The sequence below is a fragment of the Cololabis saira genome, chromosome 2, assembly GCF_033807715.1.
Source record: "Cololabis saira isolate AMF1-May2022 chromosome 2, fColSai1.1, whole genome shotgun sequence".
Classification (NCBI taxonomy): Eukaryota; Metazoa; Chordata; class Actinopteri; order Beloniformes; family Belonidae; genus Cololabis; species Cololabis saira.
In genome coordinates this window covers 46,640,267-46,784,445 of record NC_084588.1, presented here as the reverse complement: position 1 = coordinate 46,784,445, position 144,179 = coordinate 46,640,267, and the positions used below count along the sequence as shown (strand labels likewise).

Here is a 144,179-nt window from a genome sequence, read left to right as displayed (position 1 = left end):
GGGACAGCCAATCAGAAGAAGGGGCGGGGCTAATTCAGGCCAATGAAGGTCAAGGACTCCATAAAGAATCTGATGATACCACCCACGACTCTCTATGTCAAACCATTCAAAAGTTATAGCAGAAAATCGGGACAACCAATCCGAAGAAGGGGCGGGGCTAATTTTCACCAATTATGGTCAAGGACTCAATACCGAGTCCCATGACACCACCCACGACTCTTTATGTCAAACCTTTCAAAAGTTATGGCAGAGAAAAGTATTCTAGGGGGCGCTGTTGAGCCGTTAGGCCACGCCCATTAATGCAAACCATGAAATATCAAATTTATCGCCAGGCCTGGCTTGCATGCAAAATTTGGTGACTTTTGGAGAACTATCAAATATGGACCAATCAGATGAAGGGGGGCACGCTTTTTGGCGTCTAGCGTCGCCACGGTAACACTTTTGAAAGAGAAAAGTAATGCGCGTAGTCGCAAGATGAAGACGCACATTTTGATGTATAACACACCTGGTTGCACGTTACGGTTCGGGCCGTATTAATTGCCGAAAGAATGGCATAAATTGCACCAAAATTACACAATTAATTCAAAATGGCCGACTTCCTGTTCGGTTTTGGCCATGGCGCCAAGAGACTTTGGTTTAAGTTGCGACATGATACAGGTGTGTACCGATTTTCGTGCATGTACGTCAAACCGTATTGTGGGGCTTGAGGCACAAAGTTTTCCGGGGGGCGCTGTTGAGCCATTTTGCCACGCCCATTAATACAAACCATGAAATATCAAATTTATCGCCAGGCCTGCCTTGCATGCAAAATTTGGTGACTTTTGGGGAACTATCAAATATGGACCAATCAGATGAAGGGGGGCGCGCTTTTTGGCATCTAGTGTCGCCACAGTAACACTTTTGAAAGAGAAAAGTAATGCGCGTAGTCGCAGGATGGAGACGCACATTTTGATGTATAACACACCTGGGTGCACGTTACGGTTCGGGCCGTATTAATTCTTGAAGGAATGGCTCATATTGCTCCAAAATTACGCGATTAATTCAGAATGTTCAAAATGGCCGACTTCCTGTTCGGTTTCGGCCATGGCGCCAAGAGACTTTTCTTTAAGTTGCAACATGATACAGGTGTGTACCGATTTTCGTGCATGTACGTCAAACCGTATTGTGGGGCTTGAGGCACAAAGTTTTCCGGGGGGCGCTGTTGAGCCATTTTGCCACGCCCATTAATGTAAACCATTAAATATCAAATTTTTCGCCAGGCCTGACTTACATGCAAAATTTGGTGACTTTTTAGGCACGTTTAGGGGGGCAAAAAGGCCCTCCTTTCGTCAGAAGAAAAAAGAAAAAAGAAAGAAAGAAAAATTCCTACAGATACAATAGGGCCTTCGCACTGAAGGTGCTCGGGCCCTAATAAGTATAAACCTAACACATCAAATGAAAACACCACACTAAATAAAAGTGCCACCACAAACCATATCACCATCTAAGTGAACTCCCAGCACCTCGACCACACGGTGAATGGAGGACACCGCCAGCCGCAACACTAGGCGCGATATGTCAGCCCCAGTCTGCCCCAGGGCAGCTGTGGCTACAAACGTAGCTACCACCACCAGTGAGAATGTGTATGAATGAATAATGATCTCTGTAACGCGCTCTGGGTGCCTTTAAGGGCGCTATATAAATCCAAGTTATTATTATTAAAGTAAAATAAACGGCAGTCAGTGCTATGCCTCTACATTTTAAAACAGTGAAAGTTTCAGTCCACGGGGCAGAGAGTCAAGAACACAGCCAACTCACACAAAGGACACAAAGAGAGTGACACCCTGCGTCACACCTGCTATTAAATTAGAGTTCCTGTGTTCCTCTGCGGTCTCTCGGCTGACCTACTGCTACATTATGTAGGTTGTATGTGACTGTTTTGTACTGTGTTGTTTGTTTTATGTTGGACCCCCTCAAAAACGAGATGATTCATCTCAAGGGGCTATCCGTTAATAAAATGGATAACATATAGCGCTTAATAGAACAGAAGTTGTCTCCAGGATCTTTCCAGAGACCCAGAACATAAACCCCTGCGAAATTACTGCAGGTCAGCATTCAGCTCCTGAAGCTCTGGCCTGCAAACCTACACAGAAGAGACCAGCACAACAAACTACAATCTGCTGTTTAAACCACAAATCCTGATCAAAATAACTACAAGGTTTCTCACGGTTGTACTGGAGGCCATCGCAACTCCATCTAGTCCCTTCCTGAGATGATAATAACCTCTGTTTTATCAGAATTTTGAAGTAAAAGTTAGTAAAGCTCCAGTCCTTGAGATATGCCTGAAGTTTATCTAAATGTTCTGTGTTATCTTTATAGACAAATACAGCTGCGTATCATCAGCATAGCGATGAACATTGATCTCTGCTGCACATTTACTGAAACGTATCTGATGTAGATATGTTTAGACGTTCTTAGTACGCAATGTGTGGTTTGTTCCAACAATCATCCCAGTGGTCTTCGACACATTCAAAATAAGTTTATTGCTATTAATCCAATCCATAACTAATTTAATTTCCTCTCTTAAATTTGTATTTAAATCACTAATTGTTTCTTCTGATAAATAAATTGTACTGTCATCCGCATACAATGCCATGAGTGCTTTATTTAATACCAAGGGGAAATCATTAGTAAAAATAGAAAATAAAAGAGGCCCAAGGCAACTTCCTTGAGGTACTCCATGTTTAACATACATTATATTTGATTCACTTCCATTAAAATAAACCAATTAATTGCTGTCTCTCGCTCAAATAACTATTAATTGTTAACAATGCAGAAGAAGAAAAACCATAACGTTTTAGTTTTTCTAATATTAACTCATGATCAAGTATATCAAACGCTGCAGAAAAATCAAGAAAAATAGCTCTAATAATTTTCTTTTGTTTGAGATTATTATACCAGTCGTCCACCATCTGAGTTAAGGCTGTTGCTGTGGAGTATTTTTCCCTGTATGCGTGCTGGAAATCAGTAAATAAATCATTCTTTGAAAAATAAAACTGAATTTGTTCAAACACAATTCTCTCCATTATTTTACTCAAAATAGGTAATAAACTTATTGGTCTACTGTTAGACTCAGAAAACTGCAACTTTTTATTTTTTGGTATAGGTATAATCTTTGCAATTTTCCATCCCTGTGGCCATTTATTTTTTGTAAAACATAAATTAATTATATGTGTAATCACTGAAGCCACAATAGAAACAATAGGCTTGAGAAGTCTTCCATCAAGAAAATCAACTCCAGGTGGTTTATTTTTGCAAGTCATTAACATTAACTCCACTTTTGATGCAGTAACATTTTTAAAATTAAAAATACAATCTTTATGCTCCATTATCTGAGTTACTAATCTAACCGCTTGGTCAGTGTTATTATGCTGTACAGTTCTCTTAAGTTTCTCTATTTTACTTATAAAATAATGATTTAAATGATTTGCAATGTCTTTAGGTTTAGTGAAAAACTCCCCTCCAGTTTCTAAATAAGATGGTGTATACTTAGCATTGCCTTTAATTAAATAACTTAAGGTGCTCCATAATCTTTTACTATCGTGTTTAATTTCATGAATAATATTACCATAGTACTTTTTTTTCTTTCTCTTATTTAGTTTAGTAACAAAATTTCTTAATTTACAATAAACTTGCCAATCTGACTTAATACACGATGATAAAGCTATCTGTTTTGCCTGATCTCTTTCAATCATGTATTCTTTCAATTCTTTGTCCAACCATGGAGAGTTGATGGCTCTAACTGTTGATTTTCTCACAGGTGCGTGCTTATCTATAACATTCGTTAAAGTTTCATTAAAAACCTGAAAGGCAGCCTCAGGATCATCAAGCAGCAGAATATCCGTTAACCTAGCATTTACAATATCTCTCACATATTTTTCTTGATCAAAATTTTTAAATAATCTCTTTTTAATTATCTTAAAACCTTACTTTGGTACTTTTGTTTTCCTAACAATTGCGATTAAATTATGATCAGTGCATCCTATAGGCATCGATATAGCTTTCGAGCATACGTCTGGAGTGTTCAAATAGAGATGATCAATACATGTCGCCACTTGCTTGCCATTCTTATTAAAACTAATTCTTGTTGGTTTATCCATTGCTTGAAATAATCCAGAAGCTGCACATGTATCTATTAATTTCCTTCTCATTGGACACGACAAAGACCTCCAGTCTACATTCATATCGGCCATAAAATAGATTTCATCATTAGTACTACAAACAGAATCTAACATATCACACAATTTATCTAAATATTCCTGGTTAGCACTGGGTGGTCTGTAACCACATCCAATAAGTATAGGTTTGAGATGTTTTAAATGCACTTGCAACCAAATAACTTCAATGTCTGATTGCATTAAATCATTCCTTATTTTAGCAGGCAGATGGCTCTGCACATAAATACAGACTCCACCTCCATAAGCATTTCTATCTTTTCTATAAATATTAAACCCATCTACCATTACGGATGTGTCCTCAAAAGTAGAGTCTAAATGTGTCTCTGACACCGCTAAAATATGGAAATTATTCAACATTAATATGTCTCCCACTTCATTTAATTTGTTCCTAATACTACATATATTTATGTGGGCCATTTTCAGGCCTTTCTTTGGTAATTTAAGTAACATCAAACATTTCATTCAATTTTATACTGTTAGATTCACGTAAGGAGCCACACGAAAAACACTTAACTCATTGTTTTACTTTGAGCTGCTTAAAAAAACAAGGAATCTTAAGTTAGTCTTTACAAGTGTAAAGTTGGGGACTACATTGTGCTTGTATTTATGAAGGAATGTTACATTCAGGGCAAAAGCTTTTTTTTTCGTGGAAAGTTGAATAAACATTGGCATAAAGCAGCATATTTGCCCTTTCTCATGTTGTTAACAGTATTAAAAACATTTAAAAAATACCTAAAGGTAATTTAGAACAGCAAAAAAACAACATGCGATTAATCGCGATAAAAAAAAAGTAATGGTTTGACAGCCCTCGTAGCAACTCATCATCCGTGTCATCAGTGCATCATCAGCATGGAGTAAAAATAACAGAAACTGCAGGAAACAATGCAGCGAGCTGCCTGCTTGCACGCAAGTGAGCTGCAGTCACAAAGTTTCAGACGCGCGTGGTTGACAATTGTTGGTTGATCTAACTGGCACAGGAAGTGACATCATGCTCTGGTGGCTACAAGCCCACATGTGGTTGCCAAGCAACGCAGTGCTCGGTTCTCTCATTGCCCCCGCACGTCTGATCCGTCAAAAACTGCTTTCAAAGAGGTAGTTGTGTAAAAGAGAGGCTTTTCTCACAGTTATTCTGCTCCTCACCAGTGGAACAAACTTCCTGTAGACCCGAGGTCTGCTCCAACTGTCAGCTCCTTTAAATCAGGATAAAAACATTACTGTTTCATTAAATACTCACCTGCTGGACTCTACTGCCTACGGAAGAGAATCAAACATATTTGAGAGGGGAAGATTTTTTTTTATTGTGAACTTCGAGAAAAATGTTGAAATTTCGAGAAAAAAGTCGAAATGTCAAGATTAATGTTGGAATACAATTTCAAGAATAAAGTCAAAATTTCGCCTTTTTTTTCAACATTTCAACTTTTTTCTCAACATTTCAACTATTTTCTCAAAATTGTACTTCAACATTAACCTCACCATTTCGACTTTTTTCTCGACATTTCTGTCAGGGTTTGACATTTCCCCCAGTTTGTGTTTTCAGTTCTGCTCCTCCTGTGTTCCATCTGCCCTGATTGTTCACACCTGTGTCTCGTTATTCCCTGGGTATATCTGGTCGTGTCCTGTCCTGTCCTGTCAGGGTTTTGCTCTTTGCTCTCGTGTTTTGGTTAATCCTGCTCTGCAGCGTTTTTGGTTCTTGTTTTGTTAAATAAATCCTCCTTTTTTGCAACTCCTGCCTCCTGCTCTCCTGCGTTTGGGTCCTCAACAAACCACACCTGTGACAGATTCAACTTTTTTCTCAACATTTTGACTTTTTTCTCAAAATTGTACTTTTTTTCTCGACATTTCGACTTTTTTCTCAACATTTCGACTTTTTTCTCGAAGTGCATAATGAAAAAAAAATCTTCCTCTAAAATATTGTTTTTATTTTTCTCCTGCCTGGCCCTAATACTCTTCTGTAACTGCCCTTATTTTGTAACAACTTGTGCTTTTTATTATTTTACCTCTTTTCTTATCATTTTATTTCAATTTAATTTTTATTTAAGCGTATACTTAAATTAAATACTTATGATCTTTGAAAACAGCGCAGAGTTATGGATAAGCCCCGAATGCAGGCATTGTGACGTAGAATTGTTCAATTGGTTAATTCACCGTAACAATTGTTACAGATTACTTTTGTAATACTGTATTTGACCCGGTCTTTGTACATTTTGACCGTATAAAAACGTAATTCTTGCCATTGTAAGAATGAGATGAACCTGCTCTACTGCCCTTACTTTTTAACAACTTGTGCTTTTTATTATTTTACCTCTTTTCTTATTTTATTTTGTTTTATTTGTTATTTACTGTTTAATTGTGTCTTGCCGCTTTTAAAGCAGCACTATGTAACTTTTCCACCTTAATATAATATTTCCAGAGTCATTGTGATGGTACATCAACTTCCAACAGGTTTAATGAACCTCTGTCATGGTCTGAGGGGTCTGTATCTCCTTCACTGGCACTATGTAACTTTGAGGTGCATGGTAGGAATCCTGCCGCACTAAAAAACTACACATTTTTACGGCTTTGACTGCTTTACGGCATACGTCACTTCCCCCTCCTTCCCGATTCGCAGTCGAGACGAAAGCTGGGCGGGACGTGGAGCGCAGAGCTCAGGAGAACTGGTGGTGAGCTAAACGCGGAGCTGTTATGGCCGAAGCAGCGAAAAATCAGAAGAAAATAAAAGTTTTATCGGAGGAGGCGAAAAAAGAAAGCGGGAGAGCCAAGAATATTGGCCCGGCATTCACTCGCTGGCGTGAGCTGAAAGACGAGGAGGGATGTCCGACCGATACTGATTTATGGAGATAAAACAAGAGACAGAATTGTTCAGTGTTGTGCATGAACGCGTTCATTTCTGTGAGAACGTTGAACTGAACGCAACATATTTACAAATAAAGAACTTGAACTTGTTCATTCTGCAGATCATGAACTGGAATTTGAACTGTTCAGATTATGTGAGTTTCAGCTTCACTGTTTAGGTCCAATTATTACGGAATAATCCTTCTCATTTCACCAGCAGGCGGCAAACATTTAAAATACTGGACGAGCCCGGTGCAGTCTTTACGAATGAAGGCTGATTTATGGTTCCGCGTTACACCAACGCGCCGCGTACCCTACGCCGTAGGCTACGCCGTCGATTTAACGCGGAACCATAATTCCGGCTTGACAGGTGAAGAGAGACGTTGCAGACGCAGCGTCAGCGAGCCGTCAGATGATGATCCGCTTATCATTATCTGCGGGAATTTTACACATCGTCTCCCAAAGAGTCCGACGGTAGAAATCCAACCTTTCTGTGCAAATTATGTCCACCTGCGCTGAGAAAACAAGTCCGAGCGTCTGCTTCGTCAACTTCACATTTGAAACGTCATGTGGAGTTAAAGCATCTGTCCAGTGGGAGGAAATATCCGCGAGTCCTTAACAATCAAAAAAGTTCCCAGAAAGACCATGAAGACCCAACAGCCCCGAACGACCCCAGTCCCTCTGCTGCACCTTCAGGGGGTTGATTTGAAAGTCCGTCCCGTTTTATTTCATTCAAAATCAAAACAAATGCACGCGACAGAGTTTTCCAGCAGTTCCGCGCTGGTGCTCATGGGAAATGTAGTGGTCTTTCTGGTAAAGCACTACCGCTTTTGTCCAAAGGAGCCGCCAAAAGCTGAAAGTTACATTGTGCTGCTTTAATGTTGATGTAAAGCACCTTGGATTACCTTGTGTTGAATTGTGCTACACAAATAAACTTAAAGTTTGGTTAAGAAATTCAGGGAAATGAACAAACTTTCTAATGTTCAGGAACTTGGCGGTAAGTTTAGGCTACTAAACTAAGAACTGCACTATTTCACATACGTGTGGCTTCAAGTACGAAATGTAGAAATAAACCGCAGCGAGTTAAAGCCTCTTGATCTCTTATCTCTTGATCTTTCTGTAAAAGCATTTAGAGGAAATGTTTGTATGATCTCACAGTTTAAACTTTTAAACTGTTTCCTAACCTTTATCAGAATCAGAATCAGAATCAGCTTTATTGAGTCAGTTTAGAAAACTGTTTTTGACTTCGGATACACCGGCGGCGCACGATGGAATTGTGCGCCTGTTTTCCAAGGGTAACACTGGGATAGGGGGGGGAGGAGAAAAAAGTACATCTTCACATTGAATATCATACAATACACAATATCAAGTTGCAAAAAAAAACAGTTTTGTGATCTGTTGCGTAAGAAAACCAGAAAGTGTTTCAGAATGAAACCGAGGGACGTTTGAAGACGTCCTAACTTCCTCTGGCTGCTGATCACAACTTCACCTTTTGCACTTCGGATTAGGTGCTACGTCACGTCAGTTTTAGGTACTTTTACTTTTTACTATGACGACAAAACTGAATCTAATCTAATCTAAACTGATCTAATCTGATCTGATCTGATCAAACCTAGCAAGGAGACAGTTTTCAGATCTAAATATGAAACACTTGGACTAAGTTCATGTCCGAGTCAGTATTATTTATTTATTTATTTATTTATTATTTAGCCACTATTTGTAGACCTTATTTAAGTTTAATTACTCTTCGGCTGAAATTTGACAGGTTTTGACATTTATTAGCAGTAAAACTTCCCTAAACATGTTTTTTTAGCCTGAAATGTAATGACTTTTTCTACATAACGTCAAAACACTCAAAAAAGGAAAAGATCTTAAATTTTGGTGCTACAAGAATGTTTCGGGTCAAGTTGACCCGTTAAACCATGTTCGGTTTTCACACCATCACGAAAACCTTTCAGGAACCTTCTTCCTGTGTTGACCAACTTTTTATTTTTTTTTAAATTTTTTATTCTTTATTTCATTCATTAAAAGAAAAACAAAACAGTTCAATGTAATAACATCAAATCTCTTTCCTTGAATTAAAGGGAACAGAAAGAAGACTAAGCTTATTTTATCTGTCCCTTTTTCCTAAGAAATCCAATTTCAATTAATGTAATAATAAAAAACACAAAAAAATTACAAATTACACAATTTAAAAAAAACACTTTCCAATAAACGTAATTAAAAAAAAACAACAAACAATTCGGCTTGATGGTAACCAGGGCCGGCCCAAGCCTCCACGGGGCCCTAAGGGGCCCTCTATTACTACCAATTATATTGATTATTGATCATTCACACACCCACTATAAACTTATTTCATGTGAATGAATAAATGAATGAATGAATGAATGAATGAATGAATGAATGAATGAATGAATGAATGAATGAATGAATGAATGGTCTTTATTTCGGTCTTAAGCCTTGTACAAGTTAAGCCATTTTTACAAAACAAAAAATGAAAAAGTAAAATAAGCATTTCTTTTGCCGAAAAGGTGCAGCTGAAGCCGAAGCTTCTACCCTTTTTATCTGGTGATCAACTTAAACATGAAACATTAGCATTAATCCGTGGAAACAAACAATGCATAAAGAAGAAAAAAATAAATAAGACAAAATATAAAATTGATGTTTCACATTCTAGAATGTTTTTGATAATATACTTTATAGTTATAGTGTTTTATATTTATTTACAATATTTTCTTTAAACATTTCCTTGAACTTGTAGATAGAACTGCACATTTTTAGGTCGTTGTCACAACTATTCCATATTTCTCTAGCCTTAATTGATGTCCAACTCTTTGTAATATTTGTTCTTGCTGTCGTCATCTCAAACATGAGTTTCCAGTGTAGGCCGAGTAAAAGAAACAAAATAATCAAATAGATCATTTATAAACCATTTACTTTAAACACCTTATCTACCGGTACTTTATTTTTGGTTTGAAATAAACTGCAACAGCGATGTGCAACAACAAAATACTACAAAAACTAGAACTATAATTAAAATCACTCAACTTAGATAAACAGTACCTGATCAATATGTTTTCCCTATAAGAATAAATTTGAATGTACAAAGACATAATTAAATAGAATAAACAAATTAAATAAAACAAATACTTAAATAATGATGTAAATGAACAGAGGTACCAGAATCTTTTCCTGAATGGTTTATATGACTTTTCCGGTCACAGTCAATCAAAGATATAAGGACAACTATTGTGCAAAAAAACAAACAAAAAAAAGAAATCACACATACACGAAGAAAAGAGCGCTGAAAGTTCACGACTGCTTCACAAGCCGGAACCGGAAATGCGTTGCTGTTACGTGCCACATACTGTATATAGGGTTCTCTGTGTCTCTGCATTTCTCTTCCACCTTCTCCTCCCCTTTCTACCCCTAATTCTCTGCAGGTCTGAGGTCCAATACCAGCAGGCATTAACCACCCATCTCTCATTGGCCAGCCTCTGATTCCCTGTCTCTCATTGGCCAGCCTCTATACAGGTAAGACAGGCTCCCCTATACAGGTAAGACGGGGGCCCTTATACAGGCATCACGTACTATAGGTAGAATCTATGTTAAGTCACACTAGGTAAGGGATGGTTGCCACTACTGTATTTAACTAGTTAGTGTAGTTAGGCAGGCTTTTCTTTTCTTATTAGACAGTAAGACAGAACTGTGTTTTTTCCTTAGCTGCTTAATTTGTTATTTTGGCAACATCCGCGTCCCCTGGCAGTGGTATACTTTTGTTTTGGTACTTTGTTACCCTTGTAAATATTGTAAATATCTTGCTGAAAAGGCAGTAAAAACGAGCACACCCTTTAAAAACCCTGTGTTGGCTCAGTTATTTGCCTCTTTAAATGCTTGGGATCCCTTTGTCTTAAATGTCATGCTATGTGACCCTTGATTTCAACTCCTGTACATGGCCTAACAAGGGGTTTCGTAACAGTTGCTACCAAGCCAACCAATCACAGCCCTCTCGGTCTGCGTTGGGTCTGCAACCTCTTGACGCGTAGTTACAATTTGTGGGCGGTGCTTCAGGCACGGCTTGGCCTGCTCCATGGGGTGCGCGACGCGGCACAACCTGCGGCGTAGGCTCGGCGTCGATTTGTTGCAGAACCATAATCCAGCCTTTATTCTCGATATTTCAACTTTTTTCTCGAAATTGTATTATAACATGATTCTCAACATTTCGTCTTTTTTCTCGAAATTGTATTATAACATGATTCTCAACATTTCGTCTTTTTTCTCGAAATTGTATTTCAACATGATTCTCGACATTTCGACTTTATTCTTGAAAATATATTTCAACATAAATTTCAACATTTTGACTTTTTTCTCGAAGTGAACAATAAAAAAAAAATCTTCCCCTCTCAAATACTTTTTCTCCTGCATGGCCCTAATACTCTTCCGTATCATATTGATCAACACAACGAAGGCTAAAAACAGCCAAACAGCCACTAGAAGAAGGAATTTGATGACCTGCATCATCAGGGATGAGTGGACAGGGAGATGCAGGGAGATGCATCACTCGGAGGCCCATATGGGCCTGTTGTACCATAGCGCCCCCCGCTGGACGCACAGTGACCTGCAATAAATAATTAAAAAACCCAGTTCAGGTTATTTAACTCTGTTTTATTTGTATAGTGCCGTTTGACAACAAAAGTATTCTCAAGACAGTGAAAGAAAAACACGTTCAGTTTTGTCCAGTTAAGTAAAATCCAACTGTATTGAGTTAATCCGTTGAATTCAAACAGAGTCCAGATTTAATCATATAAAGCTCTTTCATTACAGCGGCTTAGCGAATTAAACTGACAGACTTAATCGAATCTTCACTTTAGTGGAACTTCCTGTCCTGGACAAGCTAGGGGTGAGAAAACCAGCTAAAACCAGTAAACTAAACTTGTAGAGGTCTGAAGGATCTCCTGTAGCATCTTGTAGTGATCCTTCTTAATTTAATTAACTCGTTGGGCACCACCTTTGATTACAAAGGAACAATAAATTGTATTTATCAATCTCTCATCTGAAAGCAGGTTCTAATCTGGATTGGTTTGAGTAAATTAAATAAACAACACGATGGATCAATTCAAGGAACATTTATTACAAGTTCAAATAAACAGACAGATAAATGCGATTACATATATATATATATATATATATATATATATATATATATATATATATATATATATATATATGTACATATGGAGGAGAACACGGGATCTTTAGACGAACATCAGAGAAGAAAAGAGAGGAAATGAAGATGAGAGAGAGTATAGATTTCTTGACCAAAAATCAGATATCAAATACAGGTATATAAACATGACTAAAATAAATCTGCCAACTAACCAAAAATTGATGATTAACTTTAAAGAAAAATGAATTTAGTGCCTCCTGGTGGCAACAGGAAGTGACTCGCTCAACGTTTCGATCTGTCTGTTCTGACATGACGGTCAAACCTGGTCAAATCCTTAAGAGGTTGAAGAAGCAAATCACGAGATAAACCTTCAAGCAACACGTCAAGTTTCATGGATTTATGAATAACGGAACCTGCGTCATTCAACCTGAAACAGGAAGTGGATGGTTTTTCCACACATGTAAGAAAGAAATAAATAAAATAAATAAAACATCCCCCGTTTGTCTTTCAGAGGGCAGATTCAAGGATCAGATTCACAAAAGCAATATTATCTACACTGCAACATAAGGCCTAATAAGAACTTCATCACTCTTTATTCTTGAAAATATTAAATTGCAACCGATGATCATATTTATGTCATCCTTTGTCCAATCAACTTCAAACTGTTTTGATTATTTTTTAACCATTATACATAGGGATGGGAATTGATAAGATTTTTCCAGTTCCGATTCCATTTTTGATTCTGTTTAACGATTCGATTCTTTATCGATTCTCTTATCGATTCTCATTTGGAAAAAAGGAGAACAAACAGGTCGATTAACATCAACTTTGTTTTATATCTTTGAACAAAAAAGAGGTCAACAGTGAGGTCTTAAGAGGCTCCCAGCCTTGGGCTCCTCCATGGTGAGGACTTTTTCTTGAGCCTGGCCATTCCTGCCATAACGCAGCGTTACTGTGAGTTAATGATCTTGACTAAAACTTGGCCTTCGACACATGTTTCAGCTCAGATTTCTCTCTTCAACCGCATACCAAGCAGGGATCAAGTGGTTAGATAAGGTTAGATAAGGATAAGGTTAGATAGGTTCAAATCCAGGTAATTGGGTCCTGGTGGGGCTGATCTCCGCAATTTGAAGCCTTGTATAATAATTGTAAAAATCTGGGTTATTTTCTTGGAGGATCTGGTCATATCAGACAGTGAGGGTTCGTCACCGCATCGGTAGTACGACCTTTTCTCTGCTGTGCGTCCCGTCACCGTCTCCATCACCAAGCCTTTCCCAAATCAAACTCGGCCTGGATCATTTCTCGTGTCCTCTGCTTTTTCCCACATCCAAGTAATGATCTGACATGCTGACATGTTTTCTGCATTTAACACCGCATTTACGCCCCTCACTCCACGCTGTTCGCTGTGTGATTGCGTCATCTAAACACGCCGTTATTAATCGTTCGGTTTTTTCCCCACTTATTCCACCGAACACCGAAAGTGTTTTTTTGCTATTTTTCGGCCAAACAATTTCAGTTACCGATTCCATCACTCGCTAAATCATTCGGCTATTAAATTTAAGTGTATCCTTATGAATTTGTTTGGAATGTGTATTTAGGTACTGTGTTCCTTCTAGGAATTATATCATCCAGTGTTTGTATAGACTGTTTTTTAATTAATTTATTGGTATCAGCAGTTTTTTAATGCAACAAATTGCAGATTTTTGCACAAAGCTGCCAACTTTCTTTCCGTGTTCTATTGAATGTGTTAGTTATGTGTTTGTTATGTGTGTGTTTGGGCGCGAGCTGCCAAATCAAATTGCCATTCAAGGGATTAATAAAGTTGTCTTGAATCTTGAATCACTAATGGGAATGAGTGAAACATCTGGTTAGAGGAAAACATGCAACTTTGACATTCTCTGATTTAGCCTACAATTTAACACATTCACCTGATGGGTGAATGGGTGCAAGCCTTTCACCACAAACTTAATCACTGCTCGGTGAGATTCATCTATTCTGGCCTGGGTCATAACTCTTCCCTGCCTTGATGAAAGGAGAAGCTTCTGCAGCCTCTGAGCCAGTCACGCTACGTCTCCAGTCATGGTCATCTAAATGTAATGCATGAGAAGGGATTCATTTAACATTAGTAGTTAGTAATAGCAGGTTTGTTAGTTACCTGCAGTATAACAACAGCAGAGGACTGGCTAACGTTGTCGCTGCTGCAGGTTGAGAAGATTCACTCCAGGACTCAGAACAGATCAAACACGCGACATTCATTAAAAGTTATTGCATGCTGTATATGCAAATGCTTTTACATGTTGTTAGTGTTTCTTTCTGTTGTTGAAATGTTCACATTGCAAGTAGGGTTGCAACCTTCCAGACATGAAAATAAAGGACGCCCACCACAGCTCCATGTGCCTGACTCCCGAGGGATGGAGTGATATATTTTAGTTTGTGCTAGTGGTCAGTAAAGGGGTGGTCAAGAAAGCATTTCGTCATACTTAAAGCTTTTAAGTGCTTTATTAACAATGGACATTGCTGTAAATGTTTAAATAAATAGGCGAAAGAAACTGAACTAGCCTGTGCTTTTGTAAAACTGAAAAACATGCATACATTATATGCATATAAAGTGCTGTTAATTACACACAATGAGGAAATACGCACACAACTTAGTTATTGCACAATCAAATAAGAATGAAATCTATGTGTGCAACATTGAACATTTCAGATATAAACTAAACACATTTAACACTTAATGGAACTTGTGCATAACTTTTCTAGTTGTTGGAGTTCTCTTTGTGAACCCTGAGGACAATTTTACTTTAAGAGGGGAAAAAATGGAAACACTTGTAAACTTGTTTCTCTGCTTATTCATGTGTCCCAAATAAAATAAAAATATTAAAAAAGAATAAGAAAATAAACTGCAAAGCATTCCTCTTTCCATCAGTCTTAACCAGATTGTCATGGCCTCATCAGTAACTGAGTGTTTCTTTTATCTGTATGTAGACCAGATTTGAACAGTCTCCAGCTTTCTCTCTCTTTCTCACTGTTTTACTTTTTTTTCCAAGTGTACTTCTTGTTGCTCCTTGCAGCACTGAGTAACTCTTTGTCTGTCAAAACACTGTTGTAAAACTCTGAACAGGACAGCTCAAAGTTGAGAGTGATGAGGAGCTCACTCCTCATGAGCTCCACGGAGCACCTGTTCCTGCTGTCACTCCATTTGTTGGCCATTCTGGAAAAGATCCTTTCCACATATCCAGTGGATGCTGGGATGCTCAGGATGTGGCGGATGATTGACAGCATGTTAGGCAGGTTAGCCACCCACCTGGCAGCCACACCTTTGGACCTCCATTCATCTTCAGCATCTTCTTTGAGCCTCTTCAGAATGGGATTTGCTGTTGAGCATTCATCATAAAGTTCATCCATGCTGACGTTATGAATGAGGTTGAGCTTACTAATCATCCTCTCAATATCATTAAAGGTCAAGATGCCAATGGTGCAGAGAGAGAGGTTGCAGTGAGAACAGCCAGTCGTCCTTTGAAAAGTTGAACCATTTCTCAACATATGAGAGTGCTGTGTTAAGAAATGCAGTGAAATCTGCCCGTGCTGTGTTTGCATCATGTGGGAGCAGGTGCTGCAGCTTCACTTTAGTTAAGTAGACATAGAACTGGTCATCTCGTCTCTGGGTGAGTTTTTGCTTGAAGTTATCCATGATAGAATACAATTCAACACAGGTGGTTGCATCACTCTCCATCTTCTTTACAACTTCCTCAAAGAGAGAGAGGATGTTATTGCAGAACAGAAGGTAAACTCCACAATGTCTCCACCTTCCTCATTTGAGTCTTCACTGAGCTTCAACAATGCTCCAAGCTGTTTGGGACACTCGTCCCCCAGGCTCATGAAGGAAGACTTTAGTGCAGTCCAGGTTTGCAGTAGCCGGGCGATGGCTGGATTAAGGGAGAGCCACCTGGTTGTGACATGTCGGAGAATTTCCTGGAACTCAACATGACAAAATGTACAAAAGTCTTTGAGTGATTCTCTTCGTTTGGCAGATGTAGATAAGAAGCCATAGACCTTCAGCACAACATTTTCCACATCTACAGTGAGCTGGTCTAGACCAGGGGTCGGCAACCCACGGCTCCAGAGCCGCATGTGGCTCTTTAGCGCCGCCCTAGTGGCTCCTGGAGCTTTTAAAAAAATGTTTGACATTTTTTTCTTATTTTGTTCTTATTTTTTTCCTTTTTTCTTTTTTTTTTCTTCTTTTCTTCTCCTTTTTTTCCTTTTTTTCTTCCTTTTTCCTTTCCTTTTTAATCTCGCCATTTCAACTTTTTTCTCGAAATTTTGACTTTTTTCTCAACATTTTGACTTTTTTCTCGAGATTGTACTTCAACATTAATCTCGACATTTCAACTTTTTTTTTCGAAATTTTGACTTTTCTCGACATTTCAAATTTTTTCTCAAAGTGCATAATGGAAAAAAAAATCTTCCCTCAGTTCTAACTAATATAGATACATGCAGCATGTGTTGCTTTCATTCTAAGGCTGATACAAGACTTTTCATTTTTTGCGGCTCCAGACATATTTGCTTTTTGTGTTTTCGGTCCAATATGGCTCTTTCAACATTTTGGGTTGCCGATAGCTGGTGTAGAGCGTATTTCACTATGTTGTGCATGATGTGAGCATGGCAGTTTCCTTGCAGCAGATCTTTTTGCTTCTTCTTCAGGTTGGTGAAGACAGAGTTGTGAATTCCATAATTTACATTTGTATTGTCTGCACTAAATGCTGTCACCTGATCTAATGATAGGCCAAATTTATCAAGGGATTGTTCTATTACAGCTACAATACCAGTAGCTGACTCATCTGCATTCTCCATGAAATCCAGCATTTTGTTGGTGTAGCGACCATTTGCTTATCAAACAGCCACTGCCTGGGCTGTGCTTACCGTTCAGTATGACACGTGCAAATACAAGCCTTTTCCAAAGTTCCAATGTAACTTTATTGATTTGATTTGATTTATTCACACTCACACATGTGAATTGGTCTCCTGGAGAAGCTATCAAAAGTTTATGGTAGGAGCCAATGAACATAAATACAGTAGACATGAATACATACATACACTTGCACTTATATACACACTAAACAATACAACATGCACTTTACACTAGACTACCACTTACATTACAACATATCACATTACAAACACTTAACATGAAACATTTTGTGATCCCAAAGTGTACAATATATATGAGCTTAACAATTGTTTCTTTAATTGGCGTTTGAATATGGAGATGGAGATTCAACTCGTTCCAAATCTGTGTTTCCCCGACACACAACACTCATACTTGTTCCCACAAGTTTACGTTGTTTTCCTATAATAAGATGTTTATGTCTCGTATTGTGGGTGTGCTGGGGAAGGGAGATTGGGATGAGTTTAGTTAATCTGGGATTCAAACCTGAGACCACCTGATATATTATACAAGCATTATGGGAGTAGTTCTATTCTTTCAGGCCAAGAATACCATAGTGGGCAAACAGATGGCGAGTTGGTGAATTAAATTCAGTCCAGGAGATGGCACGGATATTTTTTTTCTGTAAAACTTGACTGGGATAAGTATTACACCAAATAATATTGCAGTAATTTAAATGAGGTTCAAACAAGGTTTTATAAAGAGTGAGAAGGGCAGAATGTGGAAGCAGGTGTCTCAGTTTGAAAAACAGACCGACATAGGCTATTTAGAAAGTTTTTCCACAAGGTGATCTATATGACATTTAAAATTTAGACAGTCATCAATGAGGACCCCAAGGAGTATTATATTGTGATATTCCTTACAATGTTCAACCAGGTATTGCCACTTGTCACCTTTGTAAACATAAAATAAAGAGACAAATATCCACCTGCTATTTTCCTGTCGTTCCATTCCACACAGCCACCTGTGTGTGATTACACCTTGATTAAATAGACCATGCTTAATTGATGGTATCACTACTCCCCCTAGTGGACGGAAGGCTGACCAAACACAACATAAACACATGGTACAATAACACAAAATGGCTCTTACAGTTGGTGACTCCACATTCTGGGCTGAAGAACTGGACAGCAAGGGGAAACATCTTCCTGTTCCCTTTATTTGATGCATCTGTCTGTATGGAGAATGGGAGGGGTTTATCTGATATTAAGGCCTTGAGAACATCACCCACTGCCTTAGGAGCAATGACGTCTTTAACCAGTGTCTCTGACTTTGTTCTCCCTAAACTCATTTTCTTTACTAGTTTAGAATCAGTTAAAATCTTCTGATTGAGTTTGTGTGCACAGTCAGCACTATTGTAACTGAGGTTGTGTTTGACTGTGTGGTTCACCTGTGTCACCTCAGCGCTAGGTAACCTAGAGAGGATCTCTAGGAGGGTTCTCCTGCACAGCAGTCTCTGAGCCGGGCTTGTAGACAGGCCTTGAGTAGGTGTGTTGCGATGATCCAACATAGCCAAGTACGGGTCCTGTCCTGCTGCTTTAGCTTTCTGCATCAGTCGTTTTGCCGTTTTCACCGCAGACTCGGCCTTCCCGTTGCTCTGTGGGTATCCAGGAGACGACGTTTTGTGCTCGAACTCCCACAGATGACTGAAACGCCAAAACTCTTCCGAAGAATATTGGGGGCCGTTATCAGAAAAAACAAGATACGGAATCCCATTATGGAAAAAGTGCGCCTTCAGCTTCCTTATAACAGTGCTTGACTTTGTATCAGGAAGGTAGTCAACTTTCCAAAATTTGGAATAGTAGTCAACTGTAATGAGATAGTTCGGTAACACTTTACTTGAATGTGTTGTCATAAGACTGTCATGATGCTGTCATAATCATGACATGACACCTTTCATGACACATTATGAATGCTTATGACAGTCGTCATTAAGTGTCATTCGGTAAATGATGTCACTTTTAATGCCAAGTTGACATTGTTTTAGATTAAAAGTGACATAATTTACCAAATGACACTTAATGACACTTACTGACGACTGTCATAAGCATTCATAATGTGTCATGAAAGATGTTATGTCATGATTATGACAGCATCATGACAGTCTTATGACAACACATTCAAGTAAAGTGTTACCGATAGTTCTTATTGTCAAAGGTAAACAAGTCCGTACCAACTTTGGTCCATGGTCTACCTTGTACTTCATTAGCATGTAGTGTCTCTTTTTGTTGTTTCGGGTCAACTGATCTGCAAATGTCACACTTCATTATGAATATCTTTATGTGTTCATTCATTCCCGGCCAGTAGACACATTCTCTGGCACGCCTGAGGCATGCTTCCACCCCCAGGTGAGAGGAGTGAATCCGCTATGTGATGTCCCTTTGCAGTGAGTTTGGGATGACTGCTCTCTCACCTCTGAAGATGATGCCATCCTGTACACTCAGTTCCTCCTGAAACGAGTAGTAGTGCATCCATTGGTGTGTCTTTCTTATGTTTGGGCCATCCATTCTGAATGGTTTTTCTCAATGTCTGTAGCGTTACATCATTTTGTGTAGCAGAACGGATTGTGCTCAGTCTCTCTTCAGATATAGGTAAGTACGCCACCATGTTGACCGTCTCAATTTCAGCTTCCGCTGTGCCTGTCGATGAGCTCTCTGACAAGTATGCTCTGCTCAGTGTGTCTGCAAGCAACATGTCACGACCTGGGACATAAATAACATCAAAATAAGTATATTAGTAGTAGTAGTAGTAGTAGTAGTAGTGTTTATTTCGAATATGAATCATATTAAAAAAAAAAAGAAATAAGACAATCGTCTTAACATGAGACATAACATACAGTTAGTACATACACAGTGAGTACATATTCGAAAGAGAGTGAGAAGAAGTAAAACTTATAAACTCTCACCCCCTCTCCTTAAATATGACTAGCTAATATATGCAATGTGTGCAACATAACATTATGCAAACATAATATTGCCTATACACAATAATTACACACACACACATACACACACGTACACACACACACACACACCAGTACCTACATACATGTATACATAGGGACACATACTGCATATAGGACAAAAGGAAAAAAAGACAATAAAAACATTGTAAAAACACAAACTACTGACCAGTGTAAGAAAATAAGGAAAAAAATAAATAAATAAAAAATAAAGACTGTATTATTGCACCCAAACATTTTGCTCATCCCTGTACCTCTGAAAAATAATATCTTTGTATTTTATTTTAAACTGTTTAATATTTGGACATTGCTTTAATTCCATTGAAAACTTGTTCCATAGCCTCACCCCGCTGACTGAAACACAAAAACCTTTCCTGTTTGTGCGTATTAATGTGACATTAAAATTACTTTTGCCCCTTAAATCATATCTTCCCTCATGAATACTAAATAATTTCTGTATATTTGTTGGTAACAGATCATTTTTTGCTTTGAACATTATTTGCGCTGTTTGATAGCCCACAATATCCGTAAATTTGAGTATTTTGGACTTTAGGAATAATGGGTTTGTGTGTTCCTTGTAGTCAGCATTGTGGATTATTCTTATTGCTCTTTTTTGCATAATGGTTAATGGCTGTAGAGATGTTTTGTAATTGTTGCCCCAGATTTCTGCACAGTATTGAAAATATGGTGAGACCAGGGAACAATAAAGAATGTGGAGTGATTTCTGATCTAAGACCTTTTTAACTTTATTTATAATGGCAATTGTTCTTGAGACTTTACTTTGTACATGTTTGATGTGCGATTTCCAATTGATTTTATCATCTATGATTACTCCCAAAAATTTAATTTCATTAACTCTTTCTATTTCAACTCCATCTATTTTTATTATTACCTGAGTATTTAATGTATAATTGCCAAACAACATTATTTTAGTCTTACTCAAATTTAATGATAATCTGTTTCTGTCAAACCATTCTTTCAGTTTGTTCATTTCTATGGTAATATCCTCTTGTAGCTTTTGTAAATTATCCCCGGAACAAAACATATTTGTGTCGTCTGCAAATAACACAAAATGCAATATCTTAGAGATCTGACATATATCATTAATGTACAAAATAAAAAATTTAGGGCCCAAAACTGACCCCTGGGATACCCCACATGCAATGTCCAAACATGGAGAAACACAGTCACCCAATTTCACAAACTGCTGTCTCCTGCTTAAATAACTTTTCACCCAATCCAACACTATTCCCCTGATGCCATATTTTTCCAGTTTCTTGATTAGTATTTCATGATTGATCGTATCGAAAGCCTTTTTTAAATCAATGAATATCCCAACGGCATACTGTTTGCGATCTATTGCATTTGTTCATTCTTCTATTGCCTCTATTAGTGCCAATGATGTAGATCTGTTTGGTCGCACTAAGAAAACCCAGCGGTCCCTGAACGCACCAGCGGAAGCTGACGTCACCGTTGCCGACCCCCCTAGAAACTGCTAATTCAATTTTAAATTCAATTCACACTTTATTAATGACAGAAGAGGTCCTGATTTCTGCTGCATATTGACATGGTATTTAAACCTGATAAACATGAGGTTTATCTTTGACTGTGATCAGTTTGTAAAGGTTGTGTTTGTGATCAGTTTATAATCGTTGATGTTTGTGCTTCAGGCTGAATCTGAAGTGGAGGTAACTCTGCAAAGAATCCAGAGCCAGGAAGGAGTGGAGGGCGTTATCGTGTTCAGCAAGGACGGTAAAACACTCATTTACTTGTTTTAATTTATGTATTTTATGCCGAGTCTCGGGGACGTTTAACGGGTTTAAACGTTTAACGGGAGCACCGGTGTTTCAGGGGTTGCCATGACGACCAGCGAGCGGGGTTTCCCGGGGGGGGGTTTCAGGGGTCTGCTTTAAGGATATGCAGTTGTAAAAATTATATTGCACATGTTAAATAAATAAAAAATCACGATAACACACCTACTGTAATGGAATACAGAAATCTAAGTCTTTATAAACCCACTTAGAAATATATTTTGGTCATTTTAAAATAAATAAATAAAAAAGTTATTTATCAGGATAAAAACTTAAAAACGTATTATTATATCATTATTCAACATTTAATCATACAACTACTCCGACAGGTTGTTAAAGGAAAAATGTTAAAAAATGTTGCTCTCATATTAAAAGAGACATTTTTCAGAAATATTTTTATGTCCTTGCAATTATTTTTTGTGCGTATTTTATACATTGGTGACACAAAAGGAAGGTGACAAAAACAAAGTACAGGGTAAATCAAAGAGAAATGTATCAAAAAAAACATAATTAATGTTAATTTTTTTAAATAAAAAAATTTTAACAAACCACTTTACTCTTTTGCTGCTAGTACGTATGGGTCGGGGGGTCTGACTGGTCCGGCTGGTCTTAGACACAAGTAGGGGGGGGCTCCAAGGAAAAAAGGTTGGGAACCACTGCTCTATGGGCCCCACAACGCGGAAGTAAACCCGGAAGTCAGGAAATATTTTGGCGTATGCGCCAGGCGAACAACTTACATTGAAATGAACGGCGGCCATTTTCCTGTCCGGTATCCAGGTTAAATAATACATCCATGGGGTCAGTCATGTTTCCCGGGGGGGGTTCAATAATACACTAAAAAACAATATATTGTCTCCATTGGAAAAGCACGTCTGGAGACAATTGTCGACAATGGAATTCATTGTCGACGAATCGTTGCAGCCCTAATCCGAAGGTCTTCGTTGTTTTATTTCAGTTCCTAAATCCAGACAGAACTAAGAGCTAAATGTCCTGTTTGGATCAAGCTGCCCACGCGTGATGTTCAGGAACCTTCTAAACTGGACTAGCGGTAACGTGACTCGTGTTTTCCCAGGAATCCCCATCAGGTCGACTCTGGACAACCCCAGCACGGTCGAGTACGTCGGGCTGGTCGAGCAGCTGGTGATCACGGCCAAGAAGACGGTGTTGGAGCTCGACCCCACCAGCGACCTCACCTTCCTGCGCCTGCGGACCAAGAAGAACGAGATCATGGTCGCTCCAGGTGAGGGTTCACTTCCTCCAGGTGAGGGTTCACTTCCTCCAGGTGAGGGTTCACTTCCTCCAGGTGAGGGTTCACTTCCTCCAGGTGAGGGTTCACTTCCTCCAGGTGAGGGTTCACTTCCTCCAGGTGAGGGTTCACTTCCTCCAGGTGAGGGTTCACTTCCTTCAGGTGAGGGTTCACTTCATAGACATATATAAAGGCTAGATGACTCGTCCGCGCTGCTGCCAATGCAGAGCGACGTCGTCACGCGGCGGCCATCTTGCCACAGGAGAGCTCGCTCACTTTAACATTGTGTTTAATGGTGCCTGTACTGCTTAATCAACCTTAACTTGCTCAACTTTCAACCGGTTTTCTAACAGTTTGGTTTGTTATGAACGTCAGAGAGTTATGACACTGCATACTTGTGAATAATTATAAACATTGAAAAACGTACTTTTATATGAAAATAACCAGAAACAGATAGCTATGACATGGTATTTATATTAAATCAATATTTCTATAGTATTCTTAGTAATATTTATATTTACATTATAACATATATACATATATATTATTACCATATAACACACATATATATATATATATATATATATATATATTAGAGCTGGGTATCATCACTGACCTCCCGATACGATACGATTCCGATACACTAGGTCCCAAGACGATACGATTTCCGATACGATACGATTCGATACGATATCGATATTCTGGTTACAATAAGGGAATAACATGATCCTTCCACGCGCCACGTCCGGCCAGAGAAACCCCACCCTGCCTGGTGAAGAGAAGCAGCCTGCTCACTCCTCAAGTAAGGAGGAGACTTGAGCTCGGTGCAGGGCCTCCCGGGGTTGGTAGATGGAGCAATGCCCAGGACTGACTTAGGTAGGAGCACTGGGTGATAAAATGGGGGAAAAAAATCGGGATTAAAAAAAAAAAAAAAAAAAAAAATTTTTTTTTTTTTTTTTTTTAAATCGATACTTGGATTTATGTATCGATAATTGTTCCTACACATGCATATCGATAAAATATCGATATATCGATATTTTTAACCCACCCCTAATATATATATATATATATATATATGTATTTATATGACATTATAACATGTTTATATATTATTACATTATGATGTATTTATATCATGACATTATAACATCTGTGTATATATATATATATATATATACATGTTATATGGTAATAATATATATATGTATATATGTTATAATGTAAATATAAATGTTACTAAGAATACTATAGAAATGTTGATTTAATATAAATACCATGTCATAGCTATTTGTTTCTGGTTATTTTCATATAAAAGTACGTTTTTCAATGTTTATAGTTATTCACAAGTATGCAGTGTCATAACTACATCTCTGACGTTCATAACAAACCAAACTGTTAGAAAACCGGTTGAAAATTGAGCAAGTTAAGGTTGTTTAAGCAGTACATGCACCATTAAACACAATGTTAAAGTGAGCGAGCTCTCCTGTGGCAAGATGGCCGCCGTGTGACGACGTCGCAGCAGCGCGGACGAGTCATCTAGCCTTTATATATGTCTATGGTTCACTTCCGTTCAGGTGAGGGTTCACTTCCTTCAGGTGAGGGTTTACTTCCTTCAGGTGAGGGTTCACTTCCTTCAGGTGAGGGTTCACTTCCTTCAGGTGAGGGTTCACTTCCTTCAGGTGAGGGTTCACTTCCTTCAGGTGAGGGTTCACTTCCTCCAGGTGAGGGTTCACTTCCTGCAGGTGAGGGTTCACATTCCTCCAGGTGAGGGTTCACTTCCTGCAGGGAGTCCACTACGGCGCTCTTCATTTCCCAATCCCACATATCGTGGACCGTCACAGTCTAGTAAAGCCTGATTTAAGGTTCTGCGTTAAACCAACGCAGAACCGACACCGTTGCCGCAACGCCGTCATGAACCCCTCGGACTTCTCCGTCACTCCATTTCTCCGCGGTGCAACACCCCCCCAGAGCGCTAGTTGATACTTTGTTTAGCTTCTGGCTTTTCCGGTCACAGTGAATCAAAGAGATAAGGACAACTATTGTGCAAAAAAACAAAACAACCCAAAAAAAATAAATCACACACACACGAAGAAAAGAGCGCTGAAAGTTCACGACCGGAAATACGTTGCTACCAAGTGAACCAATCACAGCCCTCTCGGTCTGCGTTGGATCGTAGTTACATTTTTTTGGGAGGTGCTAGCAGGCTACGGCGTAGCTACAGAGAGCCTAGCGTAGCCGCTAACCCACGGCGTAGCTACGGATAGCCTCCCGCATAGCCGTGTAGCCTACGGCGTAGCTACGGAGAGCCTAGCGTAGCCGCTACAGTGTAGCTACGGAGAGCCTAGCGTAGCCGCTACAGTGTAGCTACGGAGAGCCTAGCGTAGCCGCTAACCTACGGCCAGAGACGTTCAATAAACGAGACAGCCCACTACGGTTCGGTTTCCTGTATCTGTGTTACGTGACTGCCATGCCCCTTTAGGAAACAGGAAGTAGGTCCTGAGTCTATTGAGTCCTATGGGAAAAGTGAACGTGAGCACAGATTATTACCAATTCCTTCGCCCCATAGTAACATAAGTAAATATGGGACACATTTTTCAAAAGCCACAAACCTTCTGAACATTCTGACACCAAAATGGTAATTTTCAGACCGACAGATTAGGAGAAAATTAACTTTGTTTGAGACCTGTCTCTGTCTGAGCAACGCACTCTCGCGAGATTTGGCTCTCATCGTTTCCCCGGCGTAGCTATGGAGAGCCTAGCGTAGCCGCTACGGCGTAGGTTTAACGCAGAACCAGAATTCAGGGAATGATAATGTTGTTGAAATGTAACGAGGGGTCGAGTCGAGTGTTTTCATCAGGACCAAAGCTCAACATCTCCGACACCGAAAAGATCTGCAAATGTTTAGCAACGAAACACTGAATGTTATTTTCTAGTGTTTGAATGTTATTTTCTAGTGTTTGAAGGTTATTTTCTAGTGTTTGAAGGTTATTATCTAGTGTTTGTCTGAAAGTTATTATCTAGTGTTTGTCTGGTTGAAAGCATCTCCATAGACAGTTGTTGTTTCGCTGGTGTTTCCTTATCGAGTTGCTTGACTGTCGTGTGTGCAGAAAGCATTTCTTCAGGGTGTTGACGCTGGAGATGACGCTCATATTGCTCGTGTTTCCTTTTGCGTTTGGGACACGTGTCAAGCGACGTTTACAGACCAAGTTCTGTTAACTGTTTTCACGCCATCGTCGTCGTATTCAACAGCCAAACTGAAATGAAGCCACACCGGAGATTTGAACGAAGCCGGTGCTTCTTCAAACTTCTGTCTCTCAACTCCCCGCTGGAGCTCGCCGTGACTCCAACACTCCAACACACAAACACACTCAGTGGATTGTGAAGCATTAATGCAAAATTAATGGCAAAACTAAAAATCCGCGGCACACAAGGGCGTATTGAACCGTGGAGGAAGAACCGAACGGTTGGGTTTTACACCGAGAACCGTTGCATCCCTAGTGTCACGGTCACATGACGTCCCTGTATTCCTAATCGTGTCTCCGTCTCCTCCTCCACAGATAAAGACTACATCATGATCGTCATCCAGAAATTCTCCACCTGAAAACCAGCCGCTGGAGACGCTCCCATCCTCACTCTTTCTGGTTAAATGAAATGAAAGTTCTTGTTAAATGAAGATAAAAGTTCTAAAGTTGTTTGTTGTTTAAGAAGACGAGGACGGTACAGAACCAGATGTTCTTCTTCCTTGTTTTATCATTCCACAGCTCTGTTCTGAGTTGGTTTTATTTATTGTTTACCAGCTGACTTCACTACAAATACTCTTCTGTTTGTCTACTTTTGCTGGAAGATATTAAAAGATGAAAACGCTCTTTGTTGTTTTGTGTCAGATATTTAGAAGTTTAACGATACTTTGCTTCATTTTAGATTAAAGGAGTTTGGCTTTGATTTATCTCAGATTTAGAGAAACAAGATGGCCGCTTGGGAACCGAACGCCGACCTTCCAACCAAGAAAGTTCCTCTACTGACCACTAGGATCTTTCCAATTTACGAAAAAAAACTAAATCAGACAACTTTTGATCTTTTTCATGACTTCGTAAATCTAGACTTTATTTGGCCTCTTGTTCTCCAGCTAAATGTCTTTTTTCCCAGACTCTGGTTGCGTCTCTGAAGATGCAGCTCCGTCTCTTTCTTCCTTCACTCCCTCTCCTGGGACCGATGCAGTACCGCTCCGTCACCAGCAGGTGTCAGCGAGTGAACACCAGTTACTGGGAGGGAGAATGATGGTCAGGGCTGAAACAGCTCAGTTCCTTCATGACCCGGTTCTCCAGTCTGGACTCCCAGGATCCTGATGACCTTTGACCTCTCTTTGTCCAGCTGTCATTTCAACTTCTGCCCCGTCTAGCATTGCCACCTTTCAGAAATAGAAATAAGGGACGCTCCGATTTCAGCAGCTCAGGCGCCAAAAAAGAGGGACATCCCCAAAACTTCTAAACTGCGTAGAAATGTATTTACTTTATATGAAAAAACAAAATGCTTAAATATACAAGACAATTGGGACATAGAACGATTAAGTGCAGTAAAGTACAACACTATACAATGACATAACTTAACACAATGATCCTAAACTGCTTCACACCAAACCTAGTGGATTATGAGATTACGGTAATCATCTTAAATAAACCTGATGGTAACAGCAGATATTCTGATACTAACAGCAGATATTCTGATGGTAACGGCAGATATTCTGATGGTAACAGGAGATATTCTGATACTAACAGCAGATATTCTGATGGTAACGGCAGATATTCTGATGGTAACAGCAGATATTCTGATACTAACAGCACATATTCTGATGGTAACAGCACATATTATGATGGTAACAGCAGATATTCTGATGGTAACAGCAGATATTCTGATGGTAACAGCAGATATTCTGATGGTAACAGCAGATATTCTGATACTAACAGCAGATATTCTGATACTAACAGCAGATATTCTGATACTAACAGCAGATATTCTGATACTAACAGCAGATATTCTGATGGTAACAGCAGATATTCTGATACTAACAGCAGATATTCTGATACTAACAGCAGATATTCTGATACTAACAGCAGATATTCTGATACTAACAGCAGATATTCTGATGGTAACGGCAGATATTCTGATGGTAACGGCAGATATTCTGATGGTAACGGCAGATATTCTGATGGTAACAGCACATATTATGATGGTAACAGCAGATATTCTGATACTAACAGCAGATATTCTGATACTAACAGCAGATATTCTGATGCTTGACTGACTTCACTGAACCTTTCATGTGCTGAAAAATGTAGTTGCCATAATTAAACCTTGTCTAAAATATTATTTAAAAATGATCTTAATCAAAGCAAATGATGACTGTTCCAGGCATGTATGATGGAATACTTTTTGGATCAAATCAGCACTATTTTACAGTCGGAATTAAACATGTTTTTTCAGCAGAAACTGTTAAAATGCACATGGTGTCTGTTTCACAAAGTGGTTTATGCTGAGCCTGAACTCAGGGAAACACAAAGCGACATTTCTTCAACCCGGGCAAGACGGCTCAGTTGAGTCTGTTTCAGAAAGTGAGCTCACTCATACTTGGAGTCTGTTACTGACTCTGTGAAGAAAACCTGCTCAAAAGTAGCATTTGTTCAACAGACCCCAAGTTTCTTTCTGTCTCCTCTCCTTAATGAAGCTGAACACCAGTTTACATTGAATACTTAATCGGTGTTAAAGAGAACATTGTTAACAAGAGCAAATCCTGGCTGTTGCAGGAAACCTTGAGAGATACTTTTCATGAAGTTTGAAGTCAGAATTAAATTTGTGTTTGCAGAAAAATGGTTAATAATCTATACCACATGTTTACTGTGGGTTGATTGTTTTCTTCTGTTGTACATTACTTTGGATCAAAGTGTCTGCTAAATGTGATCAGAGCACTGGGAGCAACAGAGCTTTGTCAAAATGAATTGCTGATTTAAGCCTCTAACAAAACAAAACACTGCTTTTGCATCTAATACTTGCATATTTTGCAATACATCTTTAAGTACTGATCCAATAGAAGTGGAAGTTAATGAATGGATGAGTGGAGGTGGCTTGACATGACTGTAGTGAATTGGTGCGTACAAGTAAAACTTAAATGAAGTGAAAACAAGTCGGTGGTCGTGTGGCCGAGCGGTCCAAGGTGCTGGATTTAGGCTCTAGTCTCTGGAAGTGTGGGTTCAAATCCCACCACTGCCATCAAGGCTTCAAACCTGATAAATGAGTTATCAGTGACATCTAGTGTCCAAATTTGTGCAGTGTTTTAGAGTCATTTGTTACATGTACTAAATGATATAAAAACTGGTTAGTTAGACACACTATCCTGACACACTAAGGTCAATCAAATGCCAGTGTCCCCACATAATGTGTGTGTATAAAATAAGACCAAAATAATATTAAAAATGAAAATCTGATATAGATCCAAGAGAGATATTTTTTGGACATAAATGTTTTTCATCTTGAAACCTGGAGTTAATGTAGAAGTTAATTACTTCCCAAATTCTCCCCAAATGGACAAATAATTGTTAGATATTGAATGAAATGTCTACCATTTCCATGTGTCAAAAAATTAGTCCACAGTGGCATCTACCGCTCAAATGGAGCCAGAGACGATTAAAATGTTTGTGAAAACACACTTTAAAATACACACAAAAACGACACGATTAAACAAGTGAATGAATATAGTTAGTTATATATAATAGTATATAATAATGTAATGTATATAATAGTTAGTTTGCACGTGATAATTTTTTGTGTAAAACCAACCACATCAAGTTAAATCTGCATTTGTGTGTGTGTATATATATTTAACCTAAACTGAATACTAGTATAGACTAATATAGTATGGACTAATAGACTAAATAAATTAAAATCTCAATCCAAAGCAAGTAAAACATAAAAATCAAACATACATCCGGACAAGTGGAAATGTTTTGCAGAAACAAATGCTTGCATTATTTCAACCTACAGTCAATTCAGAAGTTACTAACGATCCTTAGACACTGAATTAAACGTTTCCAATGTCCCATGTGGCAATAAATGAGTTATCAGTGACATCTAGTGTCCAAATTTGTGCAGTGTTTTAGAGTCACCAAACGTTCATTAATATCCATCCCTCGCTGCTTCCTCCAATTCAGAGTCCTAAAGATCTGCTGGACCCGTACAGCTCAAACAAGATGCAGGGACACATCTGAACAAACAAACTCACTGAAGTAATCACGTTTCAACTACAGTATGCCTCTCCCTTGATGGAGGGATCGCCACAGTAGAATTGGAGACACGAGCATCAACCAAGCTGCATGAGCAGCATGTCTTGACAGTCATTCCTCTTATTAAATTTAGAATAATCAATTAACCTGACATGCATGTTTTTGGACTGCAGGAAGTAGACCAGAGTGTCTGGAGAAATCCTACACAAGTACAGAGATCATTGGAACGCCACACTGAAAGACTTCTGCAGGGAGTTGAAGCAGAAACCTTCTTGCTGTGAGACAGTGCTAATCACTACAGTAAGCCTCGTGATCATTATTCACTTTAAAATGCATGCAGATCTCTTCTGAACTTGTCAGGTGGAGTACAAAACAACAACAACAATTTCACAAAGGATCCCGGTTTCATCTTTTCACTCATTTAACTTTGGACACAATTTGTTTTCAAGTTCTTACTTTTAAGGTCAGCAAAGAAAAGCAGTCAAAACCCCTGCAGTCCGATCACTTTCACCTGCAGTGTTTTGTTATTAAAGTCTAACTTTCATGCAAAACCCCAACAATTTTACTCTGCCACATTTAATGGATACATATGACTTTTTCAGTGAGAGACACATCGTCATCATCTAATCCAGTAAGACTGTTGGTAGCAGCATGGTTTTAATACACCTTAAACACAAATTGAAGCCTCAACTTAACCAGCAGTCAAATACTTTAGCTCTTTTATGTGACCTGGATTTTCTGATTTAGCTTTTCCCCTCAAAGAAAGAGGTAACCATACAAAATATTTGTTAAATTGCTGTATGGTTTGTGTTATTTTGCAGACTATTCTTTATGGTATTTTTTAAATTACTGTCTCAAACCTAAATCCATGCTTAACATCTCTAACTAATTAGTTTTTATTTTTAAATTACAAGCTCAAATTGAAAAATAGTAGTTGTATAAACAACGTACAACAAGAATAAAGGAAACTATTTTACTTTACGATATCAAGTGTCTGTGCAAAAGTGTTTTAGCTCCTTTTATCACAGCTCATAAGAGTTAAGAAAGATGGTGTTGATGATGTCACTAATTACACCGGTCCATCTGTTAGAGGGTTAATTATCCCATAACGACATGGTAGACAGCAGTTCCAGGGACACTGACAAAATGTTTAAAATTATTTAAAAAATTGAATAAAGTGGATCAAAATTATGAGTTTTATTGAACAACATGTGAAGAACAACGAAGAAATATAAAAAGTATTTTAATGTTGTGTCCTTTAACCACTTTTTACATTCACAGACGTTAGTGGAGCAGCATGAGGGACAATTATTATTATAAGATAAGATTATAAGACGACCCTCTTTTTCAAGACTGAAGTTTGAAAAAAGACTTTTTGATCACCAAATTCAATTTTTATACAGAAAATAATTACAGTACATCTGAAACAAATGATTATAACAACATATTGGAGAGAAAAAGCATGTTATTTTGCCTGATTCAAATCATCATGTTGAAGTTTGCATCATAACTTCTCCTCAGCTGCTGGTTAACCTGCCGATCTTCCACCCACTTTTCTCCAGATTGGAGAAACGTAGTTTCTCCATTTTCTGTTATCTTTTCTCTTATTTTCTTCTCTTTTCTTTCTTACTGCTATTTTTTATTTTTCTCCTTCGTGACAGGAGTTCGCTTTAAAGATATCTGCCGCCATCTAGCGTTGTGAATGGGTATAATGTCTGGACCCCGAATGGAAGACAACTCCCACTTTTTCAGTCTGATTTCAATGCAGAAAACACCGTCTTATATTACCGAACGAAAGAAACTGGTGGAAATCCATGTCTGGAGACTCGTCGTCACTCGTGTGTGTAAATGTTTGGTCATTTATACCAGAACCTCAGACTTTAATTATCTGTGTTCATGATGATTGTGTGACTTTGACGGGAACAACAACATTACTTTTATAGTGATTTTGACCAATAATGTGGTGGCCCCTGGGGGGCGTGGCCACTGGCGGGGAGCGTGGCCACGGGGGGCGTGGCCACGGGTGCCCGACCAATATGGATGGGAATTGATAAGATCTTTACGATTCCAATTCTATTTTCGTTTCTGCTTAACAATTCGGTTCGTTATCGATTCCCATATCGATTTCTCATTTGAAAAAAAAGACAATAATGAGGCAAATGGCGCTAATATGATAGGCAGTGTTCGTTAGTTAATTAGCAATTAAGCAATAGAGCAAGGATGAAGCTTATCAATAACAGATTTGTGGTAAATACATGGGAAGTTCATTACATTAAGCAGAACTAATAAATGTCTTGTTATTAAACCGTCTCTGCAGGTAGAAACGTTTGCACAGGTTCATAAATCTGCTACGATGACAATTAAAACACTTATTAACATTAACAATGGAAACACAGCTGATGTGAAAGATGATGCTTAATGTAACTATGCAACATTGTTCTGCACCAGAGACGCCCCTGGACTCTGCACGGCGCAGCAGGACCTGGACCTGGACCAGAACCTGAAAAACCAGTTCTGCCGTCACCAAAGTCCGGCTCCAGCTCCAGCTAGCAGGAGCTAACGGAGTTACGGGTCCAACGGCCCGGAAACAAACACCCCCAACCCTCGGGGGAATCACGGCAGCTTGCTGCAGTTCTGCACCACCCAGGTGGTGGCGTTGGTGTCGAGCTTCAGCAGGTCCAGCAGCCACTCCTCCTTCTGGGCCCCTTCCATGAACTCAGACAAGGAGATCTCACCTGGGGAGGAACAGACCGGGTTAGAGAAGAACCTGGTGGTCCAGGAGGACCTGCAGGTCTGGATCTGGACCCTAGTGGACCTGCAGGTCTGGATCTGGACCCTAGTGGTCTGGATCTGGACCCTAGTGGTCTGTAGAGGACCTGCAGGTCTGGATCTGGACCCTAGTGGTCTGTAGAGGACCTGCAGGTCTGGATCTGGACCCTAGTGGTCTGTAGAGGACCTGCAGGTCTGGATCTGGACCCTAGTGGTCTGTAGAGGACCTGCAGGTCTGGATCTGGACCTGGTGGTCCGTAGAGGACCTGCAGGTCTGGATCTGGACCCTAGTGGTCTGTAGAGGACCTGCAGGTCTGGATCTGGACCCTAGTGGTCTGTAGAGGACCTGCAGGTCTGGATCTGGACCTGGTGGTCTGGATCTGAGCCTGGTGGTCTCACCGTCGTCGTTCTGGTCCACCAGTTCAAAGATGCGGTCACAGATCTGCGACGGCGTCGTGCTGATGTCGTCCGACTGGGCCTTGATTTTGTAGATAATCTGCAGGAGAAACAGATAATATTAAGCACAAAACATTTGATCTGTTGAGTTTTCTGCAGAATCCTCTTTTTTTTAATTTTTAAATATCTTTCAAGTGGCATTTGAGGATTTAAATTCGTAAGGAAAGGACTGTATGAATATAATAAATGAATCTAATGGTTATGAATGTAGTAACGTATTTTGAATAATTTCTGATGATGTTTCTATATATATATATATATATATATATATATATATATATATATATATATATATATATATATATATATATATATAGGTAGTAGGTAGTAGGTGGACTCACCGCTGACGAGTGAGAGGAGAAACTATCTAAACTAGAACAGAACCGTGAGACCTGAACCGACATTTGAAGCCGCTTATCCGCTTATATATTACGTATACGTATATATATATATATATATATCTACATATATATATATATATATATATATATATATATATATATATATATATATATATATATATATATATATATATATATATATATATATATATACATATTTATATATATATATATATATATATATATATATATATATATATATATATATATATATATATATATATATATATAATGTATGGCGGTTGCATAAGTGGTTGCATAAGCGGCTTCAACTGTGGGTTCGGGTCTCACGGTTCTGTTCTAGTTTCTATAGTTTCTCCTCTCACTCGTCCACCTACTTATCCTCGTTAGAGAGTGATCTCTGAGATTAACGAGCTAATCAGGCTCTGGCTCTGCAGCTGCGACCGATTCACCCGAGAGAGATCTAGAGGGGATCTGTGTTATGAAACCGGGTAACGTTGGGGTTCTGACCCGTCAGCCTTCACTCCCCCTCACCCGTATGATCTGCTTGACCTCCTGCCGGTCCAGCTTGCCGTTCCCGTCCTTGTCGTACATCTTAAACGACCACTTGAGCCGGTCCTCCATGTTCCCCCGCAGGATCAGGTGCAGCGCCGCCACGTACTCCAGGAAGTCCAGCGTGTTGTCCTGCAGACGGATCACAGTTACCGTCAGGGAGAACATTCAACAGCTGTGGGAGCAGGATAGTGGGGGGAGATCAACAGCTGTGTAAATGCAAAATACTAACAAAAGGCCAGATAGCTGAGAGAAAGGAATTAGAAGAGGGGGATATAGAAGATGTAGATGCAGATGAAAATGCTACATCTCTTTTGTAATGTAGGCCTTCCTCTAAGAGAACTAGCACTTATGGGAATGATCTGATCTGTCAGGATTCCTGTGTTTTGTGTTACTAGCTTCCAATGATGTGTCAGGTCCGACCCATTCCCACATAACAGAAGTCAAACAACATGTTGCCTCAGACTCGACTGTCCAGCTGCTGCACGTTGACTCTCCTGATCAGCAGACGACGGCGAACTTAACCACCCGCCTCAGTTCTTACCCGGTTGGTGTCGAAGGACCTGAAGATGTTCTCCAGGAAGACGGACTCCTCCAGCGAGCTGCTCTGCACCCCGAAGATCCTCTTGAACTCGTGCAGGTGCAGCGCTCCGCTGGGACACTCCTTCAGGAACACGAAGCACAGGTCCTGGATCTGGGCCAGGTCCATCTCCTCGGTGCGGCTCTCGCCCTGCCCCATGGCTGCTCGGCTCGCTCGGGTCGCTCGGGTCGATTGGCTCGGCTCCGGTCGATCGGATCGATCAGATGGGATCAGAACCTGCGGTGGTTCCCTCAAAGCTGGAGGTGGAAGATGTTCAGGTCGGAGCTGGAGGTGGAGGAGGTTGATTGATTGATTGATTGATTGATTGAAATATTTATTTCGAGCATATTAATTATAAACACAAGGAAAAAAAAACATTGCACTAAACATCAGAAAAAGAATACAAATAAACAGTCATTAAACAAAGTCAAAAGGAAATAAAACTTCATGCTCGAAAAGGAGTGGGAGGAAGTATAAAGATAAATAAATAATTATGAGGTCCTACCCCTTGTTTCTATTTCAATTTTAATAAAAATAAAAAAATAGATAATAGCAAGCTTTACTTTATCAAAAATACCTATAATTACATTATAAAATATTACAGCACCTCATTGCAATATTATACCTGAGCATTCTAAATAAATGATATACCAGAGCAATTATAAATAATAAACATATACAACATATATATATATATACACATATATACACATCTTATCATAAACAATATAATCATTATTATATATACCATTTTATATACGTACATTATGATGACGGAGGATGTTCAGATGTTCAGATCAGAACCCGGTGGTTTTCTCTCGGAGCTGCAGGTGGAGGATGTTCAGATGTTCAGATCAGAACCCGGGGGTTTCTCTCGGAGCTGCAGGTGGAGGATGTTCAGATGTTCAGATCAGAACCCGGGGGTTTCTCTCGGAGCTGCAGGTGGAGGATGTTCAGATGTTCAGATCAGAACCCGGGGGTTTCTCTCGGAGCTGCAGGTGGAGGATGTTCAGATGTTCAGATCAGAACCAGGTGGTTTCTCTCGGAGCTGCAGGTGGAGGATGTTTCAGGCAGCAGCTCCTCCGGTCCGACTGAGCAGCTCTGCTCCACTTCCCAGAGCCTGGAACAGATTAATCCCGTTAACCGGCTTAACCCTTACACAAAGATCTTACCTCACACCTCAGTAAAGAATCACACGCAGAGCAGAAATCTAATGACCACAATGCATCTGAGCTAAACTGAGCATCTCTTGATCCCATCAGATAATGGGTTTGGATGTTACCTCTTTTCTTATCATTTTATTTCATTTTATTTGTTATTTAAGCGTAGTTACTCTTAAATTAAATACTTATGATTTTTGAAAACCGTACAAAGTTATGGATAAGCCCTGACTGCTTTTAATGTTGATGTAAAGCACTTTGAATTACCTTGTGTTGAATTGTGCTGCACAGATAAACTTGCCTTGCCTTGCCTAGATTTAAGGACTATGATCAATTTAGGGATAACTCTAAAACTCTAAAAGTGTCAGTTATTCAGTAATTTATTCTGTAGCTTTTCTCAGCCAGACCTCAAGAAAATATTCATCCTATACTTTGTAATCTTGGTTTTTAAGAAAAGCGTGTAGTTTCAAAGTATGTATCGAATAATTTCAAACTAAACAGATTTATGTTTCTCTCATTTGGAGGTGTTAAGAGTAATATAAAGTCTCCCAGCCTTTCTACTGCTGCCACCAAACTAGTAATTCAATTTGGTTCATTTATTAGGCACAGATATACAGAGATAGTAAACACAGTCCAGTTCAATCAAATGATACAACTAGCTTTTGTGGTTTTGGTCTATTAGAGTCTTGTTCTGGTTTAATCTTCATTTAAAATGTTCTTCTTGCTTTTATTTTATTTTCTGTTTTCCTTCTGTGTATGATTCCTTGTATGATCTCAGTTTTTAGTCATCACACAATGCTGATTTAGTAAAGTCGTATTTGACTGCATAAAACCGTCAGTCATTTGTATCCACAACAACAGTAAATGTGACAAAACTGATGTCGGAAAGGCCAAGCAGCAGGAACCAATACATTTAATACATATCCATGTATTCCAGATTCCAGGCAGTCCCCCACTTCAAATGATTTCCCTCCAAATATTAAAAGTTATGGATTTATTTAGAATCATGTTCTTCTTTCCAAATATATTTGAACCAATATGAAAAATGGAGCCATTTTCCTTAAAATGCCTAAATTCCAAAATGGTAAATATCTTTGTGAAACCGTTTAAAGTCAAACTGACAGGCATTTTTATTTCAAACCCGTTGTGTGGATTACAGAGACAAAAGCTATCAAACATTTCTGGACCTAACTACGCTCGTTCTTGTTTGTGCCACATGGCCATGTTTCAGATATATATCCAGTATAGGATCAATTACCATCGTGACTTACGTAACAACGTAACGAGGAGATATTAATTTGTCGGTCAATGATCTCCAGGTCGTGGCTCGGTCACAGCAGAGTTGATGCAGGGACCAAACCAACAGTGCAGGGAAAGTGATTGGACGGCTGCCCGGACTTAAGGAGCCAGAAGAAGACGCTTGGAGCTAAAAGAGTCCCGGATCCCAGTAATGACCTGAAGCCGAGCAAACAACATCCCAGAATAGTCGTGCAGCTCTGGCCGGAGTAACCGTCCACCACTGCTGAACTCTGACTCATGGAAACCAGACGCTGGTTGGGGATTGGGGTTCAACACAATCATTAGAAACCAACTAATGAAACTGGTTCCTCTAGAAAAGATGTAAATAACGTTTCCATGGTGACGGTTAAACTACGGTGTCCTGTGATGAACATCTCAGGTCTTCAGTCAGTCTGACTGTTTAAAGGGTTAAATGTCTGGTATCATGATCAACCCATCCATCCATCCATCCATCCATCCATCCATCCATCCATCCATCCATCCATCCATCCATCATCCATCCATCCATCCATCCATCATCCATCATCCATCCATCCATCCATCCATCCATCCATCCATCCATCCAATTCAATTCAATTTTATTTATATAGCGTCTAATACAACAGATGTTGTCTCTAGACGCTTTCCAGAGATCCAGAACATGAACATAAATATAAACATAAACCCCCGAGCAATTATTACATAAACAATGGCAGGTAAAAACTCCCATAGTGGGAGAAAAGCCTTAAGCCAAACAGTGGCAAGGAAAAACTCCCCTTTAGGAGGGAAGAAACCTTGAGCAGGACCAGGCTCATAAGGGGGGACCCTCCTGCCGAGGGCCAGACTGGTGGGTCAGGGACATCAACAGCACAGCAGGCAGGTGGAAGCAGCAGCGGGATGATCAGAGGGGAGGGGGGGTTGTCAGCAGTACACAGCAGACATCCACGTAGGCAGGTGGAAGCAGCAACGGGATGACCGGGGATGGGACGGGGGGACCGGGACCGCAGGCCAGAACGCAGCTCCCGAGGCTCCGGCCTGCAAACATGCACAAAAGAGAAAAAAGGGGGACCGGCACAAGAAACTACAGGGACGATGGACAAAAATGATAGCTATGAGATATTTATAATAAATAAAAATGGAAATGGAGAAGAGAGAAAGGGAAAAGGAGAGGAGAAGAAGGATGAGAGGCACCGCCCAGCGGATCATGTCGGTGCCCCCCTGCAGCATAAGCCTATAGCAGCATATCTACCGCGAAGCTATATTTATACATACATAAATAAATAAATAGACCTAGATGGAGGACGGGAAATCATGTCCTATTTAGGGCATTAATAGCTGAGGGGACAAAACTACATTTATACCTTTTAGTTTTGCACAAACACATTTTAAACCTCCGGCCAGAAGGAGATACTGGAATTGGCCGTATAGTGGATGAGATGTATCATCTGAGATGGATCAGCTAGTCTCTGTAGCTGCCCATTAAAGAGGAGAGAAGTTGAGTTATGGCTCTCGAATTAGCTCCAATTAGCTCCAATTAGCTCACTGGCCACCTCACAATCTGATCAAGCTAGGATCTCTTGCTGTTGCTTTTGCACCGTCTGTAGCTGTTTCAGTAAGAAAACCACGGCAGTAATCCACCCTGCAGGAAATTGGAGCCTGGACAAGTTTGTCAGGGTCACGTCTTGACCTTTGCTCCAGTTTTAAAATGGTACAAAGCTCATTTAGTCATTAGCTTTAGCGGATGAGGCTGAGATCCCGGCCTGGAGACGGACGGAGGTGTGGGGGCCTCTGGTGGTCGGAGGAGGTACTACCGGGGGCGGAACCAAGACCACGTCCCGGTTTCTGAAGGCTCTCATCGGCTCATCCCTGATCCGACTGTGCGCTATGCTTAGATCGCTGACACGGGAGCCGTTAAGTAACCGCTGAGAGCTCAGCGGTGCCAGCGGACCAGCGGTTCAGCTGGCAGGTCGGCCCTAGATCACATGTTCCCCGGCAGCCTTTCATTGGATCAGGGTTCGGGCCAGGACCACGCTGACGCCGGGACGCTTTTAGTCCCCTAATCCCACGCCGGGGGCCTCAGGTCTGCAGTGGGAGACCAGTCTTCAGCAGCCGACCGGAGAGGACATGCAGGGACGGAGATGAGGACTCGGTTGTTGGGCTCGTCTCGGGTCACGTTTCCATGACGACCATGCAGCCATGCGGCGGCTGCATCCCCTGGACGTGGATACTTTTCCCCTGAAGCGATGGGTCAGACGCAGGCCGGCAGCGGCCAGGAGGTGAGTCTCCAGAACATCCAGGATCTCTACCGTAAGTTCGCCGACGAGTGTCCGAGCGGAGACCTGCACCTGCACGAGTTCAGGAGGATCTTCGGAGTCAACAGCAGCTCGTCGGAGGAGGAACTGGCCTACGTGGAGACCGTGTTCCGCTCCTTCGACGTTAACAAGGTAACCGCTCACCTACGTACCCACTCAGTTTTGGGGGACGGATAATCGCAGTAGCTGAGCTTTGATTCAGTCTCAGGGACCTGCAATGGTTGCTGTTTGTGTCTCTCATGTCCGCAGTTAAAAAAAAATAAATAAATAAATAAAAAAAAATAAATAAATAAAAAAAAAAATATATATATATATATATATATAAATACAATAAATATATATGATATATATTATATATTAAAAATGGATATATATATGCCTTAGGTTTTTACCGACATGGTATTAACCAGTAATATATATGCAGACAAAAAAAAAAAAAAAAAAACAAGGTAACTGCAGGGTGTGTGTGTGTGTGTGTGTGTGTGTGTGTGTGTGTGTGTGTGTGTGTGTGTGTGTGTGTGTGTGTGTGTGTGTGTGGACGAGTAGAGGAGTAGAGTAGAGTAGAAGAGTATTAGGGCCAGGCAGGATAAAAATATATATATATTTTTTTTCATTATGCACTTCGAGAAAAAGTTGAAATCTCAAGGAAAAAGCCGAAATGTCGAGATTAATGTTGAAGTACAATTTCGAGAAAAAGTCAAAATGTTGAGAAAAAAGGCAAAATTTCAAGTCCACAATTAAAAATCTTCCCCTCTCAAATACTTTTTCTCCTGCATGGCCCTGATACTCTCCCGTATGTTTCACACAAATACAAGGATGAAGAAAAAAGATATACAAAAAAAAACAGAACAAAAGATTCACATAAGGAAAATATATATAAAAAAAAGAACAAAACAAGAAAAAAATATGTGTGAGTGGTTAGGCTTATATGAAAACCACACCCAAACAATATACTAAAGTTAAAATATTAACGAATATAAAAATCACGATTACATATTAAATGCACAAACTCAACATTTCCTGTAAAGGAAAAAGTGAAAAAATTAAAATCGGGGGTCCTATTATTCTAAATCAAATGATTTAGAGAGCAGAGCATTCTTAAGTTTCTTTTTGTACCTGGACAGTGACAAAGATAAATCAATTAAATGTACATAATTGTTCCACATGATAACTGCACGGTATTTAATAGAAAACTGATGTTTTATACGATGGAAGATTAAGTTTCTTAACCTGTCGGGTTGAATAACTATGAACTTGAGAGTTATTAACAAAATAGTATCTAAAACCAAGAGGTAAATCATCTCTTATGATTCACTTTAAAGACAAACGTACAGATTTGAAGAATGTTGACGTCATCGATAGTCAATCATTGCAATTTAAAGAAGAGAGGTGCAATTGAAACATCAGCTTTGGGAAAAGTTGCTAATCTAACAAAACGTTTCTGCAACAATAATATTTTCTGCAAATAAGATGGAAAGGTACTTGCCCACACAATATTACAGTATGTTAAATATGGATAAATCAAAGTATAATATAATGTAAGGAAAGGATATCTACCACTGTTGAAGTCAACCGGAGCCAGAAACCGTATTTGGAACAATTTCAGACCTATTTTTCCTCATTCAGTTAGTTTATTGCTTCTCTTGGACGGCTGCACTGGAATTAATTTCCCTTTAGGGGTAAATAAAGTTTATTGAATTAAATTAATTCTGTTTGTTCCTCAGGACGGGAAGATCGACTTCATGGAGTACGTGGCGGCGGTGAACCTGGTCCTCCGAGGGAAGCTGGAGGACAAACTCAAATGGTCCTTTAAGGTTTATGACAGAGATGGAAACGGCTCCCTGAACAGGCAGGAGGTGCGACTCGTTGTCAAGGTGAGTAAGAGTACAAAAAGTTTATTTATTTATTAGTTTATTTATTAGTATCCCCATCAGCCATCCCTCCGTTGTGGGAGTAACAGCTATTCTTCCTGGGCTCCTCAAACAGGACACAACTATATACATAATAAAAACATACAGAATAACAATAAAGTATAGAATTATACATGGTAGTAACACGGAAAAAACTACAATATTAAAAGAATTTACCACAGTGTCGACTACTAATTACAGTTGGAAAAGATTGTTAAAACCTGTTTTCACACCAACTCTAGGCTTATGAAACCAAAAAACAACAAAAACAAAAGCTTGCCAAGAAACCAAGAAGTCAGATATTAGTCAGATATTATACACACACCTTTCTAAAATCATCTTTTTCAGTTTGTTTTTAAAACTACTTCTGCTTTTTTAGTAATAAGAGCTCGGGTGGAAGCTCTGCAGCAGCTCTAGCTGTTCTGCTAAGTGTGTTAGTTCTCGGCAGAGGTAATGGGTAGGTCTGTGTTGAAAAAATCAATTTTCCCGATTCTAAATCGATTGTCATATTAATTCCTAAAAAACGATTCGTATGTCTAAAGATGGATTTTTTTTTCATTATTACTTTTTCGCCCGGTGAACTTTAATCCCAGTAGTCATTTAATTCAAACATGCGCTGTTGAGCTGTTGCAATTTATTTCTTTTTTTGCACTTTAAATGGATATTGAAAGGCATATTTGAGTTATTTATTTCTTAGTTATTTATTTCATACAAATAACTTTTGGAATTTTTTTGTTTTTGCCCAAAAAAAGGAATGTTTTGTTGGACACGAGAATAACAGGTGCCATGTTTTTGCCTTTAAATATGTTTAAAGGTATGAAAACATGAATGTTTTCAGTTATAATTGAATAAATTGTCTATATTTCATTGCTTTATATACTTTCTTGGGGTCCAGTAGAACCAGTGCTGTCTCTGTACTAGGATGCATTCTGAACCGTGACTGAAAAACTTATATATATATATATATTCAAATTCTATACAAATGGTCTGACTGCAATGACCTTTTCCAGAATTTTAAATACAAATGGAAGGTTGGAAATTGTTCTATAATTAGCTAAAATGTCTGAGTCAAGGAAGCTCATAAAGTCTTCACAACTGAGAACTTCAGGAATCAACAGAGTTGTGACTCTGTCAGCCTGGCTACAGCGCTGAACAGAAAATGTGGGTTATTATCTTCTATCCGCGATGAATAATAAGCTGTTCTGGCTTTTCTTTCATCTCCTTTGGAGATTAATAACCTATTTTTTAATTGAAATTAAGTTGAATTCTGACATCAGCATGGCCTTCTTTGTTTGTTTTTTTCCAATCTGTTTAGATTATCAATAAGATCCGAAAGCTGGATGATCCAAGCAGGGTCCAGGAGAACATTGACGTGATATGTGACCGGATATTTGAACTGGTGGACAAGAACAAAGACAGTAAGTTCACTGTTTTAGCCAAATATAAAAAGAAATGAATCCAGTGTCAACACAGATCTTCCAGTTTGATGTAAAATACACGTTAGAAGTAGCCTACTTAGCCGCTATAAGCCGCTATTAGCCGCTATTGTTAGCCGATACTTACTTTGTTTTTTCTTGATTTTCTTCACTGCATTTGTTTCCAAGCTGCAGCTGTAAAACCATTACTGATCTCTTTCCCTATTGCCATGGTGTTAACACATATGTTTGGGTTGGTTTGGGTTGGTCTCGGTTAGTTTGGGTTAGTTTGGGTTGAGTTGGTTTGGGTTGTTTTGGGTTGGTCTGGGTTGGTCTGGGTTGGTCTGGGTTGGTTTGGGTTGGTTCGGGTTGGTTTGGGTTGGTTTGGGTTAGTTTGGGTTGGTTTGGGTTGGTTTGGGTTTGTTTGGGTTGGTCTGGGTTGGTTTGGGTTGGTTTGGGTTGGTTTGGGTTGGTTTGGGTTGGTCTGGGTTGGTTTGGGTTGGTTTGGGTTGGTTTGGGTTTGTCTGGGTTGGTCTGGGTTGGTCTGGGTTGGGTTGGTTTGGGTTGGTTTGGGTTGGTCTGGGTTGGTTTGGGTTGGTTTGGGTTGGTTTGGGTTTGTTTGGGTTGGTCTGGGTTGGTTTTGGTTGGTTTGGGTTGGTTTGGGTTGGTTTGGGTTGGTCTGGGTTGGTTTGGGTTGGTCTGGGTTGGTCTGGGTTGGGTTGGTCTGGGTTGGTTTGGGTTGGTCTGGGTTGGTCTGGGTTGGTTTGGGTTGGGTCGGTTTGTGTTGGTTTTGGTTGGTTTGGGTTGGTCTGGGTTGGTCTGGGTTGGGTTGGTCTGGGTTGGTCTGGGTTGGTCTGGGTTGGTTTGGGTTGGTCTGGGTTGGTTTGGGTTGGTCTGAGTTGGTTTGGGTTGGTCTGGGTTGGTTTGGGTTGGTCTGGGTTGGTTGGTTGGTTTTTAGGAAGTCACTGTGATCTATCATAAATCAAAGTTGTTGTTTATTTCCTCTAAACTTTCCGTCCTTGTCAACCTTTAGGTCAGATTTCCTTGGAGGAGTTCATGGAAGGTGCAGAGAAGGACCCCTGGGTGATGGACCAGCTCAAACTGGACATCCGGCCCTCAGACTGGTTCCTCAAACGTCTCTGAGCTGGCGGTGAAGAACCAGGTTTACACCCGGACTCAGATCCTAGATTCACGAGGGAAAGCGGACAGGACTCTTACCTCAATCATTGAACAATGTTTTTCTTTTTATCCGTATATTTATTTACATCTATATAAAACTATTCATACAATATGGTCAGAGACTCCTTCAGACCACCAAGGGAGATCCTTCAGACCACCAAGGGAGATCCTTCAGACCTCTACAGGAAATCCTTCAGACCTCTACCGGAGATCCTTCAGACCTCTACCGGAGATCCTTCAGACCTCTACAGGAGATCCTTCAGACCTCTACCGGAGATCCTTCAGACCTCTACAGGAGATCCTTCAGACCTCTACAGGAGATCCCTCAGACCTCTACAGGAGATCCTTCAGACCTCTACAGGAGATCCTTCAGACCTCTACAGGAGATCCTTCAGACCTCTACAGGAGATCCTTCAGACCTCTACGGGAGATCCCTCAGACCTCTATGGGAGATCCTTCAGACCTCTATGGGAGATCCCTCAGACCTCTATGGGAGATCCTTCAGACCTCTATGGGAGATCCCTCAGACCTCTACAGGAGATCCTTCAGACCTCTACAGGAGACCCTTCAGATCTGTACAGGAGATCATTCAGACCTCTACCGGAGATGATTCAGACCTCTATGGGAGATCCTTCAGACCACCACAAGGAGTGATCCAGGATTTCGATTGCGACAGTGATGGACAGAGTCTGGAGATGTTGCAGAGGTGGAAGAAGGCAGACCGGGTGATGTTTCGAATGTGAGGTGCAAATGAGAGGGTGCTGTCCAGGATGACGCAGAGGCTTTTGACTTGGGGGGAGAAGGGTACCAGGAATCCGTCAATGAAGATGGTGGAACTGGGGTGTGTTGAGATTTGGTGAGTGTGGATTTGGAGGCGATGAGAAGAGCCTCAGTTTTGTTGCCGTTGAGCTTCAGGAAGTTCCTGCTCATCCAGATCCAGATGTCTTGGAGGTGATGAGGGAGGTGGGAACGATGGTGGCGGTGGGTTTGGAGGAGATGTAGACCTGTGTGTCATCGGCATAGCAATGAAAATGGATCCCATAATGACGGAGGATTGTGCCAAGGGGGAGGTAGATGATGAAGAGGAGTGGACCCAAGACTGACCCCTGGGGGACACCCAGCGAAACCCCCGAACACCCAGACTTGTGGTCCCTTATTTGTACAAACTGTTGGCAAACTGTTGGAGATCCTTCAGATCTCTACAGGAGACCCTTCAGGTATCAACAGCTATAAACTTCTTCAATGAATCTCGGAACAGACTTAAATCATGAAAACAACTGCAATCCTTTATTTCCTGTGTTGTATTTAAAATGGTATTTTTGAATTTGAATTGAATATATATTTATTGAAATAAAATCAAAAGATGAGGAAATGATTATCTCTAGTCACCTTCTGACCTTCTGACTTTTGCATTAATTTGGTTGTTTCACACATTTATCCAACATACTAGTGATTTCCATACATTATAACATTATAAAAGGGAGGAGAGGAGCTGAGGGGGCCGACAGTCTGGATGACAACCCAGATACTCCTGTGGTCAGTGATTAGTCTGTACTTGTTCCTGATTGGGCGGCCGAGATTAATTAAAAAGTAAACTCCATTAAACCTAATTAGATAGTACTGGTTTTGGCTGCTTGGGCAGCTTGGTGCCAGAAGGACCAACAACCACGTCGGCTGACTTGCAACAAATGCTGGTTGAAGGAGGGAGGAGCCAGGCTGGTGACCAGCATTTATTTATTTAGTTATTTATTTATGACTGATACCCATTTGTCCTCACTGCAGTGAAGAATATTCTTTCTGGGGTCCAACATTGCACACATAAAACAATAAAATACAATCCTTACAATTATAACATAACTAAATCTAAACAAAAATGATCCGAGATGTGATGGAATTCAACCCTTAAATTGTTAAAAAACCAGCCAGAACCAAACAACAAAAAATTTTACACACTCAGAATTTCAGAATAAACCAAGAATTTCAGAATAATATAGAATAGAGAAATGGACCTAGGCACCTCCTTTGGGGGACGCCACATTGAGAGGTTAACATATCTGAAAGGCTGCCATTAAACATTAAATTACACATTGTTGTCTATTAACCAAATAACTGTTCATAAATTTAATAGCTTGTGCTTTAAAATTAAATGCCAAAAGTTTCTTGAGTAGTAATTCATGATCAATTATATCAAATGCAGCACTAAAATCCAAAAGCACAGCACCAACCATAGAGATAGCATTAGGGGGAGGAGCCAGGCTGGTGGCTCCTCCCCCAAATGTATGTTCCTGACAAATGTGGTGCCTTTTAAACTAAAATAATATAAAATAAACAGGCTTTCTAACGCTATAAGATTTATTTCCAAGAAGCATCTTTACAACAAAGAAATAATCTACCAAACACTAATTTCCTTACTTTTTGGGCTTCATTCTCGTCACCTAAAAACCTTCCTTTTAAACTGAACTAAGCATTTTAAACCCATAAGTAAAAGACGAGCACTTTGATTTCTGAGTGAGACGAACACGGAGGACAGTTTGGGATTATAGCTAAAAGTGAGAAGCGTCACAAAGCCGGGTCGTCCAGTTAACAATGTCTTAATGATGGCTGAGAATTTCTTCATTTAACGTCGTAATCTGGCTGGATCAGCAGCTTATCAGTGATCACATCAACACCCCGGCTAGCTGGGAGCTCGGCTTCCTGGACCATCTTGGAGCTTTGACCGCAGGGGCTTACCCCGACTTACTGCCTTACTGCATAAACACGTCATTTAGACGCTCGCCAAGAGCTTAGGGACGAATTAGCCAGTGTTTCTGGAGTAAATGGGTGTTATGCTGCTGGGAAATGAGATCTAGAGGCTGAAGTCAAAAGACGATATGTGAAGGGTCAGAGAGAGTGGAACAGAGATCTTTAAAAAAACTAAATTCAGGACAAAATTAATGGAACGTTGTGTTTCTGTAAATGGTATCAGTTTATGGAACAATCTGGATACAGAAACCAAAGAATGCAAATCAAACATTACATTTAAAAGAATAATAAAAGCCAGTTTGATGAAGAAATATCATGATAATTGTTAAGTTAGGTGGGTTTTCTTTTTTTTCTCTCTCTCTTTTTAGCACCATTGTCATATTTTTTTTCTTTGAATCAAAAAAGAATACGACTGTGTGTTTGACGACAGACATTTTGTGTTATTTTATAACTTTGTTGTAGTTTTGGTTTTTTTGTAATTGTTTTTTTTATTATTACATTAAGGTACATTTTATTTATTAGGAAAAAGGGAAAGATAAAATAAGCCTAGTCTTCTTTCTGTTCCCTTTCATTAAAGGAAAGAGATTTGTTGTAATTATATTGAACTGTTTTGTTTTTCTTATAATGAAGAAAAGGATGATGATGACGTGTGCTGAGCGCCACTAGAGGAAGAAACTAAATCTAAACAAAAATGATCTGAGATGTAATGCAATTCAACCCTTAAATTGTTGAAACCAGCCAGAACCAAACAACAAAAAATATTCAATTTTACACACTCAGAATTTCAGAATAAACCAACTACCATATTTTCTGGACTATAAGCCTCTACTTTTTTCATGTTTTCAACCATGCAGCTTATACAAAGGTGCGGCTATTCTGTGGATTTTTCTTCTACTGCTCGGTGCGCTCTAACCAGAATTAGAATCAAAACTAAGACAAAATAAATGCAAAGAAGAATACGCTACTTCTTCTTTAGCAGATAGAAGTTGGTAGAAGCAGATTTCAAACAGATGAATAGATAAATAAATACAGTTTATTTTCTCTTGGTTCTGTCCCGTTTTAATCAGCAAAGTTGCTGCCGTGTTAAAAGACACTGTTAGGAAAGGATCTATTTAGGTACAAACATGTACATCATTTACAGTTCAAAATTGTTCTGTACATGTAGTAAATATCTAATCTAACAACATAAATATCTGCGGCTTGCATATCTTTTTTTTTTAATAGAGCGGATGCGGCTTGTATGCAGGTGCGGCTTGTATATCCTTTTTTAATTATTCTTTTTAAAAATAGAGCGGTGCGGCTTATATGCAGGTGCGGCTTATAGTCCAGAAAATACGGTAACTAAAACTGACTTCCTTGCTAAGTTCTGCTTTTCCTAATTTATTTCTGAATCTAGCTTTATTGTTTATCATGGTTAAATGTTGTGGAAGCTTATTCCAGTATGTTACTATGACTATGTTATGTAGCATTGCTACGTCAGACCCTGCAGGAGACACAGGTGGAGCCTTCAGCATCACCTGGACTCCTGCCTACCTGGTCGTGATTCAGAGCCAGAGGCTTCTCCAGGTCCACCCGCCCCCTGAACTGAACTCTTGCCTCCTTTAACTCTGTCACGGCCCAGAGTCTTAACAGGGTTACAGTCGGGTTACACACCGATTATCTGGTAGGAGCAGGTTGGTGGGGGGGCGGACGGGGAGCAGGTTTTGGCAGGGGGGAAAAGCATGTAGGAGATCCTTCAGACCTCTACAGGAGACCTTACAGGAGACCCTTTCCCTCTCGCACCTATAAATCTCCTCTCCTCTACTCAGCGCGACTCGACTCGCCTCCACTTGCCTCGTCCTCGTTTGTTTTAAACACCCAGATCAGAAGTAGTAGGTTCATTCTAATAACTATTCTTGGCATTATCATGATATATTGTTTCATAGTGTATTATTATATTAAGTTATGAAATCTCATGGGATGTTAAACTATAGTATTATTATATTGTTATATATTATAATATGGTGATATCATTTTGTTATATGTTATAATATTATAAAAATTATTATGTTATATTAGGATTTTACTATATTATTATGCTATTATAGTATTACGTATATTTATATTATATCGTGCTACATCACTCTATATGATAATTATTTATTTGTTTAGTTATTTATTCTCGAATTAATATTCTTAATTCATTTATCGACTTTCATCATATTATTTATTATTATTATTTATAAAAAATGAGAGAGAGAGAAACTTCAAGCGGCGACTCCTTATAATGTTTTTAGTTTGTCTCGGCTGCTGAAAGGTCCGTTGGTATCTGAGCAGCTATGCAGTGACAGAGGTCCTGGTAGATCTGGTCGTTCCTTATCGCCCGTCTACATCCTTTTTTTAATTGTCTCCTCAGCACCAGGTTTATGAACATCTGCACCTCAGAGTTGGATCACCAAACACACTTCTGCTGCAGTTGCCTGTTGAATAAAATGAAGAAGCTCTTTCTCTGATTTCTGCCTCCTGATTCAATCGTCTGAACGGCCTCCCGACCAATCAGTGGCGTGTATTGTGACGACGTCAGATCCAGGGCCGACTCAGCCACTTAGAACCTCGGCAGAATAGATACAGAAAAAGTATCTACTCCACAAGCCTCCACCCGTAGTGGAGAAGCGCAAAACCCGGGTGAGGCGAGTCGAGGCGGGCTGAGTAGGTACTGGTGGAGAAGCGCCATATGAGTCTCTGAAGAGTCTGAAATCACAAAAACTACTGCAACAATTAATTTCCCTTCATTCTAGAAATATACGTACGGAAAACAAGAATGTTGTGAAATTAACTAAGCTTTTCTGCGTCTAATCCGAACCTCTCCTGGTGGCAGATCAAGTCTCTCGACCCGTTCAGCCTCCACAGGGTGATGTCATGTCCACGTTCAAGTTAGAGCCCTTTCCTGGTCTTTTATTTTGAAAATCCACCAGATTTCCATCATCATGTCTGAGACGAAAGCAGATCAGAGTGTTTGGAGTCGGGTTTTCTGCTGATTACAGGATGCCAGTGGACTTCCCCATGAATTGTGTAAAGAAATACTAATTAAAACTGCATTTTAACTCATAAATGAACTGGTTTCTGGAGCTGATTTACAATCACGACCGGTAAATATCCAAATAAACACCCGAGACCCGAAGAAGCAGAAAGAAAATGTATTTTAGTCGAGCCACTTTTTTGGTTCGTCCCTCTCACACCTGGAATGCAACACCAAGCAGGAGACGTGAACTTCCCACTCCGACCTTTTTCACCAAACATTTTAAATCCTGGCTATTGGAGGAACAACACTGTTATCACAACCAGGCTTACAGGGAAAGTTCGTTTTTTTACAACCTGGACCTTATTTCTGGCATTTTTTATGGTCGTATACTCACCCAGAGGTGTTTGGTGTCATTTGGAGTCCTTCGGAAGATATTAGGGGTTTTTTTGCGAGCCACTTCTCCATATAACGATAGCGGATGGGGCACAGCGGGACACAGACGATGCAGCGTCTAAATAACACATGATTGCCGCGAAACTCGTTCATTTCTTTTATGAATCACTAGATCTGCTTCCAGGACCTGTTGTCTACATCCGGGGCTGTGTGTGTAACAAATAAATCAGTTTGTAAACAAGACCTCTGAACTCATGACGTCATCTCTGTGCACGCATCGCAGACACAGCTCTGTGTACAGCTGGAGTTCGCTACTGTTAGTTTACTGATAGTTATTTGAAACATGTCTGAATATTTGTCAAATTCTGAGGTTGTGGACGACGACTTTGAATATGATGGACGTCCTTACCGTTTTGAGCGTCATGAGTTCAGAGGTCTTGTTTACAAACTGATTTATTTGTTACACACACAGCCCCGGATGTAGACAACAGGTCCTGGAAGCAGATCTAGTGATTCATAAAAGAAATGAAGAGTTTCGCGGCAATCATGTGTTATTTAGACGCTGCATCGTCTGTGTCCCGCGGTGCCCCATCCGCTACCATTATATGGAGAAGTGGCTCGCAAAAAACTCCTAATATCTTCCGAAGGACTCCAAATGACACCAAACTTGCCTGGGTGAGTATACGACCATAAAAAATGCCAGAAATAAGGTCCAGGTTGTAAAAAACCGAACTTTCCCTTTAAACTGTAGTTTGTCTTAATGTTAATTAGAGCCCGAGCACTTACAGTCCGAAGGCCCTATTGGATCTGTAGGAGATGTTCTCGTTCTCGTTGTTTTTCTCGTTTATCCTCCGACGAAAGGAGGCCTTTTTTCCCCCTAAACGTGCCCCAAAAGTCACCAAATTTTGCATGCAAGCCAGGCCTGGTGAAAAATTTGATATTTCATGGTTTGCATTAATGGGCGTGGCAAAATGGCTCAACAGCGCCCCCTTGAAAACTTTGTGCCTCAAGCCCCATAATACGGTTTGACGTACATGCACGAAAATCGGTACACACCTGTATCATGTCGCAACTTAAAGAAAAGTCTCTTGGCGCCATGGCTGAAACGAACAGGAAGTCGGCCATTTTGAATTAATCGTGTAATTTTGGCGCAATTTATGCCATTCCTTCGGCCGTTAATGCGGCCCGACCCATAACGTGCACCCAGGTGTGTTGTACATCAAAATTTGCATCTCCATCCTGCGACGACGCGCATTACTTTTCTCTTTCAAAAGTGTTACCATGGCGATGATAGACACCAAAAAGCGCGCCCACCCTTCATCTGATTGGTCCATATTTAATAGTTCCTACTTTCTGCCATAACTTTTGAATGATTTGACATAAAGACTCGGGGGTGGTGTCATCGGACTCTGTTTTGAGTCCTTGAACATAATTGGTGCAAATTAGCCCTGCCCCTTCTTCTAATTGGTGGATATTTGATAGTTCCTATTTTCTGCAATAACTTTTGAATGGTTTGACATAAAGAGTCATGGTGTTGTCATCGGACTTAGTTTTGAGTACTTGACTTTTATTGGTGAAAATTGCATGCGCGAGGGCCCGTTCATCGCTGCTTGCAGCTTTAATTATGTGTTTTAATTCATACGTACCGGGGCAATGTGCAATGCAACACGCACTTTGTATTTCACACAACTTGGATCCTCGCAGTACCATAATATTACTATCGCTGGTATTTCATTATTGTAACGTGCATTTTTGGCTCAAGTCACTTTAGATACAATCCATGCTGCTTTTAAGAATGATTGGTTGAAAATATGGGTAAAAGGTTTTACAATAGTATCAATTATATTTTTGACTAAGGTCATGTCTATATTTGTATAGTGAGTTGATTTTGTATTTTTCAGATAGTTAACAATTTTCAATATTTTTTGTTCATTAATGTAAGCAATGAAGATGGAGTGTGGATTCTGATCAAAGAGACCTTCGTCTAAGCCAGGGGTCGGCAACCCAAAATGTTGAAAGAGCCATATTGGACCAAAAAAAACTAAAACAAATATGTCTGGAGCCGCAAAAAATGAAAGGTCTTGTATAAGCCTTAGAATGAAGACAACACCTGCTGCATGTATCTATATTAGTTATATTGGCCTACTATCAAAATGACCAAGTTGGTTTCAAATACATAAGAGTTCACATACCTGCATAAAAGCGCAGCTCAATATCGATCACATCACATGACTCAGCACAATAATTGAGCAGCTGGCGCTGAATTTATGTCCTTGATTTGCTGATCAGTGATGTTGCGGCCATTTTAATGGCCCTTTCCTTCACTGTCTTAGCCACCTTGCCCCGTGTGAATGTGTATGAATGTTTGGTGGTGGTCGGAGGGGCCGTTTGGTGCGATATGGCAGCCATGCTTCTGTCAGTCTGCAGGGCAGCTGTGGCTACGAAGAACGTAGCTACTACCACCGGTGAGAATGTGTATGAATGAATAATGATCTCTGTAAAGCGCTCTGGGTGCTATATAAAACCAAGTCATTATTATTATTTTGTAATGACGGAGAATAGATAGATTTGATTTGATTTAAAACAGCTTTTTAATAGACAACAGTAAAGCAGGAACAGGTGAGATGGGTCTGGTGGCTTCGGCGTCTCACTGCTCGGCTCCCATAAGTCCAGAATCCAGAATCTTCTTCTTGGTCATCTGCATCTTTAAGGACGACTTGTATTCTTTCAAAAAGGAGTTTTTCTTCTGGATGTTTATCTTGATCTGAAAAAGACAGAATGTGACGTCGACCACCTCGTATACATCAGATCTGCGTTTACATGCAGTCAAAATGTGACGGGTTATTCGGGTTATTGCTATTATTCCGGTTCCTGAAACATTGGGAATAATCTGTTTACATGGGTGAGCAAACAGGGTTATCCCTGTTTACATGGTGATTAATCATTTGGGATATCTGGATCAAACCAGCAACACACGGAGAACGTCATGACGCAATTCCCCTCATTTCTGCTTCTTCTTCCTGTATCCAAATCCAAAACAACAACAACAATAACAGCAGCACGGTGGATAATCAACAGCCCAGTAGAAGTCGCCGTTTTCAGCGTCTTCCAGCGGAGCTTGATCTGGTCTGGTGTTCCTACAAATCCTGCCTCACGCCACTTTTGGCTCACCTTTTTATAAATCTGGCTATCCCGGTACTTTCTACCGTCTACAAATGCAGAAATGTTCATATCTTTCATTAAATTTATGAAGTGATTAGTCTCCTCCTGGTCTTGGTTTCTCCGTGTTTATAAGGCCACGTTCAGACTGCCAGCCAATATCCGATTTTTAGCCCATCCAGATTGAAACTGGATGACTCTTTTGAAGTCTGAACAGTCCCAAACCGCATGAGATCCGATTTTTGCAAACCAGATCGAAACCACCTCTGGGAGGTAGTTTCATATCGCATTCATATCGCATTGCGTGCGTGTCAGTCTGAACAGCTCCAAACACTCAGATCGGATATGACTGTCCCAGACGCTCCAAACCACCCGCCCATTTCCAGTTGTGGAGCTACTCATCCTTTCACAGAGAGCATGTACAATCTCTGATGTCACGTCAAAAACTATTATTTGTAGTTTGAGTGTTGCAAATTCACATTACAAATCATGTTTTAAAAGCAGAAAAAAAAACGCATTTCCACGTACGGTGCGCGTCGCCGTACCCTACGCCGTAGGCTCTGCGTTGGTGTAACGCGGAACCATAAATCAGCCTTCAGTCGCGCTGTGAGCCTGAACCTGCAGCCCGTCAGCTCATCAGGAGGAGAGTTTAAAGAGCGGGGCTGCCAGTTGTTCATTGCTGGTTCGTTTTGTTAACTCTGAGCTTTGTTGGTTGGTTTGTTAGTTTGCTGGTGGTTTTGTTCTGAACACTTTTCTCTGTTTCTCATTTTGCTGGGACGTCAGGTCCCTCCGCCGAGACACAACTTTTGCGGTATGCGTTCATTGTTATGTCTAAAAATGATGCGCAGTGCCGACACAATCAGAAACGGTACAGATATTTTGGGATTTTTTTATATATATAAAAAAATAAAATTATAAAAAAATAAAGGATCCCCCTAACCTTTGATCGGGTGGGCAGGACGCACGTATTGTTATTGTTTTTGATGTCGCAATTACATGACTTCACACAATACACGCGCTGGGTGACGCCTCCACTCCGACGCCGTTGCTACGGGTTGCTTCGGGTTTTTAAAAACCGGAATATGAGCAAATTCCAGGTTTCAAAGGGGTTATTGGTGTTTACATGGCCGTGCAAAACAGGGTTATTGACTGCATGTAAACGTAGTCAGTGACACCGTGTCCTAACTGCACTGCACCAATAGAAAATAAAGCAATGGAACTGATTTTGTCGCTGACGCTCGCTCACATGCAGTTATTAGGACACGATGTTAGGGACGAACCTCCTCCAGCTGCTCCTCCGTCTTGTGGAAGTACGGCCCGTCCACGTCCACCACCCCTCCCACCTGCTCGTACAGGTTTAGGGTGGCCAGCTTGATCTGGCCCAGCTCCAGCATCTTCCTGGCCGCTGTCTCCTGGACGTGGTTCCACTGCTTCTCCTGCAGGGGGAGACAGAGCAGCTGAAGGAGAGGCTGAGCCAATATATATATATAAACGCAGAACAGAGCTGAGCGTAGGGAGAAGAGACATGTAATCTGATCGCGCAATCAGTGGGTTTACATGGGAAGTTTAATTCCTCTTTAATTCAGAATTCAAATTAAATCCGATTTAAATTGAATTAAATTAAAGATTACCATGTAAACCTAATTCCGAATGAAAATGGCCATTCCGAATTAAACTTAATTCCAAAGTAAGTGGCTGGTTTATTCCGATATTAAATCCAAATAGAATAATTCCGCGATCATGTATAGGCTGCGTCCGAAATTGCATACTTCCACCCTAATGAGTAGCAAAAACAGCATGAGATTTTTCATTGTGTCCGAAACATTAGTTCGTACTCAATAGTATGTACTATCCATACTCATTCTGGAGAAATGTATTAGTGTGGATTGATGGACACTAGCTAAGCCGAAACTTCCCACAATACAATGCAGCGGCATTTGGTTGCTAAGTGACACGTATAATATTAAGTATAATAATATTATTATATAATATTAATATTATAATATCCGTTTATAATAATATTATATAATGTAATTTTGTTTGGGCCAGGATAAACGGGAAAGAGCGGAGCGGTGCTGCTACTGCTGCTGTTACACGTCACTTCCTCCCAACGGCAGGAAGTGTCGTTTATTTGACTCATACAGCCAAACTACTGTATCTATACTTACAGTACAATTGTTACTATTAATAAAGGTTGTCAAGTTAAATGGCATGTCGTTATATGGTCGCACCTATAAAAAATAATTTTTCGCTTAAGGCCCCAATTGGGTCAGGGGCTGACCGGGCCACTGATGGAGGACGACTGGTACCCAGATCTGAGTGTCAGCGCTGGCCTCCTCCAGCTCCCCCTGCAGCTGGAAGACCTGGTTGTTCCTCTGCAGGCAGAACAGCTCGTGGTCCTCCTCCATCTTCAGCAGCTTCCTCCTCTTCTGGATCAGCTGCTCCTGCGCTCTGCTCTCCTTCTGGTACAGCTGGTCTTGGAAGTGCAGCAGGTTCTCGAAGCAGCCGGTCAGCTCGTCCACGTCCTGGAACTGCAGCACAGCTGGAATCAACGCCATGGTCGTGCATGTAAAACTCAACTTAAATTAAAGCTGCAAGCAGCGATAAACGGGCCCTCGCGCGGCTGGCCAACTTCCTGTTCGGTTTCGGCCATGGCGCCAAGAGACTTTTCTTTAAGTTGTGCAATCATACAGGTGTGTACCGATTTTCTTGCATGTACGTCAAACCGTATTGTGGGGCTTGAGGCACAAAGTTTTCTAGGGGGCGGCGTTGAGCCGTTAGGCCACGCCCATTAATGCAAAACATTAAATACCACATTGCTTGGTGCAAAATTTGGTGACTTTTGGGGCACGTTTAGGGGGGAAAAAGGCCCTCCTTTCGTCAGAACAATAAAAACGAAAAAAAAATTCCTACAGATACAATAGGGCCTTCGCACTGTCAGTGCTCGGGCACTAATTAAGAAAACAAAAACAGCATGTAGGAACAAACATCCAAACCCATTGTGTATCAGTGATGGGAGTTAATCTATGGAACAACTGCAAAGATGAAATGAAGATATTATGATCATACTAATCCATTATTTTTAAATTCTCATATTCTGAAGTTTAGAGACTTTGTTTATTATAGAACAATGCAAATCATGTTTAAAGCAAAAAAATAAAAGCAGTCAAGTACAATTTCGAGAAAAAAGTTGAAATGTTGAGAAAAAAGGGGAAATTTCGACTTTATTCACAAAATTGTATTTCAACATTAATCTGGCCCCCCCAGGAGTCTCACCTTGGTCATGGGGAGCGCCTGCTCCAGGAAGTCCTTGAACCTGCTGCATCTCTTCACCTGCCGCTGCAGCTGCTGCCTCCTCCCATGCAGCTGGTCCAGCTCCGCCCTCAGCGTCTCCATGGCAACCGTCGTCTCCTGTAGCTGCTGCTCAGCCTCCCGCTCCGCCGCCTGCAGTTCCTCATCATCCTTCTGGTGCTGGACAGAAACCAGGGACAGAAACCAGGGCCTTAGATTCCCTCGGTTCACCAGAAACAGAGGTGTCAAGTAACGAAGTACAAATACTTCGTTACCTTACTTAAGTAGAAATTTTGGTTATCTATACTTCACTGGAGTAATTACTTTTTTTACTTTTACTGCTTACATTTTCACGCAATTATCTGTACTTTTTACTCCTTACATTTTAAAAACTATCCAGTTAAATTGCTCCATTCGGATAGAGTGAATTTGGTTGTGGTTGTTTCAGATGTTCTTGTCCAGTTTTGTTCTTACATCCGTTGCCCTCAGATTCCTGCAACTAAACTTGGATGTACATTCCAATAAAGGTTAGGATAAAAGATAAAATGCATCTGAAGTTTGACTTTTTGCACCATTACAATACTTATAGGCAACTAGTCATCATATCTTCTGCTCTGAAACACATGTTAATGCTCAATAGTACACATATGGTTCTTTAATATATTTGCATTATACAAAGATGCATTCATTTTCAATGGCTTTTGTCCTTAATGGCTTTTTACATTACCCCTTACATTACATTTACTTTTATACTTAAAGTAGTTTTGAAACCAGTACTTTTATACTTTTACTTGAGTAAAAAACATGAGTTGATACTTCAACTTCTACAGGAGTATTTTTAAACTCTAGTATCTATACTTCTACCTGAGTAATGAATGTGAATACTGAAGACACCTCTGACCAGAAACCAGGGACAGAAACCAGGGCCTTAGATTCCCGCGGTTCACCGCCGGTTCACCGCCGGTTCACCGCCGGTTCACCGCCGGTTCACCGCCGGTTCACCGCCGGTTCACCGCCGGTTCACCACTGCAGCCGGTCCTGGAGGTCGTGTGTTCGGTCGTACCTGAACGAATTGATCAAAGATCAGCTCCCGCTTCTTCTCTATGTTCTTCTGCAGCTCCTCGATGTTTCGCTGCAAACTCTCCGACACCTGATTAAAAACACGGAAACAGAAACACTGAATCACAGAATATCTCTATCTATCTATCTATCTATCTATCTATCTATCTATCTATCTATCTATCTATCTATCTATCTATCTATCTATCTATCTATCTATCTATCTATCTATCTATCTATCTATCTATCTATCTATCTATCTATCTATCTATCTATCTATCTATCTATCTATCTATCTATCTATCTATCTATCTATCCCCACTTCTTCCTTTTCAATGTCACAGGCCATATCAGGACATTAAATTAATACATAAATAAATAAAAATCAGATCTTTACCAAGTAAATGAATGACATTAAAAATAAGGAAAATGCCATAATAAAAAACAAAACATCGAGAGCAATTAATTAAATAATTAAATAAATGAATTTCTTTATCGTCCTCCAAACTGACGCTGCAGCTGTTTTAAACAATGTTCAGGTGTTTAAGTTATTTAAGCTTACCATTTAAGTATTTAAAAAAAAAGGTATATCTATATACCTAATATATCTAAACAGTAACCGCAAGATATCGCGAGACTTGGTAAAAATCTCGAGCCAAGTAAATCCCCGCACCTGTTTGCGCTCCTCGTACGTGATATCAGCTTTCTCAACTTGTTTTTCTTTCTCGAAGAGTTCTAACTGGCGAGTAAAGAAGTCTCTGTCCGTCATCCCGCAGGGCCGGAAACCCCTGGAAACAGAAAACGGAGTTACGGGCAGAAAACGCTCAGATTTTACCTTCAGAAAGGCTCTGAAACCGCGAGGACTGTAAAACTCACTCTAAAACTTACTCTAAAACCGGCCTGCTCGTTAGTCTGGAAAACATGGTCCTGGATGGAAGTTCACACCAACTTAACAAAGTAAAACCGGAGTCACTTTAAGTTTCAAGCGTCGGTTGCAAAGCAACGGCAGCGCCGGCGCGTCTCCTCGTTTCCATGGCAACCGGCTCCTCGCTTTTAAAGGACCAGTTTCACAAAACATCGTATCCCTGACAACAGAATAACAAAATAAATGCAAAAAATGCTTAACATATTCCTAACGTTATTCGGAAGTTGAGACACTTCGAAAGCAGAAATTTAACGACTATATTTGTATTTATTTTATTTGTATTTATTTTATTTTATTTTATTTATTTTATTTATTTTATTTATTTTATTTATTTTATTTATTTTCATCCATCCATTATCTTTCCCGCTTTATCCCTTGCGGGGTCACGGGGGTCTGCTGGAGCCTATCCCAGCTCATTTTAGGTGAGAGGCAGGGGTTACACCCTGGACAGGTCACCAGTCCATCACAGGGCCACATATAGACACACAAACCATGCTCACAATCACACTCACGCTCACACCTACGGGCAATTTAGAATCATCAATTAACCTAATATGCATGTTTTTGGACTGTGGGAGGAAGCCGGAGTACCCGGAGAGAACCCACGCAAGCACGGGGAGAACATGCAAACTCCACACAGAAAGGCCCCTGCCGGGCCTGGGAGTCGAACCGGGGACCTTCTTGCTGTGAGGCAACAGTGCTAACCACTAAGCCACCGTGCTGCCATTTTTTATTTTATTTATTTTATTTATTTTATTTATTTTATTTATTTTATTTTATATTATTTTTGTATTTTATTTTATTATATTTTATTTGTTTTATTTTATTTTATTTTTATTTATTTTTATATATATTTTTTTTCTTTGATTCGTTTTCCACCAAACACTCGTATTTAGAAAAAAGGCAAAATATGCCATAATAGACGACTTATAACAAAATAAATGCAAAACCACTTAAAGTATTCCTTACCTATTCCTGCAGTTGAGATTTAAATAAAAAACTTCGAAATCGGAAATTCATCAATATTATATTCTTGCTATTTTATTCTTCTCTGATTCGTTTTCCACCAAACACTCGTAATATCGTTTAGAAAAAAAGGGCAAAACTTATAATAATAGACCCCTTACTATTTTTATCGCACCATGGCGGGTCAATCCACAACCGTTAACCTTTACAAAAAGTATTTTATTTATTATTTCGACTGGTTTCCGGGTTTCCTCCGTCCTGTCATCAGGACGGTACTGCGCATGCGCGAGCTCTTCCCCAGCTGTCTGTTGACAAACGTGACCGAGCTCCAGTTTCGTCTTCAGGTCAAACAAAATGCAACTTTACGGACTTTTCTCGACAGAGCGGCCCGTGGCGTGAGAACCTGCACGAACCTGCGACCCAGGTGAGAACTTATAGGTGGTGTTTGGGGGGCAGAGAGGTTTGTGAGGGCACGGAGAGCAGCTCGGAGCTAAAGAGGTAGCAGCAGCTGCTTTAGCTGCATGATCGGCTGAATGGAGCTCAAACATGCAGGAGTAACAGAAACTGTAATAACTAAACTCAGCCTTCCTACGGGGGCTTGAAATCCTTGAAAGTGCTTGAATTTCAATGTTGTGTTTTCAAGGCCTAAAAAGTGCTTGAATTTTAGTTTAAGTGCTTGAAGCAGTGAACTTTCTAAACCAATAAGCTCCTCATACTGTGCAATATTCTATATTCTCTATCCATTATGTGCAATATTCTATATTCTCTAACCATTATGTGCAATATTCTATATTCTCTATCCATTATGTGCAATATTCTTTACTCATCTATGTGCAATATTCTTCCATCCATTCAAGTGCAATATTCTTCCACCCATTCATGTGCATTATTATTCTCTCATTCACTCATTTTTATAGTGTATATATATTTATGTTTCCTGTTTTCTCATTTTGTTTTTTACACAGTCTTTGTTTACATAGTCTTTGCATGTGTGCACTTTTACGGCTGCCTAATCTAATCGTACCAGTATAATGATAATAAAGGCTTTCTATTCTATTCTATTCTGAAAGTACTTGAAATTATAACTCTGTCTTTCACAAAATTGCAATCAGACTGTATAGTTTAGTTATTACAAGGAGAAATAAAATCAGTAAGATGAAACATAACCTTTTTTATGCTTTACTTCATTTCATTATTTTCCTGTTTAGTGGATTTTGCATTCATACTTGCACAAACACAAACTCAGCCTACGCTGCTGGAAACACTCCAAACATTGTAGTGACGCTACCAAATGTTCACCTATCATAACCCAACACAATACATTGTATATGAGCTTTCAAATTTTAACATTTCACACCTTGAATGCCTTGAAGGCCAATAATATTAATATCTTTTTAGTTTTTATGAAGGACATGGTCAAATGTAATAATTAAAATGAAACCGGAGAATTTGGCATCTCAAATGTTTCTGTTTCAGGTTTATTTAGAGACTGAGACATAAAAGGATTTCGAGTACAACTTAATATTTTCCAGAGGTAGAAACAGAAATAGAAGCTTTCTCCAGACAAAGCTGGAAGTGTATTACAAGGAGAAATAAAATTAGTAAGATGAAACCCAACTAGATGTTTACAGCACGATACAATGTACATAATTGTGATAAAAAGCGGAAAAAATAATTGAGCATATATATTCCTGTAGATATTTTAACCCAGCGATAAGGTGCTTGAAGATTTTGAAAATGACCCTTGAAAAGTGCTTGAATTTGACCTCAAAATGTGTAGGAACCCTGAACTAGGGTCGCCACCCGTCTTTACGTTAATTGGGAATAAAAAGTTGCGTTCCGTATTGAACCAATACGGACATATATCATGCTCTTATTTATTGATGTCATAATATACATTCAATAATTCAACTAAAAAAGGAAAAACTAATACATTACAGTCTCATTACATGCAAAGCAAGATATGTTAAACCTTTATTAATGATAAATTATTTTGATTAAAAAATTAAAAAGAAAATATAAATAATACTATAATAATAATTATAATTGTTTTAAATTTATTTTTATTTTTTATTTATTTATTTATTTATTTTTTAAATTCTTTTTATTAATAATACATGTATATTAATTTATAATTTATATCATAAATTAAATTAAAATTTACACAATTTTTTTTATTTTATTTACACCATATTCTAATTTTCCGACCTTCACCTGTAGGTTATATTCTAAATCTGGGCTGATGTGGACATATTAGCATAGGAGGCTAGTTCAGTTGCTAGTATGGTTGTCTGTACAGTCGTGCAAGTTCAATGCAATTAAAGCACTTTGGACTTTAAATCAAAGCATTTTGTTTTTTCATATAAAATAAATACATTTCTATGCAGTTTAGAAGTTTTGGGGATGTCCCTTTTTTTTTTATGCCTGAGCTGCTGAAATCGGGGAATCCGTTATTTCTATTTCTGAAAGGTGGCAGCCCTAGCTGCTCACTGTCACTGTTGTTTTTAAGTCTTCTGTATTGTGGTTGTTGTTGTCTTTTATATCGTGTATGTTGTTGTCTTTTATATCGTGTATGTTGTATGTATAATTTTATGGTACTATGGTCCTCTTCTCGAGATGTGTCTCTAATAAAGTGTGAATTGAATTGAATTGTCAGACTGACGTATCTGTTTAATGTTGGCGCTTTGGTCTGTTCTTCTCCTCTTATAGTGTCTAAGTTCATGTCAGGGCTGTATCAGGCTTTGAGACTTGACTCAGTTAGACGGTCGTGTGTACTAATTGTTTTTCTTGTTTACTGATTAATCAGTGACGTTTCAGTGATGTTTCAGTGTTTCATGGATGTTTCAGTGTTTCGTGTTTCATGGATGTTTCAGTGTTTCAGTGTTTCATGGATGTTTCAGGGATGTTTCATTGTTTCTGGGGTGTCTAGGGGTGATTCGGTGTTTCATGGATGTTTCAGTGTTTCAGTCGTTTTTCGGTGGTATTTCAGTTTTTCAGTGGGTCGCTGGTGTTACAGTGTTTCAGTGTTTCAGTCATGTTTCAGTGTTTCAGTCATGTTTCAGTGTTTCAGTCATGTTTCAGTGTTTCAGTCATGTTTCAGTGAGTCACTGGTGTTTCAGTGTTTCGGTGTTTCGGTGAGGGATCCAGGAAAAGCCACGGTGGAATCCGGAGCCTGGAAGTTGTTCCGGTAGCGTGAGAAAACCGGTCTGACCTGAATGTTTCTCCCGCATCACGTGACGCTCCAGCGCCCTGGATGAATGTGGCTGATCCGGCAGCCGGGCGGGTCAAACCGGGGCCGGGCCCAGGCCGGGCCTCTGGAGCCTCGTGATTCAGTACCAGGTCCAGACCTGCCAGATCCGGCAGGCTGGGCTCCTCTGGAATCCACTGTAGACCCGGAACTAAAACATTATCAGTCCCTGCTGATAATGTTTAACTCTCAGCCTGGCTCTTATCCCGGCGTCACATGACTGACTGGGCATCTTTTCCTGGTCACATGACTGCCTGGGTGTGTCTTTACTTCGTCAGGCTGCTCCATGAAATGGCTGAAAACCTTCACTGTTTCAGTCAGTTATCTGATTAGATGCATATAAAGACTCCACCTGGCCAAAATGCAAAAACGTTACACCCATTTTGTTGCTTAAGCTTTTATAGCATTTATAGTTTCCACTGGCTCAAGGTCCAGACGTTTTCTGTCATACAGGGCTGCATTCATGTTTGTCAAGGTCTGTTGCTGAAGCATGAAGGGTCTGCAGAGATGACTCAGTCAGGCGGGTCTGAGCTGCACCAGAACCTGTACTATTTTATTTTATACTAATTCTACTTTTAGGGGACCTTAAAGGGGACCTATTATGGCATCTAATACCTATTTTAAACAGGCCTTGAATGTCTTAAAAAAAACAAGCTTTTGATTGTTTTTGCTAAATAAATGAGAAATTCAGCCTCTGAGCCATGTCTTTATCTTCCCATTCTCTAACCTCATTATCTATGCGGGATTCTGAGTGGGTGGGGCTATGATAATGAGGCTCTGTGCGGATTGGCTGCCTGAATGACGCGATACACCGCTACGAAAAAATGGCGGAAGCTCCGGCCAGCGGAGTTAGTTGTTGTTGTTCCGGCCAGAGTTAGTTGTGGGCGTGGTTTCACGCATCGCTCCCATCATTATGTAACGTCAGGAGCAGAATCTTATTGGCTCGTAGATCCACATCACACTGGACGGCTCATCCGGGCGGCTGTACAGACACTGAAGAATTTGGTTGCTTTCCTCCTTCTCTGAGTTGGCAGGCTGAGGGGAGACCACTTTATATATGTTAAAGCAAGAGAAAACCTGCTTTTCAGAATGTATTGAAGGAAAACACCACTCCGTGCTGCTTTAATTTCGTTCCTTTGTGCCAGATGTATAAATACCAGCAAGACTAAAACATTCCTGACCTGGAGCAGCAGAGGAGATGAGGAGCTGCAGGAAGGATTGTTCTCAAACTTGATCGTAATCATTAAACATGGTTTCAGGTTTATGGATCCGCTCAAAACAACGGGTCCAAGTCTTGTTTGGAGCCGTGTCATAAACCTGGATCAACATTATAAAAGCCGGCTCACACACCGGTGAGGGTTCAGACACCAGCTGTTGTTTTCCAATTCAATTCAATTCAATTCAATTCAATAAAATTAAATTCAATTTTATTTATATAGCGTCTATTACAACAGAAGAGTCTCTAGGCGCTTTCCAGAGATCCAGAAGGGTCTCCACAACCCTTATTATTGGTGCTGGCAATAGGAAGACACTGGTTCTCCAAGATGACACTGACCCGTGTCCTTTGAGCACCGGTATTAACGAGTTCACTGCAGGGAGTTGCACCGTTGGAGGAGATGTAACGAGTAGCTTCCTCGTATGTCCAGTAACGAACTAGGCAATAAACCTTATTCTGATTCAGATTGTGATTCTGAGGTGCAACACCAGCTCATGACTGTTCATGTCAAAACTCCTGGTTGCTGTGGACGAGTTGAAACATCTTACACCCTTTACATGGCATTCAAACAAATATAACCATTCTAGATGGTTATTGGAACTTATTCCAAGACTTTTGTACTTTTTGGAAATATCGCTGGTACCTTGCCCGGATAAACCGGAGGGTGGTGTCAGGAAGGGCATCCAACATTTAAAGAAATATATATTAATAAGTTGGAAAAGTGATGATTCAAAGATGTATTTTTGGTTAGTTAATTGTGTTAAATTGAACTTTTGTTTCTTTTGTTGTTTGACTTTTTATTTATTTATTTTCTTCACGTTTATGAACTGAACTATATAACAAGCGTCTTTGAGATCTTTTAGAAGCGCTATATACATAAAATTGATTATGATTATTATTATTATGTAGGTCAAATAAAGTTACCAAATATCTGAATTTAGCTGGGAAACATTTAAGCAGATGACTTTCAAATGAAATATTTATAGATCCTGAATAATAAATCGTGTGTGTGTGTGTGTGTGTGTGTGTGTGTGTGTGTGTGTGTGTGTGTGTGTGTGTGTGTGTGTGTGTGTGTGTGTGTGTGTGTGTGTGTGTGTGTGTGTGTGTGTGTGTGTGTGTGTGTGTGTGTGTGTGTGTGTGTGTGTGTGTGTGTGTGTGTGTGTGTGTGTGTTAGGTGACAGCAGTCATGCTGAAATGGTTCTCCGGCGAGGAGGGGGAGCCCGGTCCCGGAGTAAGTACCCGCCTCCTTGGCTTTCATTTTTTCTTTAACAATATCTTTATTGATTTTTTTATTCACACACACACACACAGGATATTATTATTATAAAGGACATTTTACAACAACTTTTGATTTAACAGTCTTAACCCCTCCCATCCAAACCCACATCCATCTCCCTTTGTATCTCTCTTCTTATAAGATCCAAAAACAAAGTAGCATTTGACAGTATTGTAAGTACAGTCCAACGGTACCTCTAGCAAATTAAAGATATACCAAACAAAACTTACACATAAACAGAAAGCCTCCTTATCTTTCATTCCTCACGTTGGTGGAGAAACCGCGTTTATCAGGCTGATCTGGCGTTCATCGTCCAGAGATAATATCTAGAGATGCACCATATTGAAATTATGACGATATCTGATATTTTCAGGGTAACATCTGTCGATACCAATTCCGATACATATCCTTGAATAATGTTTGATGTTTTTTTTATCTGTGTTGTATTTATTTCCAAGGGACTGCAGATGCAAATTAGCCTACGGCTAACTCTGGTGCGATGCATCAAATGTTTAAATTTATGTTTTTAATTGCACATGGTCCCTCTCAAATAAAATCTAAGTAAGTAAGATGCTTATATTTGTATTTTTCATATTAAAGTAGCACCGGCTAGGTGGGTTATAACAGGGCTCTAGGTGTAAAACCAGACGGAGGAATCAGCATCTTCCACTAATAAAAATGGTTGATTATCCAAAGCAATAAACTCCATCACTTTAGCCTTTAATGCCTTTACCTTCAAGTTGTAAGTAACTCTCCAACAGACGACTGTGTTGAAGTGGGGGAGGGGGGTTCACTGCATCAGTCTTGCAGGATGTTTTATGTGATTATAAATCCAGACTTTTACTGAAACTGAAATTAAACCTAAATGTTCAGACACTTGTACCGGGGTGTCGGCCATCATGTGTGCAGCGTTGATTACTTACAGCCTGTCCTAACTGCACGCGAGCGGCCGACTATCGCGTCGCACTGCGTGACATCGGACGCTGTCTGTCCTACTGAAAGCGTTATGGGCCCCCAGGTTATTTTGATTGACAGCTGAAACTCGCCTTTTATTCACCGCACGACCCGCCCGTGCGCTCCTGAAAGAAACTCCTAAAGATCTCTTAAAAGAGTAAAGAGACGAGTAAAAGATGGGTGAGTACTTGTTATCTTCCCACGTTTGTACTTTCTAAACAGAAAACAAGCTTGATATTGTGATATTTAAAGGAGCTTGAGGCAGGATTGAGGCAGGATTTATGAAAAAAATTCGTATACGTTTTAAGTTTTCTAGTAATAATGTCAGATGAAGCGTTCCAAACCAAAAAGAATGAGCCCTCTAGCGTATCTCTCCGTTGCCTTGAACAGGCTGTGTGCTGCAAAATGTGCTGCAGTGCTGGGGCCGAATTTCAAATGACGCTGCATGCGCGTTCTCCTGTGCCGGCTTCGCTGTTGGCTGCAGTACCCCCGACGGCCGTCGTGGTGAAGGGTGGCGCTATAGAGTCTCATTTCTTAAAAGGAGCCTCAAGCTCCTTTAAATGTTCTTCTATTTTCTTCCTGTCACTCGCGTTGAAAGCCGGTCATGGATGAGGAACGGCTGATCCTGTTAGTTGAAATGAGAAGTTATCTCTATGATTCCTCCTCATTTCACTACAAGAGCCTCAATAAAGTGGCAGAAAGAAATATTATCTTATTATCTTATTCCATTATCTTATTCTTATTTCTTATAATTATGTTTCTTTACCGGAAATTACATACAATGTAGCCAACAGCAAGTCGGTTAAAACTTCCAAACTTCCAGTTCTCTGTCCATCTCCCTCCAGCAGCTGCCACTTTATTGAGGTTTTTGTAGATAAATGAGGAGGTATCATAGAGATAACTTCTCTATTTAACTAACTGGATCAGTCGTTCCTCATCCGTGACCGTTTCCTACAGCGCTTTCAACCGGCTTTCAACGTGAGCGACAGGAAGAAAATGGAAGCAGGACGTCCGACAAATGTTCAGCTCAAAACGGCGCGACGCAGCCAGTTAATACAGTCCAATAGAAAATAAAGCAATGGAATTGATTTTGTCGCTGACGCTCACTCGCATCGCATGCAGGTATGACAGGCTGTTACGTTCACACAGCGTTTACCGAGCATCATTTCTGATCCGCGGAGGCCCAGCATGCTTTGCAGCTCCACATCCAGATACACTGGAATTAGTCCAACTTAACATGGTTCAGCTGGGCCCTCCGTCCAGCAGGGGGCACCGCAGCCTAGAAGACCTTGAATTAAAGCTCCCGTCTGTGCTCAGGGCCCCGGTCCCCCCTCCGGCCCCCCCGGGGACGGACAGGTCGCCGTGGAGGAGATGGAGGAGAGACTGATCCAAACGGAGCAGCTGGTCAACCAGCTGAAGGACATGATCCGGGAGAAGGAGGCAGCTCTCCGGTCCAGGGACGAGCAGATCAAGGTGAGCAGCGTGACTGACAGGTGGTTGATGGGTGATTGACAGGAGAACAGTGTGGATGTATGACATCAGGGTCAAATTAAACCACAATCAAGTCTGTGTGGCCAGGTTGGGCAAGTTTCAGCCTAATTGGGCTGAAAAATATAAATCTGGGCTGCTTTTCATGGTTTTTACTAAATATTTAGGAAAAATTATTAACAAAAACGTTTCCATTATGTCAGAGAAAAGTAGAAACTTACACAATAAACTCACTGATATTTTATTTGCTTTAATCTACTTGTAGTCTTTGTTTGGAGCCTGGATTTTTGGGGGGGTGTCTTTAGTGGTCTTGAAATGTATTACGCATTTAATAATTGACGGTTTTATCATAGAGAATGTTTGATTCGGGCGGATTTTATTATTTTGGTGGGAACCTGTCAGATCTGGCAACCTCGACCTCAGCGCTGGATTTCTTAGTCTTTTTTTAGTCTTAAATTTAGTTTGAAAATGGTTTTAAATCTACCTTGGTCAGACCTGTAGACACCGTGTAAATGTTTTTTTAAACTGAATTAAGATTTTTGCCAAACAAGAGCAATACTTGTATTCGGTGACCTTTGACCTGACGGAAACTCTGCTCACTTCATGTAGCAAGAATGTTTAATTAAAACTACTTTAAACATCTGGATGCTTACCAGTCCTGTAAAGATCTGCTCAGTGATGAGCAAATCACACCAGGATCAAGTAAATGATTAAACCATCAGGTCAAAGTGCTAAACACGGGAATGTGAGTCACACATCTACATAAAATGGTTAGTAAAATGGGAAGTGGCATCTCTGTCGTTAGAATATGCAGGACATATTTATCACTAAAGTCAACTAAATTAATAAAACAAGCTTTAATCTTGTGGACTCTTGACTGCTGCCCAGTGCTCTGGTCAAACGCCACAGCAGACATGATCAATAAACTCTAAAAAGCAAAATAGAGCAGCTCGCTTGGTCCTGGGTTGTGATTTTAGAACAAGTGTATTTAAAATGCATAGAAATCTCAGCTGGTTAATGGTAAGAGAAAGACTACTTTATTCTTTACTAATATTTGTAACAAATGTATCCATATCAAAAACTATACAAAAACATTATGTTACAGTTCAGAAAATCATAGCTATAGCACAAGATGTGCTCTCAGAGGGAACTTTACTGCCAAAAATAAAGAGCAACTCTGGTAAAAGAACGGTGATTTACAGAGCTACGTCTGCATGGAAACCACTTCCACTCCCTCTCTTTAAACTATTAACATAAAATAATTCAAATTAGTAGTAAAGAAACATCTCGAATAGATAAATATAAAACTTATTTAATTATTATTCAATAAATAAAGTAGATAGTATATGGGTATGTGTTTATATAGATGTATGTATGTATGTATGTATGTATGTATGTATGTATGTATGTATGTATGTATGTATGTATGTATGTATGTATGTATGTATGTATGTATGTATGTATGTATGTATGTATGTATGTATGTATGTATATATATATTTATAAAATGGTTATTGGTGCAAACTATGATAACTATAAAATGTATGAATTTGTTGATGTTATAAAATGTATGAATATGCATTATTTTTATTTATATCTACATGTTAAATGGAATTACTTTTTTCTTTATTTTCTGTTTTTCCTTTCTTTTTTTTTTACATGCTACCTCTTTAGGTTTGCTTTTAATTGTTTGTTGTAATGTTCTGTGTATTATGTGTCGGACCCCAGGAAGAATAGCTGCAGTTTTACTCTAGCTGATGGGGATCAGAATAAAACTATAAACTATAAACACAGGAGCATGTGGCTCCTCCCACTTTGGTCTGCTGGCTCCGCCCCCTTGCAGATGTGCATGATGTGGTCATGTGATCTAATAAAAGCCTTGAACATGGTCTCACCTGTGTCTCAGGTGGAGAAGGAGGCGGCCGAGGCCCGGATGTCCAAGCTGCGTCTGCAGAACAAGGCCAAGGTGACGTCGCTGACGACGCAGCTGGAGACGCTGAGGAGGCAGACGGGAGAAACTAGCAGCCCCAAACACGGAAAGAAGGTCTGAGCGCGCTCAGTACAGAGGGGGGGGGGGGGCTGTCACTCATCATGATCTCTAGTGTTGTTGTTGTCAGCCTGTTTTATTTTTAGTCCAGTCTTTGGGTCCAGCTATCATTTTAGTTTTTATTAGTTTTAGTCACGTTCATTCTCCTTTTAGTCGTGTCAAGTTTCAGTCGACTAAAAGCATTTTAGTCTTATTTTAGTCAGAATTGTCCGTTTTACAATTTTCAAACAAGGTTATCTTATTATTATTATTATTATTATTATTATTATTATTGTTATATTATTGTTACTAGGGATGCCCCGATACCATTTTTTTTTCACACCGAGTACGACTACGAGTATTTTAATTTGTGTACTCGCCGGTACCGAGTACCGATCCGATACTTCTACCACAAAAATAACTAGGCTGAAAATGCAATGAAAAATGCAATGAATTGGAAGACAGGTTTTATTTGCAACAGAAATTCAATTTTAAACAAAACTCGGCCGGCTTTTCTCCGCGCTTTAGTCTCATAGCAGGTACATCAACTGCGCATGTGCGGTGCTTCACCTGAAGCCGTCCGTGTGAAACAACATAAACAATCAAATAGAATTTAAAAAACAGGCTAAATTAAATGATGTTACACACTCTTGTACAGTAGATGGCGGTATGCACCTTAAAGTTGGTTGCGATCCGCCAATAAAACAGAGAAGAAGAAGAAGAACATAAACAATCCCATTGCTACATTCCGGTTAGCCGCTAGTCGGCGTGGTGAGGAGAAGAGAGTGATACCCGTGAGTGAGACTGACAGCGCTGTTTCAGGCAAGATAGCGACAATTAATGCAAGCGAGACGTCAGCAGTGTGGACATATTTCACAATAAGGGACGACGACAGAAGCAAGACAGACCGCGGGCTGTCGGCGCGGCTAACCTGCTAACGCGGCTAACCGGAATGTAACAATGGGATTGTTTATGTGGTACGGTGAGTTACGTGGTGTTTAATAAAGTTTCCTGTGAGTAAGGGTTATACTCAACCGTCCAGTTTGTATAATTAAGGAAGAACAAACTGAAACACGGAACAGCTGGCTGAGCAGCAGCAGCTCTGTGGCTGCTGCTGCTCAGCCAGGTTGCACATTCACCCGGGGAGCCGTGGGGCGGCTCAACGTCTCCCCCTAGTGGCGCTAACCAGTAACTACAACAACAATGAAGTATCGGTGCGTGGTATCGGAGAATTTTTGCGAGTACGAGTATATGAGAGCAGTATCGGCCCCCGATACCAGTATCGGTATCGGGGCATCCCTAATTGTTACCTTATAGACTCAAGATTACATTCATTCCAGATACAGAAGACTTTACAACAAGAGTTTACAACACGTTTATTTTTCTGCATTTCTCCCCGTCTCTTTCTTTTTCAACGACACATTGGGTTTTCTTTTCCACGTCTATGTAGGAAAGTGTATCCAAAGTCTAAAGACTAAACTGGTTTAAAGACTAAACCAGAGGAAACTACTGAAAACATGGAGATTAAAGATCTTTGTTATAACATTTCTTCTGGTTTTGGTCAACAAAAATGAAGACACATTTTAGCAGAGTTTTTATTTTGTATTATATATTTAATTATCGTTATCGTCACATGACCAGCATTTTCGTTGCGTCTCGTTTTCCTCAGGTGATAAAGGTTTGTTGATGACGAAATTTAGTCATTATTTTCATTGACGAAAGCGACTTTAGCTGTCACTCATCTGTCTCCTTCAGGGGTCGGTGGAGGGGGGGAGCGAACAGGCCAACCGGGGGAAGATCGTCCTGCTGAAGAAGAAGGTGGAGGAGCTGGAACATCAGCTGTCTCAGAAAGACGGGGAGCTGGAGACCGAGGTGACGTAGTTTCCTTCACCGGCCCCCGAGGAGCCGGAGGGAAAAGCTTTAACCCCCCCGTCTCTTCCAGAGGGACGAGCTGGCATCCCAGCGGCGGCGAGGGGAGGACATGGACGCCCTGCTGGCGGAGAAGGAGGCCGTCATCATCCAACTGCAGCAGGGATTGGCTGGAGCTGGCCCCGCCCCCGCTGCTCAGCCCCCGCCCCCACAGGTGAGTCATGGACTACGTTTCCATGCAGTCAATAACCCTTTTCTAACCGGAATATGAGCAATAACCCGCACGGCCATGTAAACACCAATAACCCCTTTGGATAACCGGAATTTGCTCATATTCCGGTTTTTAAAAACCCAAATATGACCCTTGGGTTACTCCTTTTTTCTAACCCGAATATTTGCTCATGTATAGCCTAACGGGATTTCCCCATCAGAAGGAACAGAAATGTGTTTTCTGCACATATTATTTTCGCAACACGGAGAAACGCAAGACCAGGAGGAGACTAATCACTTCATAAATGTAATGAAAGATATGAACATTTCTGCATTTGTAGACGGTAGAAAGTACCGGGATAGCCAGATTTACAAAAAGGTGAGCAAAAAGTGGCGCGAAGCAGGATTTGTAGGAACACCAGACCAGATCAAGCTCCGCTGGAAGATGCTGAAAAAGGCGACTTTTACTGGGCTGTTGATTATCCACCGTGCTGCTGTTGTTGTTGTTGTTGTTTTGGATTTGGATACAGGAAGAAGAAGCAGAAATGAGGGGAATTGCGTCATGACGTTCTCCGTGCGTCGCTGGTTTGATCCAGATTTCCCCAATGATTAATCACCATGTTTACAGGGATAACCCTGTTAGCTCACCCATGTAAACAGAATATTCCCAATGTTTCAGTAACCGGAATATTGACCATAACCCCAATTTTGACTGCATGGAAACATAGTCACTGTCAGGTGATGAGGTCAGGGCTGAGAACAGGGTCTCACCTGTGCCGTTCCCCCCTGTGCCGTTCCCCCCTGTGCCGTTCCCCCCAGGAGGACGTGGTGCAGCAGCAGCTGCTGCAGAGTCTCAACAGGAAGGTGGAGGAGGCGGAGGAGCGTTACAGCCTCCTGCAGGAGCAGGCCAGTGGCCTGCAGGGGGCGCTGGCCGCCGCCACGCAGCAGTACGAGCAGAAGGAGGCCATGTACGAGCAGAACGTACGTATGAGACTCACTCACCACAATTCAATTCAATTTAAATCAGAATCAGATCAGAATCAGAATCAGCTTTATTGGCCAAGTTTGAACACGTCAGACAGGGAATTTGAATCTGCTTATTTCGCTCATTGAACCCAGATTTAAATATTAGCAAGCAGTAAATAGACAAATGACAACTCTTATTAACATATATACAATAAAAAATTCTTTCTTTCTTTCTTTCTTTCTTTCTTTCTTTCTTTCTTTCTTTCTTTCTTTCTTTCTTTCTTTCTTTCTTTCTTTCTTTCTTTCTTTCTTTCTTTCTTTCTTTCTTTCTTTCTTTCTTTCTTTCTTTCTTTCTTTCTTTCTTCTCTTTCTTTCTTTCTTTCTTTCTTTCTTTCTTTCTTTCTTTCTTTCTTTCAAAGAAAACAAAACAGTTCAACATAGCATGTAAAGAGAGAAGAGAATTGGACCCAGAACAGAACCTTGTGGAATGCCATTCATGACTTTTTTGTGTAGGGCAGATTTATTGTTAGTGTGTACAAACTGAAATGGGTCTGATTCAGTCTCCCGGTGATGGTTCCAGATCCAGACCTTCAAAGACATCCTCCTGCAGAAGGACGCCCAGCTAGCCGAGGTCCGGCAGACGCACGAGACGGAGCTGTTCAAGCTGGCGGCAAAGTCGGACGCCAGCGCCGACCTGGAGCAGGTGATGCAGGAGGCCGAGGGGTGTCGCTCCGCATTCATGCTAACTAGGGTCGCCATCCGTCCCTTGAAATACGGAATCATTACCTAATTGGGAATTAAAAGTTGCGTTCTGTATTGAACCAATACGGACATATATTACGCTCTTATTTATTGATGTCATAATCTACAGGTGAAGGTTGGAAAATTTTAATGTATTGCAAAACTTACTACAAACGTAGTAAATTCAACTAAAGGTGAAACAAATATATTATTTCCCACTACATTCAAAGTGAGATATTTCAAGCCTTTATTTGTACTTTACTTTTTGGTGAATATGGCTCACAGTTTATGAAAACCCCAAATAAAAAATCTTCATATTATGAAATCAATAAACAATTCAATCATCAAAATTATAACAAATACAGGTTTAAGACATCTTGCTTTACATGTAATGAGACTATGTAATATATTAGTTTCACTTTTTAAGTTGAATTATTGAAATAAATTAACTTTTACACCATATTCTTCACCTGTATGTATATTATACATCTGGGCCTATGTGGACATATTAGCATAGGAGCAGGGCTCCAGACTAACTTTTTTCACTAGGAGCACAGTAGCCCCTAACTGAAAATTTTTAGGGGCACAATCAGAAATTTTAGGAGCGCACATCGTTTATCGACACGCTAACCAAATTTTTACATTTCTACTACATTTCAGTGTATTAGTAATACGTATTTCATAATAGATTAATGAATTACCACAATGTGCTGTTTCAAATGCAGTGTTACATTTTATTGTGCACTTTTAAAGATGCCGCAACATAAAGTAAACTGACAGCACCATTGCTGTCATTATATATATAAAAAAACATACATTCACATGATAAAAAAGTGCTTGGTAACAAAGTGCTTAGTAACCTTTCAGCCATGAATTTAACTGTTAAACACAGTACTTAACAAATCTACAAATATTGGGGGTACTGGCCAACAACATTCCCCTACTTGTGTCTTTACTAAAACCCTGAACTTACACCAGTTGACCAAATTCACTGCCTTCACTCAAATAACTAAGGATCCTAAGAAATATTCTTATTTCTAACCTAAAAATGCCATTACACCTGATATCACACATCACTTAAAAGGTTAGGTGTTTTTCCCACGTGTTAAAATTTAACTTTCATTTGTGTCAAGCAAATTTTAAGTTCTAGTTACGTTTTAAGTTAGAGTTTTGGCAGTGTTCAAAATAAAATTATGAGACCTGCTGTATTGGAGCACATTTTCTTTTAGTTAAAACTGTAGCGGGGACAGATGTTTAGAGAAACCTATGTATGTACCGGGTGAAGGCTGATTTATGGTTCCGCGTTACAACAACGCAGAGCCTACGCCGTAGGCCCTGCGTCGATTTAAGGCGGAACCATAATTCAGGCTTTAGGGGAGCATATCGGAGAACAACCCGAAGAATATAGAGTGGATTAAAAATAAAAGTTAAGCACTGAGCTACATGTGTCTCCCGTCTGGGCCATTGCAGACTCATTGCCTGAGCAAGATGTTACTAAAACCAAACATATCCGCCGTCTCTTTCTTCTAACTTTATGTGCGCGCCGCGGCGGCAGCGCGTTGTGTCGCATTAAATATGGTCCGGGCGTAATACCTGCTTTGAGCTGGTGAAATTAAACGAAAAAAAAAATAAATAAATAAATAGATCCCCCAACTCATTCCCTTTCACACTCATTGGCCTGCAAATATGAGGGTTCATTGAGGCACCCCTTCCACGTTTAATGTGTAAAAAAATTTACTGGTCGCACGTGTGCGAGTGGACATGAAATTCAGTCGCACATACTCAAATTTTGGTCGCAAAATGCGAGCATTTGGTCGCAGTCTGGAGCCCTGTAGGAGGCTAGTTCAGTTGCTAGTATGGTTGTCTGTACAGTCATGCAAGTTCAACGCTATTAAAGCACTTTAAACTTTAAATCAAAGCATTTTGTTTTTTCCATATATAATAAATACATTTCTATGCAGTTTAGTAGTATTAGGGATTTCCCTTTTTTTGGCACCTGCGCTGCTGAAATCGGGGCATCCCTTATTTCTATTTCTGAAAGGTGGCAACCCTAATGCTAACGCTAGTTCTCCTCCGCAGCTCCTGAAGGCCCTGAAGCAGAAGCTGCATGAGAAGGAGGAGGTTCTGCTGGGAAAAACCCAGGTGATCGACGTCCTGCAGGGGGAGGTGGACGGCAGGGACCAGCAGATCAAGGTATGTGAGACGCTTCAAACCTCTGCCCTGCCGGCTGATGTCTTGTCCCTGTGGTAGACTTGTAGTTAAGACCAAGGCCACGTTTACACAGCGCCGGGTATTTACAACAACAAAACATTCCTTTTTTGGGCCAAAACAAAAAAATACCAAAACTTGTGATGTAATGATGGATCTTTAGACATACGAATCGATTATTAGGAATTAATAGAGAATCGATTTAGAATCGGAAAATCGATTTTTTTGCACTAACAAGTGTTTCCGACCCCCCAGGATCTGGCGGAGCGGCTGCGCCGGCTGCAGGTGGAGCGGGAGAGTCTGGCGTCCAGGATGGAGGCGGAGAAGCACGTGATGCGAGCGCAGCTCCGTGACCTGATGGAGAAGCAGCAGATGGAGGTGCAGCGGCTGCAGCAGCAGCACGAGGCCCGGGTGGAGCTGCTGAGGACGGAGCTGCAGCAGGAAATGCAGCAGGAGCTGGAGCAGCTGCGGGTAGCTGCGCCGTCGCTGCCGGCTAGCGCCGACGCCCCAGCCACCGATCACCCCGACCCCGCCTCCTCCCAGAGGATCGCCCAGCTGGAAGGTTTTTATCCTCAGTGATCGTCTCTGTCAAGTGTGTTTTATTAGAGCACATTAAAATACAGTTACAAATTTACAGTTTACACACATCAGTGCGCATAGAGTAAAGGTCATAGTGTACTTTTTTTGTTTTCTTAGAACATACTAAATGAAGAACGTGATATAAAATGTGGAATGCAAAATACAAAGAAAGAAAAATAGCAAAGAATAACAATATATAAATTGAAGCTGAAGCAGCGATGAACGGGCCCTCGCACCCCCCGGGTTCCCCCCACATTCCTAGGTCAATAATACTATAAAAAGTGCCTTTGCTGTTCACATAAAACTCAACTTATCATCATAAGCATATCAGAAATGACACCATCCACGACTCTCTATGTCAAACCATTCAAAAGTTATGGCAGAAAATAGGAACAATCAAATATCGACCAATCAGAAGAAGGGGCGGGGCTAATTTGCACCAATTATGGTCAAGGACTCAAAACCGAGTCCGATGACACCACCCACGACTGTATGTCAAACCATTCAAAAGTTATGGCAGAAAGTAGGAACTATCAAATATGGACAAATCAGATGAAGGGGGGTGCGCTTTTTGGCGTCTATCGTCGCCACGGTAAAGCTTTTGACTGAGAAAAGTAATGCCCATCGTTGCAGGTTGGAGACGCACATTTTGATGTATAACACACCTGGGTGTACGATACGGTTCAGGTTCAGGCCGTATTAACTGCCGAAGGAATGGCATAAATTACGCCAAAATTACATGATTAATTCAAAATGGCCGACTTCCTGTTCTGTTTCGGCCATGACTCCAAGAGACTTTTCTTTAAGTTGTGACATGATACAGGTGTGTACCGATTTTCGTGCATGTACGTCAAACCGTATTGTGGGGCTTGAGGCACAAAGTTTTCTAGGGGACGCTGTTGAGCCGTTAGGCCACGCCCATTAATGCAAACCTTTAAATATCAAATTTTTCGACAGGCCTGGCTTGGTGCAAAATTTGGTGACTTTTGGGGCAAGTTTAGGGGGGCAAAAAGGCCCTCATTTCGTTGGAAGAAAAACGAGGATAAAAACGAGAAAAACTAAAATTCCTACAGATACAATAGGGCCTTTGCACTGTAAGTGCTCGGGCCCTAATAAATGAATATATAAGAAAATAAAATAAAGGTAAAAATACATAAACAGAGATTTCAGGTTATATTCTATGTAACCTCTCCTTAGAATAATGAAGACGGTGTATGATTTTAACTGGATTAGGCGGTGCCTAGCGTTGTTAGAGCACTTATGGACGTGTTCTAAACTCTCTACTCATAGAGCATCCGGGATCTCAGTGCCCATTTCCCCCTCCCATTTTGTCCTTATTAAAGTGGAATTCACTGGATTGGTAGCTTGCAAGGTGTCATATCCATGATCGTCTCTAGTCTCTGCCTGAAGGAGGTCCAAACATTTAACATCCTGGTCTCGTGGAAGCCGGTTCATGTAAGTTATTTCTCGTTCATTTCAGCTGAAGCGAAGCAGAAGACGGAGGAAGCCGGCAGATCTGAGGCCAAGTTCCTGAAGATGAAGGCCTGGTCCAAGTCCCGCATCCGGCAGCTGGAGGACGAGCTGAAGAAGAGCCAGGTGAGACGCCCGGGTTTCCTGTCGTCTGACCAGCGTTCAGACTTAATAACGGCCGGAGCGGCTCCTTAAAAAGTCTTAACTTCCATTTTCTTAAAATAAGGCTTACATGTCTTAATTAGTCTTAAATCTCAATCCAAGGGTCTTAATTTTAAAGGGAATGTATCCAGTCATCATTAAAAAGTTTATTTCATCGTTTTGAGGAGAATCTCCTGCGGAGGTTCTAAATCTGTGTTGCCAGGTTGAGCAGGTTTCAGCTCAATTGGGCTGAAAATAAATCTGGGCTGCTTTTCCCGGTTTTTACTAAATATTTAGGAGAAATTATTTACAAAAAAGTTGCCATTATGACGTCATCATTAAAAAGTTTTATTACACTTTGAAAAGGAAAAGTTTATTTAATCGTTTTGAGGAGAAATAAACCTGTTTTCCAGTTGTTTGACGCTTTAGTCAGGGTTGCCAAGTTGAACAGGTTTCCCCCCAATTGGGCTGTGAAATCTAGGATAGATTATTAACTAAAAAGTTTCCATTATGGCAGAGAAAAGTAGACACTTGCACAAAAAACTCACTGATACTTTATTTGCTTTAATCTACTGAATTTAATTGTAGTCTTTGTTTGGAGCCTGAACTCGTTTCGGCTTCATTTGCTTATGACTTGAAATTTATTCCGCATTTAATAATTGACTGTTTTAACATAGAGAAAGTATGACTTGAGCTGTTTTTTAATTATTTCGGTGGCTTCTACATCACGTTTGGGCTGGAACCTGTCAGATCTGGCAACCTGGACCTCAGCGCTGGATTTCTTAGTCTTTTTGGTCTTAAATTTAGTTTGTAAATGGTTTTAAATGTAGCCTGTAGAACCCTGCTATAGCAGCTATGATGCTGATGATTCTGCCCCCCCACCCAGGCCGGAGCCGCCCCCCCCGACCTGACGGCCCTGCGGAGCCACATCACGGCCCTGGAGGAGGAACGGGAGGAGAACCGGTGGAGGCTGGACCAGTACGAGGACCTGAGAGCCCAGAACGGTAGGAACCGCCCGCCAGAATCTGCTGGACCAGAACCAGAACCTCCTGGACCGGGTCTCAGAAACAGGGCTGGGGATCGATTTGATTCCCATTCTTAAGATTCAGAATTGATTATCAGGATTTGATTCGATCCGATTTGATTTGATTCCGATATTGATTTGGGTTAGTGTTATTAACACTGTTTTTTCAGCTGTTGCATGAATTATATGACTGTAGTTCTGCAACATATTAATACTAGTATTATATTGAGATTAAACAGCAAGTATTGCAGCTAATGATGCTGTAAGGACCAATCAGTTCCCAGAATGCTGATAGAACTGCTTTCAGAAACATTGTGGGGCAGAATTATCAAACAGATCCAGGGAGGAAACGGAGACGGAGGAAATCGCTTTTAGTTTTTCACGCATTCCGTTTACATTTTTTTCCATTTTCGGCCTTTAATTTTTGAGGATTTGGGTTTTTAGAAATTTATGCAAATGTAACCCCAAGACAGTATATAAAGTAATTAAATATAGACAATTTATGCAATTATAACTGAAAACTTTAACGTTTACCTACTTTTAAACATATTTAAAGGCAAAAACATGACACCATTTATTCTTGTTTCCAACAAAACATTCTGTTTTGGGCATAAACAAAAAAATACCAAAAGTTGTAATGTAATGATGGAAAAAATATCAATCTTTAGACATACGAATGGATTTTTAGGAATTAATATGAGAATCGATTAAGAATCAGAAAATGATTGGTCAGAACTCTGTTTCCCCCCAGACATGCTGGAGGCCAAGCTGGTTCTGTACGAGGAGCAGCAGCGGAGCCTGCAGATGGACCTGGAGCAGTTCACCAAGCGGGCCGCCTCTCAGGTGAGGGTCTCCTCCGTAACCTTTGACCTCACACCCCGGTACCGCTGACCCGTGTCTCCCTGACCCGTGTCTCCCTGACCCGCTGACCCGTGTCCCCCCCCCAGGCCAGCGAGTCGGGCAGCGCCGACGAGGTCCAGAACCAGGTTCTGGAGTGGCAGGAGATGGTGGCGGAGGCCGTCAGCGCCAGGGACCGAGCCCGGGAGGAGAAGGCGGCCTCCGTGCTGCGGATCACCCACCTGGAGGAGGAGAGGGAGGGTAAGACGACCCGGGGCCGGGGCTGGGGCCCAGCGTAGCCTGACACCTGACCCCTGACCCCGCCCATGTGGCGCTGGTGAAGGAGGTTATGTTGGAAACTGCGTGGTTGATGTGGCGACACACCAAGGCTTTTTTATTTATTTATTTCATTAAAAGAAAAACTAAAAATTTCAATATAATTACAACAAATCTCTTTTGTTGAATGAAAGGGAACAGAAAGAACACTTAAGTTTTGCCTCGCGCTGAAACCTCGTCACCGTTACCTTGGAGCGTGACCGTCCTGCTCATCGCTAAACTGATTGTTTGATGAATTATTAGTTCATCCATTCTTAAAACTAAAAAACAGTTGAAGTTAATTGGAGAAGAAACGCTTGGAGGGAAACGGGCGCACATTTCTGGATTTGGCAGCATTGTCAGACAGGTGTGCAGATCTATTCTACATGAAGATTTGAGTTATTATTATTATTATCATCATTATTATCATCATTATTATTATGATTTATTATTATTATTATTATAATTATTATCAATAGCATTATCTTTATTATTGTCAATATTATTATTAACATTATTATTATCATTATTATTAACAATATTATTATTATTATTATTATTATTATTATCATTATTATTATTATTATGATCAATATTATGATTATTTTCATTATAATTATTATTATTAGCAATATTATTATCAGCAATATCTTTATTATTATTATTATTATCATCATCAATGTTGTTATTATTATTATCATCAATATTATTATGATCATAATTATTATGACTATTATTATTATTATTATTATTATTGTTATCAATATTATTATTATTATCACACAACCAGTACCAACACAAGCAGCAAGAGGACACGAATGGGCAGTATGGAATGTCCATATCAAAATTTCCTGAAATGTTTTGTTATTATTATTATTATTGTTAATTGTTATTGTTAATAATAATAATAATAATAATAATAATAATAATAATAATAATAATAATAATAATAATATTATTTACAATATTATACATGTGACGAGCGTCGAGCTGCTCCTAAACCCTGTAGCACTGGAAACTACCTCCATCATCAGCTCCATGGTGGGGTCGCCACGGCAACAGCAGCATCCGCCTGCAGCGGCGTCAGTTATCCATCGTTCAGGGATCAATGACGATCAATGATAGGGGTGTAACGATACACTAATCTAACGATACGGTACGATACACGATATTGAGGTCACAATAACGATACGATATTATAGCAGTATTTTTTTAACAACCTTGAATGAGGAACATATGACTGGAAAAAATTGTCTTTTATTTGAAAGACACAAAATACAAAACAATGCTGTGCGTTTGCTCTATTGTTACAGTTTGTAATGCTTTATAACTGTTTAAGTTTGAAAGAGAAAGCCAGGCCAAACATTTTCCACAAACTGAACTAAAAGTAAATGTCAGGTTTGCATTATGCATCTTCAGTTTCATACAAGTACAAATATTTTCCCACAAACTGAATAGTTTCTCTCATGTATGATTTGACTTCTTTCTTTTCCAGAAATGTAACAACTAAAATTAAATAAATAAAGAAAAGTAAATAAACAAACTATGAAAAGTCCCAAACTCCAAATGCAACCTGGCTGTTATTTATCTTCTGCCAGAGCTCAGAGCTTCACCTGCTCCAGCCTGAGGCCGTAAGGTGAACCCCGTTATCGTTTCATCCTCCCACCTTTGGGGACGACAATCTTTACATCATAAAAAACATTGATTCATGCTAACCTTAGAAGTAAAGGTTCGGAGCTTAAAACCCCCCAAGAGTCCCGTGATCGGGACCGCAAAACGTTACTAGTTTCTTCTGAGCGTAGTCAGATTTTGGTCCACGGGTCGAGGCGCGGTCGTCACGTGATCCCGCTGCACCAATAGGATGTTACTAGTCAACACAATATATTAATATTAATAACCCAATATCGCGCTACAGTTTGTCACCTCCACGACACGTATTGTGACGTTTTTGTATCGCGAAATTTCGTGGCACGATATATTGTTACACCCCTAATCAATGAGGACCGAGTCGTTACAGTTTACCAGATTCTCACCTGGTAGTTTCCTGCAGCAGCTTTCAACGTGTTGAATCCCCTCCCATGATACAGCATCCCATAATACTCTGCCACACCAGACCTGTGTTCTGTTTGATACGTTTGTCCACATGTTTCTCTGCTGTATGACTGAACATCACTTTCTTCATCCCCCCCCAACCAACGCCCCAACGCTGTCTGGGGGAGGTCGGGTTTTCCTGTGCCCCCCCCCCCCCATCCGGGGGACCTGGTGGACCTCCACCCCCCACCCAGGGGCCCTCGCCCCCCATCCGGGCCCCCTGACTCCCTCTGCCCCCCAGGGATGGGAGCAGCCTCACAGGACAGTTTCCCATCAGTTTTGTGCACTCAGGCTCCTCCAACCACCGAAGCTCCACCCACCGCACTGCTGGGAGCTGCCCACGTTCTGGTGGACCCGGGTCTGGATCTGGGTCCAGGTCTGGGTCTGGGACCAGGTCCAGGTCCGGGTCCAACTCCAGCTCCGGGCAGTGCAGCAGCGGGGGGTTTGCTGGTCTCTGTTCTCTCCCTCCTCCTCTGTTGTTGTCGGGCTACTTCCCTGTCTTCCTCCTAAAGGCTGGATTATGGTTCTGCGTTAAACCAACACAGAGCACACGCCGTTGCCGTGACGCCGTCGTGACGCCGTCGTGAACCTTCAGACTTCTCCGTCACTCCATTTCACCGCGGTGCAATACCCCCACGAGCACTAGCGGGGTGCGATCTTTTCCTGAATGGTTTATCCGACTTTTCCGGTCACAGTGAAACAAAGAGATAAGGACAACTATTGTGCAAAAAAACAAAACAAAACAAATCACACACACACGAAGAAAAGAGCGCTGAAAGTTCACGACTGCTTTACTAACCGGAACCGGAAATGCGTTTCTACCAAGCGAACCAATCACAGCCGTCTCAGTCTGCGTTGGTCTGCAACCTCTCGACGCGTAGTTACAGAGGTGCACGTCAGGCACGGCGTGGCTTGCGGCGTGGGGGGCTCATTGCATGCGCAACCTGCGGCGCACGCTCGGCCTCGATTTAACGCAGAACCATAATCCAGGCTTAATGTTTCTCCTCTTGTGTCTCTCCGAATTAACATCCCATAATACTTTATCAATCACCAATAATCGGCAGATTTAACCGAACCAGATTGATGACAGAGTCGCACCGACATGATACGCTTCCACCCGCCTCTCTCTCTCTCTCTCTCTCCTGTGCTTCACCTGTCTTACCTTAACCTGTCTGACTAACTGGGTGTTTCCATGGTAACCAGAGACGGGCTGTGATTGGCTCCTGCAGGTTCCCCCCAGGTCAGAGCAAGGACCTCTGGGTAATTCATGGGTGTCTTTCCTTTTTAACTCTTTTAACTCTACCTTAAACCAGAATGTGCTTAGTTAACCTCTGGGTAAGCCCCGCCCCCAAACACGGCTAAGCCCCGCCCCCAAACACAGGTAAGATGCTGAGCATCAGCTCCTCAGGGACCACAACACAGACGCCTGTAGCTGGGCCTCCTGTAAAACCGCGTCCAGGTTTCCAGAGACGAGGGAATCTGATTTTAATTACATCTCTGAATCCAAACGTACCCGTTGAACGTCAGCTTTGGCTCTGCTAACGTTCCCTAAATGTATTTAATCGCAGTTGTCACGCAGATAAGTGGGCCGTAGGGCTGGGGATCGAATCAAATTCAAATGTCAAGATTCGATTCCGATTCTTAAGATTCAGAATCGATTATCAGGATTCGATGTGATTTGGGTTAGTGTTATTAAAACTTTTTTTGATTCGTTGCCTGAATTGAATGAATGAATTAATTTGTTGCCGGGTGGGAGGGGGCAGAGAAGCGTGCAGTGTCCCCAGCTTTTAGTGACCCCTCTTGGAGCATTTTTTCCAAAGAAAAGTTTATTTACCGTATTTTCCGCATTATAAGGCGCACCTTCAATGAATGACGTATTTTAAAACTTTTTCCATATATAAGGCGCACCGCAAGGGTCGGCAACCCGAGGCTCCGGAGCCGCATGCGGCTCTTTCATCCTTATACTGCGGCTCCAAGTGGCTTGGGAAAATAAATTCCCCAAAAAAACAACTAAGTATTTAATTGAAGTGTATTTTATTTGTGTTAGTTCTTTAATATTTTTGTTCTAAATTGGAAGATTATTGTGATCTTGACATATTACAATAAATATGTTATTGTTTTTCGTCGCTCAAAATACGTATATATGTCTATGGTTGCGAGACCTGTTGCGGCTCAATATTGATCCATATATAAGACGCACCGGATTATAAGGCGCATGGTCAGCTTTTGAAAAAATTTAAGGCTTTTGGGTTCGCCTTATAGTGCGGAAAATACGGTAGTTCAGGAGTTTTAAAAACCAGCGCTTTGTTTACGCTGCAGCTACTCTTCGACGCCATGTTTATTGTTTGATAGTTACTCAACACGCATGTGTGAATTAAATGATGTGACTACTGGGATTAAAGTTCACCAGGTGAAAATGTAATGATGAAAAAAATCGATCTTTAGGCATACAAATAAATATGGAATTAAAATGAAAATCGATTTAGAATCGGAAAATCGATTTTTTTTTTTTCAACACAGGCCTAGTGGGCCGGTACCATCTTCCTTCAGGTTCTGATCCCTGCTGGACATATTTAGGTTTGATTGATCCAGGGAAAGGTGGTTCTTCTGGGTCTGGCAGCAGGAACCGGGGGGGGGCTGAGTCTCCATGACGACCCGGGACCACTTAGTACGCTGAGACGTCCAGAACCGGGCAGCCCTGCAGGCCCATGGCCCGGTATCTCCTCCACCACGTTCAAGCTTCCTAACCCTGTTTTACCCAAACAGACTGCTGCACCCGCCTCCTCCTCCTCCTCCTCTTCCTCACAATCAGCCTGTTGTCACAAAACCGATGGGAACGGTTAGTTCTGATGGACGTCACCCCGCTTGCTTCCCCGGTACCGGGCCCGACCCGCCTGGTGGACCAGCAGGAACCGGGACCCCCTTCTTCCCTAGCCCCCCCCCCCCCACATGTGTGAATGCTGGTTGCATGGCTTAGACCGGTGTTCTGTCGATCCATGCTACCTGCCGAGAAATGCTACTTTGCACAGTCGATTTTCAAAGTTTGATTGCCCATCATTTGCAAGATGTAAAATTGATAATATGGGATGTTGAGTATTTGATCCTTCAAAATACACGACCCATGACATGAATTGCATTACACTTTGTGAACATTATACGATAAAGAGAAAAAACAACAATTCTATGGCTTTATTTGATATTCATTCAGTCATTGGCCTTTATTTAACCAGGCAGGTCATTAAGAACATTCGTATTTACAATGATGGCCTGGCAAGCGACAAGGAAGTGGTTTAGGGAGTAAAACACAGTAAAGGAAGTGGTTTAGGGAGTAAAACACAGTAAAAGAAGTGGTTTAGGGAGTAAAAAACTGTAAAATTGTAGCTCTACAAAAGTAGAAAACCATTAGGGAGCATTTTTTGGCAAAGCAGCATAAATTGGCAGAACACCGGGTCCAGGTCCATGCAGATGCTGTAGTTTCCTTCCTGCTTCCTCCTCTTCCTCACTTCCTCCTGCTGGAGGATTCAGCTGTTTCTGCCCCCAGATCCATCCCATCATACCTCTCGTCTCTCTGTATCTCTGAGATCCGTCCTCGTCTCCCGCCATAATTCTGTCCACTTCACGTCTTTGTTCACCCCCTCATCCACAAACTCATCCTCACCCCCCAACCCCCTCCTTCCCTGTGGCACAAAACTGATTGAGGATGACTGGTTCTTTCCCGGCTGCTCCGATCCAGCTCTGGCCAGCCGGCAGCAGGAGTTGGAGGAGGAGCTGGCCCAGACCCGCGGGCTCGGCCACAACCGGGCCAAGAAGCTGGCGCCGCCGTCCCAGAGGAGCCTGCAGGTACGAGCTCGGTTCCACCGCCACCTCTAACCCTGACCACCACGGTTCCAGAGTTAACGTCAGCTCTCTTTTTTCCTTTTTCTAAGATTTTTTAGTGGCTCTAGTGGCCCTGTATTCCAGTTGCAGACAGGAAGGGGGTAGAGAGAGAGAATGGGGATGACACGCAGCAAAGGTGCACAGACCGGGATTTGAACCTGCGACCACTGCAGGAGGACTGTAGCCTCAGCCCTGAGCCGCTTGCTTAACCCACTGCACCACCCACTGGGTGATTAGATTTATTCTCAGCTTTAAGGAAGAAATGCAGCTGCTTTGTTACATCAGCTGTTGGTTTCCAGATTTAACCCACAGTTTTGGCCCAGTTTCTACCCCCAGTTTTTGTCCAAAATTTGACCCAGATTTTACCCAGATTTGACCCAGTTTTGACCCAGTTTCCGCCCAGTTTTGACCTAGTTTTGACCCAGATTTTACCCAGTTTTGACACACAGTTTTGGCCCAAATGTGACCTAGTTTCCGCCCAGATTTGACATAGTTTTGGACCAGATTTGACCCAGTTTCCGCCTAGTTTTGACCTAGTTTTGACCTAGTTTTGACCCAGTTTTAACACACAGTTTTGGCCCAAATGTGACCTAGTTTCCGCCCAGATTTGACTTAGTTTTGGACCAGATTTAACCCAGTTTTTACCCCCAGTTTTTGCCAAAATTTTACCTAGTTTCAGATTTTGCCCTGTTGGTTTCAACTAATTATTGTATTCAACAACTCTTACAATCAGCAGGTCAGTATAGCCGCCATCGTACCGCTGTAACGAAGATGTAGAGGAAACAACCACACGAGTGGGACTAGAGCAGTCAGCCGAGCGTCGGCCCGGTTCACCCGGTCGATTTACGTTAATTTAGGCTTTTATTTCATCAGCTAGTTTCCAGATGTGGTTCGACTTGGCAGTAAAATCCCCCAACGTTTAGATGTTGTGATGTGAATGTGAAGGTTATGACGGACGAAACTAAAGATAACTTCCATCATAACTTTCACTGGTTCAGTCGCCAGTCGTTTCTTCCCACCAAAACATCTGGATCCTCAACGTTTCTGGCGGCGTTTTCAACACAAATATCTGCTAAACTCTTTTCTAAGTAGCAGTTTTATCAGGAATAAGCTTTGATAGCTTGGATAAACCCAGATCTGAGCCGGCAGCAGGAGCTAGACCCCGTAGAGAGAAGTAACCGTCCGGTTCATGAACTGGAACCGTCACATCGACTCCATGAAAGGAAACTCTGGTTTTCCGTTTGCAGGAAGACTTTGAGTTTGACGGCCAGTCACCGTTCCAGGAGCCTCACAGCGCATCGGAGAGCACGACCCCGATGGAGGGAGAGAACATGGGAGGTTGGTGGCCCGAGTACACTTCCCCCGACACAGGTGTGAGACCCGCTCAGTCTACCCAGCATGCACTCTGGGAAACGCTGTTCTGGTGCCGTTGGTTCCCCTTTAACACCATGTGACCGTGTTGGACGGCTGGTTCATCTGTTTGAGTTTTAATTCATACGACCAAATCTGGGATTTATATTCTTGTTCATTGTGTTTTTCTTTACAGCAAAGATGAGCCGGGTTTTGGCCCCGTATTGACCCAGTTTTGCCCCAAATTTGCCCCAGTTTTGCCCCAAATTTGACCTAGTTTTGGACCAGATTTGACCTAGTTTTGGACCAGATTTGACATAGTTTTGGACCAGGTCTGACATAGTTTTGGCCCAGTTTTGGCACACATTTGACAGTTTTGGCCCAAATTTGACCAAGTTTTGTCCCAGATTTGACCCAATTTTGGCCCAGATTTGACATAGTTTTGGCACACATTTGACCCAGTTTTCCGTCTAGATTTGGCCCAGTTTTGTGCCCCAGTTTTTGCCCCAGTTTTGTGCCCCAGTTTTTGCCCCAGTTTTGTGACCCAGTTTTTGCCCCAGTTTTGTGACCCAGTTTTTGCCCAAATTTGACCCAGATTTAACCCAGTTTTGGCCCAGATTTGACATAGTTTTGGCTGAAATTTGACCCCAAGTTTTGGCCTGGATTTGACCCAGTTTAGGCCCAGTTGTGTCCCAGATTTGATCTTTTTGTGTTTGCGACCTCGTATCCGGGTCACATCATGGTGAACTCATCGTTTTTTTTGGTGTTTGTTTTTATAATTTGGGCACGTTAAACATTCATACGCTGCTTGGGACGTAGTTTCCTCTCCAACACGCTGGTTGACCTGCACGCGTTTGTTTGGCCTGAATGTGTGTTTGCATCAGTGTAGGTGTGAAGATGTTCTCCATCCCTGGTAAGTTTCCGTTTGCATGTTCTGGTTCTGTTTCCTCATCACCTCCATCCTGTCTGGTGGTCTGTTTACCTGCTATTAAAGGGAGGGTAAGTGATTCTACCAGACTCTCCCCCTGTCGACAGTGCAGAGCTTTCTCTGCTGAGTGGGAGGAAAACCAGCAGATATAATATATATAGCAATATAGCAACTCCAGCCAATCAGCAGCAGCTGTGTAGTAATGAGGTGGGGAGGAGAATCACTTACCCTGCCTTTAAAAACAAACTAACCATCAGGGAAGCTTAAAGGAGTATAAAACCTTACCTGCAGCATTTTATTCTCTGTTCAAGTTATGAATCTGCAAATGAACATTAGTAACTTTTTCCAGACATGTTTATTTATATATTTATCGTTTTAATCAGTTTTTAGATTACCGTATTTTCTGGACTATAAGCCTCTACTTTTTTCATAGGTTTTGAACCGTGCGGCTTATACAAAGGCTATTCTGTGGATTTTTCTTCCACCGCTCGGAGCGCTCTAAGGCCGCGTTCAGACTGCAGGCAAATATCCGATTTTTAGCCCATCCAGATTGGAACTGGATGACTCTTTTGAAGTCTGAACAGTCCCAAACCGCATGATATCCGATTTTTGCAAACCAGATCGAAACCACCTCCAGGAGGTAGTTTCATATCCGATCCATATCTCATTTGGGCAGATGCTTGTCAGTCTGAACAGTCCAAACACTCAGATCGGATATGACTGTCCCAGACGCTCCAAACCACCCGCCCATTTCCAGTTGTGGAGCTACTCATCCTTTCACAGAGAGCATGTACAATCTCTGATGTCACGTCAAAAACCATTATTTGTAGTTTGAGTGTTGCAAATTCACATTACAAATCATGTTTTAATAGCAGAAAAAAAGACCGCATTTCCACGTAGGTGCGGGTCGCCGCGTACCCTACGCCGTAGGCTCTGCGTCGGTGTAACGCGGGACCATAAATCAGCCTTCAGTCGCGCTGTGAGCCTGAACCTGCAGCCCGTCAGCCCCTCTCCTCCTAGGAGGAGAGGTTATGGAGCGGGGCTGCCAGTTATTCATTGCTGGTTCGTTTTGTTAACTCTGAGCTTTGTTGGTTGGTTTGTTAGTTTGCTGGTGGTTTTGTTCTGAACACCTTTCTCTGTTTCTGCTGGGACGTCGGGTCCCTCCGCCGATCACACTACTTTTGCTGTATGCGTTCATTTTTATGTCTAAAAATGATGCGCAGTGCCGACCCAATCAGAAACGGTACAGATATTTTGGGATTTTTTATATATAGCCTATAAAAGAAATACATGACTTCACACAATACACGCGCTGGGTGACGCCTCCGCTCCGACGTCGTTGCTACGGCAACCCGTCAGATCAGTCAATGATGTGGCCCAGTCTGAACAGAGCCATATCCGATATGGACACTTGCTAAACACAGTGTGGACAGTCAGCCCTGAAAATCGGATATGAGAAGGAATCAGATATATATCAGATTTGCCTGCAGTCTGAACACGGCCTAACCGGAATTAGAATCAAAACTAAGACAAAATAAATGCAAACAAGAATACGCTACTTCTTCTTTAGCAGATAGAAGTAGGTAGAAGCAGATTTCAAAGAGATAAATAGATAAATAAATACTGGTTATTTTCTCTTGGTTCTGTCCCGTTTTAATCAGCAAAGTTGCTGCCGTGTTAAAAGACACTGTTAGGAAAGGATCTATTTAGGTACAAACATGTACATCATTTACAGTTCAAAATTGTTGTGTACATGTAGTAAATATCTAATCTAACAACATAAATATCTGCGGCTTGCATATCTTTTTTTTTTTTTAAATAGAGCGGATACGGCTTGTATGCAGGTGCGGCTTGTATATCCTTTTTTAATAATTTTTTTTTAAATAGAGCGGGTGCGGCTTATAGTCCAGAAAATACGGTAGATTGTCCCAATATCGCGCTAGTTTGTCACCTCCACAACACGTATCTTCACGTTTTTGTATCGCAAAATTTCGTGGCACGATATATTGTTACACCCCTAGCAGTTTCTGTCTCACTTCTCCCGGACGAGACCCTGCAGAACCCGTGGTGTTTCTACTCCACTCTTCTTCATGTGCTTTGAAAACGCCAGCGTTGCTCTGAAGCAGTGGTCCCCAACCCCCGGGCCCCGGCCCGGTACCGGGCCGTGGGTCATCTGGTACCGGGCCGCACAGAGAGAAAAAATAATTTCTGTAGCATCCCCTGATGATGGATGACTCTCAGACCCCGTCCACACGTAGCCGGATATCTGCGGATATCTGCTAAACCGGAGATATTTTCCTCCGTTTTGACCTGTCATCCACACGAAAACGCAAATAAACGAAGGTTTAAAAAAACTCCGGGCAAAGTGAAGATTTTTGAAAACTCCGTTTATGTAGATGCGTGTGGACACACATAACCGGAGATTTGCGTTTTCGAACGTCACATTATGCGCCAAAACAACAACAAATCTGCTCTGACGTTTTGTTTACTACAGAAGATCCAGCATCTGTTCTCCAAGCTATTTATTAAATAAATGGTCTCTGCTCTTGACCACCACTTACTGCGTTACACCGACACAGAGGCTCCGCCGTACCCTACACCGTAGGGTACGCGGCGACGCGCACCCCAGGTGTAGGGCCCGCAGAGACGCGGAGCCCGCAGAGCCCGCAGAGCCGCGGAGCCGCGGAGGTGCAGATGATCTACAGGTTAGAATGCTTATGAAGTGGTCGAAAACGCAGATCTTCGGTTACGTGTGGATGCAAATTTTTTTATAAACGGAGGAGGGAAATATTCGTTTTTAAAAATACCCGGCTACGTGTGGACGGGGTCTCAAACTGATGGTTCACGATGTTTTTATTCCTTGGATGTAAATACACTGCAAACACACCGTAAGAGCTATAAAGGAATACAATAAAATAGAGTTAGTCTTTCTACATTCATATAAGTTTCATTTAACTTAAATACAGACCGACGCAGCTGCTAGCTCGCTCGGTGATAACAGCTACACAGGCTGATTTATGGTTCCGCGTTACACCTACGCAGGGCCTACGGCGTAGGGTGCGCGGCGACGCCGTCGATTTAACGCAGAACCATAAATCAGGCCTACCGTTAACCACAATACATGAATAACCATGACAGCCAAAGTCAATATGTACATAAATACGGCATAACATTTGCAAAGAAAACAAATCTTTATCAGAAGGTGCTTTTTGTGTCAGTTGGGCACCACTTTAGCATTCCCGACACTAGTTTAGTCTTTCAGACACACTTTCTACTGCCGTTAAACTTTTACCATTAAAGTCCGAAGCGCCGGATGTTTACAAGGTCTCGGGGAGACGCCTTCAAAATAAAAGCACTAAATATCGGTCTCCTTAATAAATAAAATAAAAGCCTGGCTTTAAATAACGTTAATGAGACATAGAAACACATTTATAGAAATACTCATATTAAAAGGTAATTTACAATTTCCATTATTTTATTTTATTTTTTCGAAAATTATGTTTTATTATTATTCATTATTATTATTACTATAGAGAAAATACCACAGTTTTTAATGCCGATCTTGTCATTTTATTTAGTTTTTATCAACTACACCTTTTAGATTGGGCCGTGAAAATATTGTCAGACATTAAACCGGTCCGCGGTTCAGAAAAGGTTGGGGACCACTGCTCTGAAGGATAAATCAGACCATAGATGTGTGACTGACTTGTTCACGCCCTGTGGTGTCTCCGGCGCTCACCTGTGTCCCCCCCCCGTTCCCCACCTGTCCCCCCCCCCCGTCCAGACGGCCTGCGGTCGGTGGTGGAGCAGCTGGAGCTGGAGAGGAACCAGCTGCAGGAGCAGATCCTGGTTCTGGAGGAGCGCTGCCAGGACCTGGAGGACCGTCTGCAGCTGCAGGCCCGGATCGAGACGCTGCAGGTACGAGCAGAACCGCCCTGGTGGCACCCCGAACCCCCCCCCAGCATCCCAGAGTAACCAAACCTTCTAACACAGGTGACGTTTGATGTAGATGAAGATGAGCAGCCGTGTGGCGTCTCTCAGGTGTGTCGGGTCTCAGGTGTGTTTGCGCCGGAGAGCAGCTCCGGCGGTGACGCTAACGGTGTGCAGTGTTTGTTTTAACCCTGAGCGTTAAAGCGTAGTGTCCCGGTGCCGTAACCGTGGTTACGGTGGACGTCTGGGTCCGTAGTAGAGAAGCAGCCGTCACCTCCAGCGGCTCCGCCGTCGTCGTGTCCGTGATGTTCCGTCAGCGACGTGAGAGCTAACTCTCTCCCCTCTGACCCTGGCAGGCCGACTCGGAGAAGCTGCAGAGCCAACTGGCCTCCGTCCGCAGCCAGCAGAGCCGCGACGCCGAGAAGCACCAGCTGCTGGTGGGCAGCCTGACGGAGCAGCTGCGGGGGTGAGTAGGTGCTGGTTCCTCCCAGGCCCGGGTCCCCCGGGTCCCCCGTCCTCAGCCCCGGGGTACGTAGTCCTGGTCCCCCCGACCCCCTAAATCTGACATGGTTTAGGCCCAGATTTGATCCAGATTTGACCCAGTGTTGACCCAAATTTGACCTAGTTTTGACCCAGTTTAGACACGATTTAACTCAGTCTTGGTCCAAATTCGTCCCATTTCTAACCCAGTTTTGACCCAGTTTTGGCCAAGATTTGACCCAGTTTTGCCAGAATTTGACCCAGTTTTGACCCAGATTGGATCCAGATTTGACCCTGTTTTGCCCCAAATTTGACCCAGTTTTGACCCAGTTTTGGCCCAAATTTGACCCAGTTTTGACCCAGTTTTGACCCAGTTTTGACCCAGTTTTGACCCAGTTTTGACCCAATTTTGACCCAGATTTGGCCCAGTTTTGACCCAATTTTGACCCAGATTTGACCCAATTTTGACCCAGATTTGTCCCAGTTTTGACCCAATTTTGACCCAGATTTGGCCCAGTTTTGACCCAATTTTGACCCAGATTTGGCCCAGTTTTGGCCCAAATTCGACCCAGTTTTGGCGCAAATTTAACCTAGTTTTGGCCCACATTTGACCCAGATTTATCCCAGTTTAGGCCAAGATTTGACCCAGTTTAGACTCTGTTTTGGCCCAGTTTAGACACAGATTTAACCCAGTTTTCACCCAAATTCGTCCCAGTTTTGACCCAAATTTGACTTAGTTTTGACCCAGTTTTTTTTCCCCGTGCCCCCCTGACTTCTGACCCCTGACCCGTTGTTTCCCCCCCCGACACGTGTCCCCCCTGACCCCTGACCCCTGCTCCTCCACCCCTGCAGGCTCACCGACACCCAGGAGTGCCTGGAGAGCTCCCTGGTGGAGAAGGAGACGACGCTGGCGGCGACGGCGCAGCAGCTGGAGCTGGTCGCCGGCCTCCGCCACGCTCTGGGACAGAAGGAGGCGGAGAACCGGGAGCTGGCGGAGCGGCTGCTGCACGCCGAGCACGACGTAAGACCTGGTACCATCAGAACCGGAGCTAAGACCTGGTACCATCAGAACCGGACCGGTTGTCAGGTCCGGGAGGCTGATGTTGTCTCTAGTGATGCACCGAATGTTCGGTAACCAGAATTGTTCAGCCGAAAATAGCAAAAAAATCACTTTCGGTGTTTGGTGGAATAAGTGGGGAAAAACCAAACGATTATTATCAATTAATAACGGCGTGTTCGATGACGCAATAAAACAGCGAAGAGCTGGATTGAGGGGGCGAGCGGTGTTAAATGCAGCAAACATGTCAGCATGTCAGATCTTTACTTGGATGTGGGGAAAAAGCAGAGAAATGATCCAGGCTGAGTTGGATTTGGGAAACCGCTGGTGATGGAGACGGTCACGGGACGCACAGCAGAGAAAAGGGCCCGTACTACCGACGCGGTGGAGAACCCTCACTGTCTATGTTTGACGAGATCCTCCAAGAAAATAACCCAGACTTTTACAATTATTATACAAGGCTTCAAATTGCGGAGATCAGTCCCGTCGCGACCCGATTAACTGGATTTGAATGGGAGAAAATGAAAAAGTATTATGAGAAAAAATACAATAAGTACAGTAAGACAAATTGTGACTGGCGGGTATTTCACTGCACATTTATTTGATTTATGCAATGGTGAAAAAATTGGCAAAATAAATGAAAAGCTGCCAAGAACCATTGTTCGGTATTATTCGGTATTCGGCCAAGTGTTTGGTTTCAGCCATCAATTTTAATTTCGGTGCATCACTAGTTGTCTCTGCCCCCCCACAGCTGGAGAACGTCACCAGGAAGTGCAGCGGCTCGGAGAAGCAGAGCTCCGACCTGAAGGTGGAGGTTAACGACCTCACGCAGAAGCTGAGCGCGCTGAAGGAGAAGGTACGTAATGACGTCTTCACGTCCTGGTGAAGCGTCGAGTCGTCGGGTCGCCGGATCATCGGTAGCAGCTAGCGTTGCCACCTTTCAGAAATAGAAATAAGCGAAAGATTTAGTGTTCGTTTTTCTGGTGAACCATAAGAAAACTAGTGGAATAGAGTCAAAGTTAATACAAGCTTTTAATATGTCAAACCTGTCTATGTAAAATTTTGACAAACAATAAAAGTCTCCAAATCTATTTTTAATCTTTATGAGCTTGAGAAAAATGAGAAAAAAATCAGACAACCAATAATAATTTGATAAGCCCAATGTGCAGAATTTCTTACTCATCAGCGGTTTCTGCTTACCTTTATTTTGACTAGTCAGTTTTGGTTTTTCTGCATGAAATTCTCCAGGGCTCCTCTCCAGGATTACACCGTCAGGAACAGCAAGATCACGTCGGGGTCACCAATTGAAAGATTTAGTGTTCGTTTGTCAGGTGAACCATAAGAAAACTAGTGGAATAGAGTCAAAGTTAATACAAGCTTTTAATATGTCAAACACAATATTTTCCGGCCTGAGGTGCACTTCTCTCAGACCACGATGGGTAGGAAAGAAATGCACCCGGTGGTCATCAGTCCAGTTGAATTTATACTAAAAAGGGGGGTGTTCTTTGCAAATGAATTTCATTGGTGGAGCCAGCTACGGGAAAGACGCCCCGAACGTGTCACTTCCATCTCCTTTGTTATTCTCTCACCTGGGGTGCCAACCCAGAACACAGATAAGACCCCCCAATGCTAAACCACCTATTTCCCCCCAATGTCTCCTCTCAACAATGGTATGTGTATTATATTTAACCTCTACATCTAATATAGTCTACCCGTAACACCAGGGGGTGGCTCCGTGTCTTGCTAAATATGAGGTTACTTTGAATATAAAAAGAAAGCCCACCAGTGTTAGAAATTCTTTGAGCTTTTAACAATTTCATGAAATCCTAACATAAGCGACACCCCAATTTCAGCAACGCGGACGCCAAGAAAAGGGAACATCCCCAAAACTTCTAAACTGCATAGAAATGTATTTATTTTATATGAAAAAACAAAACGCTTTGATTTAAAGTGCTTTAATAGCATTGAACTTGCATGACTGTACAGACAGCCAACCATATATCAACTAAAATAACCTCTGTTCCTATGCTACGTACGTCCACATCAGCCCAGATGTAGAATATAGATACAGGTGAAGGATGTGGTGTAAAAGTTAATTTATTTCAATAATTCAACTTAAAAAGTGAAACTAATATATTACATAGTCCCATTACATGCAAAGCTAGATATGTTAAACCTTTATTTGTTATAATTTTGATGATTGAATTGTTTATTGATTTCATAAAATATTCAAATTTCTTTAGATTTTTTTATTTGAGGTTTTCATAAACTGTGAGCCATAATCACCAAAATTATAACAAATAAAGGCTTGAAATATCTCACTTTGCATGTAGTGGGAAATAATATATTTGTTTCACCAAGTTGAAATACTGAAACGAATGAAGTTTTGCAATATATATATATATATATATATATATATACCTTCACCCGTATATTATTATTATTATTATTATTATTATGTATATTACCTGTATATCAATAAATAAGAGCATAATATGTGTCTGTATTGGTTCAATACGGAACGCAACTTTTAATTCCCAATTACGTAACAGTTCCGTATTTCAATGGACGGGTGGCGACGGTAGTGGCAGCGATGAACGACGACACCACGATGCAGCCCAAACTGGTCACCTGAGAAACGGGTTTATTACAGCGTCTAGGGCTGTACAATCAACCCTTTGTCAGCCTTCTGATTGGTCCCTGACCGACCAATCAGAAACATCCTAAAAGAACACTTGTAGTGTCGTGAAGGTGCAGCGTATCTTTTATCCCCAAACTGGCAGAAATAGGATCTGCACTTCCAAAACAAAGTCGGCTCGGCAGCAGCTACAACCCATAACTATGACCGCAAAAGCTTTTATTTATTTATCTTAAAATGGTTAAGTGGTGTGTAAAAGTTGTAAAAGTGACACCCGCTACTCAGAGAGAACCACAGGAATACATTTCATCACAAAACCAACGGTAAATTTGGATAAAGAAATCAAAAGATTTTGTTTTAAACTCACTCCACGGTACCTGAAATGTTCCTTTTTATTTATATCTAGTTGCTGTGGATTTTTTTTGGGACATTAATTAGAAATAAAGTGATACTTGCCCAGAATGAACAGAAATATATGTTAGTGAGTTTGAGCAGTGTCCCATTTAATTAATGTTGTGTTACATTCATTATTATTTCCATTTTTATTATGAAAGCATTAAAATTAGGGCGAAGAACGAGCAACAATTTTATTTTTATGCAAATGTTTTTAAATTAGCAGTAATGTAGCACACACATATGTTTAAATGACGCTTCAATCGAAGAAAAATTGGACTAAACTCATTGAATAATTGTGATGAATTGTGATGAATAATCGTGATGAATAATCGTGGTGATGAATATTCGTGATGAATAATTGCGATGAATAATCGCGATAATCATGATGAATAATTGCGATGAATAATCGTGATAAATAATCGCGAGAATCATGATGAATAATCGTGATGAATAATCGTGATCACAACGTTGATCAAAATAATCGCAATGAATAATTACGATGGATAATCGCGATAATCATGGTGAATAATCGTGATGAATGATTGTGATGAATAATAGCAATGAATAATCGCGAGAATCATGATGAATAATCATGATGAATAACCGCGATCAGAATATTGATCAAAATAATCGTGATGATCATTTTAACCATAGTCATGAGCGCTAACAGCGTTGTTTCTTTGGTTTCAGGCTCAGAAGCAGGAAGTTGCCTTGGCGACGCTGCAGGCGGAGCTGGATCAGACCAACGAGGAGCTGGATAAGCTAAACCAGACCCACCTGGACGAACGCGCCGGGCTCATCCATGACCTGCAGAGCTGTGAGCGGGAGATGGACGGCCTGCGGGATGCGCTGGCGGAGAAGGACAAGGAGCTGGCCGGCCTGGCGGGCAGTGCCGCCGAGTACGCCGAGCAGCTATCCGCCCTGAAGCGGGAGGCCAAGCTCAAGGAGGAGAGCCTGGTGCAGCTGGAGGACACGCTGACCAAGGCGGAGCGGGACCTGAAGGTCCTCCGAGACTCGCAGAGCTCCGACCAGCAAGGCCTCAACGGCAGGATCACTGAGCTGCTAGGGAAGCTGCAGGACGCGACGGCGGAGCTAACGGAGACCCGCGAGGACGGATGCGCTAAAGCCGCGGAGCTGCAGCGCCTGGCCAAGCAGGCCGAGGAGGACGAGAGGACCGTCCGGGAGCTCCGCAGGGACCTGCAGGAGCAGGCCGCCGACCACCGCAGCCTCGCGGCAGCGCTGAAGGAGCAGCTAGCAGCGGCGGCACAGAAGCTACAGCAGGCGGAGGGACTGGGAGCCGCTAGCGGCGAGAAGCTCCGGCAGGAACTCCGCGACAAGGAGCAGGAGATCAAGTCCGTCAAGGAACAGCACAACCAGCTCCTGGCACAAGTCGAGGCGCTAACCCGGCAGCTAGAGCAGCGGGCGCAGAGCGAGGCGGCGCTGAAGGAGCAGCTAGCTGCGGCGGCCCAGAAGCTAGAACAGGCGGAGGGACTCGGGCAGGAGCTCCACGACAAGGAGAAGGAGATCAAGTCCGTCAAGGAGCAGCACAACCAGCTCCTGGCGCAGGTCGAGGTGCTGACCCGGAGCGAGGCGGAGCTCCGGGACACCATGCACCAGAAGGCGGGCACCGTGACGTCACTGGAGGAGCAGCTAGTGGCGGAGGCCCAGAAGCTACAGCAGGCGGAGGGTCTCGGTGCTGCAAACAGCGAGGCGCTACGGCGGCAGCTCTGCGACAAAGAGCAGGAAATCAAGTCCGTCAAGGAGCAACACAACCAGCTCCTGGCGCAAGTCGAGGCGCTAACCCTGCAGCTGGAGCAGCGGGTGCAAAGTGAGGCGGCGCTGAAGGAGCAGCTAGCGGCGGCGGCCCAGAAGCTACAGCAGGCGGAGGGACTGGGAGCCGCTAGCGGCAAGAAGCTCCGACGAGAGATCCGTGACAAGGAGCAGGAGATCAAGTCCGTCAAGGAGCAGCACAACCAGCTCCTGGCACAAGTCGAGGCGCTAAACCTGCAGTTGGAGCAGCGGGCGCAGAGTGAGGCGGTGCTGAAGGAGCAGCTAGCGGCGGCGGCCCAGAAGCTAGACCAGGTCGTGAACCAGAAAGATAGCGCCGTGACGTCGCTGGAGGAGCAGCTAGCAGCGGCGGCCCAGAAGCTACAGCAGGCGGAGGGTCTCAGCGCTGCAAGCAGCGAGGCACTCCAGGGGCAGCTCCGCGACAAGGAGCAGGAGATCAAGTCCGTCAAGGAGCAACACAACCAGCTCCTGGCGCAAGTCGAGACGCTGACCCGGCAGCTGGAGCAGCGGGCGCAGAGCGAGGCGGCGCTGAAGGAGCAGCTAGCGGCGGCGGCCCAGAAACTGCAGCAGGCGGAGGGACTCGGGCGGGAGCTCTGCGACAAGGAACAGGAGATCAAGTCCGTCAAGGAGCAACACAACCAGCTCCTAGCGCAAGTGCAGGCGCTGGAGCAGAGTGAGGCGGCACTCCGTGACGCCGTAAACGAGAAGGCGGGCGCCGTGACGTCGCTGGAGGAGCAGCTAGCGGCGGCGGCGCAGAAGCTGCAGCAGGTGGAGGGACTGGGAGCCGCTAGCGGCAAGAAGCTCCGACGAGAGCTCCGTGACAAGGAGCAGGAGATCAAGTCCGTCAAAGAGCAGCACAACCAGCTGCTGGCGCAAGTCGAGGCGCTAAACCAGCAGTTGGAGCAGCGGGCGCAGAGCGAGGCGGCGCTGAAGGAGCAGCTAGCGGCGGCGGCCCAGAAGCTAGAACAGGCGGAGGGACTCGGGCAGGAGCTCCGCGACAAGGAGCAGGAGATTAAGTCCGTCAAGGAGCAACACAACCAGCTCCTGGCACAAGTCCAGGCGCTGACCCGGAGCGAGGCGGAGCTCCGGGACGTCGTGAACCAGAAAGATAGCGCCGTGACGTCGCTGGAGGAGCAGCTAGCAGCGGCGGCCCAGAAGCTACAGCAGGCGGAGGGTCTCAGCGCTGCAAGCAGCGAGGCACTCCAGGGGCAGCTCCGCGACAAGGAGCAGGAGATCAAGTCCGTCAAGGAGCAGCACAACCAGCTCCTGGCGCAAGTCGAGGCGCTAAACCTGCAGCTGGAGCAGCGGGCGCAGAGCGAGGCGGCGCTGAAGGCGCAGCTAGAGGCGACGGCCCAGAAACTGCAGCAGGCGGAGGGACTCGGGCGGGAGCTCCGCGACAAGGAGCAGGAGATCAAGTCTGTCAAGGAGCAACACAACCAGCTGCTGGCACAGGTCGAGGTGCTGACCCGGAGCGAGGCGGCACTCCGGGACGCCATGAACCAGAAGGCGGGCGCCGTGACGTCACTGGAGGAGCAGCTGGAGGCCGCCCGCAAACATCTGGAGGAGCAGCTGCGAGTCTGGGATTCCCAACACGAGGAGCTGAGCAGCAACCTGAAGAGCTCGCAGGCGGAGAAGCAGCAGCTGCAGGAGAAGCTCCGCGGCCTTGAGGACAAGGCGGCGAGGACGCTAGCTGAAGCTGCTGCTGCGGCGGAGGCCCTGCGGGCCGAGCTATCTGCCGCAGAGACGCTACACTCTGAAAACGCCACGACGATCAAGGAGCTCCGGAGGGAACGGGACGAGCTGACGGAGCGGACCGGCGAGCTGAGTCGGGTCCTGGAGCAGAACTCGCTGTCAAACTCGAAGCTGCTGCTAGCGAAGACGGAGGAGTGTGGCGGTCTGGAGCGTCTCCTTGCGGAAGGCCGGGCGGAGCTGGACCAGCTGCAGCGGGCCGCTGGCGGCGTCCATGCGGAGACGGAGGCCCGGCGGGACCAGCAGAGGCGGCTGGAGGAGACGGTGTCTCATCTCCGGGAGCAGGAGTCGAAGCTGAGAGCGGCGGCGCTGGAGAAGGAGGCGGAACTCCATCGCCTGCGCGGCGAAGCCGCCGCCCACGTCGGCACCATCTCCGAGCTCCGCGACGAGGCCCAGGCGCTGACGCAGGAGCGCCGGGTTCACAAAGAGGAGCTGGACCAAAGAAACCAGACCATCAGGTCCCTGACGGACCGCGTTGGCATCCTGGAGGAGGCAGCCCGGCGGCTGGAGGCGGAGTCGGAGGCCCGGGGGGCGGAGCTGGCCGCGCTGAACAGCCGGATCCAGGCGGCGGCGGAGGAGAACCGGCGGCTCGGCGAGGAGGCGGCGCGTCTGGCGGCGGATAACTCTGAACTGACCTCCGAGGGGAGTCGGCTCCGCCAGGGCGCCGCCGCCCTGCAGGAAACCATCAACGGCCTGCTGAAGGACAAGGAGGAGCTGCTCGCCACGGCCGGCGAGCTCAGGCGCTCCGCCGCCGCCGCGCTGCTGGGGAAGACTGACGAGTGCTCTAAGCTGTCGGAAATGCTGGAGGAGAAGGAGCGTGCGGCGGCGGAGCTGACGAGGCGCTTCGAGAGCCGCCATGACGAGCTGGAGAAGCGGAACGCGTCAGTGATGTCGCTCAGCGCTCAGCTGGGCGTCATGAACCAGAGCGCCGCCGAGATGGAGGCCGAGATCGGCCGCCTGACGGCGTCGGCGCAGGAGGCCGAGGCCCGGCGGGAGGCGGAGGTCCAGGCGCTGAGCTCGGCCCGGACGCAGCAGGAGAACCTGGTCCAGCAGCTCGGCACCAGGCTGCAGCGCTCGGTCCAGGACAACGCCGACCTGCAGGAGCGAGTATCGGAGCTCCAGGCCCGGGAGCAGCAGAGCCTGCAGCAGCAGACGGAGCTCCAGAACCGGGTCCACTTCCTGTCCGCCGAGGCCGAGACCCTCGGGGGGGCCGCGGACCGGAACCAGAGCGCCCTGGACCACCTCCGGGACCAGAACGCTGCCCGTCTGGAGGAGCTGCAGGACCTGAGGGCGCAGCTCTCCGAGGCCGAGGCCCTGAGCCGCCGCCTCCTGCAGGAGAAGGAGGAGGCGCTGGCGGCCCAGCGGGCCGGCGCCGCGGCGCTGACGGTGGAGCTGGACCGGGTCAGGGCGCAGCACTTGCAGGTGGCGGCGCAGCTGGACGCGCTGACGGAGAACCTGGAGCAGCGCGAGATGGCGCTGCATGCCATCAACGGCCAGTACGCTGCGCTGGCGGCGCGCGCCGCGCAGCTAACGGCGGAGAGGCGGAGCCTGGAGGAGCAGAACCGGAACCTGGAGGAGCAGAACCGGAGCCTGGAGGAGCAGAACCGGAGCCTGGCGGAGCAGAACCGGAGCCTCGACGTGAAGGAGGCAGCGCTGAAGCCGGAGGCGGAGCTAACACGGAGCCTGCAAGCTCAGGTTAGTGCTCGAGACCAGCAGCTCTCTCACTTGCAGGACAGCGTCCAGAACCTGGAGTCGGTCCTGCGGGACTCTGAGGACGAGTGGATCTCGGTTCTGGACCGGGAGAGGCGGGACAAGGAGGAGCTAGCGGGGCGGCTGAGCCGGGTCGAGGCCGAGCTGGCGGCCCGAGACGCCGCCGTGGCGGCGCTGGAGGAGAGACTGGTGGAGGCCCGGGAGGCCCGGGAGGCCAAGGACCAGCTGGAGAGCCCGGTTCTGGAGGAGGAGGAGGCGAGGCGGGTCCAGAACCAGCAGCAGGAGCAGCTGCTGGCGGCGCTGAGTCAGCAGCTGAAGGACCGGGACGGCGCCGTCAACCGGGTCATGGAGGCGGCTTCGGGAGAGAGGGTGAGGCTGGGCCAGCAGAACCGGGACCTGACGGACCAGAACCGGGCCCTGACGGAGCAGCTGGAGAGGTCCGAGCAGCTGAAGCTGGAGCTCCAGAAGGACGAGGAGGTTCTGCAGAACCGGGTCACCGGGCTGAGCCGGGAGAAGGAGGCGGGTCGGAGGAAGCTGCAGGCGGCGCTGCTCGCCAGGAAGGAGCTGATCCGGAGAGTCGAGGAGCTCCAGAACCAAAACCAGAACCAGGCGGAGCAGGAGGCCCGTCTGAGGGAGGAGCTCCAGAACCAGGACCAGAACCAGGACCAGGAGGCCCGGGACTCCTCCCCCAAAGGGCCGGAGCCGGACCTGGAGGCGGAGCTCGCCCACGCCGCGGCGGAGAAGCTGGTTCTGCAGAAGAAGCTAACGGCGGCGCTGCTAGCTCGCCGCGAGACCGCCAGGAAGCTGGAGGCCAAGGAGGCGGAGCTAAAGGAGCTCCGAGACTCCGCCTCCTCCAGCCTGGAGGCCAAGGAGGCGGAGCTTAGCCGTCGGCAGGATAAGAAAGCCGCGCAAAAAGCGGAATTCCAGCGCCTGGAGGCGGAGCTTCACCAGCAGCAGGACAAGAACGCCACGCAGGAGGCGGAGCTTCAAGCGAAGGAGGCGGAGCTTGAAACTGTCTCCGCGGAAGCAGGCTGTAAAAACGAGGCGCTAGCGGAGATGGAGCTGCACTCCGCGGCTCTGACATCACAGCTGGGTGACGCCCAGGCCGAAGCTCGCCACAAGGGGGAGGAGCTAGAGAAACATCAGGCCGCCGCCCAGTTGGCGAGGGAGGCGGAACTCGCCCGTGTGGCGGCGGAGAAGCTGGTTCTGCAGAAGAAGCTGCAGGCGGCGCTGCTAGCTCGCCGCGAGACGGCCAGGAAGCTGGAGGCCAAGGAGGCGGAGCTAAAGGAACTACATGACTCCGTCTCCTCCCGGCTGGAGGTGAAGGAGGCGGAGCTGGAGGCCAAGGAGGCAGAGCTAAAGGAGCTCAGAGACTCCGCTTCCTCCTACCTGAAGTCCAAGGAGGCGGAGCTGCAGGCGGTCTCCGCGGAAGCGGGTCGTAAGGATGAGGTGCTAGCAGAGATGGAACGGCACTCTGCGACTCTGACATCACAGCTGGGCGTCGCCCTGGCCGAAGCTCGCCACAAGGGGGAGGAGCTAGAGAAACATCAAAGGGAGGCGGAGCTGGTGAAGGAGGCGGAGCTAAAGGAACTACGTAACTCTGCCTCCTCCCGCCTGGAGGCCAAGGAGGCGGAGCTGCAGGCGGTCTCCGTGGAAATGGGGCGTAAAGATGAGGCGCTAGCAGAGATGGAGCGCCTCTCTGCGGCTCTGACATCACAGCTGGGCGTCGCCCAGGCCGAAGCTCGCCAAAAGGGGGAGGAGCTAGAGAAACATCAAAGGAGGGCGGAGCTGGCGAAGGAGGCGGAGCCAAGGGAGGTTCAGGATCAGCAACAAGACGAGCTGCAGCTACTACAGAAGTCCCCAGACGACACCAGAACCCGGGACCAGCAGGACCGGACCGGCCCGCTGGCCCGGAAGCTGCAGGCGGCGCTGCTCTCCAGGAAGGAGCTGCTGAAGGAGAACGCTTCCCTGAAACAGGAAGTGGAGGCGTCGTCGGCCCGGCAGACGGCCCTGCTGGAGGAGCGGGACCGGGCCGGTGCCGAGGCCCGGCGGCTGCACGGTGAGAACGGCAGCCTGGCGGCGGCGTGCAACAGCCTCAAGCTAACCATCGAGGGCATCACGCAGCAGAAGCGGGCGTTTTCTCACCAGCTGGCGTCCCTGCAGGACTCCCAGCATGCCGCGCTGCAACAGCAGGAGGAGCCGGAGCAGGCGGAGGCCCGGCGGGCCGAGATGGAGGTGCTGGAGGGGCGGGTCCGGGAGGCGGAGCGGCACCGCGGCAGGATGCTCAAGCTCGCCGAGGAAAACCAGCGGCTGGAGGCGGAGCTTAGCCGGCTGCAGAACAAGAACGCCACGCAGGAGGCGGAGCTTCAGCGACTGGAGGCGGAGCTTCACCAGCTGCAAGACCAGAATGCCCATATGGAGGCGGAGCTTCCTCGGCTGCTGGACCAGAACACCACGCAGGAGGCGGAGCTTAGCCGGCAGGAGGCGGAGCTTAGCCGGCTGCAGGACAAGAACGCCACACAGGAGGCGGAGCTTAGCCAGCAGGAAGCGGAGCTTCGCAAGCTGCAGGATAAGAACACCACGCAGGAGGCGGAGCTCCAGCGCCTTGAGGCGGAGCCTCCCCGGCTGCAGGAACAGAAACGGCAGCTGGAGGCGGAGCTTCACCAGCTGCAGGACCGGAGCGCTCTGATGGAGGCGGAGCTCCAGCGCCTGGAGGCGGAGCATCGCCGGCTACAGGACCAGAACCAGGGACTGGAAGCGGAGCTTAGTCGACTGCAGGACAAGAACGCCACGCAGGAGGCGGAGCTTAGCCGGCTGCAGGACCAGAAGCAGCGACTGGAGGACATGAACGCCGTGCAGGAGGCGGAGCTCCGCCGGCTGCAGGATTCCTTGGCGGACCTTCAGGACCAGAACCGGTCCCTCTTGGCTCGGGTCGAGGCCCAGGACACGGAGCTCCGGGCCCAGCGGGAGGAGATGGAGGAGATCCGGACCGAGCAGGAGCTGGAATCGGGCCGCAGAGACGCCGTCGTCAGAGAGCTGCAGGACGTCATCGAGCGGCGCGGCCAGGACGCCGTCGGCCTCGGAGAGACGGTCCGGATCCTGCAGGACGACAAGGCGGTGCTGCAGGAGGAGCTGGAGGGCAGCCGGGAGGCCGTCAGCGCCCTGCAGGCCCACGAGGCCCGGCTGGAGGCCCGGATCCTGGAGCTGGAGACCCAGCTCAGGGCGGCGGCGCGGCGAGGCAGCGAGGGATCCCGGAGCGCCAGGGCGGAGCTGCAGGAGCTGCTGAGGGAGAAGCAGCAGGAGGTCCGGCTGCTGCAGCAGGACTGTCTCCGGTACCAGGACCGGGTCCTGGACCTGGAGGCGGAGCTTAAGAAGTTACAAGAGGCGGGGCTTACAAAGTTACAAGAGGCGGAGCTTAAGCTGCAGGAGGCGGGGCTTACGAAGTTACAAGAGGCGGAGCTTAAGCTGCAGGAGGCGGGGCTTACGAAGTTACAAGAGGCGGAGCTTAAGCTGCAAGAGGCGGGGCTTACGAAGTTACAAGAGGCGGAGCTTAAGCTGCAGGAGGCGGGGCTTAAGAAGCTAGAGGAGGCGGGGCTTAAGAAGCTGAGCGCCGCGTCTGAGGCGGAGCAGCTCGACCCGGAGACGAGGGCGGAGCAGACCGAGCCACAAGTGCTGGAGCAGGAGAACCCGGTCCTGACCCGGGTCGGGTCCAGGGACGGCTCTCCGGACCGGGACGCGGGCGGCGGCGCCGGCGGCCCGAAGCACGAGATCCGGCAGCTGCTGCACCAGATGGACGACCTGAACTCGGAGAACGCGCTGCTGCGGGCCCAGCTGGTCCGGTACCGGCAGGACCTGAACCGGGTCCTGGCCCTGAAGGACCACCAGCTGCAGGACCTGCTGGCCCAGCAGCTGGACCGGACCCGGGACCTGGAGCGGGAGGCGGAGTCTCTGAGGGCGGAGCGCGACGCGGCGGCGCAGAAGGTTCTGGACCTGGAGAAGCAGAACCGGGCCACCGGCGCCGAGCACGAGTCCCTGCGCGGCGCCACGGCGGCGCTGCAGGACGACCGGGACCGGCTGATCCAGGACTTCAAGGTTCTGCAGGCCCGGTACGACCGGGAGCTGCGGGAGTCCCGGAACGGCGCGACTGCGGCGGAGCGGCGCCTGCAGGACGCTGGCGCCGACCTGGCGGCGCTGACGCAGGAGAGGGACGTCCTGGCCCGAAGACTGGCGGTTCTGGACCGGCCCGACCGGGTCGACGCCCAGGCCGACGCCCGGGCCGGGCTGCACCGGCTGCTGGACGAGCTAACGGCGGCGCTGGCGGGGAAGGAGCGGGAGCTAGCACTCGCCGCCGCGCAGAGCGGCGCCCACCAACGCCAGCTGGCGGCGTTCTCCGGCTCCATGGCGGCGCTGCAGGACGACCGGGACCGGCTCATGGACCTGCTGGCCGGCGCCGGGTCCGGGGGCGTGGCCGGGCCCCGGCTGGGGGCGGAGCCGGGAGGAGTGGGCGGCGCCGACCCGGTGAGTGGCGTCGGCGGCGTGGCTGTTTGCTTGAACTCCGTCTCTGTCGTGGTTGTCGTGCGAGCATGGAGGCATGATGGAGGCGGGAGTGTCGTGGTCGTGTTTCACCGCCGTCGCTTCACACGCATGTGTCTGTCGGCTGCTCGGGTTATGCTGGTTCTGCTGGCGCCGCTCGGCGCAGTTTATTTTTTTATTTATTTATTCACACTCACACATGTGAATTGGTCTCCTGGAGAAGCTATCTAAAGCTTATGGTAGGAGCCAATGAACATAAATACATTACCCTGGATTCACAGCCCGAAAGCGCCATGGGCGTCATAGGCAGCCATTCATTTTCTATGAAAGCACTGCGAGAGGCGTCGGAGGCGTCAATTTGAAGTTGAAAAATCTCAACTTTATGCAAATGAGCAGCGTTGACGCCGAGGCAGCGTCCAATCACAGACCAGGATTCCCGGAGCGAGAAGCCTCAATGCAGATTGTACTTTCATGTACCGTATTTTCCGCACTATAAGGCGCACCGCATTATAAGGTGCACCTTCAATGAATGACATATTTTAAAACTTTTTCCATATACTGTATAAGGCGCACCGCATTATAAGGCGCACTAAATATATGGTAAAATACCAACTATAGTGGCTGGGGTTGAGTTGATGTATTTACCTGATGGAGCTGCGCTACAGGAAATGCTACAAAATCCTACAGCAAATGCAAAAAAAAAACCAAGAAGAAAAGTACCGTATGTCAAACTTTATTAACAAAATAAAAACCAGCTTTGCTCCGTCTCGTCAAAGTCCCCATTATGCGAGTCAGCGTCGCTGCTATGACGATTCCTGCCGGTTTAGCGCCATTACTTCGATGACACCAACTACATTACCCACAATCCCCCTGACTACAGTAACAGAAATTACCGTAATGATCATATATAAGCCGCACTGCATTATAAGGCACACGGCCGGTTTTTGAGAAAATTAAAGGCTTTTAGGTGCGCCTTATAGTGCGGAAAATACGGTACACATAAACGTACACTCATTCACATGCGTACAGGAGCAGAGCTGTGCACTAACAAACTTATTTTATCAGGAATTCATATATTTCATCCAGCAAACTGACATTTTTGCTGATTTGACTGCCGCTTTTACCTGAACTGCTCATGTCAAACACGTAACTGATGGTTGAGGAGCTGGATGGTCCCAAGGATTTTATTTGCTACATTGATCCAACGCAAAAATAATAAAAACGCTTTTGGTGCTTTCAGTGTGAATCCAGGGTTAGACAGGAATACATACATGCACTTACACTTATATACACACTTAACAATACAACATGCACTTTATACTAGACTACCACTTACATTACAACGTATCACATTACAAAAACTTAACATGAAACATTTTGTGATCACGAAGTGTACATTTATATAAATGAGCTTAACAATTGTTTCTTTAACTGGCGTTTGAATATGGAGATGGACTGTGACTTTTTAATGCTGATCATTCAACTCGTTCCAAATCTGTGTTTCCCCGACACACAACACTCATACTTGTTCCACAAGTTTACGTTGTTTTCCTATAATAAGGTGTTTATGTCTAGTTTTGTGGGTGTGCTGGGGAACAACGGAGATTGGGATGAGTTGAGTTAATCTGGGATTCAAACCTGAGACCACCTGATATATTGTACAATAATGATGGAAGTAGTTATATTCTTTAAGGCGAAGAAAACCATAGTGGGCAAACAGGTTAGAGTAGGTGAATTAAATTCAGTCCAGGAGATAGCACGGATAATTTTTTTCTGTAAAACTAATTTTTTTAGATGACTGGGATAAGTATTACACCAAATAATATTACAGTAATTTAAATGTGGTTCAAACAAAGTTTTATAGAGAATGAGAAGGGCAGAGCGTGGAAGCAGGTGTCTCAGTTTGAAAAACAGACCAACATATTTAGAATTTTTGCACAAGGTTGATCTATATGATATTTAAAGTTTAGACAATCATCAATGAGGACACCAAGGAACTTTGTAGAGTTTACTCTCTTTATTTCTTCATTTATTTTGATCTGAAAGGCCACATTTTCCATATTTATTCGTTTTTTATTGAAACAAAATAATATACAATTTGTTTTCTTAATATTAAGAGAGAGTTCATGAAGTTCATGAATGTTGTAAAAATGATTTTTTGGAGACCTTTGAGCAATTGACCAGATCATTTATATAAATGATAAAGAGTAACGGCCCCAAAATGGAACCTTGTGGAACCCCATATTTAATGTGTCTATATTGAGATTTGTTGTCATGGATGTGAACATATTGTTGTCTCTGAGAAAGTCTGTTCTGCTCGTGTCGTTGCAGGCGTTGACGAAGCTGGCGGCCGCGGTACCGCGACCCACAATGCACCAGGACGTCCAGCGGGAGGCTGCTCTTCTCAGGTGACGGCCGCTCTCACGGTTACAGATCCTGGACCCGGGTCCGGGTCTGAGCTCTGACTGATCCGGTTTTACTGTCCCGCAGGTCCGGACCGGGGAAGGAGGACCTGCAGACCCCAACGGTACGTTCAACCTCTTACGTCCACCGGCCGATGTTGAGTCCCGAACCGCTGCCGGCCTCTAGGTGTCTAGAACTGGATCCAGACTCATGGACTACGTTTACATGCAGTCAAAATACGTGTTATTGCTAATATTCCAGTTACTGAAACATTCGGAATATTCTGTTTACATGGGTGAGCTAACAGGGTTATCCCTGTATACATGGTGATTAATCATTTGGGATATCTGGATCAGACCAGCGACGCACGGAGAACGTTATGATGCAATTCCCGTCATTTCTGCTTCTTCTTCCTGTATCCAAATCCAAAACAACAACAACAACAGCACGGCGGATAATCAACAGCCCAGCAGAAGTCGCCTTTTTCAGCGTCTTCCAGCAGAGCTTGATCTTCGCGCAACTTTTCACTCACCTTTTTGTAAATGTTGCTATCCCGGTACTTTCATCCGTCTACAAATGCCAAAATGTTCATATCTTTCATTACATTTATGAAGTGATTAGTCTCCTCCTGGTCTTGCGTTTCTCCATGTTTGTAAGAACTTCCTGGACTCAAAAGAACAAGATTCCTTGCGAAAGGAATATGCAGAAAACAAATTCCTGTTCCTTTTGATGTAAAATCCTGTTTGGCGTTTACATGACCAAATATTCGTGTTAAAAAAGGAGTAACCCAGGGGTCATATTCAGGTTTTTAAAAAACGGAATATGAGTAAATTCTGGTTATTCAAAGGGGGTATTGGTGTTTACATGGCCGTGCAAAACTGGGTTATTGCTAATATTCCGGTTAGAAAAGGGTTATTGATGCATGTAAACGTAGTCAGGGTGGACCAGGATCGGTGCAGAGGTGAATCTCCTATTCAGGGCGTCGAAAGCGGTGCTGGCGGCAGGTGTCCAGGCAAACTGATGCAGAGATGAAGTAAGGGCAGAGAGGGGGGCTGCTACCTTGCTGTAATCCCGAATAAAGCAGCGTTAAAAGTTTGCAAAGCCCCAAAAAGGTCTGCGACTGCTTCCTGGTGGTCGGTTGACGTGTCGTCGAGCCTGTCCCTTCCCAATGATGAATCCCAGGAACTCCACGGAGGAACCGTGCAAGGCGCACTTCTCACACCAGGATGTCATCAAGATAAAGAACCACAAATATGTCCAGCATATCCCCCAATACATCATTCACTAATGCCTGAAAACCTGCAGGAGCATCGGTAAGGCCGAAAGGCATGACAAGATATGAGGGGAAGAGGGGGCTCGTTCTTGAACATAATCTTATTAAGTTCCCTGTAGTGAATACACGGTCTAAGGTCTCCACCCTTCTTTTTGAAAAGAAAAACCCGGTGCCATTGAACGGCGCAGTCATACGGACGGTGGGGGGGCCAAGAACGGGCTTGGTCCTGAATAAATGCCTCTCTCAGGTCATGGTAAACAGAGGGAACTGTAGACAGATCTGGAGGAGAGGGAGTGTTAGAACGAAACTGTGATATTGAGTCTGTAGCGGCACAGAGGCATCAGGCATAGCAGGTCGTGCTACAACTGAGTATGCGCCCTGTGCCGTAATCCACATGGGAGACATGCAAATCCAATGAGGTCGGCCTAAAGCTTGAGTTATGGTTCTGCGTCAAAAAGACGCCGTGCCTACGGCGTGTGGTACGTGTCGACGCAGACCACACACCGTCACTGACGCCGTCACTGACGTGCACCTCCCGAAAATTGTAACTACGCGTCGAGGCGACGCAGACCACATGCAGACGGAGAGGGCTGTGATTGGTTTGCTTGGTAGCAACGCATTTCCGGTTTCCGGTTTGAAGCAGTCGTGAACTTTCAGCGCTCTTTTCTTCGTGTATGTGTGATTTTTTTTGTTTTGGATTTTTGCACAATAGTTGTCCTTATCTCTTTGATTCACTGTGACCGGAAAAAGTCGGATAAACCATTCAGGAAAAGATCGCTAACTAGCGGTCGCGGGGGGTACTGCACCGCAACGAAATGGAGTGACGGAGAAGTCCGAAGGGTTCACGACGGCGTCACGGTGACGGTGTGTGCTCTGCGTTGGTTTGACGCAGAACCATAACTCAGGCTTAAGATGAGAGGAGTGCCAGGGGACGGTAGCACGTGGAAACAAATCTCCTCAACATGGTTACCAGACAGAGTCATCTGGGTTCAACCAGTGCCACGAGTGGAATGTTAGCCTTTCTGTTCAATTGGTGGTCAATGAAACTCCCGTCGGCGCCAGAGTCGATGAGAATGCCGACTGAGACTTCCCCTCCCTGCCAGGAAAGATGGTCCTTAAATTTCGCAGGTGTTGGGGAACGAGTGATTCGGCTCACCTGGAATCCCCGGGTCTCCGGTGAGCCTAATCTGTTTGACAGCTTGGGACAGTCGTGGAGGTGGCGGGTTAGAAACCGTAACAGGTGCTCTAGAACTGGATCCAGACTCCGGCTCTACCGAGCTCTAGACGTGGGTCCACGGGTCCAGACTCTGGTTGACAACGGAGACGTAGAATCTGTCTGCCACATCTGGACCGGTTGACACCAGAACATCTGGACCTGTTGACACCAGAACATCTGGACCTGTTGACACCAGAACATCTGGACCGGTTGACACCAGAACATCTGGACCGGTTGACACCAGAACATCTGTCCCCCACCAGGTTCCCTCGGAGGCGGAGAGGATTCAGCTGGACCTGCAGCAGAACTTGCAGCGCTGCGTCTACGAGATCCAGCAGCGGGACCAGAACCTGCAGCAGCTCAGCACCAAGGTAGGACCCAGAACCAGGTCCAGGTAGCTCTGACCCGACCCCTGACCTCTGACCTCTAACCCCCCCCACAGCTGCAGCAGGCGGGGGAGGAGAAAGCTGCGGTTGCTGCCCAGCTGAGGGCCGTGTCCCAGACCCTGAGGGACACCCAGGACCGCGTCCACTGGCTGGAGAACCAGAACCGGGTCCAGGTGAGAGTCCCGGTCCAGGACCAGGTCCAGGTGGTCGGGGTTCTGGACTGAGGCGTCCTCTGTCCTGCGTCTGCCGTCTTACGTGTCCTTGTCCCCTAACGTCCCCCCAGTTAAGCTGGGCATACACTGTGCGATATTTTAAATCGTTTGATTCAGCCCCATCTCACACTGCACGACTAGATCGCTGAGTTCAAAAGTTCACAGCCCACGATTTATGGTCTCACACTGTACGATCGATGCTCTGATCGACCCGTCTGCTCACACTATACGATCATAATGCTCACGTCGGACCTCTGAGTACTGGAACTCGAGGCCCGTTTTGGGGCAGGGGTGGGCTGTGCCCACCCAAACGTGTGTCCTGCCCACCTGATCAAAGGTTATGGGGATCCTTTATTTTTTTATATATATAAAAAAAATTCACAGAATATCTCTACCGTTTCTGATTGGGTGGGCACTGCGCATCATTTTTAGACACAACAATGAACGCATACCGCAAACGTGTCTCGGCGGAGGGACCCGATGTCCCAGCAAAATGAGAAACAGAGAGGTGTTCAGAACAGCAGACAGAGCACACACTAAAGGCTGATTTATGGTTCCGCGTTACACCAACGCAGAGCCTACGGCGTAGGGTACGCGGCGACCCGCACCGTACGCTGCGTTGGTGTAACGCGGAACCATAAATCAGCCTTTAGCAATTTGGGCCATTCTGTGTGGCGATAAATGAAAAAAGATTAGACAACGTCGTGATTGGACAAGGAATTGACTGGGCAGACGTGGGAAATGCAGTCTTTTTTTCTGCTATTAAAACATGATTTGTAATGTGAATTTGCAACACTTTAAACTACAAATAATAGTTTTTGACGTGACATCAGAGATTGCGCATGCTCTCTGTGAAAGGATGAGTCTAATCGGGTCGTAGCACGACCAGGATTTTAAAACACGTTTGATTTTCTTGCGAGCACACGATTTGTGATCGGGAGCTCGTCGTGAGGTGTTACTCTCTCGTCGTTACCCCACGTTTACTGCACGAGGCACGAGCAACGATTGGGTCGAAATCTGGCCCGATCCAAAAAATTGTCGCACGACTGGAAAATCGGCTCAAAACGAGCCGATGATCGCACAGTGTATGCCCGGCTTAAGTTAGTTAGTTTATTTGTCCACAAGTGGAGATTTGTCTTTTGTCTCATAAAACAAAAACAACAGTAACATGACACAGCAACAAACACTTAACATTTACACGCAAAACATCTTAGTGGCAAAGAAGGAGGAACAACAAGGGCATGTACATAAAAGACAAGTCTACCGAGACGTGCCCTCATGCAGAGCCTTAATGGCGTTGGGAATTAATGCGTTTTTAAATATGTTACGGTTAGCCTTTGGTACACGGTACCGTCTACCTGAGGGAAGTCATTTAAACTCTAAAGCTGCTGAGTGAATGAGTAGATCATTTGCTATCCTGGCAGCTTTTTTCCCAATTACTTCCTTATAAATACCACTTAAGTTTCTCTGTATCTTCCTTATTATTTTGCTAGATTCACTATTTTTTGTAGCTTGCATCTATGTTTTGTGTTGAGGTTGCCGTACCACATTGCCATGTTAAAGGTTAAGATTCCCTCTATGAGGTTCTTATAGTCTCCATAATCTGCTTGCTCAGCAGGGTCCGGACCCCCAGGTGGCCCCCGGGGCCCCCCAGGAACGGAGCACCGAGTCCATGATGAGTGAAGCTGCTGAAGCCCCCCGGCTGAGAGACAGGTGATGGGACACCCCCGCCCCCCCCATTTTTATTTCATTTCATTTCTCATTTATTTGTTATAGAGGGACAATGTACATTAATTAACATTTTAAAAATGTAAATGCACCCAATTGTAGCCAAAAGGCCCATTTCCATTGGATAGTCCCCCTGCCGGAAGGAACACAATCAATCAATCAATCAATCAATCGATTGAACCCGTAACCTCCGTCTTTGTCCCCTCAGGCTGCTGGAGGCCGAGCTGAGTCTGGCGGAGGAGAAGAACCGGAGGGAGGCGGCCGAGGAGGCGCTGCGCCTGGCGGAGGAGAACCGGCTCACCAGGTTTGATTGAAATTCTTTATTCAGTCACATCACACTACAAGCATTATCAACACAAACATTATCAAAAAATAGTGACTGAAAAGGCACAGGCAGAAACATAGTGCTTATATTAATGCCTGTCCTACATACAAACAAACAAAAGCAAAACTAAACCAGAAAAGGAGGATCAATAAGGTTTACATATATAGTAGTAAATACTTTTTTTTTAATATAAATATCAGAGAAGAACAGCAACAAACAAATAAACATTAGCATTTGTAGCTGTCAAAGATTGCTCTACAAATCTTTTTTTTATAAACCAAGAATGAGCTGCACATTTGTAAATCTAGGTTAGCGTCATTCCATAGTTTAACTCCCACACCAGATAAACGTCTGCTTTTAGTCTCTTCTAGAATTTTGTACAACAAATTTACAAACATCACGCAAATTATATTTTGACTCATGTATTGGGAAAAACTGTTGTACACAGACAGGGAATAACTTTAATTGAGCTTTATACATTATTTACATTATTTTATAATAAACCAAATCATAAAATTTCATAACATGGGATTTTATAAACAATGGATTTGTATGTTCAGTTTCCACGCTATTAATAACACGTATGGCTGGTTTTTAGAACAGGACTATAGCATTTACTGTTGTCTTATAAACTCCCACACAATACCATATATAAGGTCGTTTTAGTGAACAATAAGTTAAATGTAGTGCTTTATGATTTAATATATTTCTGGACTTATACAGGATTGCTATTAACTTTACAATGTTTCCTTTTATGTATCTAATATGTTGTTTCCATGCTAATTTACAATCAATAACAACCCCTAAGGATTTTCTATCAGATACTCTTTCAATTTCAGAATCACATTTTTAATGTAATAATATCCCCATAAATTTATTTGTGAGTCCCGGCCCTGGCCACGCCCCCCGTCTCTCCTGAACCTGGACCTGAACCTAAACCTGAACCTGAACGTCTCCCCTGAGTCTCACCTGTTTGTGTCTGCAGCTCCGGCCCGTCCAGAGACGTCCAGAGGGACATCAGCATCGACATGGAGGCCGAGGACGAGTGGGACGCCGTCAGCCTGGACCCCACGCAGCCGCTGGTGGCGCAAAAGGTTATTCTGTTGTTAAAACCTTTTTTAAAATCTGCAACCCCAGGAAAAGCCCCGGCCCTGACGACGTCTGTGTAATGTTATTATTATTATTATTATTATTATTATTATAATGTGTTTAAGCACCGTGCTGAACAGCTGGCACCAGTTCTTACTGACATTTTTAGATCTTCTTTTAACAATCATAAGATACCGAGCATTTGGAAAGCAGCACAATTGTACCTGTTAAAGTCTCACAGGCCCCAACGACTTTAGACCGATCGCCCTTACGTCGTTGAAGTGCTTTGAACGTGAAAAAGCACATTCAGTGCGTTTACATGGGAAGTTTAATTCCTCTTTAATTCAGAATTAAATTAAATCTGATTTAAAATGATGGCTTAACTTTTAAATATTTCTAGAAAACAGCCCCCCAGCTGGCTGGATATTACCACTGTCTGTCAGTACGTTTACATGCAGCAAAGAAATCAGATTTCTGATCGTATCAGATAAACATAACAGAACCCAATCACTTGTCTCAGTTTACATGCTGTTCAGAGAATCGGATAAATGTCCGTGTGAACGAGTTATCTAGGTGTTGCTACCTGATTACTAAATGTCCATATAGGTCAGAAGTAGATCGGATTGAGGTGTTTACATGCAGTTTAAAAGTCAGAACGATGTCTTATACGATCAGAAACCCGATTGAACTGCTGCATGTAAACGAGAGTGTTCTGTGTCCCTGTTTTTATGCTAATGTTTGTCAAATTTCCATGTGATGTCTTTTGCTGCAAACAAACTCCCCACTAACAAACACGTATCAATCTATGGTTCTGGTTCTGGTCCGTAGGTGAAAGGGGGCGTGGTCTCGTGCCGCCGCTGGCTCCGGGGGCGGAGCCTGTACTTCTCCAGACTGCTGACGAGCCGCGGCCGCTCCCGCTACCTGTTCCTGGCGTACCTGCTGACGCTGCACCTGCTGCTGCTGCTGTGCCTGACCGGGGCCTTGTAGCCGGCCCGGCCCGGTTCTGGCCCCCCCGGCTCTGCTGGACTCTGGTCCTGGACTCTGGTCGGGTTCGCTGCCCGTCTGTATTTATTCTCTGCTGAGACGGGTGGATGTGCAGGAAGCCATATCTGTGTTGGGCTGCTACCCAGAATGCCCTGCGGCGGCTGCTGCTGCTCGGCTCCGCCCCCTCGTCACCAGTTGCACATAATCGTAATGCTGACACTGAACTAAACTCTAAACTAAACTCTAAACTCTAAACTATGCACTGACCCGCCGGCAGCAGCATGACGCCGCAGCGCTGCCTTCCCTTTAACCTTCAAGCCAAAGTGGCGGCGCCCCCACCCCCCTAACCCCCCCCGCCGCCGCCGAGCATCATGGGAGTTTGAGGTTATTTATCGTGTCTCCAGGTGTTTGTTTGTTTCCATGACGACACATTTCCTTTTGAATGTTTTGAGTTACTCCCCAGAGATCTATTTATGACGGTGAAACTACTGACGACCGGCGGCTTTTCTGCCTCTATTTTTATGACGTAGAGAGTTCTGTGCAATACCGGGTCTGTACCGGATCAATACCGGGTCTGTACCTGGTCGATGCCTGGTCTAACTGTATACCGGGTCGGTACCGGGTCGGAGGCGGTCCTCCGCCTCAACACGAGTTAATAAAGTCTACTGATGTCCCGCTCTGTCCTGGTGGTTTATTCTCCTTCCTGTCCTGCAGTCGCCAGAATAAAACTAAAGGCTGAATTATGGTTCTGCGTCAAACCAACGCTGATCCTACGCCGTCACCGTGACGCCGTCGTGAACCTTCGGACTTCTCCATCACTCCATTTCTCCACGGTGCAGTACCCGCCGTGACCGCTAATTAGCGATCTTTTCCTGAATGGTTTATCCGACTTTTTCCGGTCACAGTAAATCAAAGAGATAAGGACAACTATTGTGCAAAAAAACAAAACAAAAAAAATCACACATACACGAAGAAAAGAGCCCTGAAAGTTCACGACTGCTTCAAACCGGAAACCGGAAATGCGTTGCTACCAAGCGAACCAATCACAGCCCTCTCTGTCTGCGTGTGGTCTGCGTCGCCTCGACGCGTAGTTACAATTTTCGGGAGGTGACGTCAGTGACGGCGTCAGTGACGGCGTGTGGTCTGCGTCGATGCGTAGCACACGCCGTAGGCACGGCGTTGTTTTGACGCAGAACCATAACTCAAGCTTAACAGGTGGCCACGCCCCCTGGTAAAAGGCCACGCCCCCTGGTGGAAGTTTCAAGTTTATTTGAAATACATTGTTGCATAACATGATTTATGACAAGAGGGCCGATCTATTGAAAAACAACAACAAAAAATAATTATAAACTTTCAAACAATGCTAAAAAAAGTTTGTTTTACTTCTGATAAAGCTTGTACTCTCGGGAGGAACGACATCTGGTGCCTTTTTGTGACTCAGGTTGTGTGAGTGTCCTGCCATCGTGTAGCGACTGCAGACTGGATCGTTGGGCTGGTCATTTATCTCAGTAGCCGGTTGAATTCCCTTCAGGTGCCTCCTCACCTCCTCTCTCCTCACCTCCTCTCTCCACCTCCTCTCTCCTCCTCCTCTCTCCTCACCTCCTCTCTCCTCACCTCCAGAGTGAAGGAGTTAGTTGGTATCCCTACGATACGACCTTCTCTGCAGACGTTCCAGTTCACCCGTTTCAAATGCTATCAGTCCACTGAATAGGAATGTGAGTAGATGGGATACCGTCTACCCGCTAGATTTTTGTCATTATTCCTTGGGTTGATAATGGCTTTCTCTTCGGGTTCAGGGTTAAGGGTGAGGGTTAGGGTTAGAATTTGGGGTTTAGGTTAAGGTTAGGTTTAGGGTGAGGGTAGGGTTAAGGTTATTTCTGAAATGTGTAGTTGAGCGTAGAATGGTGACAAAACCTTTTCTGATGTTTCGTTTTCAGTAGCAGTAGCTGGGTTAAAATACAAAGAGAACCGATTCAGCTCACCTGCAGTAGGCGTCCGCGGCGCTGCGGCTCAACTTGAGCGGAATCTCTGCGTGGAATCAAAGATCCTCTATACAGAAGATAGCGCATTACCGTTACTGCCAATGGTATGAAATGGTATCCACTTCCTGTCTCCTAAGTGGGCGTGGCCGCCCCTCTCCCCACATCGTTTTGGAACACACAACACTAAGGCCGCGTTCAGACTGCAGGCAAATATCCGATTTTTAGCCGATCCAGATTGAAACTGGATGACTCTTTTGAAGTCTGAACAGTCCCAAACCGCATGATATCCGATTTTTGCAAACCAGATGGAAACCACCTCCAGGAAGTAGTTTCATATCCGATGATTATCACATTTGGGCAGATGCGTGTCAGTCTGAACAGCTCCAAACACTCATATCGGATATGACTGTCCCAGCGATCCAAACCACCCGCCCATTTCCAGTTGTGGAGCTACTCATCCTTTCACAGAGAGCATGTACAATCTCTGATGTCACGTCAAAAACTATTATTTGTAGTTTAAGTGTTGCAAATTCACATTACAAAATGTTTTAATAGCAGAAAAAAAGACCGCATTTCCACGTAGGTGCGGGTCGCCGCGTACCCTACGCCGTAGGCTCTGCGTTGGTGTAACGCGGAACCATAAATCAGCCTTCAGTCGCGCTGTGAGCCTGAACCTGCAGCCCGTCAGCCCCTCTCCTCCTAGGAGGAGAGGTTATGGAGCGGGGCTGCCAGTTATTCATTGCTGGTTCGTTTTGTTAACTCTGAGCTTTGTTGGTTGGTTTGTTAGTTTGCTGGTGGTTTTGTTCTGTACACTTTTCTCTGTTTCTCATTTTGCTGGGACGCCGGGTCCCTCCGCCGATCACACAACTTTTGCGGTATGCGTTTATTGTTATGTCTAAAAATGATGCGCAGTGCCGACCCAATCAGATACGGTACAGATATTTTGGGATTTTTTATATATATAAAAGAAATACATGACTTCACACAATACACGCGCTGGGTGACGCCTCCGCTCCGACGTCGTTGCTACGGCAACCCGTCAGATCAGTCAGTGATGTGGCCCAGTCTGAACAGAGCCAGATCCGATTTGGACACTTGCTAAAAACAGTGTGGACAGTCAGCCCTGAAAATCGGATATGAGAAGGAATCAGATATATATCAGATTTGCCTGCAGTCTGAACGCGGCCTAAATACAGTACAACATTCTTACAAAAATACTTAAATAATAACAGTGTTATTAAGCAAAGAAGCAAGTTTTATTTTAGTTTTAAAGTTTTAAAGTTTTAAACTAAGCCAAATCTTGCGAGAGTGTGTTGGACGGACGGACGGACGGACGGACGGACGGACGGACGGACGGACGGACGGACGGACGGACGGACGGACGGACGGACGGACGGACGGACGGACGGACGGACGGACGGACGGACGGACGGACGGACGGACGGACGGACGGACGGACGGACGGACGGACGGACGGACGGACAGACAGAGTTCATTTTCTCCTAATTTGTCGGTCTGAAAATTGCCATTTTGGTGTCAGAATGTTCAGAAGGTTTGTGGCTTTTGAAAAATGGGTCCCATATTTACTTAGGTTACTATGGGGCGAAGGAATTGGTAATAATCTGTGCTCACGTTCACTTTTCCCATAGGACTCAATAGACTCAGGACCTACTTCCGGTCTCCTAAAGGGGCGTGGCAGTCACGTGACACAGATACAGGAAACCGAACCGTAGTGCGCTGTCTCGTTTATTGGACGTCTCTGGTGGAATCTCTGCGTGGATTCTCTGAAAGAGGAATCACCTCCGCAGCGGCTCTCCCTCTCAGCGGCGGAGTGATTCCTCTTGCCGTGTTTGTTGCCCTTTGACCGGTGCGGTCAAAGGGCAATGAACACAGCAAGAGGAATCACCTCCGCCGCGGCTGTTATCGCTTTAGTCAAAGGGCAACGAACACGGCAAGAGGAATCACGTCAGCCGCGGCTGTCACCGCTTTAGTCAAAGGGCAACGAACACGGCAAGAGGAATCACGTCCGCCGCGGCTGTTATCGCTTGAGTCAAAGGGCAACGAACACGGCAAGAGGAATCACGTCCGCCGCGGCTGTCACCGCTTTAGTCAAAGGGCAACGAACACGGCAAGAGGAATCACCTCCGCCGCGGCTGTTATCGCTTTAGTCAAAGGGCAACGAACACGGCAAGAGGAATCACCTCCGCCGCGGCTGTTATCGCTTTAGTCAAAGGGCAACGAACACGGCAAGAGGAATCACCTCCGCCGCGGCTGTCACTGGTGCGGCCGAAGGGCAACAAATTTGAGTTTTGAATTGAATTGAAATCTTTATTTCGAGCATAAAATAAAAACAAAAAACACTTTACACAAAACATCAGAAAAAATAATACAAATAAACAGTAATTAAACAAAATCAAAAAGAAGTAAACCTTCATGCCCGAAAGGGAGTCGGAAGAGGTAAAAACTTATGAGGTCCGACCCCTTGTTTCTATTTCAATTTTACTCTAATACAACATAGAAAAATAAAAAATATAAAATTTAAACAGCAAGCTTTACTTGATCAAAAACTATACCTATTATTACATTATTACAAATATAAAAATATTACAGCACTTCATTACAATATTATACCTGAGCATTATAAGTAATAAATGATATACCAGAGCTATTATAAATAATATATATTATATACATATACAACACACACACACACACACACACACACACACACACACACACACACACACACACATACACACATATACACATACATACATACATATCTTATCATAAACAATATACCTGAGCATTATAAGGATTATAAATATTATACCATCATTACTCTATACATATAGAATCCTAGTCCCTACAAACGCAGCAAGAGGACTCACCTCTCCACGGCTACAATTCCAGATTAAACATACTTTCAAACCTTCCAAATCAGACTTTACTAACATAAAGCACTCCCCAAATAATTTATATTTCTGATCCAAAATATGTCTAATCAACTATTATAATTATATGTGTATGTATGTATGTATGTGTATATATATATATATATATATATACATAGTAGATCATATTATTATTATTATTATTATTGTGGTAGATATTATTATTATTATCATCATTATTATTATTATTGTGGTAGATGATATTATTATTATTAATAATAATATGAATATTATTAATAATAACAATAATGATAATAATATCTACCACAATAATAATAATAATAATAATATCATCTACCACAATAATAATAATAATATCTACCACAATAATAATAATAATGATGTTAATAATAATAATAATAATAATAATAATATCATTATTATTATTGTGGTAGATATTATTATTATTATTGTTTGTCATTTTAACCAGAGCTTTGCAGAGCGGGTGAAAGATGCTTTATTGCGGAACAAAAAACAATTCTAGATGTGACTTTAGAGAGTAATGTATTAATGTGGATGTTAAAAGAGAGTGAAGTGTCAGATACCCAGATCTTTACAGGAGTTCTGATCCGTCCAGGGAGCAGGTATTGAAAGGTGATACGTGGTCGATTCCGGTTAAATATCATCACTTTGTTTTGTTGGTGTTTACGTTAAGGTGAAGGTTGGAGAAACTTTAGCCTACCATGATGTCATCGGTAGGTTCTATTAGAGAAGGCTGGGCTCTCTCTCGTCCAAACACTGACCTTTGAACTTTGGCTCAGTCTGGTGTTGAACTGGCTGCAGTTCCTCGGCTGGCCGCCAGAGGCCGCCAAAGTCCGTCTAATAATAATAACGTCCAACTTTAGAGCAGGAATATTTACAGACTGGTTCAAAAACCCGTTGTGGTCTCAGTCGGTTGCTTCAACATCCATGACAAATGTTTTACAGGGTTCCTACGGGGGCTTGAAATCTTTGAAAGTGCTTGAATTTTAATGTTGTTTTTCAAGACCTGAAAAGTGCCTGAATTTTAGTTTAAGTGCTTGAAAGTGCTTGAAATTATAACTCTGTGTCTTTCACAAAATTGGGATCAGACTGTATAGTTTAGTTATTACAAAGAGGAATAAAATCAGTAAGATGAAACCAGGGGCGGAGCAGGGGTCCCAGCATTCTTGATGGGCCCTTGTGGCCTAAACATTCCCTATAAAACATAATTGCTAAAAAAAAAAAAAAGTGCCACAGATCAGCAACTCTGACACACAACCACAGCAGCAGCAGAAACACGGTCAGAACCTTCACATGAGGTTTCAGCACCAGGGATTCACCAGTCATTATGTCAAACCTAATTATAAGCCTAATGCAGAATTTAAGATATAAGTATCAAACTGGAGATAATAATCAAATGACATCCAGTGATGTCGGATTCAATACAGCCGAGTAACAATTCAGACACGTGTTCAACCTACACGACAACAGTTTGCAATATGGGACGACATGTATTTAACACAATGACCGAGCGACACGGCGGTCAAACAGCAACAAACAATATAGGAAAGGCCATATATTCAGCATTATGACAATGTTATCAGAAATAATTTATATTATGACAGCTTACAATGATGGTTTCATCCAGCGGTGGGCGGAAAACCACAACAAAAAATATTTCCATCAAGAGGGAAAAGTAGCACATTGAACGATCCAAAATGCAAAAACTTTAATTTTAAAACGTTTTCAAATCCGAACTATTTCCGAACCATCAGCCGGTTCTTTATCGCCACAAACCTTTCCATCACTTTGCTCTTATCAACGGCGATGTCCCTCTCGATTGAGAGCAAGGTGAGGTTTGATAGTCTGGCCTCATCCATGCTGCCCGGAGATAGTTTTTAATCAACTTCAGCTGCTGAAACTCAGCAGGAGTTTCCTGCTTTAAGGCTCTGATGCGACAACTAAACTGTAAACAATAAATTGGCTAAAAGTAAACAGACAACATGCACGCGCACGTAACCGTGCATGACAGGCAGACAGACACGGGGAGAAGGGACTATTTCTTTCATTTTTATTTTTTAAACAACTTTATCCTTATGAACGCAATTGTTATATAGTCCAACTTTACTTATTTTATTCAGCACACTTTTGTTTTTTTCCTCTTCGGTGTGGCCCCCACGCAGCAGTGGGCCCCCTCTGCCCCCCCGCCTGCTCCGCTAGTGGATGAAACATAACTAGATGTTTACAGCACAATACAATGTACATAATTGTGATAAAAATCGGAAAAAATAATTATGAGTATATATATATTCCTGTAGATATTTTACCCCAGCGATAAGCTGCTTGAAGATTTTGAAAATGGGGGGCACGGTGGCGCAGCTGGTAGTGCAGCCGTCTCACAGCAAGAAGGTCCTGGGTTCGATTCCCGCCGGGGACGCTGTGGGCGCTGAAGTGCGTGTTAGTTCCCCCATGACTTCAGTGCCCACACCCTGGGTAGGGTTGGCGAAAGGATCTTTCTGTGTGGAGTTTGCATGTTCTCCCCGTGTTCCATTGGGTAGTTAATGTGAGCTACCCTCACAAAAACATGCACACAGTCCTGGGCTATACATGCCCCCTCTGGCCAACCGGGGCGCCAGATGGGGTGGGGAGGATCCGGCCGGAATAACGTGATCCTTCCACGCGCTACGTCCGGCCGGAGAATCCTCACCCTGTCTGGTGAAAAGATGCGGCCTGCCCACTCCTCAGGTTAAGGAGGAGACCTGAGCTCAGTGCAGGAACTCCCGGGGTTGGTAGAGGGAGCAATGCTCAGGACTGTTAGGTAGGAGCACTGGGTGATAAAATGGGGAAAAAACCGGGATGAAAATATTAAAAAAAAAAAAAAAAAGAAGATTTTGAAAATGACCCTTGAAAGTGCTTAAAAAGTGCTTGAATTTGACCTTGAAAAATGTGCAGGAACTCTGGTTTTTGGACCACCAGGAGACTTTAAATCCAGAATTACATTAATTTCTAATATGATTGATTGACAGTCGGCTCAGCCAATGGCTGTTAGAGCTGGAGGAGAATGAAGGTCCTGCTGGATCCAGAACCCGGTGGGGGAACTGAAGTACGGATCAGGACCCTAGAACCAGATCAGGACCCTAGAACCAGATCAGGACCCTAGAACCGTGGAGGAAGACCTGAACCCAGAGGTTTTTGATTGATTGATTGATTGATTGATTGATTGATTGATTGATTTAAATTCTTTATTCAGTCACATCACACTACAAGCATTTTCAACACAAACATCGAAAAAATAGTGACTGAAAAGGCACCGGCAGAAGCATAGTGCTTCTATTAATGCCTGTCCTACATACCAAACAAACAAACAATAGCAAAACTAAACCAGAAAAGGAGGACCAAGGTTTACATATATAGTAGTAAAGACTTTTTTTCTTATAAATATCAGAGAATAACAGCAACAAACCACAACAAATAAACATTAACATTTGTTGCTTTCAAAGATTGCTCTACAAATCTTTCTTTTGTAAACCGAAAATGAGCTGCACATTGGTAAATCTAGGTTAGATAACTCCCACACCAGATAAACGTCTCCTTTTAGTCTCTTTTCTAGAATTTTGTACAACAAATTTACAAACATCACACAAATTATATTTTGACTCTGTATCTTCTGTATTGAGAAAAACCGTTGTACACAGACAGGGAGTAACTTTAATTGAGCTTTATAATTCAATTCAATTCAATTAAATTTTATTTATATAGCGTCTAATATAACAAAAGTTGTCTCTAGACGCTTTCCAGAGACCCATACCCAGAACATGACCCCCGAGCAGTTATTACATAAACAATGGCAGGGAAAAACTCCCCTTTAGGAGGGAAGAAACCTTGAGCAGGACCAGGCTCATAAGGGGGGACCCTCCTGCCGAGGGCCAGACTGGTGGGTCAGGGACGGCAGCAGCACAGCAGGCAGGTGGAAGCAGCAACGGGATGACCGGGTGTGGGGACCGCAGGCCAGCATGCAGCTCCCGAAGCTCCGGCCCAATCATCAAAGCCCCGGTTGGGGTGCAGGGTCGGGGAAAGGTTTGAGAAGGGGCAGGGCCAGGGAGAGGAGTCTTGACGGACAAACCTCTCCCCCGCCTGCCCGGGCCGTTACCCTGCCCCTCTCACTCCCACGCTGCAGGTTCCGGTGTCCGGCAAAGGATGCTGCAACATGGACAAAAGAGAGAAAAGGGAGGAGAAGGGGGGGCCAGCACAAGAAACTACAGGAGCGACTCTGACACACTAAAGTTTACACTACCTAGAGATTTACCAACACCAGCTAGAGGTTTACTAAACACTAACTATAGGCTTTACTAAACAGAAATGTTTTAAGTTTAGTTTTAAAGGTGGAGGTGGTGTCAGCCTCCTTAACCCAGATTGGAAGTTGGTTCCATAGTAATGGTGCCTGATAGCAGAACGCCCGCCCTCCAAATCTAATCTCCAAATTTGGATCTTCTAGGAACTACGAGTAAACCTGCACTCTGAGAACGGAGAGCTCTGCCAGGAACATAAGGCACTATCAGGTCTTGTAAATAATGCGGAGCTAAGCCGTTTTGGGCTTTATACGCAAGTAATAAAATTTTAAATTGGATTCTGAATTTTACGGGTAACCAATGGAGCGACGCTAACACTGGAGAGACTTGGTCTCTCCTGCTGATTCCTGTCAGTACTCGGGCTGCTGCATTCTGGATCAGCTGGAGCCTATTCAGCAAATTACTTGGACATCCTGCTAATAACACATTACAGTAATCTAGTCTAGAAGATACAAACGCATGAACTAGTTTTTCTGCATCAATCTTTGCAATATTACGGAGATGGAAAAATGCTATTTTACAAACCTGATTGACATATGGTTTAAACGACAAATCCTGATCGAAAATAACACCAAGGTTTCTCACAGCTGCACTGGAAGCCATCGCAACACCATCTAATCCCTTCCTAAGATGCTCTGGACCAAGAATGATAACCTCTGTTTTATCTGAATTTAGAAGCAAGAAATTTCTGGACATCCAGTCCTTGATGTCCCTAAGACATGCCTGAAGTTTAACTAACGGTTCTGTTTCATCCGGCTTCATAGACAAGTAGAGCTGCGTATCATCAGCATAGCAATGAAAGTGTATGCCGTGATTCTGGATTATACTTCCCAACGGCTGCATGTATAAACTGAACAAGATTGGCCCTAGCACTGAACCCTGCGGAACACCATAACAGACCCTTGACTGTTCTGAAGAAACCTCATGTACATGAACAAACTGGAACCTGTCAGATAGATATGATTTAAACCAACGTAGAGCTGTCCCTTTAATCCCAACAACATGCTCTAACCTGTGCAGTAAAATGCCATGATCTATAGTGTCAAAAGCAGCACTGAGGTCCAGTAGAACCAATATGGACACTAGTCCCTTATCTGAGGCCATAAGAAGGTCATCGTGACTCGAACCAGTGCTGTCTCTGTGCTATGATGCATTCTGAATCCTGACTGAAAGACTTCAAACAGATAATTTTTATACAAATAGTCACATAACTGGCTTGAAACTGCCTTTTCCAGAATTTTAGATACAAATGGAAGGTTGGAAATTGGTCTATAATTAGCTAAGGTGTCTGGGTCAAGGGAAGGTTTTTTAAGTAAAGGTTTAATTACTGCGACTTTGAAAACCTGTGGGACATATCCTAAACTTAGGGATAGGTTGATTTGGTCCAGTATTGTCATACCAATAAGAGAAAAAACATTTTTGAATAGTCGAGTCGGGATGGGGTCTGACATACATGTGGTTGACTTAGCTCTATTAACGAGTGAAGTCAGCTCAGGGAGGTCTATAGGATCAAAACAGTCTAGAGACAAGTCAGAGCCTAGGGAAGTCGCTAAAGCTGAAGAAACGCCCACAACCGGCTGGTTGATTTCTTCTCTTCTTTATACATTATTTGCATTATTTTATAATAAACCAAATCATAAAATTTCATAACATGGGATTTTACAAACAATGGATTTGTATGTTCATAGTTTCCACCCTATTAATAACACGTATGGCTGGTTTTTGTAAGAGGAATATATAGGTTGACAGCTGACGCCTCACTGCCGTCGTCTGCCGGCGTCCTTGACCTGGTACGGGTCTTGGTCCTGGTCCTGGTCCTGGACTTGGTCTTGGTCTTGGTCTTGGTCCTGGTCCTGGACCTGGACCTGGACCAGGACCAGGACCAGGGACTGGTACGAGTCCTGGGTTCAGTTCTGCGGTCCTGGGTTCTGGAAGCCGTCGTCATGGCGCCCGTGACCCACTTCAGCATCACTAGAGTGAGAGAACCAGAGTAAGGAGGTGGAGGAGGAGGTGGAGGGGGGACTACTATGATGAATGTGCTTTCAGAGAACAAGGACGCCGGTAGGTGCTGCAGGCCGGGGGGGGACAGAGACGTGAACCCCCCCCCCCCCCCCCCCCCCCCCCCCCCCCCCCGACAGGTACAGCAGCAGCTGGGAGGATGCAGAGCTGCTTCTGCAGACAGGTTTTTTAAATGTATTTATTTATTTATTGTATATTTTTATTAGGAGATCAGGCAGTAGAACAGAAATCAATGACAGATTTACATTATTTCTGTACGGCAATCTACAATATATAGATATTTGACACCATAAAAATACTGAGCATCTCGATGGGTTGAGAAAAAGAAACAGTGTACCGGGTCCAGCTGGAGGTTGAATCAGTAGGTGTAGTGATGATGATGATGGTGATGATGATGATGATGATGATGGTGGTGATGATGATGATGATGAAGATGATGATGGTGGTGATGATGATGATGATGGTGATGATGATGGTGATGATGGTGATGATGATGATGATGATGGCGATGATGGTGATGATGATGATGAAGATGGTGATGATTATTATGATGGTGATGATGATGATGATGATGATGAAGATGGTGATGATTATTATGATGGTGATGATGATGATGATGATGATGATGAAGATGGTGATGATTATTATGAAGATGATGATGGTGGTGATGATGATGATGATGATGAAGGTGATGAGGATGATGGTGATGATGATGATGATGATGATGATGACGGTGATGATGATTATGATGATGATGATGATGATGATGATGGTGATGATTATGATGATGATTATGATGATGATGATGGTGATGATGGTGATGATTATGATGATGATCCTGTGAGGCAGATTTATTTAACTTTTTTATTTCTGAACAAGTTGACATCCTCCCTCAGAAGTGGGCGGAGCAACGATGGGCCACACCCACTTCCTGTCTGCATTTCCTCCTCCATGTGACGAGGTTCCGGATCCCTGGAGGCTCCGGTGTTCTGCCAATTCCTGCTACTTTGCCAAAAAATGCTACCTAATGGTTTTCTCCCTTTGTAGAGCTACAATTTTACTGTGTTTTACTCCCTAAACCACTTCCTTTACTGTGTTTTACTCCCTAAACCACTTCCTTTACTGTGTTTTACTCCCTAAACCACTTCCTTTCCCCCTAAGTGGTCCTTGTCTCTTGCCAGGCCGTCATTGTAAATAAGAATGTTCTTAATGACCTGCCTGGCTAAATAAAGGCCAATGACTGAATGAATATCAAATAAAGCTATGGAATTGTTTTTTTTTCTCTCCTCTTTATTGTATAATGTTCACAAAGTGTAATGCAATTCATGTAATGGGTCGTGTATTTTGAAGGATCAAATACTCAACATCCCATATTATCAATTTTACATCGGACAAGAAATGATTGGCAATCAAACTTTGAAAATCGACCGTGCGCAGAAACACAAAGTAGCATTTCTCGGCCGGTAGCAAGGATCGGCAGAACACCGGGTCTCTGGAGGCTCCGGGTCCCCGGCATCTGGCTGTGATGAAACCTCACCGACTAAACTTGTGACTAAAAAGAGGACATTTCAGAAGATGACTGGAAAATAATGTGTGAAAAATTTCAGAAACTGCAGATGCAAATTAGCCTAAGGCTAACTCTGGTGCATCAAATGTTTACATTTATGTTTTTAATTGCACATGGTCCCTCTCTAATAAAATTTAATTAAGCAAGTAATTAAGTAAACAAACAGCAAATACAAATCTAAAGCTGCAATATAACTGGTTAATGCAGACATAAAAACTCCTGTCAAATTACATAAATATAACAGTAATAAACCTACAATTGTTTCAAATGCAGCGAGGTTCAGGGAACGTGTGTCTGTGAACGTGACTGGAGGGAGGTAATTAATAAAACCATGTTTATCCTGTATTAATATTCCATACATTGTTATTGCTGCATCTGTAACTAGCAGATCTCAGTGTTAAACCCCAAGAACGTTAATTTATTGATTTTGCTGTATTGCAGGCAAAAAGGATTAATTGTAAGAAAACGGATGCAGCTACAATGGCTCTTGGATCAAGGTTATGGCACAATGTATGTCAACGGAGAGATTAACATATACATTAAGAATCAAACTCGGGATGTACAAAGAAATCTGGAAACCGTTATGTTATGTATAAGTTACGTGAAAGTTTAAGTCACCGTATGTGTAAGTTTTGTTTAGGTATATCTTTAATTTGCTAGAGGAACCATTGGACTGTACTTACAATACTGTCATATGTTTTGTCTAGGTAGAGAGGTGAAGGTTCAGGACACGACAAATAAAACATTTAAAGTTTAACATTTAAAGAAGCATGAGGCAGGATTGAGGCAGGATTTATGAAAAAAATTTGTATACGTTTTAAGTTTTCCAGTAATAATGTCAGATGAAGCGTTCCAAACCAAAAAGAATGAGCCCTCTAGTGTATCTCTCCGTTGCCTTGAACAGGCTGTGTGCTGCAAAATGTGCTGCAATTGTGACCGGAATTTCCCGCGCTGTCCTGCGGATGTGACGTCACATGACGCTGCATGCGCTTTCTCGGCGGCGCACGAGTAAACATTGGATACGCGTTTGAACCAAGGAGGCAGCTTCAACTTGAATTGGGACTGAAAACAGATGCTGACATGGCTCATTTCCGACTGACCAGGTAAGATAACATTGTAAGTCATATTTAGAGCTTGATTTGAACGTCGCTCCCGTGCCGGCTTCGCTGTTGGCTGCAGGAACCCCGACGGTCGTCGTAGCGCTAATGAGTTTCATTTCTTATTCTTGCCTCATGCTCCTTTAACATTTAACAGTAGCTGCCGAACAAACTGGTCCGTTACTTCACTATTATTGTTCCTCCTTATCATCATACTTGATATTCGTGGCTCCTCTCATCTGTGTTCCTCATCTTAATGGTTTATTTACGTCGTGTGAAGGAAGGAAACACAAACTCATTTATCAGCTGGTTCAGAGAGGGCAGGGGGCGGGTCCTCGGTGGGCGGGGCCCCGCCCCCTAATTACTGCCTTTCTCCCAGATTAGCTCCGAGTTTCCCCAGATCCAGATCCAAACCCCCACTGCTTCTTAGTCCTCCTTCTTCCTCCGACTGGCTTCTGTCCCAGTGGGAGTTTGGTTTTTAACAATATCTTTATAGATTTTTTATTCACACACAAGATATTATTATAACCCCCCCATGCCAACCTACATCCATTCTCTCTTTACATCTCATTTGAATTTGACTTGAAGATTTTATTTGGAACATGCATGATAAAAAAGTGTACAAACAGTGAAAAAACAGAATACATATATATATGTATATATATATATATATGTATAGCACTTCATATATTAATAGTTCACGGCAAGGCAAGGCAAATTTATTTATATAGTACAATTCAACACAAGGTAATTCAAAGTGCTTTACATTGCCCTTAAAAGCGGCAAGACATAATTAGACAGTAAATAATTCAACATAATTAGACAGTAAATAACAAATATGATTGAATAAGATGATAAGAAAAGAAGTAAAATAATAAAAAGCACAATCTGTTAAAAATAAGGGCAGTAGAATACAGCAGGTAAGTTTAATTTAAGAGTACGCTTGAGTAAACAGTAATGTTTTTAACCCTGATTTAAAGGATCTACAGTTGCAGCAGACCTCAGGTCTACAGGAAGTTTGTTCCACCGGTGAGGAGCAGAATAACTGAACGCTGCCTCACCTTGCTTGGTTCTGGTTCTGGGGAACCACAACAAACCAGATCCAGATGAACCTCAGGGGTCTGGGAGCTTCATAGGAACTAACAGATCAACCATGTATTTTGGTCCAAGACCATTCAGGTCTTTGTAGACCAGCAGTAAGATTTTAAACTCTATCCTTTGACTAACTGGAAGCCAGTGTAGTGATTTCATGACCGGTGTAATGTGGTCCAGTTTCCTGGTGTTTGTAAGGACTCTGGCGGCTCGTTCTGGATCAGCTGCAGCTGCCTGATGGATTTCTTGTTAAGGCCTGTAAAGATGCCATTGCAATAATCCAACCTACTGAAAATGAATGCATGAATACGTTTTTCCATGTCTTGTTTAGACAGAATCCCCTTAATTCTAGCAATGTTTTTCAGGTGGTAATAGGCAGATTTAGTGATAAACTTTAGATGGCTGTTGAAGTTCAGGTCTGAGTCAATAATTACACCAAGATTTCTGGCTTGATTTGTAGCTGTCAATGACATTGAGCCAAGGTGAGCGCTGATCTTTTCCCTTTCATTTTTAGGGCCAAAAATGATCACCTCTGTCTTTTCTGCATTTAGCTGGAGAAAATTCTGGCACATCCACTCATTGATTTGGTGAATAGAGTTACTCAATGAGAGTAGGGGACTGTAGTCATGTGGTGACACTGACATATAGAGTTGTGTGTCATCGGCATAAGTATGGTAGGAAATGTTGTGATGTTCCATAATCTGAGCTAGGGGTAACATATAGATGTTGAATAGAAGCGGTCCGAGAATAGACCCTTGAGGAACCTCACATGTGATCTTGGTTCTCTCAGACTCATGGTTTCCTATTGACACAAAGAAGGCCAAAGAAGGTATGCATAATTGTCAAGATTAATGTCAAGTTCCACTTAGTTGACTCCGAAAAGGACACCAGGACAACTCAGATTTCCAATTGATCAAGTTTATTTATCCAACTTTTAGGCTTGATTGGTTTACTTACCTGTCCTGATTACTATTTGAAGATCAACTAAAAAGTTGAAAGAGTTTTAACTCCACAATTAAAACATTGTATATCTAAGGAAATAGATAAAACAATACTAAAAAAGCCTTTATGAATCATATTGTAATATTTTAGCCAATATTGGATACAAAATATCACTTTTTTATAGACGTTTTTGACACAGGATTTCATAGAAAATGTGTTTCACTGTAAAAAAAAATTTAAAAAAAAGATGCTTATTATGTGTGTGTTAAAATGCCTATAAAAAAGTCATATTTTTTAACCAATATTGGACAAAATATAGCAATAGAATTAAAAAAAAAAATGTTTTTCAATTGATGTTTTATCCATTTACCTAAATATAAAATCTTGAACATTGAAGATTTTGCATATAAACTGTACATTTTGACCATTATTGTGACCATATGCATGAATTAAGTATTTGAATGTTACAGCACCTCCAATGGTCATCAGCAAAAAAATCCAAGATGAGAACACCCCTATTATTCCTCCTAGGGGTTCCTTCTAACAAAAAAATAAGGTTGTCAAACTTTACCCAGAAGCGTGAGCATAGTTATCAATCTTAGGGTTTGCCCCCTGACTATATCCAGTCCTACTCCTGAATCTGACATACATTCTTACATAATAAGACGAGTTTCAATAACTGTTCAATATAGTGATATAATACTCAATTATATGCATATATAAATATAGTCAAAATCAAAACAAATCAAGGCAAACAAAAGAAAACAAAACAAACGCCCAGCATTAAGTTGTGCTACTATGTATGTATGTACTAATAGAAGTAATTTTAATGCATAGTATTACATTATCATTACTTTACTATAATACTACAATATAATAGAGAACAATAGACAGCAATGGTATAACAATATACTTGAATAACTATATAAGAGTAGATATGCCATATATACTGGTTCATATATTTACCTCCAATTATATACATAAAAATTACTATAAATCTATATAACGACGTCTACATATAACTATAAATCAATATATATTAATAGAGATATAGATATATAAATACTGTACGTATAATACAACTCAATATATCTATATACATACCTACATATAACATATCTATATCCATAATATAAATCTATATATCTACATATATTAATAAATGTACATATCTACTGGTTTATTTGCATCTGTATTTTGAATAGAATGTTTCTTTGCATCTTTTTTTAAATGGTGACATGTATCTTTGTTTTAGCTCCATGTTCAGGCTGTTCCACAGTTTCACTCCGCAGGTCGACGTACAGAAGCTCTTGTTATAAGATCCAAAATTAGTACAAAACAACTTATGACAGTATTGTAAGTACAGTCCAATGGTTCCTCTAGCAAAGTAAAGATATATATAAACAAAACCTACACATAAGTTAACTTTCAGTTAACTTATACATAACGGTTTCCAGATTTCCTCGTACATCCCAAGTTGGTTTCTTAATGTATATGTTAATCTCTCCGTTGACATTGTGCCATAACCTTGATCCAACAGCCATTGTAGCTGCATCCGTTTTCTTACAATTAATCCTTTTTGCCTGCAATACAGCAAAATCAATAAATTAACATCCTTGGGGTTTAAAACTGAGATCTGCTGGTTACAGATGCAGCAATAACAACGTATGGAATATTCATACAGAATAAACATGGTTTTATTAATTACTTCCCTCCAGTCACATTCACAGACACACGTTCCCTGAACCTCGCTGCATTTGAAACAATTGTAGGTTTATTACAGTTATATTTATTTAATTTGACAGGAGTTTGTATGTCTGCATTAACAATTATATTGGAGTAGCTTTACATTTGTATTTGCTGTTAGCCTTAGGCTAATTTGCATCTGCAATTTCTGATATTTTTGACGCATTATTTTCCCGTCCTCTTCTGAAAAATGTCCTCTTTCAAGTCACAAGTTTAGTCAGTGAGGTTTCATCAGAGCCGGTTATTTATTGTCCCAGTGGGAGTTGATGCTTTTCTTATTCTCTAAACGTGATTTTCATCCCCTGTTCTTTGGTCGGAGAAAGCTGCTGCTTTCAACGTGATTTAGAAATAAAGTTGATTTCAGCTGCGATTTGGACTAAAATCTAGACTCTTGTGGTTTGTTTAAGCTGTGAACAGAGAATAAAACCCAAGAGGGAGATAAATAGTCTCGGAGCAAGTCCTCTAGAGATCCCCCGACCCGAGAACCAACCACAACAATGATTTTTACTATCTTTAGTGTCTCCTATTAGTGAAATTGGATGTTGTGGTTTTTGATTTTGGGGGGAAATTAGTTTTTTTGGCTCCAAACCCTGAAAAGGGGCCAAACTGGGCCAGTTCCAATAGGGGAAAAGTGAGAAAAACAGCCCATAACTTGAGAATGCTCTCTCTTTTCTGCATCAAACTTGCTGAGGTGTGAACCAGGTTTCTGTACACCATCATCAAACAGTCAGAAAATGATTTACCTGAGAAAATAGCGAAATGTAGCACTGTAATCATACCTTTAGTTTAGGCGGAAATTTTACTTTTTGGTAATAAGAACATATAGGACTCCTTCACTTTTCTCTCATTTATCAGAAAAACATAAATCCCTATAAAATATAATATTAGTTGTTTGGATTATCTTTTTGAAATGTCACAATTAATATTCAACTGACTTTTTTGTTCTGCTGCAAACTGTGCTGTTTTCTGTTTAAATTGTGTTTTTATATTTTGATTGTTGTACGGCGACCTTGAGTTCCATGAAAGGCACCTAACAAATAAAATGTAATATTATTATTATTATTATTATTATTATTATTATTATTATTATGCTATTGAATACTAACCAGTGGTTTTATGGAGATATCTGGTACAGTTCTCTTGAAAGAAGATACTCTCTGAAACAGTCAAAAGGTGACAGTCGGGAATTTAATTGAATTGAAATCTTTATTTCAAGCATAAACAATGGTAAAAACAAAAAACACTTTACACAAAACATCAGAAAAAAGAATACAAATAAACAGTCATTAAACAAAATGAAAAAGAAGTAAACCTTCATGCTAGAAAGGGAGTAGGAGGAAGTAAAAACTTATGAGGTCCTACCCCTTGTTTCTATTTCAATTTTACTAGAATACAACATAGAAAAATAAAATTTGAAAAATATAACAGCAAGCTTTACTTTATCAAAAAATATACCTATTATTACATTATAAAAATATTACAGCACTTCATTACAATATTATACCTGAGCATTATAAATAATAAATTATATACCAGAGCAATTATGAATGGGAATCGGAATGATTAGGAATGAAAAGAGAAGAACTATGTGGAAATATGGGGGGAAAAAGTATATAGGGTATGTGAACAAATATATTTGGGGGGTGGGGGGGTTAGCTGCGTCCAGTTTCATTCCTCTCACTTTTGGCTCTGGATGTGTTTTCTGCAGAGCTGCTGTGTCTATATTTGCAGTAGAGATCACACACACACACACACACACACACACACACACACACACACACACACACACACACACACACACTCCCCCCCGGGTTCACCTGCCCCTCCTCCCCCCCGGGGGGGGCCGGGCTGTCGGTCTGGCCTCCCGCCACTGTTGCCATGACCAACATCCTCCTGCTGAAGCTGGTGCTGCTGTTGCCGTGGCAACGGCCGCCCTCGTCTCCGCCGTTTCCGGGACGTTTCCACGGACGAGGGGGGGGGGGGGGGCAGACAGACATACGGGTCGCTCAAAGGCCAGGTGGATGAGTCAGTCCACCTCCGGCACCGGGCCTTCAGAACCAGGTTCTGTTTGAGACAGAGACCAGAAAGAGGTCCAGACGGGTCAGAGTCGGGTTAGTGAAGGTGAGTGGAACCGTAGTGGAACTTCTTCTGGTGTCACATCACGGTATCGAGTTATTTTCCTCCTCCGGTTCCTGCCAGATGCTTCTTTCATCAAAGTTCTTGTTGGCGTCTCCCCCCATGTTGCCATATTCGGGCTCCCAGAGGACCATGGCCGGTTTACTTCAAATCAAATAGATATTTTGGCTTTTACTTCCTTACTGGCAAGACGCCACCTTCTTCTCCACTGGAAGTCGAGGCTAAGGCTCCTCTAGAACTCAGTTGCTCAACGATACCATGTTTTTTCTGAAGCTGGAAAAGATTAGATATTCACTGAAGGGTAGCTGTAACAAATTTTATAATAAGGGCTTCCCTTTCTTACATTCTTCCACTCTCTCCAGTCCCTGCCTCCTGATTGACGGATCCCCCCTCCCTCTCTTCTTTCATTCCTCTCTTTCTTCCTCCTTTTTATCTATTTATTTACTTTTCCTTTTTTTGGGTTTTTCTTTTTTGTTTTGCTTTGGGTTTTGTTTTATTCTTCCCTTTTTATTCATCTATTTTTTTATTTATACTGTGTAGCTTTAATACTTAAATATTACTTAAAATAATTTTAATTTATTTGTCATTATTTTCGTTGAATTGTCTAATGTTCTGTTCTTGATTTAAAAAAAAAACATCCTAGGAGGTAGACTGTATATCTTTTTTTTTAATTCCTGTTCTACTGTGCCTTACCCCCTAATAAAAATATTAAAACAAAAAAGTTCTTGTTGGGAGGTTTGTTTCAAGCGTGTTCTGTTTGCACCCTAACAGGGCCGTCCCAGGCCCACGTCCTCTTGGACGCTGGAATGAAGCTGCTGATTCCCAGGATCATTAAATCGTCCCTGGAGCCTCGTCTCTGGAACAGCTGCTGGAGCTCGGCCCGGAAGAGGGACACGGACCCCCGTCACGACTCCAGGACCCGGATCAGATCCACCTGGAAACTGAAGAGGAGGGACTTCAGCGTCAGTGGTGTCCTCTTGGACATGTGGAGGAGCGTCTCTGCACCGAAAACCGGAACCGACCCGCCGATCTGGACTCTCTGTGCTGGATCCTGAGGTCACATCATGTGACATCATGTGACATCATGTGACATCATCATCCCGGCTGTCAGTCAGGTACGGCATATTTGTCCGTGACCGAGTCCTGCCCCTGTGGAGGAGCGTCTCTGGTTCTACACCCCAGATATCCAGCGTTTGGACAGTTTGAGTGCACATCTGGGTCTGGAAGAACCTCTTCTCTGGTTCTACACCCCAGATATCCAGCATTTAGGTCTGGGAGAACCTCTTTTCTGGTTCTACACCCCAGATATCCAGCATTTAGGTCTGGGAGAACCTCTTCTCTGGTTCGACACCCCAGATATCCAGCGTTTAGGTCTGGGAGAACCTCTTCTCTGGTTCTACACCCTAGATATCCAGCGTTTAGGTCTGGGAGAACCTCTTCTCTGGTTCTACACCCCAGATATCCAGCGTTTAGGTCTGGGAGAACCTTTTCTCTGGTTCTACACCCCAGATATCCAGCGTTTAGGTCTGGGAGAACCTCTTCTCTGCCCGTCCTACAAGACATCATCATGCCGGCAGCAGACAGGGACGGCATATTTGTCCGTGACCGAGTCCTGCCCCTGTGGAGGAGCGTCTCTGGTTCTACACCCCAGATATCCAGCGTTTGGACAGTTTGAGTGCACATCTGGGTCTGGGAGAACCTCTTCTCTGGTTCTACACCCCAGATATCCAGCATTTAGGTCTGGGAGAACCTCTTTTCTGGTTCTACACCCCAGATATCCAGCATCTAGGTCTGGGAGAACCTCTTCTCTGGTTCTACACCCCAGATATCCAGCGTTTAGGTCTGGGAGAACCTCTTCTCTGGTTCTACACCCTAGATATCCAGCGTTTAGGTCTGGGAGAACCTCTTCTCTGGTTCTACACCCCAGATATCCAGCGTTTAGGTCTGGGAGAACCTTTTCTCTGGTTCTACACCCCAGATATCCAGCGTTTAGGTCTGGGAGAACCTCTTCTCTGCCTGTCCTACAAGACATCATCATGCCGGCAGCAGACAGGGACGGCATATTTGTCCGTGACCGAGTCCCGTCACTGTGGAGGAGCGTCTCTGATTCTACACCCCAGATATTCGGTGTTTGGACAGTTTGAGTGCACGTCTGGGTCTGGGAGCTCCTCTTCTCTGGTTCTACACCCCAGATATCCAGCATTTAGGTCTGGGAGAACCTCTTCTCTGGTTCTACACCCCAGATATCCAGTTTTTAGGTCTGGGAGAACCTCTTCTCTGGTTCTACACCCCAGATATTCGGTGTTTGGACAGTTTGAGTGCACGTCTGGGTCTGGGAGCTCCTCTTCTCTGCTCTACCCACGTGACATCATCGTGACATCATCACCTCAGCCGTTCCAGACTCAGCAGACCTCCCTCATCTCTTTGCTCCAGCAGTTTACTTTTATTTCTTTTCTTTTCTTAATAAAGTGTGTTTCAGTCGGACAACCTTAGGACTTGGCGTCTTTATTCAAACACGTTTTTACTCCTTTAATTCCATTCACATTTATAGTCTGTATGACGTCGCATATGTTCATCTTCCACCTGTGAGGTTGTTTCTGGATCGTTTTTCATTTTTTTTAAATTAAAATCCAAATTGATGTTTTTTACCTCCTGGATCTAAACTGGTCCATGCCCGTGCATCCCCTCTCTACCTGTGCCTTGGATCCCCCCCATCCCCGCCCCGCCCACCTCCACGCAGCTCCGTCTCCGCGGCAGCAGACGCGAGAGGAGCTGCTCTCACCGCGGAGCTGCGAGGATTCCTGTCCGGGAGATCGGGCTGGAAACCCCGCTCTGTCCGTCCCTGGTCCCGGACCCGGACCCTGGTCCCGGACCCCCCACCGGAGCCGCTGCAGACGCACGGAGCATGACGCGGCTGTAGGAGCAGCTCCGACTGCGGACCGTGAGGGACCCCCGGAGTCCCGGACCCTGCAGGACCTCCAGTCCAGGACCAGCAGGACCAGCAGGACCAGCAGGACCAGCAGGACCAGCTCACCGGTCCAGGTACCCGGCTTTCCCCTTTTTACCCCCCACAGCCTGGAAACAGCTGTTCCTCCGCTTCTCTGTTGTGGAAAAGTGCGTCTCTTTAAACCTGAAACGCTGAAAGCTCCAGATGTTTGTGCTGGTTCCTGGAGTTGTGCAAAACTGCTGGTGTTTGTTGCGTCCTGGGTGTTTGGAGGAATAACTGGTGACCTACTCCCTCCAGCGGGGGTCCCGGTGGGAGGAGGTCGGGTTGGTCCCGGGGGGGTGAAAGCAGTGGCGTCAATTCAGTTAAAGCTAAGGTATGGCAAGGTTACGAGTCACAGAACTTAAGTATCAATCAACACGTCCAGCAAATACTCATCACAGAAGTCTGCTATGGAGCTTATCTGTGTCAAGAAAATTGGAACTTTTTCAAATGCTGTCTCGCTGACTGCAAAAACTCAAAATCTTACCAGGAATATTTGTCTTATTTCTAGTTAAAATGTCTCATTTTTAGTCAGAAAATCTCATTACACTTAAAACAAGATTCATCACCAGAAAAATAACTTATTTGACCATTTTCACCTGTTTCAAGTAAAGTTTCACTTGAAATAAGTAGAAAAATCTGCCAGTGGGACACGATTTATCTTCTCATAACGAGCAAAAAATGTTTCCACTTATTTTAAGTGAAAATCTACTTGAAACAGGTGAAAATGGTTGTTTTTGAGTCTTGTCTTAAATGTAATGAGATTTTTTTTTACTAAAAATGTGACATTTTAACTAGAAATAAGACAAATATTCTTGTTAAGATTTTGAGTTTTTGCAGTGTAAAATAACTAGTGAAATCGATCATGTTGTTCTGATTTGCATTTGTAGTTATTCTATATGTATTAAGTAGTAGAATAATCAATACAAATAGACACAGAGTAATTCCATAAATGTATTTAAAAAACAAATATTTAAATTTTCCCTTGAAGCCAAGGTGTGGCGGCTGCCGTACCTTGCCATACCCAATTGACGCCCCTGGGTGAAAGTCTGCTGGAATAATCCACACCGGGTTTGTAGTTCCACCTTTAGGTTCCTGGTTTGAGCTGATTAACTAGGAAGCTCTGATGCGTCTCAGCTGTGTAGTTCTGACAGTAACATCAGCAGGAACCTGCAGCTGCAGGATGTTTCCAGGCGCTCGTTTAAGTAGGACAGAGATGCACTTTTGTGGCAAGGTGAGCTGTTGAGATGGAGCTGTTTTCCTTCAGCTCCAGGAGTCGGTTCAGGAAACTTCACTGTTTCTGACTCTTCACAGTCGGCCTGAAACACAACGTCTAAGGTCTGAGGCGACACTGAAACGATTGAATAACCTTATTCAATCAAAATACTGATAAGACCTTCCATGAATGTTTACTGGCATTAGATAAATATACTTTATTTATCCCAAGCTGGGAAATTGTATTATTTAATAGTTCTAAAAAAATGACCACATGTGACTGGCTGCTGAGGCGGTTCTTGTTTTGAACCTTATTGGAGTCGTTTTCACGTTGTGATGGATGTTGTGATGGATGTTGTGATAGGGGCCTTGATGGGGTCAAGTCGGTCTAATGTTCCAGAGATGTGTTCTCCTGAACCCTCCGTTGTTAAAGTGGCCTCTGTGTGATGAAGGTCATCAGCTGGGGGGGGCAGTTATCGTGTAGGCCAGGGCGTCTTGTTAATGTGGTGCAGATTGTCTGCAGACGTCTGAGACCTGGTGAAGACTGCTTCAGTCTGCTTCAGTTCACAACAAAACTAATTAAATTTAATTTAGACGGAACATATGCACACACCGGGTTTTAGCAGAAATGCTAGTTTCCACCCGCAGTCCCCACAGAAAACATAAAAACAATACAGTCAAACAATATAATCAACAAGGGAAGAAACATAAAACATACATAGTAGCAAAATAGATTTAGTAGCTGTCAAGGAGTGGTTGGATGAGGACCCAGATGCAGGAGAGCGAGAGGCAGGAGTTCAGCAAAAAGGGTTTATTTAAAAAAAAAAAAAAGGCAAGAACCAAAAACGCTGCAGAGCAGGATTAACTAAAAACACTAGAGCAAAACCTGAAAACTTGGCAGGACACATGGAGGAAGGAAACAGGACGGAACCACAAGGCGCAAGGGAGAGACAAGAACAGATATACACAAGGGGGTAACGAGACACAGGTGTGAACAATCAGGGCAGATGGAAAACAGGCGGGGGCAAAACAGAAACACAAACTGGGGGAAATGTCAACCACTGACATAACCCCCCCCTCAAGGGACAGATTCCAGATGTCCCCATGGACATATCACCCAAGGCGGGTGGAGGGGGCCTGGAGGAGGGCCCAGGCCAACTCACGGCCAACGTTCCGGGGGCCGTCCTCGGGACCGGGCAGACCGGCGAGACAGCTCGGGGGGTCGTCCACGAGGCCTAGGCTTGGGCCTTGGACGACTTGGCGTGGGGCTTGAACCTTGACTCGGCGGGGAACTTTGACTGGTCGGGGAACACAGGATACGAGGAGCCGGCTGAGGGGGAACCCGGGTCCGGGGCGCTGGCTGCGGGGGAGCCCGGGACCATCACCGGAGCAGGGGCTGATGCGTCTGGGACCACCGCCGACGATGTGCCCAAGACCACTGCCGAAACAGCAGGTAGCTGGGGCTGGCGCCGACACCGTTGTCGGCGTCGCTCCAGAGCCTGAATGCTCCTGGGCCCATCCTGAGCCAGGCGTGTTCCCCAGAAGGGAGATTCCAGCTCATCCGGGTGCTGCCAACCAGGAATAGAGAGTTCTGCCTCCCAGTACACGTAGTCCCAGAAGGCAAAACTCTCTCCCGCTGGGTCAATACTGGTGGTTCCGTTCTGTCAAGGAGTGGTTGGATGAGGACCCAGATGCAGGAGAGCGAGATGCAGGAGTTTAGCAAAAAGGGTTTATTTGAAAAAAAAAGGCAAGAACCAAAAAGGCTGCAGAGCAGGATTAACTAAAAACACTAGAGCAAAACCTGAAAACTTGGCAGGACACATGGAGGAAGGAAACAGAACGGAACCACAAGGCGCAAGGGAAAGACAAGACCAGATATACACAAGGGGGTAACGAGACACAGGTGTGAACAATCAGGGCAGATGGAAGACAGGCGGGGCAAAACAGAAACACAAACTGGGTAAAATGTCACACACTGACAGCAGCATTTAAAAGCAGTATGGATTATATCTAAAGTGACTTGAGTTTAAAGTGACATAAATGCATATTACAATAATGAAATGCCAGTGATGGTAATATTATGGTACTGAGAGGATCCAAGTTGTGTAACATACAAAGTGCTTGTTGCATTGCACATTGCCCTGTACGTACGAATGAAAACATAAAAAAAAAACAAAAAAAAAAAAAACATTAAAAACAATTAAAAAACAGATAATTAACATTAAGACACATTACACCAGTTTAAGCCTGGTTGTGATAACAGTGTTGCTCCTCCAATAGCCATGATTTAAATGTTTGGTGAAAAAGGTCAGAGTGGGAAGTTCACGTATCGTGCTTGGTGTTGCATTCCAGGTGTGAGAGGCACGAACCGACTAAAAGTGGCTCGACTAAAAGCACTTTTTCTAAAAGACTAATCAGGACAAAGAGGATGAGTCCAAACAACCAGCAGTCCTTTTCCAGTTCACAGTTGGACCTGCAGGTCTGGATCTGGACCCTAGTGGTCTGTACAGGACCTGCAGGTCTGGATCTGGACCCTAGTGGTTTGTAGAGGACCTGCAGGTCTGGATCTGGACCCTAGTGGTCTGTAGAGGACCTGCAGGTCTGGATCTGGACCCTGGTGGTCAGTAGAGGACCTGCAGGTCTGGATCTTGACCCTGGTGGTCTGTAGAGGACCTGCAGGTCTGGATCTGGACCCTAGTGGTCTGTAGAGGACCTGCAGGTCTGGATCTGGACCCTAGTGGTCTGTAGAGGACCTGCAGGTCTGGATCTGGACCCTAGTGGTCTGTAGAGGACCTGCAGGTCTGGATCTGGACCCTAGTGGTCTGTAGAGGACCTGCAGGTCTGGATCTGGACCCTAGTGGTCTGTAGAGGACCTGCAGGTCTGGATCTGGACACTAGTGGTCTGTAGAGGACCTGCAGGTCTGGATCTGGACCCTAGTGGTCTGTAGAAGACCTGCAGGTCGGGATCTGGACCCTAGTGGTCTGTAGAGGACCTGCAGGTCTGGATCTGGACCCTAGTGGTCTGTAGAGGACCTGCAGGTCTGGATCTGGACCCTAGTGGTCTGTAGAGGACCTGCAGGTCTGGATCTGGACCCTAGTGGTCTGTAGAGGACCTGCAGGTCTGGATCTGGACACTAGTGGTCTGTAGAGGACCTGCAGGTCTGGATCTTGACCCTGGTATTTGGGTCTGAGTTGACGGGAATGAGAACTACAAACCGAAAGGGTTTATTCCATATCTGTCTCTGGGACATGGGAGAAAAATGTTAGCTGCAATAATGACATCAATTATAATTGTTATGTAATATGATCCCCCTTATGAAGTATTTATGGATCAGAATTATGATTTCAGGGTGAAGAAGTCACTAAAGAGACGAGACGACATCTCCAGTTCTCTGGAGAAGGGAAGGTGAATTCCTGCTTCTAGATCCGCTAATGACCACCAGACATGAACCATATGTACG

General features: G+C 43.4%; 5 protein-coding genes across 8 annotated transcripts; 3 read left to right on the top strand and 2 right to left on the bottom strand.

The window, feature by feature from the left end:
• The first annotated feature begins 21,600 nt into the window (after nucleotides 1-21,600).
• On the top strand, nucleotides 21,601-26,990 carry LOC133421681 (dynein light chain roadblock-type 1-like). Its single transcript, XM_061711403.1, has 4 exons — nucleotides 21,601-21,693; nucleotides 21,794-21,875; nucleotides 23,007-23,174; nucleotides 26,738-26,990. The coding sequence occupies exons 1-4, from the start codon at nucleotides 21,691-21,693 to the stop codon at nucleotides 26,779-26,781; spliced, it is 297 nt and encodes a 98-aa protein (XP_061567387.1). The 5' UTR covers nucleotides 21,601-21,690; the 3' UTR covers nucleotides 26,782-26,990.
• Nucleotides 26,991-31,710: 4,720 nt separating this feature from the next.
• LOC133421671 (guanylyl cyclase-activating protein 2-like) lies at nucleotides 31,711-36,251 on the bottom strand. Its single transcript, XM_061711391.1, has 5 exons — nucleotides 35,938-36,251; nucleotides 35,138-35,458; nucleotides 34,576-34,725; nucleotides 33,623-33,719; nucleotides 31,711-33,189 (listed from the first exon to the last, which is right to left on the bottom strand). The coding sequence occupies exons 2-5, from the start codon at nucleotides 35,330-35,332 to the stop codon at nucleotides 33,068-33,070; spliced, it is 564 nt and encodes a 187-aa protein (XP_061567375.1). The 5' UTR covers nucleotides 35,333-35,458; nucleotides 35,938-36,251; the 3' UTR covers nucleotides 31,711-33,067.
• A 3,271-nt stretch (nucleotides 36,252-39,522) lies between these two features.
• On the top strand, nucleotides 39,523-45,085 carry LOC133421664 (guanylyl cyclase-activating protein 2-like). The gene is made up of 4 exons (XM_061711379.1): nucleotides 39,523-40,055; nucleotides 41,648-41,797; nucleotides 43,149-43,251; nucleotides 44,282-45,085. The coding sequence occupies exons 1-4, from the start codon at nucleotides 39,855-39,857 to the stop codon at nucleotides 44,389-44,391; spliced, it is 564 nt and encodes a 187-aa protein (XP_061567363.1). The 5' UTR covers nucleotides 39,523-39,854; the 3' UTR covers nucleotides 44,392-45,085.
• Nucleotides 45,086-53,155: 8,070 nt separating this feature from the next.
• On the bottom strand, nucleotides 53,156-59,113 carry LOC133464557 (coiled-coil domain-containing protein 42 like-2-like). Its single transcript, XM_061746614.1, has 7 exons — nucleotides 58,961-59,113; nucleotides 58,746-58,860; nucleotides 58,077-58,163; nucleotides 56,999-57,193; nucleotides 56,032-56,253; nucleotides 55,003-55,158; nucleotides 53,156-53,327 (listed from the first exon to the last, which is right to left on the bottom strand). Exons 1-7 carry the CDS (start codon nucleotides 58,993-58,995, stop codon nucleotides 53,211-53,213), a joined length of 927 nt encoding a protein of 308 aa, XP_061602598.1. The 5' UTR covers nucleotides 58,996-59,113; the 3' UTR covers nucleotides 53,156-53,210.
• A 1,146-nt stretch (nucleotides 59,114-60,259) lies between these two features.
• Nucleotides 60,260-117,346, top strand: LOC133464534 (centrosome-associated protein CEP250-like). Of its 4 annotated transcripts, none has more exons than XM_061746592.1 (30): nucleotides 60,260-60,387; nucleotides 65,601-65,657; nucleotides 67,974-68,129; nucleotides 70,051-70,188; nucleotides 71,926-72,042; nucleotides 72,113-72,253; nucleotides 73,069-73,230; nucleotides 73,796-73,918; nucleotides 76,036-76,149; nucleotides 76,420-76,726; nucleotides 78,224-78,339; nucleotides 79,241-79,358; nucleotides 80,130-80,221; nucleotides 80,326-80,476; nucleotides 86,355-86,461; nucleotides 87,745-87,835; nucleotides 92,560-92,693; nucleotides 92,769-92,816; nucleotides 93,062-93,171; nucleotides 94,038-94,206; nucleotides 94,994-95,098; nucleotides 97,967-107,041; nucleotides 109,388-109,464; nucleotides 109,547-109,583; nucleotides 112,212-112,319; nucleotides 112,391-112,507; nucleotides 114,162-114,259; nucleotides 114,483-114,578; nucleotides 115,585-115,693; nucleotides 116,517-117,346. In XM_061746592.1, the coding sequence occupies exons 2-30, from the start codon at nucleotides 65,613-65,615 to the stop codon at nucleotides 116,673-116,675; spliced, it is 12,420 nt and encodes a 4,139-aa protein (XP_061602576.1). In that variant the 5' UTR covers nucleotides 60,260-60,387; nucleotides 65,601-65,612; the 3' UTR covers nucleotides 116,676-117,346. The 4 variants fall into 4 exon arrangements, with proteins under 4 accessions (XP_061602576.1, XP_061602568.1, XP_061602560.1 ...); XM_061746584.1 differs by having other exon boundaries at nucleotides 87,745-87,868; nucleotides 114,165-114,259; XM_061746576.1 differs by having other exon boundaries at nucleotides 87,745-87,868.
• Nucleotides 117,347-144,179: the final 26,833 nt, after the last annotated feature.

Coding starts and splice junctions, on each gene's coding strand:
- LOC133464534 (XM_061746576.1), top strand. CDS start 65,613: ATGCTGAAATGGTTCTCCGGCGAGGAGGGGGAGCCCGGTCCCGGA. Junction 73,919..76,035: donor CCAGCGCCGACCTGGAGCAG/GTGATGCAGGAG, acceptor TCTCCTCCGCAG/CTCCTGAAGGCCCTGAAGCA. Junction 109,465..109,546: donor CGGGAGGCTGCTCTTCTCAG/GTGACGGCCGCT, acceptor ACTGTCCCGCAG/GTCCGGACCGGGGAAGGAGG.
- LOC133421681 (XM_061711403.1), top strand. Junction 21,876..23,006: donor TATCGTGTTCAGCAAGGACG/GTAAAACACTCA, acceptor GTGTTTTCCCAG/GAATCCCCATCAGGTCGACT. Junction 23,175..26,737: donor CGAGATCATGGTCGCTCCAG/GTGAGGGTTCAC, acceptor CCTCCTCCACAG/ATAAAGACTACATCATGATC.
- LOC133421671 (XM_061711391.1), bottom strand. CDS start 35,332: ATGGGGCAGGGCGAGAGCCGCACCGAGGAGATGGACCTGGCCCAGATC. Junction 34,726..35,137: donor GGTCCTTCGACACCAACCGG/GTAAGAACTGAG, acceptor ATCCGTCTGCAG/GACAACACGCTGGACTTCCT. Junction 33,720..34,575: donor AGGTCAAGCAGATCATACGG/GTGAGGGGGAGT, acceptor TTTCTCCTGCAG/ATTATCTACAAAATCAAGGC.
- LOC133464557 (XM_061746614.1), bottom strand. CDS start 58,995: ATGTTTTCCAGACTAACGAGCAGGCCGGTTTTAGA. Junction 55,159..56,031: donor GCGCTGACACTCAGATCTGG/GTACCAGTCGTC, acceptor CTCCCCCTGCAG/GAGAAGCAGTGGAACCACGT. Junction 53,328..55,002: donor CGGAGGAGCAGCTGGAGGAG/GTTCGTCCCTAA, acceptor TGTCTTTTTCAG/ATCAAGATAAACATCCAGAA.
- LOC133421664 (XM_061711379.1), top strand. CDS start 39,855: ATGGGTCAGACGCAGGCCGGCAGCGGCCAGGAGGTGAGTCTCCAGAAC. Junction 40,056..41,647: donor GCTCCTTCGACGTTAACAAG/GTAACCGCTCAC, acceptor TTTGTTCCTCAG/GACGGGAAGATCGACTTCAT. Junction 43,252..44,281: donor GGTGGACAAGAACAAAGACA/GTAAGTTCACTG, acceptor GTCAACCTTTAG/GTCAGATTTCCTTGGAGGAG.